This window comes from Suillus bovinus, assembly GCF_016758785.1.
Source record: "Suillus bovinus strain UH-Sbo-P2 chromosome Unknown EDB93scaffold_8, whole genome shotgun sequence".
Classification (NCBI taxonomy): domain Eukaryota; kingdom Fungi; phylum Basidiomycota; class Agaricomycetes; order Boletales; family Suillaceae; genus Suillus; species Suillus bovinus.
The window spans coordinates 1-128,074 of record NW_024542064.1 but is presented as its reverse complement, the minus strand read 5'-3'; the positions used below and the strand labels follow the sequence as shown (position 1 = coordinate 128,074).

The 128,074-nt window shown below is 47.3% G+C and overlaps 38 protein-coding genes across 38 annotated transcripts; 21 read left to right on the top strand and 17 right to left on the bottom strand.

Moving 5' to 3' along the window:
• Window positions 1–2,232: 2,232 nt before the first annotated feature.
• On the top strand, window positions 2,233–2,937 carry EDB93DRAFT_1246938 (uncharacterized protein; the record flags this gene model as incomplete). Its single annotated transcript, XM_041452516.1, has 1 exon — window positions 2,233–2,937. One exon carries the CDS (start codon window positions 2,233–2,235, stop codon window positions 2,935–2,937), a length of 705 nt encoding a protein of 234 aa, XP_041311084.1.
• Window positions 2,938–4,644: 1,707 nt separating this feature from the next.
• Window positions 4,645–5,102, bottom strand: EDB93DRAFT_1101183 (uncharacterized protein; the record flags this gene model as incomplete). The annotated part of the gene is made up of 3 exons (XM_041447075.1): window positions 4,645–4,790; window positions 4,822–4,920; window positions 4,985–5,102. The coding sequence occupies 3 exons, from the start codon at window positions 5,100–5,102 to the stop codon at window positions 4,645–4,647; spliced, it is 363 nt and encodes a 120-aa protein (XP_041311083.1).
• Window positions 5,103–11,631: 6,529 nt separating this feature from the next.
• EDB93DRAFT_1125383 (putative oxalate decarboxylase/oxidase) lies at window positions 11,632–14,191 on the top strand. The gene is made up of 14 exons (XM_041448713.1): window positions 11,632–12,196; window positions 12,246–12,319; window positions 12,376–12,470; window positions 12,522–12,596; window positions 12,645–12,688; window positions 12,737–12,830; window positions 12,880–12,982; window positions 13,032–13,227; window positions 13,285–13,294; window positions 13,350–13,384; window positions 13,433–13,496; window positions 13,559–13,592; window positions 13,642–13,701; window positions 13,754–14,191. Exons 1-14 carry the CDS (start codon window positions 11,919–11,921, stop codon window positions 13,891–13,893), a joined length of 1,302 nt encoding a protein of 433 aa, XP_041311082.1. The 5' UTR covers window positions 11,632–11,918; the 3' UTR covers window positions 13,894–14,191.
• Window positions 14,192–16,973: 2,782 nt separating this feature from the next.
• EDB93DRAFT_865539 (uncharacterized protein) lies at window positions 16,974–18,770 on the top strand. Its single transcript, XM_041457749.1, has 3 exons — window positions 16,974–17,535; window positions 17,595–18,288; window positions 18,341–18,770. The coding sequence occupies exons 1-3, from the start codon at window positions 17,018–17,020 to the stop codon at window positions 18,491–18,493; spliced, it is 1,365 nt and encodes a 454-aa protein (XP_041311081.1). The 5' UTR covers window positions 16,974–17,017; the 3' UTR covers window positions 18,494–18,770.
• Window positions 18,771–18,854: 84 nt separating this feature from the next.
• Window positions 18,855–21,503, top strand: EDB93DRAFT_1078874 (WD40-repeat-containing domain protein; the record flags this gene model as incomplete). Its single annotated transcript, XM_041445414.1, has 16 exons — window positions 18,855–18,971; window positions 19,029–19,043; window positions 19,100–19,205; window positions 19,266–19,335; window positions 19,397–19,459; window positions 19,511–19,574; window positions 19,618–19,702; window positions 19,755–19,777; window positions 19,828–19,986; window positions 20,042–20,111; window positions 20,167–20,339; window positions 20,392–20,633; window positions 20,685–20,871; window positions 20,924–21,052; window positions 21,112–21,153; window positions 21,210–21,503. The coding sequence occupies 16 exons, from the start codon at window positions 18,855–18,857 to the stop codon at window positions 21,501–21,503; spliced, it is 1,839 nt and encodes a 612-aa protein (XP_041311080.1).
• A 30-nt stretch (window positions 21,504–21,533) lies between these two features.
• On the top strand, window positions 21,534–22,509 carry EDB93DRAFT_1319382 (heme oxygenase-like protein; the record flags this gene model as incomplete). The annotated part of the gene is made up of 2 exons (XM_041454878.1): window positions 21,534–22,031; window positions 22,083–22,509. The coding sequence occupies 2 exons, from the start codon at window positions 21,534–21,536 to the stop codon at window positions 22,377–22,379; spliced, it is 795 nt and encodes a 264-aa protein (XP_041311079.1). The 3' UTR covers window positions 22,380–22,509.
• Window positions 22,510–24,473: 1,964 nt separating this feature from the next.
• On the top strand, window positions 24,474–26,073 carry EDB93DRAFT_865412 (uncharacterized protein). Its single transcript, XM_041457748.1, has 12 exons — window positions 24,474–24,486; window positions 24,539–24,715; window positions 24,841–24,882; window positions 24,934–24,966; window positions 25,022–25,098; window positions 25,152–25,206; window positions 25,259–25,357; window positions 25,411–25,527; window positions 25,584–25,624; window positions 25,686–25,711; window positions 25,766–25,959; window positions 26,021–26,073. The coding sequence occupies exons 2-11, from the start codon at window positions 24,616–24,618 to the stop codon at window positions 25,947–25,949; spliced, it is 774 nt and encodes a 257-aa protein (XP_041311078.1). The 5' UTR covers window positions 24,474–24,486; window positions 24,539–24,615; the 3' UTR covers window positions 25,950–25,959; window positions 26,021–26,073.
• Window positions 26,074–26,111: 38 nt separating this feature from the next.
• Window positions 26,112–28,339, top strand: EDB93DRAFT_1125339 (uncharacterized protein). Its single transcript, XM_041448712.1, has 5 exons — window positions 26,112–26,291; window positions 26,344–26,445; window positions 26,503–26,730; window positions 26,819–27,162; window positions 27,212–28,339. The coding sequence occupies exons 1-5, from the start codon at window positions 26,171–26,173 to the stop codon at window positions 28,187–28,189; spliced, it is 1,773 nt and encodes a 590-aa protein (XP_041311077.1). The 5' UTR covers window positions 26,112–26,170; the 3' UTR covers window positions 28,190–28,339.
• Window positions 28,340–28,485: 146 nt separating this feature from the next.
• On the top strand, window positions 28,486–30,349 carry EDB93DRAFT_865247 (uncharacterized protein). The gene is made up of 9 exons (XM_041457747.1): window positions 28,486–28,710; window positions 28,762–28,794; window positions 28,854–29,026; window positions 29,073–29,155; window positions 29,213–29,422; window positions 29,481–29,616; window positions 29,665–29,816; window positions 29,873–29,898; window positions 30,274–30,349. The coding sequence occupies exons 1-8, from the start codon at window positions 28,558–28,560 to the stop codon at window positions 29,884–29,886; spliced, it is 954 nt and encodes a 317-aa protein (XP_041311076.1). The 5' UTR covers window positions 28,486–28,557; the 3' UTR covers window positions 29,887–29,898; window positions 30,274–30,349.
• Window positions 30,350–32,749: 2,400 nt separating this feature from the next.
• On the top strand, window positions 32,750–33,316 carry EDB93DRAFT_1246930 (uncharacterized protein; the record flags this gene model as incomplete). The annotated part of the gene is made up of 4 exons (XM_041452515.1): window positions 32,750–32,771; window positions 32,837–32,980; window positions 33,030–33,233; window positions 33,291–33,316. The coding sequence occupies 4 exons, from the start codon at window positions 32,750–32,752 to the stop codon at window positions 33,314–33,316; spliced, it is 396 nt and encodes a 131-aa protein (XP_041311075.1).
• A 2,786-nt stretch (window positions 33,317–36,102) lies between these two features.
• On the bottom strand, window positions 36,103–38,339 carry EDB93DRAFT_1200595 (uncharacterized protein). Its single transcript, XM_041450935.1, has 6 exons — window positions 38,162–38,339; window positions 37,685–38,105; window positions 37,448–37,630; window positions 36,792–37,388; window positions 36,272–36,735; window positions 36,103–36,221 (listed from the first exon to the last, which is right to left on the bottom strand). Exons 2-6 carry the CDS (start codon window positions 37,848–37,850, stop codon window positions 36,213–36,215), a joined length of 1,419 nt encoding a protein of 472 aa, XP_041311074.1. The 5' UTR covers window positions 37,851–38,105; window positions 38,162–38,339; the 3' UTR covers window positions 36,103–36,212.
• Window positions 38,340–45,189: 6,850 nt separating this feature from the next.
• On the top strand, window positions 45,190–48,702 carry EDB93DRAFT_1125272 (uncharacterized protein). The gene is made up of 11 exons (XM_041448711.1): window positions 45,190–45,250; window positions 45,309–45,572; window positions 45,632–46,062; window positions 46,116–46,265; window positions 46,317–46,367; window positions 46,427–46,443; window positions 46,493–46,566; window positions 46,622–46,911; window positions 46,965–47,956; window positions 48,019–48,055; window positions 48,110–48,702. Exons 2-11 carry the CDS (start codon window positions 45,347–45,349, stop codon window positions 48,227–48,229), a joined length of 2,388 nt encoding a protein of 795 aa, XP_041311073.1. The 5' UTR covers window positions 45,190–45,250; window positions 45,309–45,346; the 3' UTR covers window positions 48,230–48,702.
• Window positions 48,703–49,109: 407 nt separating this feature from the next.
• EDB93DRAFT_1238656 (major facilitator superfamily domain-containing protein) lies at window positions 49,110–51,362 on the bottom strand (the record flags this gene model as incomplete). Its single annotated transcript, XM_041451550.1, has 14 exons — window positions 49,110–49,136; window positions 49,188–49,280; window positions 49,331–49,421; window positions 49,496–49,619; window positions 49,674–49,774; window positions 49,833–49,977; window positions 50,031–50,124; window positions 50,176–50,207; window positions 50,257–50,410; window positions 50,463–50,614; window positions 50,672–50,765; window positions 50,821–50,922; window positions 50,988–51,106; window positions 51,182–51,362. The coding sequence occupies 14 exons, from the start codon at window positions 51,360–51,362 to the stop codon at window positions 49,110–49,112; spliced, it is 1,509 nt and encodes a 502-aa protein (XP_041311072.1).
• Window positions 51,363–51,780: 418 nt separating this feature from the next.
• On the bottom strand, window positions 51,781–52,496 carry EDB93DRAFT_1101175 (uncharacterized protein; the record flags this gene model as incomplete). Its single annotated transcript, XM_041447074.1, has 2 exons — window positions 51,781–51,852; window positions 51,903–52,496. 2 exons carry the CDS (start codon window positions 52,494–52,496, stop codon window positions 51,781–51,783), a joined length of 666 nt encoding a protein of 221 aa, XP_041311071.1.
• A 461-nt stretch (window positions 52,497–52,957) lies between these two features.
• On the top strand, window positions 52,958–54,993 carry EDB93DRAFT_1246923 (Rad52/22 family double-strand break repair protein-domain-containing protein; the record flags this gene model as incomplete). The annotated part of the gene is made up of 5 exons (XM_041452514.1): window positions 52,958–53,491; window positions 53,541–53,663; window positions 53,722–54,669; window positions 54,719–54,829; window positions 54,886–54,993. The coding sequence occupies 5 exons, from the start codon at window positions 52,958–52,960 to the stop codon at window positions 54,991–54,993; spliced, it is 1,824 nt and encodes a 607-aa protein (XP_041311070.1).
• A 1,725-nt stretch (window positions 54,994–56,718) lies between these two features.
• Window positions 56,719–58,669, bottom strand: EDB93DRAFT_864648 (S-adenosyl-L-methionine-dependent methyltransferase). Its single transcript, XM_041457746.1, has 6 exons — window positions 58,560–58,669; window positions 58,331–58,474; window positions 57,916–58,278; window positions 57,774–57,859; window positions 57,315–57,722; window positions 56,719–57,260 (listed from the first exon to the last, which is right to left on the bottom strand). The coding sequence occupies exons 2-6, from the start codon at window positions 58,467–58,469 to the stop codon at window positions 57,204–57,206; spliced, it is 1,053 nt and encodes a 350-aa protein (XP_041311069.1). The 5' UTR covers window positions 58,470–58,474; window positions 58,560–58,669; the 3' UTR covers window positions 56,719–57,203.
• Window positions 58,670–59,843: 1,174 nt separating this feature from the next.
• On the top strand, window positions 59,844–63,208 carry EDB93DRAFT_864586 (uncharacterized protein). The gene is made up of 6 exons (XM_041457744.1): window positions 59,844–59,913; window positions 59,982–60,117; window positions 60,177–62,471; window positions 62,526–62,786; window positions 62,836–62,909; window positions 62,962–63,208. Exons 2-6 carry the CDS (start codon window positions 60,091–60,093, stop codon window positions 63,044–63,046), a joined length of 2,742 nt encoding a protein of 913 aa, XP_041311068.1. The 5' UTR covers window positions 59,844–59,913; window positions 59,982–60,090; the 3' UTR covers window positions 63,047–63,208.
• Window position 63,209: 1 nt separating this feature from the next.
• On the top strand, window positions 63,210–65,334 carry EDB93DRAFT_864469 (serine/threonine-protein phosphatase PP1). The gene is made up of 7 exons (XM_041457743.1): window positions 63,210–63,569; window positions 63,873–64,004; window positions 64,068–64,298; window positions 64,348–64,524; window positions 64,575–64,726; window positions 64,800–64,934; window positions 64,990–65,334. Exons 1-7 carry the CDS (start codon window positions 63,512–63,514, stop codon window positions 65,098–65,100), a joined length of 996 nt encoding a protein of 331 aa, XP_041311067.1. The 5' UTR covers window positions 63,210–63,511; the 3' UTR covers window positions 65,101–65,334.
• A 419-nt stretch (window positions 65,335–65,753) lies between these two features.
• EDB93DRAFT_1125238 (hexose transporter) lies at window positions 65,754–68,187 on the bottom strand. Its single transcript, XM_041448710.1, has 9 exons — window positions 67,862–68,187; window positions 67,775–67,807; window positions 67,596–67,722; window positions 67,356–67,539; window positions 67,201–67,300; window positions 66,939–67,139; window positions 66,823–66,887; window positions 66,211–66,770; window positions 65,754–66,163 (listed from the first exon to the last, which is right to left on the bottom strand). The coding sequence occupies exons 1-9, from the start codon at window positions 67,948–67,950 to the stop codon at window positions 65,945–65,947; spliced, it is 1,578 nt and encodes a 525-aa protein (XP_041311066.1). The 5' UTR covers window positions 67,951–68,187; the 3' UTR covers window positions 65,754–65,944.
• A 265-nt stretch (window positions 68,188–68,452) lies between these two features.
• EDB93DRAFT_1125232 (putative peripheral membrane protein) lies at window positions 68,453–73,569 on the bottom strand. The gene is made up of 16 exons (XM_041448709.1): window positions 73,474–73,569; window positions 73,387–73,415; window positions 73,205–73,334; window positions 73,059–73,155; window positions 72,600–73,007; window positions 72,454–72,547; window positions 72,289–72,404; window positions 72,185–72,243; window positions 71,937–72,138; window positions 71,832–71,886; window positions 71,628–71,785; window positions 71,415–71,573; window positions 71,328–71,366; window positions 69,941–71,272; window positions 69,766–69,881; window positions 68,453–69,714 (listed from the first exon to the last, which is right to left on the bottom strand). Exons 1-16 carry the CDS (start codon window positions 73,513–73,515, stop codon window positions 68,749–68,751), a joined length of 4,002 nt encoding a protein of 1,333 aa, XP_041311065.1. The 5' UTR covers window positions 73,516–73,569; the 3' UTR covers window positions 68,453–68,748.
• Window positions 73,570–73,640: 71 nt separating this feature from the next.
• Window positions 73,641–75,176, bottom strand: EDB93DRAFT_1125228 (uncharacterized protein). Its single transcript, XM_041448708.1, has 5 exons — window positions 74,760–75,176; window positions 74,590–74,695; window positions 74,200–74,524; window positions 74,041–74,142; window positions 73,641–73,992 (listed from the first exon to the last, which is right to left on the bottom strand). The coding sequence occupies exons 1-5, from the start codon at window positions 74,986–74,988 to the stop codon at window positions 73,738–73,740; spliced, it is 1,017 nt and encodes a 338-aa protein (XP_041311064.1). The 5' UTR covers window positions 74,989–75,176; the 3' UTR covers window positions 73,641–73,737.
• A 483-nt stretch (window positions 75,177–75,659) lies between these two features.
• EDB93DRAFT_864229 (uncharacterized protein) lies at window positions 75,660–77,464 on the bottom strand. Its single transcript, XM_041457740.1, has 4 exons — window positions 77,304–77,464; window positions 76,545–77,247; window positions 76,306–76,474; window positions 75,660–76,246 (listed from the first exon to the last, which is right to left on the bottom strand). Exons 2-4 carry the CDS (start codon window positions 77,133–77,135, stop codon window positions 75,828–75,830), a joined length of 1,179 nt encoding a protein of 392 aa, XP_041311063.1. The 5' UTR covers window positions 77,136–77,247; window positions 77,304–77,464; the 3' UTR covers window positions 75,660–75,827.
• A 635-nt stretch (window positions 77,465–78,099) lies between these two features.
• On the bottom strand, window positions 78,100–79,517 carry EDB93DRAFT_864233 (uncharacterized protein). The gene is made up of 4 exons (XM_041457741.1): window positions 79,182–79,517; window positions 78,772–79,129; window positions 78,364–78,722; window positions 78,100–78,311 (listed from the first exon to the last, which is right to left on the bottom strand). The coding sequence occupies exons 1-4, from the start codon at window positions 79,348–79,350 to the stop codon at window positions 78,292–78,294; spliced, it is 906 nt and encodes a 301-aa protein (XP_041311062.1). The 5' UTR covers window positions 79,351–79,517; the 3' UTR covers window positions 78,100–78,291.
• A 1,784-nt stretch (window positions 79,518–81,301) lies between these two features.
• Window positions 81,302–82,959, top strand: EDB93DRAFT_1079055 (eukaryotic translation initiation factor 4A-like protein; the record flags this gene model as incomplete). Its single annotated transcript, XM_041445425.1, has 4 exons — window positions 81,302–81,342; window positions 81,402–82,077; window positions 82,137–82,265; window positions 82,315–82,959. The coding sequence occupies 4 exons, from the start codon at window positions 81,302–81,304 to the stop codon at window positions 82,957–82,959; spliced, it is 1,491 nt and encodes a 496-aa protein (XP_041311061.1).
• Window positions 82,960–83,919: 960 nt separating this feature from the next.
• Window positions 83,920–87,100, top strand: EDB93DRAFT_863891 (permease for cytosine/purines, uracil, thiamine, allantoin-domain-containing protein). The gene is made up of 17 exons (XM_041457738.1): window positions 83,920–84,119; window positions 84,191–84,301; window positions 84,357–84,421; window positions 84,476–84,491; window positions 84,546–84,559; window positions 84,613–84,825; window positions 84,872–84,957; window positions 85,013–85,118; window positions 85,169–85,360; window positions 85,414–85,627; window positions 85,680–85,715; window positions 85,765–85,769; window positions 85,831–85,897; window positions 85,951–86,088; window positions 86,139–86,242; window positions 86,296–86,354; window positions 86,404–87,100. The coding sequence occupies exons 2-17, from the start codon at window positions 84,215–84,217 to the stop codon at window positions 86,631–86,633; spliced, it is 1,632 nt and encodes a 543-aa protein (XP_041311060.1). The 5' UTR covers window positions 83,920–84,119; window positions 84,191–84,214; the 3' UTR covers window positions 86,634–87,100.
• A 15-nt stretch (window positions 87,101–87,115) lies between these two features.
• On the top strand, window positions 87,116–87,761 carry EDB93DRAFT_1101167 (uncharacterized protein; the record flags this gene model as incomplete). The annotated part of the gene is made up of 5 exons (XM_041447073.1): window positions 87,116–87,241; window positions 87,300–87,383; window positions 87,443–87,513; window positions 87,568–87,640; window positions 87,696–87,761. 5 exons carry the CDS (start codon window positions 87,116–87,118, stop codon window positions 87,759–87,761), a joined length of 420 nt encoding a protein of 139 aa, XP_041311059.1.
• A 1,299-nt stretch (window positions 87,762–89,060) lies between these two features.
• Window positions 89,061–92,040, bottom strand: EDB93DRAFT_863999 (uncharacterized protein). Its single transcript, XM_041457739.1, has 6 exons — window positions 91,707–92,040; window positions 91,434–91,658; window positions 90,804–91,375; window positions 90,532–90,750; window positions 89,846–90,478; window positions 89,061–89,796 (listed from the first exon to the last, which is right to left on the bottom strand). Exons 1-6 carry the CDS (start codon window positions 91,847–91,849, stop codon window positions 89,183–89,185), a joined length of 2,406 nt encoding a protein of 801 aa, XP_041311058.1. The 5' UTR covers window positions 91,850–92,040; the 3' UTR covers window positions 89,061–89,182.
• Window positions 92,041–93,412: 1,372 nt separating this feature from the next.
• On the bottom strand, window positions 93,413–96,368 carry EDB93DRAFT_1238643 (quinon protein alcohol dehydrogenase-like superfamily; the record flags this gene model as incomplete). Its single annotated transcript, XM_041451549.1, has 8 exons — window positions 93,413–93,500; window positions 93,550–95,456; window positions 95,505–95,640; window positions 95,690–95,836; window positions 95,891–95,990; window positions 96,040–96,134; window positions 96,189–96,301; window positions 96,351–96,368. 8 exons carry the CDS (start codon window positions 96,366–96,368, stop codon window positions 93,413–93,415), a joined length of 2,604 nt encoding a protein of 867 aa, XP_041311057.1.
• A 175-nt stretch (window positions 96,369–96,543) lies between these two features.
• Window positions 96,544–96,711, top strand: EDB93DRAFT_1070740 (uncharacterized protein; the record flags this gene model as incomplete). Its single annotated transcript, XM_041444966.1, has 1 exon — window positions 96,544–96,711. A coding segment is annotated over one exon (168 nt), but the record flags the coding sequence as incomplete, so codon positions are not given.
• A 560-nt stretch (window positions 96,712–97,271) lies between these two features.
• Window positions 97,272–98,433, bottom strand: EDB93DRAFT_1101164 (uncharacterized protein; the record flags this gene model as incomplete). The annotated part of the gene is made up of 7 exons (XM_041447072.1): window positions 97,272–97,403; window positions 97,437–97,580; window positions 97,633–97,659; window positions 97,878–97,921; window positions 98,126–98,138; window positions 98,306–98,356; window positions 98,416–98,433. The coding sequence occupies 7 exons, from the start codon at window positions 98,431–98,433 to the stop codon at window positions 97,272–97,274; spliced, it is 429 nt and encodes a 142-aa protein (XP_041311055.1).
• Window positions 98,434–100,811: 2,378 nt separating this feature from the next.
• EDB93DRAFT_1079148 (uncharacterized protein) lies at window positions 100,812–101,124 on the top strand (the record flags this gene model as incomplete). Its single annotated transcript, XM_041445433.1, has 3 exons — window positions 100,812–100,947; window positions 100,999–101,021; window positions 101,083–101,124. The coding sequence occupies 3 exons, from the start codon at window positions 100,812–100,814 to the stop codon at window positions 101,122–101,124; spliced, it is 201 nt and encodes a 66-aa protein (XP_041311054.1).
• A 2,828-nt stretch (window positions 101,125–103,952) lies between these two features.
• On the bottom strand, window positions 103,953–105,307 carry EDB93DRAFT_1246910 (uncharacterized protein; the record flags this gene model as incomplete). Its single annotated transcript, XM_041452513.1, has 3 exons — window positions 103,953–105,143; window positions 105,199–105,216; window positions 105,272–105,307. 3 exons carry the CDS (start codon window positions 105,305–105,307, stop codon window positions 103,953–103,955), a joined length of 1,245 nt encoding a protein of 414 aa, XP_041311053.1.
• A 3,348-nt stretch (window positions 105,308–108,655) lies between these two features.
• On the top strand, window positions 108,656–111,952 carry EDB93DRAFT_1125126 (vacuolar assembling sorting protein VPS16). Its single transcript, XM_041448707.1, has 13 exons — window positions 108,656–108,933; window positions 108,985–109,097; window positions 109,154–109,409; window positions 109,463–109,853; window positions 109,904–109,998; window positions 110,053–110,255; window positions 110,309–110,436; window positions 110,488–110,776; window positions 110,829–110,937; window positions 110,988–111,202; window positions 111,254–111,334; window positions 111,394–111,569; window positions 111,623–111,952. Exons 1-13 carry the CDS (start codon window positions 108,783–108,785, stop codon window positions 111,882–111,884), a joined length of 2,469 nt encoding a protein of 822 aa, XP_041311052.1. The 5' UTR covers window positions 108,656–108,782; the 3' UTR covers window positions 111,885–111,952.
• Window positions 111,953–112,817: 865 nt separating this feature from the next.
• EDB93DRAFT_863086 (uncharacterized protein) lies at window positions 112,818–116,308 on the top strand. The gene is made up of 8 exons (XM_041457737.1): window positions 112,818–112,900; window positions 112,954–113,118; window positions 113,174–113,478; window positions 113,534–113,738; window positions 113,905–114,805; window positions 114,855–114,982; window positions 115,050–115,222; window positions 115,273–116,308. Coding segments are annotated over exons 1-8 (2,634 nt in total). The 5' UTR covers window positions 112,818–112,898; the 3' UTR covers window positions 116,028–116,308.
• Window positions 116,309–116,958: 650 nt separating this feature from the next.
• Window positions 116,959–119,353, bottom strand: EDB93DRAFT_1079215 (glycoside hydrolase family 47 protein; the record flags this gene model as incomplete). The annotated part of the gene is made up of 16 exons (XM_041445443.1): window positions 116,959–117,119; window positions 117,173–117,216; window positions 117,267–117,611; window positions 117,660–117,744; window positions 117,793–117,901; window positions 117,954–118,085; window positions 118,135–118,206; window positions 118,261–118,327; window positions 118,379–118,404; window positions 118,459–118,482; window positions 118,535–118,594; window positions 118,646–118,778; window positions 118,831–118,904; window positions 118,962–118,979; window positions 119,045–119,147; window positions 119,199–119,353. 16 exons carry the CDS (start codon window positions 119,351–119,353, stop codon window positions 116,959–116,961), a joined length of 1,608 nt encoding a protein of 535 aa, XP_041311050.1.
• Window positions 119,354–120,364: 1,011 nt separating this feature from the next.
• Window positions 120,365–122,336, bottom strand: EDB93DRAFT_863045 (uncharacterized protein). Its single transcript, XM_041457736.1, has 6 exons — window positions 122,181–122,336; window positions 121,490–122,121; window positions 121,342–121,437; window positions 121,276–121,283; window positions 121,063–121,219; window positions 120,365–121,003 (listed from the first exon to the last, which is right to left on the bottom strand). The coding sequence occupies exons 2-6, from the start codon at window positions 122,014–122,016 to the stop codon at window positions 120,841–120,843; spliced, it is 951 nt and encodes a 316-aa protein (XP_041311049.1). The 5' UTR covers window positions 122,017–122,121; window positions 122,181–122,336; the 3' UTR covers window positions 120,365–120,840.
• On the bottom strand, window positions 122,337–125,265 carry EDB93DRAFT_863038 (uncharacterized protein). Its single transcript, XM_041457735.1, has 5 exons — window positions 124,765–125,265; window positions 124,624–124,692; window positions 124,541–124,564; window positions 123,134–124,397; window positions 122,337–123,081 (listed from the first exon to the last, which is right to left on the bottom strand). Exons 1-5 carry the CDS (start codon window positions 125,207–125,209, stop codon window positions 122,598–122,600), a joined length of 2,286 nt encoding a protein of 761 aa, XP_041311048.1. The 5' UTR covers window positions 125,210–125,265; the 3' UTR covers window positions 122,337–122,597.
• A 357-nt stretch (window positions 125,266–125,622) lies between these two features.
• On the top strand, window positions 125,623–127,513 carry EDB93DRAFT_1125089 (uncharacterized protein). Its single transcript, XM_041448706.1, has 5 exons — window positions 125,623–125,853; window positions 125,915–126,028; window positions 126,080–126,213; window positions 126,264–127,171; window positions 127,230–127,513. The coding sequence occupies exons 1-5, from the start codon at window positions 125,715–125,717 to the stop codon at window positions 127,345–127,347; spliced, it is 1,413 nt and encodes a 470-aa protein (XP_041311047.1). The 5' UTR covers window positions 125,623–125,714; the 3' UTR covers window positions 127,348–127,513.
• Window positions 127,514–128,074: the final 561 nt, after the last annotated feature.

Below are 128,074 nucleotides of genomic sequence, written 5' to 3'. Positions count from 1 at the left end.
TGAACCACAAATCCCCTCCAACAATGAGGCACAGCAGCATGATAACAAGCTCTACCTGATCCAGTCCTTCCTCGACAAACTTACATTTCCGCCCACAGTGTTGAGCACAGATTGCATCCGGCTCGCCAAATGTGCATGACAATTTGTTTTTCAAGACAGATTGCTATGGCACAAGAACTCTGGAGGATGCCAGCAATTAGTAATATTCAAGCAGGATCATTTGCACATCTTACACAAAGCTCACGATGAACTGGGACACAAAGGGATATATGCTACTAGATGCACCATAATTGATTGTTTCTGGTGGCCCACACTTGATCAAGACCTAGCATGGTACATTGAAACATGACATCAGTGCCAAATCCACTTGGTCAAAAAAGTCATCATTCCATCCACCATATCCATTCCTTCAACTCTCTTTTGTAAGATCTCCACAGACACGATGCATATGCCCACCTCCCACAGGTGCTCATACATTATACAAGTGTAGTGTTCCTTATCCAATTGGCTGGAGTTTAGGATGTTAAGGAAGGAGACAGGAAGAATGCTTGGGGCATTCTTATTCAAGGAGATACTCTGTAGATGGAGAGCAGTAGATGAAATAGTAACAGATAACAGCACACCTTTCGTCACAGCACTTGATTGGCTAGCGCAGAAGTACTACATTTGCCACATCTGCATTTCAGCTTACAATTCCAAAGCCAACAGACTTGTGGAACACTCCCATTGTACTATCTGTGACTCTCTCATCAAAGCATGTAATGGTGATATTACACAATGGCCTGTTTTCACCCATCATGTCTTTTGGGCTGATCACATCACAACTCACAGATCTACTGGCCACTCAACTTTCTACCTAGCCCATGGAACTAAATCCTTGCTTCCTTTCGACATCATCAATGCAACCTTTATGCTTCTGAACGTCACCTCCCTCCTCCCTACATCTGACTTAATCACTATTTGAGCACGCCAACTCGCCAAACAAGATAAAGATTTCGCACTTACACATGAACAACTCCTCAAAGGTCGCATGGCCTCCATCAAGGACTTTGAACAATGCTTCGCCAATACCATCCATGACTACAACTTTCCCTCCAGTGCCCTCGTACTTGTCCTTAATAAGAAAATTGAAGCCTCATCAAATGCCAAATGCAAACCACATTATTTTGTAGATCACATATTGATAGATAATTTAAATTTGGCTATCCATCTACTTGAAGCTTGTATGTGCAATTAGACAAGAATTTGAGCCACCAGATTGAAGCCATTTTTTTACTCTGAGACAGATGGCCTAGTTGGAAGTTAGAATAGGTCATCTAGTCAGATGGTTGGTAGTTCATGTCCTTAAAACTACTCAGGCTTACTCATGTACTCAGTAGATGTTCTAATTTTGTTGTATTTATATTGTCAAATATTAGCTAACTAGGTATAAAGTATATGGGGTCTCCACGTAGTGATTAGCATACCTGGTGAAAGGTTGAAATGTACCTTTGTACTAATACTGCACAAGGTGCTGCATTGCATCATGCATCTCAAGTAAGGCTGATTATTATCAAGATATGACCCTTACATGTATTTAGCCTTTTTATTTTACACACACGAACACTCCTCATACCATGTGTCATACATGTTCCCTATTGGTTCTCCATCCCAATCAAACATATTAATTCCTCTCCTCGTCAAATAATCTCACTCAGTCTTTTGAACCAAGACTGAGGTAAGCTATCTTACTGACATCCCTACTCTACTCCTACTAACTACTACTCTACTAGTTTTGTTCTCACCCTTAGGTATGATTTATAGTTACCTTTAGTCTTTTGAACCAAGACTGAGTTTTGTTCTCGCCCTTAGTTTCTCTAGTCCGAGTCTCGTCACCTCTAACAGGTTATGAGCCCTGACTCAGACTAGGCACTACATTCGGTTCTCGCTTCCACTCACCTTATCTGAGTCTCTCTGACTTTTCCCAAACTGGAACAAGGTCGTCCTCTATTCCCACTTGACCCATAGATCTTATCCATTCCCTTGCCTCCATCACCACCATTGACTCCTGTCATTCCACCTCGCTCATTACCAAACCCACTCACTCTTCCCATTCTATTGTCACCATCGCCGACATGTTGTTCCACATCTGCAATGTCTACCATATCGTCATCAAACATTTGAATTCCAACATCCTTTCCCCATCCTCCTCTGGATGCCAATGGCTCCAACTATACTTCGTGGGTAACATCCATGGACCTTTGGCTCTCACTTTTCAACCTTTGGTGTCTCCTCTCTGGTGATGAGAAGGGTCCTCCGTGCCCCATCAAAAGCTCCACTGAGACTGACGTTGATTTTAACAAGCGCCTCGCAACACATGATGTGAGCTCAGATGTCATCTCTTTCCGAGAATGCCAAAGCATAACCAAGGGACTCCTGGGTATGGCGGTACACTCAAGTGACCTTATCCATTTCACAGGAGTTGTTGACCTGGCTGCCATCTGGAAGGCACTGGAAGACAAGTACCAGGCATCTGTCGGCATTCATTTCACGAGCCTTATGGGCCATATTTTTGACCTTCCCAAAGCTTCTGATAGCGACTCCCTTACCAAAACCATCAGGGAAATCACAGACATCAAAGCCCAATTTAAGGTCATCGAGTCTTTGGAATGGAAATGCAATGAATATACTCTTGTTCAAGCGCTACTACGTGCCCTTCCCGATTTCTATGCGCTGCTCTCCCAGCTCATACTCCACGGTGCTGATGCCAATGCCAGAAAGCTTATGCTAGAAGGTGTAATCAGCCAGGTCAGAAGTTCAGAGCAGTACTATGCAAGTTTTGGCTCCACAAACCCACATGCACACCACACAGCCATGGCCGCTAGGATAATGAAAGCAGGTAAACCTACCAAATGTGCCAAACCAAAGGATTTTGATGCTTCCAAGGGAGATAAATGAGAGTTGTCATGGCATTCAACATGCAGATCTTGCAAGTGCACAGGCCACATCTGGTACAACTGCTGTGCTCGTCTAGCAAAATCAGACTCACCAAATATGTCAGCATGCATTCCCCCCTCACCTTCACGAGGCACTAACATGTCAGTTCTCCCATCAGGACAACCTGATGGCACTCTGTCATTTCTTCGTCTTCCTACGCACTCTGCCAGTTTCTCTAATACAAGCATTATTTCTTTTCAATTCTACATAGACTCTGCTGCCACCGCACATATGGAATCCAAGCACTCCCTCTTCACTCGCTACAGAACTTATAATCCCCCCTTAATTGTGAAACTTGCAAATGACGATACTGTTCTTGCCCCAGGTTGGGGATTCATCACGCTAGCGCTTTACAATAATGGAAGGCATGAGTCCATTGAACTCCCCTTTCTTCACATACCAGACCTACGGTGCACACTGATATCCGTGTCTGCTCTAGCATCGGAAGGAATTTTCTTTGAAACGGATGCTGAAGGAGGACAAATGCATTATGCTGATAAGACTGTGATCGCACGTGTGGAATGCTCTGCTGGTCTATACTACCTTTGAGCCGCGCACACCCATACAGCCTTTGCCACCAGGTCTGCTTTGGCTACACCTTTACCACTAACTGTATGGCGTGCGCGCATGGGCCACGCTGCCAACTCCACTTTGCGCAAAGCTGAGAAGATTGTAGTAGGACTGTCCCTTGACGTGTTAGACAAGTCTGCAGGACCTGGCGACCACATTGACTGTCCATTGTGCCTAATGGGCAAACAGAAATGATTGTTGTTCCCATCCCATGCTCGGCACAGCGCAATGCACATCGCTGAACTCATTCACACTGATGTTTTGGGACCCGTAAACACTGCGACCCCATCTGGCGAAACATACTTCATTGCCTTCACGGATGATTTTTCGCATTTTTCAACTATCTACCTCATTAAGCACAAAAGTGAGGTATACTCGCACCTTCTGCGATATATCGCCTGGATTGAAAACCAGTCAGGACAATGGGTCAAATGCCTCCGCAGTGATAATGGCAGCGAATATGTCTCTCACACTACTATTGAATTTCTGCATAGTAAAGGAATTGAGGACGAACTTACGATGTCTTATACAGCCGAACAGAACAGGGTTGCAGAACGTGGACACCAGACCATTGCCACCCGAGCATTAAGTGCCCACCACCAGAGTGGTTTCCCTCATTCATTCTGGGGTCACGCTATCCTCAACTCAGTATACATCAAGAACTTCCTCCCATCATCGGCCACTGACAACAGAACACCGTTTGAACTTTTCTATGGTGAACTACCAAATGTTTTGCACTTACATCCATTTGGCTGCCTCGCATATGCTCACATCCCAGATGACAATCACCACAAGTATGATTTTGTTTCAAGACAGTGTTTCTTATTGGGGCACATCAAAGATGCAGGATATCTTCTATGGGATCTGGCAACATGACAGACAGTGCACTCTTGAAATGTCCTTTTTGATGAAAAGTTATTCTATGGCACCCCCAACTCGGTTCTCTCACCCCTCATTGAATTACACAACCAGCGCATATTAATGCAGCAGCCCACTCCCACATTGCCACATGATTTGCCGATATCAGAAGATGGTTCCAAAATCACACTACCAGGACCCAGTACCGTTTTAGTGGGAGTACTTCCGGTCTCTGCTCCTCTATCCCCGAACCTCCACACCCATTCCCGCAGTCGAATGACAATGTTCTTCCCGTTCCTGCTGAAGTTCTGGTAGAAACAGTACCATCTCCTGAGCCACAATGTTCGACACACGACCAGCAGTTCCAAAAACTGTGGCCATCCTAACTAAACATGTCCCAGTACAGCAGCATTGGACCTATGTACAGGTCACTGTTGAGGAGGAGGAGGTTGATGAAAATCTTAGTATTAGTGCTACCCCCAACGTAACCATCAAGCACTCCGTGAAGCATGTATCCTTGGCAGACAGCAACAAGATTGATGGATGGAAACTTCCTCCAAAAACAATAGCTGCCACTCACTCATCGATGGATTCGGGTCATTGGGAAAGTGCAATGAACGAAGAGTTAGCTTTGTTGGGAGAAAAAGGAGTGGGTGTCTTAACACCACTCCCATCAGGGAGAAAAGCAGTCGGCTCATGGTGGGTATACTCGCACAAGTATGACAAAAATGGCCAGATTGCCCGCCACAAGGCCCGCCTTGTTGCGGAGGGTTTCACGCAGATCGAAGGACTAGATTATACCAACACCATATGTGCACTACTCTCCATGGTCACTAAGTTTGAACTCAATCAAATGGACGTAAAGACCAGCTTTCTCAACGATGAGCTTGACGAAGAAATCTACATGTGTCAACCTCCAGGCTTCGAAGACGCTGAGCATCCAGATTGGGTCTGGAAACTCCTCAAGGCCATCTATGGACTCAAGCAAGCCGGTCATCAGTGGAACAAGACACTTGATGATTTCTTACAAAAAGAAGGTTTTAACTTTGTTCACAGTGAAGCAGACTATAGTCTGTATGTTTTACGCAAAGATGACAAGACCATCTGGCTCCTCGTTTATGTCGACAACATGTTGCTTGCATCGAACTGTCGGGATTTCCTTAACGGTTTCAAACTGGAGATGAGCAAACATTTCGAAATGAAAGATCTTGGTGAAGCATGTCATTTCTTAGGAATGCACATTACGCAAGATCACTCCAAGAAACTCCTTACCGTCAACCAATCCTCCTTTCTCAAACAGATTCTCAGTGAAACTCGGATGTCAGATTGTCGACCAGTATCCACCCATGGTTCCAGGGATCTCCTTGACGAAGTCATCTGCACCCCTTACTCAAACCAAAGTGCAACAATTTGCCCACATGCCATATGCGCGTGTCATTGGGGAACTCAACTTTGCCATGCATGTTAGTTGTCCTGACATCACATATGCAGTATCGGCGCTGTCAAAATTTTTGAGTAACCCTGGCATAGAGCACTACCGCCAGCTTCACCATCTCCTTCATTACCTCCATGGATCCACGCATCATTCCCTGACTTTTGGTTTGTCCAACCAAGGACTCATTGGTTATTTGAATTCCGACTTTGCATCTGATAAAGATGACAGTCACTTGATTGGGGGCTATGTCTACTTTCTTTTCAGCTCCCCCATTAGTTGGTGTTCCCAAAAGCAGTCCGTTGTTGCAACCTCATCCACTGAAGCTGAATACATCTCACTCTCTAACGCGGCCTGCAAGAAGATCCATCTCAGCCAGCTGCTATGCGATTTTTGTCTTGACCTCTCGCTGATCACCCCCACCATGCTATATGGTGATAATAATGGAAGTCATGCGCTAACAAAAAACCCTCAATTCCACAACCAAGCCAAGCACATTCGCGTCCGCTATCATTTTGTTCGAGATCTAGTCAGCAACGGGACCATCATTATTCCCTATGTACCCACACACGATATGATTGCCAACATCTTCACAAAATCCCTACCATGAAAACTTTTCCACAACCATCGACACTTGCTCGCTATGAATTCACAGTCAAATGAAGACCCAGCTGGATGAGTATGCCCACGTCTCTAGCATTTTGCGTCCGAGTGGGAGTATCAAGATATGACCCTTACACGTATTTAGCCTTTTCATTTTACACACACAAACATTCCTCATACCATGTGTCATACATGTTCCCTATTGGTTCTCCGTCCCAATCAAACATATTAATTCCTCTCCTTGTTGAATAATCTCACTCAGTCTTTTGAACCAAGACTGGGGTGAGCTATCTTACTGACATCCCTACTCTACTCCTACTAACTACTACTCTACTAGTTTTGTTCTCGCCCTTAGTTTCTCTAGTCCAAGTCTCGTCACCTCTAACAATTATGTCAGCAGATATTGCTGGTTTTATTGGCCTAAAATTGTTACGACTTGGATGGTATCTGTTGGCGACGCTCAAACAGAGTGTATGTCGTCAACGGTCAAGGACGTCCTTGGGCTAGCCCAAGGTTAGGGGTCTTACTTGGCGAGGCTTCAGCAAGTAAGATTTGACGCCTATGTCCAAATCGGGTAGCTTATGTCAAGCGGGTGCGAGATGATAAGCTATATCGGCCAAGGCTTACGACACCCGAAGGTTAATTGTAAGATCGTCGTTAATTAGAAGGACAGAAGTCCGACTAGTTAACAGGGGCTTTGCTCGTCGACGAAGTTGATGAGTAAAGATCGAGACTATAGGCTTATCCACGAAGAGCAGATAAGAAGATAGAATATAGACTGCTGGCGAGGCAGAAAGGATCACTCTGGTGAGAGTAGGAGGTCAAGAACCAAGTAGATTCAAGTTAGAGAATATAGTACATGGTAGCGAGTTTATATAGAGGACAGGAAGCGTATTAGTGGGTGATAACTCGTACTACCAAGAGAGGTAACTGGTAAAGGGGATAACCATAAAAGGAAGGCACATTCGAGGTGAGACACGAGTGAATCCTGAACGTGCAGATAAGAAAGTAAGTCAACAGTCAGAATAAGAAGTGAAACACGCAGGGGCACGATCGTGCAGCTGCGGAGCTAAGTATAAGTCGCATGTGCGACTGCGCACCGAGTCAGAGGTCAAGAAAGGGAAAAGGGCAAAGGGGATGCGTCATGCATCATATCATAGGTTACCGTCCGGACGGTAAGGGCAAAGGGACTGTCCACAGGATCAGTCGGGTGGTGGAATGGAGCATGGGTATGCTTTGTCAGTGAAAGGGTCCAGCCAGATGTACTGGCTTTGCTGAAGTGACAGATAGAGAGCGAAAGGGAATGCGAGGTTGACAAGGATGACCAGGGTAAGGTCGGGGTGAGGGTATGATGCAAGGGCTGATACGAGGAGGATTAGGAGAAAAATGGTAGGGGCCCAAGCATCTAGATGTTCTTGTAACAAAAATGAAAGGAAATTGTCTGCAAAGTCTATTCTACTGCCCCCCCACCAATAGATTAAGGTTTATTGGAGGGGGCAAAATGGAACATGTTTGCAAATTGGCTGGAAATGAACAGCAGCATTGCAGCACATATGCCCAATATGGTGATATTTATGATATGATATTCTAATCAGAATTTTTCAGCCTATGGAAAGTTATTCAATATGACAGGATGGCCTGCACCCAAAGGGCCTTTGCAAATTTGAGCCAACAGACACAACCGGTAAGGTACTACGGCCTCATGTGAATCCATGCAAAGTTAAGTCTCTGCCAAAACTTAACCAAAACAGCAATAACAAACAAATGACAGCAACAGAATACTACAACAACTTGACCAGTATGGAGCATCAAAGGTGGATTATGGGTGAAGCAGGGATGAAGTACATACACAATAATTTGAGATTAAAGATGTGCATTATCAATTGTCATGCTGCCAATCAATGGCTCATAGAGGTGCTGCTGAATGCCGACCACTGTTTGTATTCTCTTGCTATCAGGATGCCAGTCCCATAAATTCAAAAACTAACTCAATTTTGATCAGATGGTCAAATGGGAAAAGCAAAAACTTTGCAATAACTCTTTGGAATTTTGGGTGTAGCCATTTGTAAATTCACTCAGTTGTAGGTTTGTAATTGAATAAAAGCCCAAATGTCACGAAAAATCACACTTGGTCATGTGACATTGTATGGATTCGCATGGGACCTACCTTACATGACCGGACCGGACCGGACCCGAGCCGAGCCGTGGTAACACCGGCGGCGGCGTGACGGTGACAACGGGTTGTGTGCTAGTATTATCTTCCAGCCCCCGGTGAGGTCTGAGGGGAAGGTTATGCTTGGTTTGAATTATTCTTGTAGTATCATGTGACTTATCAAACAGTGCAATGCCTTCAGAAGGCTCAATATCGCTCCACACTCGAATCGGGGGCTGGGAAGGAGCCTGACAGCGGTCTACTCTGAGATTTCCCAATAGTTTGCTGATGTGTATGCCTGGGGCTTCATAGGAGGCTAGTACTGTCGTTTCTGAAATAGATCAGGTGCGCAATCTTTTTTCAATGGCGATTCGCCCACATTAACTTAACTACAGGACAGTAATGCTAATATACCTTTGACCAACTCCCCGCACTTGCCAAGCCCATGAGGTCATGTCTGACGCTAGTGAGTCAGATGCATACCTCAAGGCCCCAGTTGAGATTGTCGACGATGCAATTATGTGGTGGCGCCGTGAACGTAAAACATACCCTTGGCGCTCGCTTGTCACGCATGGCCCTGGACTATTTGACTATAACTGGTACATCTTTATTTTTTTTCCATCAGTACAGCATGAAATTTGACACTTTCTAGTTACTTCCGTTGATGTCTAACGCATATTTTTCGCGTGGTTGATTGCTTCTCTGACACGTGCGATCTTGACTCTCTGCGCAAGCTGCTGGTGCTGTCCTTTGTTTGGGATGTAGGAGCTCACTTGGTTTGGTAAAAGACTTGGATGGTATGCCAGTTGCAAGACTCCCAGACTTTGAGGGACTCGGAGAGAGACGAGGTAGGTTTTGAGGATGGTGGGACAGTATCGTTTTTCATGGGCCCATGTTGCATGCAACTACTGACGAGGTATATACATTCAAGTCGTTTCTTTGCATCGCACCCGGCGTGTTCTACCCGCGACGGGTCCACTACCCGCAAGACCCACGCATACCCTGCACAGTACCCTTGGGTATACGAGTACGGGTGCGGGTAGAGTCCTCGACACCCGCGGGTTTACCCGTGCTAATGCCTAATTTTGAGGCGTGCAGGTGAGTCATATGGTTTAATCCTTGTTGCACAGTGACCTTCTCATACTCACTTTGTCAGGATCATCCCTACTCGAGCCGTTAGTGGCTTTGGCTCGGCCTGTATTTTTTTTGCAGGCCAGGCCGGACCGGTACATCGCTAGGCCGGTCAGCTCTGTCATAGATGCATCTCAGTGAGGCCTCACGTTCCGGCAAACGATATGCATCCGCTCTGTAAAAAGTAGTTTGAAGGCACAATCATGTGTTACACAAGTACTAGATGTGAATCCATGAGAGTCCGTGCATTTTGGGGGAAAAAACATCTATAACTCCGCAATACATCCCAATAATATGTTGATGGATGGATAACCTGATATCAGAATACAGTTGGCGCAGTATACTATATCAAACCGTACTGATGAATCGGAAAACATTTGGTTTAATTCCACTTTGGGTTGTGACAGGCCGTTCATTAAGCAGCAGATAGTGCCTGGAGAAGTTTATTCTAGCACTCTCCATCATGTGTAACCACCGTATCGCAATTCAAAATTTGCTGCGGTGCGTGAAGGGAGTCACATCTATGTACAAATATAGCACGATATCCAATTCGATTCAATTGCACATGGTCGTGTGCACTACGTCGAGGATCGACGATGCTCGAGAATTATTAGATGGATTTATAATTGACAAGCCAGTACGGGATTTATTTATGGATGCCAACGAGTCCTACGCCAGCACATCATTAGGGGAACATGTGGTACTCGCCTTCTTCAGCGCCTTTCGTTAAGACTAACCGTGACGAGTCTTCAGGTGATGGTTGTATGATATCAAAGAAGTCAGTTCTTCATTTAATTGAGGAGAACTAGAGTGGATCAAAGTAGGCGCACCAAGTATAGTATGACAGAATGAATAATGACATAAATAAATACGGCGGGATACCAGTCAGCATGATGCCTGTAAAATGGTGCCGAGTGTAATGCAGAGAGATGTGCGCCGACTTTGCCAAAGCAGGGAGGTACGGGGCTCCGTAAGACTTGCGGCCTGAGGTCACAAGAATGACATTTGATTTTCCATATTTGGTCGGGATGGCGCAGGTGACGGATCGTGAGGTGTTCGTTTTGAAACCCACGAGTGAATATATATGCCGGGGTGAAGTGCGCAGTAAACCAAGCTTGATGGCTAGGAGCCAATCGATATGGTGATTCGGTTCGCTCTTATTGGGTTACAGAGGGGTCCGAACCCGCGCGGCTCGTCATCGAACATTGAAATTAAATTGCGTGTTCTTGAGAACTTGTCGACTCCCGATTTTCCGCTCATGATAAGTTCGCCCACATGGAATTGATTGCGGCGATCAGAAAGCGCGAGCAGTAATAGAATCAATGGCCTATGTATATCTTGAGAGGGGCGCAGGTTGAACCAGATTTAACCAGTCTATTTTCGCATCTGGTGTTCGATCTATCAGGAACGCAGTGAGAACATTCATCTATGCTCACTCCAAACCCAGAACGGCAAAAAGTTCCTAGGAAAGATCAATACACTGCTAAACGCGGTTGAGCGCTTGAACCCGTAAGTTACCTCATCCACGAGTCTCGCTCTAATTGAATTCTGGTCGGACTATCCCGTGAATTGGATATCGCGTCTTCTTCGACAACGCCGCCGACCCAAAATGCCTAGACTTCAGAGGGTCGACAAGCTTCAGCCTTCGTGACCCTGGGCAGGCAGAATATTGAAGGACTTGATGGCTTTTCGCGCGGTATGAGGCTTAAAATAAGTCATAGCCTTTCTCCATACATAGGGATAGTCGAATAGGAGAAAGATCAGCAGGAAAGTATCAATAGGGTACCGCCAAGTTGGGCGCGTGGCTTGCTTGGTAACTTCTTTCAAGCAGGGTCGGCAACGTGCCCAAATTTCCATTCTTGGACATTGTAAAAAAACATTCCTAAACGACACCAATGCATTGCCATGAGTTTGTCCTCATGTGAAAACTTTCATTGTGTAGTACGCAGCCCGTAATGTCCTCGAAATCATAGGTTCGCTCTCCACTTCAACGGTCCCATTTCGTCCAGACGGTGATGTTGTTAATACTCCCGTGTGCGTAATCAATGTCGTCTGGTACCGCGACCCTTTCCTGGTATGTTAATAATGACGGAACCGAGGTTCACCAATGCGTATAAAAAGGATTGGCCTGCAAAGTGCTGTTCCTTAGTGTAATTTTTTTAATTTTCTTGGTTCATCTTTTGCATACTCGAAAAAATGCACTCGTGGCGCCGAATTCTCTCGATCTTGGCCCTCCTGTCATCTGCAGTCGCTGTGCCAACTTCTTCATCAGTGGTATCAGCTCCGGCAGCTAGTCCAACTGTTCCTTATGCCAGTGATGACCCCAACTATCCACTGTGGAATGAAGACGAAGATATCATCCCTGAGCCTATCCGTGGCACACTTGGGGCTTCCATCCTTGGACCTCAAAATATTCCGCTGGAGTTGCAAAACACCGACAACTTAGCTCCTCCTACCACCGACAGTGGCTCTGTGTAAGCCATATAATTTACGGTGTTTCCTAGTTCTTAAACTCCATTCTAGGCCAAACTTCAAGTGGCCCTTTACCTTAAGTCACAACCGCCTTCAGACTGGTGGTTGGGCAAGGCAGCAGAACAGTATGTGCTTCATGCCATGGCTTTGTCTATCGTCGATTAAAACTGCAACTTGCTAGTAAATGATATGAGTATCGCCACTGATTTGGCAGGAGTCGATATGCGCCTGGAAGCAGGTGCCATCCGTGAGATGCACTGGCACAATGATGGCGAGGTATACAACTTTTTTGAAATGTGAAGTGCGATACTAACAGTCCTTTTACAGTGGGCATATATCATTTCCGGCGATCTTCGTGTCAGCACTGTGACTCCAGAAGGTCAAGTTTACGTCGGTGATGTTGTAAGTCCGTCGTACTCTCCCATTTGGTTTGCCTAAACTGCGATTCAGTCACAAGGAGATCTATGGTACTTCCCTGCAGGTTATCCCCACAGGTACGTGTTTTCTTTTGCACTGAGGCAGTGAGCTGAACTGCGATCTAGTATTCAGGCCAAAAACACCACAGCTGCTGGTGCAGAGTTTTTGTTGGTCTTCGACTCCGGCTCGTTCAGTGAAGATTCCACTTTCCTTCTTACGGTCGGTCGTTTGTCTGGTGCATGAGCTCTTGCCTGAACATGATCAATAGGACTGGCTGGCCCATGTACCCAAAGAAGTTATCGCAAAGAACTTCCAGGTAAATATTTCAGCATTCGACGAGATCCCAGCTACCGAATTATACATCTTCCCGTGTAAGTTTTTCTCGTTCCTGTTCATCACACGCATTGACATCTTTATTAGCTACACCTCCTCCGGAAAACATTGAGTCGGACATGGTAATTCCGAACGACACCCCGATGCCCTACACATTCGCCATGTCGCAGGTGAACGCAACGCCGGCACCTGGAGGTTCATACAAGGTCGTAGACACGCGTTCCTTCCCTGCGGCTACCACGATTTGTAGTGCTGAAGTAACTGTCGAGGTGGGCGGTATGAGGTTTGTGATTCCTATTTGTCCTTCTCAGGACCCGAGCTAACGACTGTTGTCTGATAGGGAGCTTCACGTGAGGAAATCATTCTGTCTCGAGAATACAGTATCTCTAAACTTTATTTGTGAAGTGGCACCCCACGGAACCTGAGTGGACTTTCTTCATGTGCGTATCAGGTTTACCTGAGATTTAGTCCAACTAAACCCTTTCCAGTTCGGGCCAGGCTCGCATGACCGTTTACGCATCCTCTTCTCAAGCAAACACAATCGACTTCCAAGTAAGTTTACCCGAATCTCTGTGATTCGGCGGTTATAACAGCGAGTGCTTCTCTGCTTTTAGGCTGGCGATATCGCATATGTCCCGCCATCGTATGGTATGACTAAACGTGATTGTGTTCGACGTTTCTTCTAAATATCTTTTAGGCCATTACGTTGAGAATACTGGCAATTCCACTCTAGTGTTTCTAGAAATCTTCAAATCAGGTTCTGTATATCAAAATATATGCCGCGTGTCAATCTCATCATCATTCTACAGGATTGTTCCAGGATATTTCTCTCACTCAGTGGCTCGCACTGACGCCACACGAGCTTGTCAAAGCACATCTCGGTCTTTCTGACGCTGTCATTGACAGCTTTTCAAGGGTCAAACAGGAGGTCGTCGGTCCCACATATTAATCAACTTCGGCGCTCTGGACTTATTTATCGGAACGATAACACAAATAATTTGTCACGTACTTGTACGAGTTTTTGAGCGTTAGCACGACCTGTGAATTTTGTGATCGTACTGAAGATTTTTTATTCCTTATCATTTAGAATTTGTGATCCTTATTATGATCATGTTATTTTGACTTTCAAGTCATACTTGTAGCCAATATCAAGTTGACTGATTCCCAGATTCCTTGAAACCTTGGTGTGATCAGTCTAGGTCGGAATTGAGCTCCGAGGTTTGTTTGTTCAGTTATGTAACTTGATAATATAAGCGCTTTGAGAGTTTCAGGTTGACTAGTGCTAGTGCTAGTATGCAACTTACCTTGTCCCGGGAGCTTGTCGCCACGCTTACTATGCCATACGAGTTGCAAGCTTGTTGTGCATGTGAATACATCCAATGATTGAATGGACTTACAAGCTGTAGTTGTTACCAGAAACGTCCAAAGTAGGACCCCGTAAGCATGTGAGTGTCACCTTCCGAATCCCGTGGGAGACTCTGCCTCTGTTAATTTCACTCGACAGAAAGCAATGGTAAAATAAAAGTCAATCAAGTGAAGTCTACCGTAGGATGGCCTCAAAGTCATTTTTCATGTCTCCGAACCCAATGATTATACTTGCGAAGCACTCCATAATTAAGGTCAGTGAGAAGAAATTGTACACTCCAACTCGTGCTAAGCTGTAAATGAAGTAAACCTTGTTCTATTTTTCAAATTTTCCGAATCGATGGATCACTTGTCGTTCCATCTTTCACAGCTTCATCACCGAAGATGAGCGTCTCCGAGTCCGAGCCTGATGATCTCGGCATGACGGTTCATGAAGATGGCGACACATCGTTCGTCGTCTCGCTCGAGAACAGGAGCAGATATACTCTTGTGGCTTGTTTGCATTTCGAGAGGCAATCCAAGGGAACCGAATATAGTTTTGTAAACGGCAGACACGACGTCGGTGCAAGACAGGCAGTATCATACGCGGGCTTTCAAATCTAGTGAGACTGCATGGCGGCATGTTGAGCCTCGTGCTCGAACGAGCATGATTCTAAGCTTGATGCTTACGGGGTCCTACTTCGCATGTTTCCGAGACGCATGTTTCGAATATTTGACTTGCGTTATTTCCACACAACATTAATATTGCAATCAGCTGTGATTTTTACTATGGCGAGCTTGGCGTGATTTCGAAGAGCAGTCTCAGGAGAAATCTGCTTTTAGGCAGTAGTTTCTACAAGATATGTATATCCAGAAACGTAAAAGTTTACACCCTTGACGGCAACAATTCTTCTAAGTTCGGGGAATGCATTCAACATAATTGAACTAAATGCCAAGTGATGTTTTTTTTTGGCCTAGTACCATTTCATGTGCTAGAGGGGCAGTACCAATCCCCTCATGTCTTTGTTTTGTCGAAAGTCTCTTCGGAAGAGGGCTGAGCAGTACGTAATTCGTACTAGCGTCTCCTGAGTGCGGCGCCCTCAAGCCCTGCACCACCGGGTAGCTATTGAGACTAAACCTCTTACACACAAAACGATAGAAATCAGAGCGTACATCGGATCAGAGTATATGCATAACATATATTCCAGAGTCTCTTGGCTCTCAATATTTGATGTGATGAGGGCGAAGGCAATGCGGCTGGAAACATTAACAATTTCGGCCATAGTCCATATATACTTTCTAACAAATACCAAGACAATAAGTAAATGATTCATTTCGTCGATAATCCGGGCGCGTGCTTAACGGACGGTTCAAGATAACCACACTACTGTTGGCATTATGAGACACCATCACACCACCATGCCGCTTTGCAAAAGAATCCCACCGGATCTCATGGTGGTGCGTGTGCCAATCTGCATTTGCCATGACAATGGACAATGGACGCCCACTATCAAGGAGTCATGTTATTGGTGTGGCATCTCTGGATAGGCCCCATCAGTGAGATTTGTCTGATGACGGGCCAGGCAATGGTGTGCTGACAATCTAACTTGAAGAAGTAACCAATCGGCAACTGGACAGATGATATGGCACTGAGTTCATTGAGAGGCTATAACGATCTCCTGACATTACTAGAGTCTAGGGAGGTATCTGAGCGGGGCAATCAGAATTTCTGTCATTTCATTCATGCGGTTCTGTAGGCCCGTGGTGCACGGTGTCTGCGTTTAGGCGAAAGATTACTGGCAAATAGATGAGTCGGTGGACGTATTTCTGGCAGGGTCATTGCTATGGTGTGCCATCTGTTGAAGTTATGACAGTAAGTTAACCCACCTCAGACTTCCGGTTGCGACTGCGACGTATGTGTATAGTAAGGCTAAAACTTACTACAAGTGGGATGGCTTGGATAATATCACCTCGGACTTCAGAAGATCCACATAGTCTCCCATGGTAGCCAGATCATTTTAGACGAAGGAAAATAGTCGTTCCGCATTCACGAGTACGGATGTTCAACGTTCAGAACGTTCAACAAGTGCGACTCTTACATCATGCCTAACGGAGTTTGAAAAGCAAACCTGCAGCGCCGGGCCGCCGGCTACTGTCGGTCCGCTTTACTTTCCTCCTTACTCAAATCAATACGGAAGCGTTCAGCGGGTACATGCACTAATTCTAGCATGTTCTTGTAGATTTCTATTACCTATCAACAGAAAGACACGCACAATGACTTGTAGTTTTGCACTGGCAATACGAGTTTAACTTCGACGACGCGCATCAGCGCGCTGGAAACAGGCCCTGAAGTACTGTCGTGTACGGTCTTTTTATTCTCGTGCTTACGCTGATCCTATTTTTTTTCAGCCTCCACATCCCGCAGTTTTTGATGCTCCTGATATCGTCGAATGAAAAGGCCACGCAAATTTTGGTGCAATAGCCTTGTGACAATCAAAATGACCGAGGCTTTTAAAATTTTCGACTTCAGCAAGAGTCACCGTAGTCACTGTAATACTAGCTCTTTAAATTCGCCTCGCAAATTTGTCAGTTATTGTCGCAAGACATGGTGTGCACTGTGCAGTCTTGGGACGGTCACGTGGAACACACGTGACCTCGTAGCTTGTTTTGTTGCCACTTATGAACGTCATACACAACCATCACTGTACTGACCCAAATTCATCTGACACATGGAGAATATAGAAGACGATGTCTTTAAGCCAGATCCTGTGATCGTGGACTGTGACGTCCTAGAGGCTGCTAAAGAAAATATTCAGCCACTTGCATCTGGTCGTCGAGTTACCACTCTTTCAGCTATCCTGCAAACTCCTCACGCACAGCGGGATGCGCAACTACTCGCAGCGCGTAAGCGCTTTCGTACGAATGTCCAAATTGCACTCGAAGATGAAGATGATGATCCACTGGAAGCATACTCGCGTTTTATTCAATGGACTCTCGAAAATTACCCTCAAGGACAAAGCGCAGAGTCAGGACTTTTGGAGCTTCTGGAAGAGGCGACAAGGGTATTAAAGGACAACCGAAATGGTCGATGGAAAGGGACGTCGACATACCTCAAACTTTGGGTACTTTACGCGAGCTATGTGGAGAAACCGACCATCATCTACAAATTTTTACTCGCAAATGATATTGGAACCGATCACGCCCTACTGTATGAGGAATACGCCGCCGCACTTGAGAGAGCCGGACGGTAAGCTTTAGCCTGATTTCACGCGCAAGGCTCGTTTTGAAGCAGGATTTTCGTCGTAGGCGCAGTGAGGCGGATGCTGCATATCTACTTGGAATTGCACGTCAGGCTTCTCCCCTTGACAGACTTGTAGCCAAGCACAGTGAATTTCAGAGACGAATGATGACTGCAGCCACAATACCTCCGCAGCTCGCCTCAAATGCTCCCCCGCGTAGAACAGCGTTGGGTGTGACTTCCTCATCTTCCGTTGCAGTACCTTTATTCCCGTCTATTTCTCAAGTTCCTTCGTTGTCATCGCGAGCCGACACCAATGGGCCCCGACGTGGGCCACGGCTAGGCACAAACGCTCCTCTCCAGATTTTCGTGGACCCTTCCGGAGCAGAATCAACCGACGCCACCGATTCGGTCACACCTTATCCTGACATCGGAACACGTAAATCCCGGGTTAAAGAAAATACACCCGAGGTCAGCAAAGCGGCAGGCAGCACCCTAAAGCAAGCTGGTCGCACTCGACGAATTGCGTCTGGGTCGAATTCGGAGGCAATTGTACCAAAAATTGTGCCTTTCAAAGACCCTGAACCGGACACGGACGTGAAAGGGAAGTCTGCGATGGCCCCACTTCGCGTTCCCATATCCAGGCAGAAGGATGCCATACCGGAGACTCCCGCAAAGACTAGTTCCATCATACCATTTCATGATACCCCCGAAGTTGGCGGCATCCCGTCCACTCCTCGATTCACACCCTTTCGAGATGAGGTGGGTAAACTTTACTGTATGGACTCACAAAGGTGCTAACTAATCGATTTAGCCTGAAATAGACACGTCGGCTGCAACGCTTGCACCTGAGACGGTGATGAAGCTAAAAACCGTTGGGGGGCCTGTGAATGGATCTGAAGCAGAAGCATTGAGGAAAGATCCTCTGAAGAACTATTCTATTGAAGAATGTCCACACGATGACTGAGTGATCTTCCCCCTGCTCGATCTCTCTTTTCCTCTAAGCTATTGTCGGCTATGCTACATTATTATCTACATTCACGTTCCCCTCCTGCTTTAACGTCTTGTGGTGGTCTTGGGTTTCGTCCTCGGTTTTGTAAAAATACTCTTAGCAGATCATGACCATCTGTAGAACAAAGATTGTTAACCTCTACCCCTGACCTAGGCTACACCAGGGTGGCTGGAGCCCGTCAACTGACCCGTTGCTGGTTTCCTAATATATCTTTCCCCTGACACGATTGTGTCCGCAGCCCAGACTTTTGTTTCATTGACCAGTCTACACATCTGACCTTGCTAGAGACACTTACTAAGATTCAGTGATCCCCGCGATGTCATCCAAGCGAATCGCTTTATATCCTTGCTCTCCTAATACCGTACGTGGAACATCGACAAAGATCTCAGCTAGCAAAGATAAGGTTGTTTACACCAATGGAAAAACTGTGATCGTGCGTAGTCACCCTTCAGACACTCATGCTGTTCGCTCATGGACGATCCATCCCTAGATCCGTGACCTCAACGTGAGGATTGATCTTGATTATTGTTTTTCAAACTTCTTCAATCCTGGTCTGCTTAGAATATTGCACTATCAACGACTTTCTCTGGTCACGCATACAACACGACTGTTGCACGTTTCTCACCATCTGGCTTCTACTGTGCATCTGCAGACATTACTGGAACGGGTGCGCCTATTCTACGGTGTCATATGTGATAATAGTCGCTGATCAAATCTAATCCTGCAGTCAAGATATGGGATACCGTAGGCGAGGATCAATCCGTGAAAGGAGAATACAAAGTTCTCTCCGGGAAAGTGTGAGTAGTATACTCTGATCGTTGGGGAGTCTATCTGAATGGCACTGTTTACGATCGGTAGCAACGACCTGGCTTGGGATGGCGAAAGTAAGCGGATAGTTGCAGTTGGCGATGGCAGAGAGAAGTACGCAAAATGTTTATGCAGAGCGGACAAAGACTGACATTGGATTTGAAGATTTGGTCATGCCTTTCTTGCCGATTCTGGCGCTTCGACGGGTCAAATCAGTGGACACTCAAAGGTTTGCTATCACCATTTCTGTGAACCAAGCTTATCTCGGGTAGGTAATCAATGCTGTTTCCATTAGGCATCAGCGCCCCTTCAGGGCGGCTACTGCCTCTGATGATAATTCCATTGTCTTTCATCAAGGTAAACAGCATTTAAGTTCATTGAATGAACACTGAATTCTTCCATCCTACAGGTGTCCCTTTCAAATACGATAAGGTCTGAAACTTCTTTACGGTATGCGAGTATTGACTATAACATGTTTAAAGACCATCAAAACGCACACCAAATTCGTGCAAGATGTTCAATTTGGACCTTCAGGTGACCACTTCGCCAGCGTGGGCTCAGACTCGAAAATCTTCCTCTATGATGGCAAGACTGGTGAAACGGTTGCAGAGTTTACTGACAGCCCACACAAAGGAACCATTGTAAGTTGTGATGGAAGCATGATTCGAGATGAGAGGCTCACATTATCCCTACTAGATGTCCTGCTCTTGGGGCCCAGATAGCAAGTCATTCTTTACGGCATCTCTAGATTGCACTGTTAGACTATGTGCGCACTCAAAGACACTGCGCTTTACTAACTTGACTGAACTCGTCGTATCTAGGGGATATCGAGTCCCGTAAGTCGTTGCAGGCTTGGACGGTCGGCAGTGGGGTGCCCAATCAGCAAGTCGGCGGTGTCTGGAGTGGCATCGGTGATCTTGTGTCACTCTCCATGTCTGGCGATTTGAATGTCTTTGACATGCGCACGGGAGATAAGCCAATTCGTATCCTTCAAGTATGCAATCCTTCCTGAGTTCATGGTACTTCGCATGACACTTTTCGTACAGGCTCCACAAAAAGCGATTACCGCAGCTTCGTCAACGTCTCCGACTACGTTCTTTGCTGGGTCGGCTGACGGGCGAGTGTTGTCATATGATGTGGACTCGAAATCACCTTCAGATGGCATTCAGCTGGTGGGGGGCACGCTACACGCTAGTCTTGTGTCTGGCATGGCGACCGCAAGTTCTGGAAAAGTATTCACCACAGGTTATGATGACCACATCCGAGAGATCGAGGGATTCACATACACGTCTGTTGTTTGCCATCCTGCATCGTTGTTTTATTGAAATGGGTATGATAGGCCTGCTTCCATCCCTTCATTGTCGCAGCCAAAGTCAGTTGCAGTGACATCAGACGACACCGTATTTGTCGCTGGCATCACGTCGGTTGAAGCAATCCGTAACAATCAACGGGTTTGCGAGCTGAAACCATCATATGTACCAAGTGTAGTGGGTGCTGGTGGAACTGTGGTTGCAGTCGGTGGAGAGGTGAGCATCTCCGTTTAATGAACTATTATTTTTTCGGTTTATCGTGCTCAAGGATAAGCGCGTGCACGTCCATACTTGGAACGGCAATACGTTGACGGAGAAACTGGTACTTCCAGAAAGCGAGGGCACGATAACTGCGCTGGCGGTATCAAATGATGGGGCACTGATAGTGCAAGGAAATGTGAGTATCCAAGGATCAAGTTCTGATTCAGGTTCACGTTGCCGACATCGCATCTACAGTCTGCCGGAAAGATCGCGTTATATCACTCACAGAGTGGCGAGGTAAGCTTTACTAAAAACTGCACCTGATACCCTGAAACGATGTGATGGACCAACAGCGTATTCCGACTCGCTGGGACTGGCACACTGCGCGCATATCCTCCTTGGCATTCTTTCCGGCCCTGTCTCCGACCCATGTCGTTTCGGGATCTCTTGACACCAACCTCTACGTCTGGAGCTTGGAAAACGTTTCGAAACGCGTTCTCGTTAAGGGGGCAGGTCCAGGGGGCGTTAACTGTGTCATTTGGCTCGGTGACGCCAGTGTCACTGATGGCAAAAAGATGACACGTATTTTGAGCGCTGGCGCGGATGGATGTGTGAGCATTTGGGAAGTTGAGTTGCCAGGGAATTAGATAATATTCACTAGATAAGATAAGAGAGTGATGACCTATATGCATTACCACGCGCCTCCACCACTCACTTCCACATTGTCAGACATGCATAGTAATATCACACAACATCTGAAAGACCAAGCTAATCTAAGGTCAAACTACAATGCAGCCACTCAGCACGAATTTCTCACAGCTGCTGGTACGTTGACCCTATCTCCAGCCCGTCTTGCGCTTTGGCTCTGTCAGGATCGCATTTATGCGGCACACGCATATCCACGTTTTATTGGTCTGCTCATATCAAAAATCCCCTTCGATGGACCTGCTATCGAGGAGGAATTGAATAGAGAGACTCTCGCCCTGCTGACGATGTGCTTGGAGGGAATTATTCGCGAGGTTTCTTTCTTTGAAGGAGTCGCAAAAGAGTGGAGCTTGGATATAAACGGTTGGAAAGAACGGAAAGCCACGCGAGATTACACAGCGGAGATGGCAAGGGTAGCTTCTGTTGGTTCATTGGAAGAGGGACTCGTGTTTCTATGGGCAATGGAACAGGTTTGTACGCCTCGCAATCGACATTATGCTGCTTGACACAGGCCTCCTTAGGTATACCTCGACGCATGGAAGTATGTCAAATCCCTGTTCCCTCCTCAAAGTGACTCAGAAGACTATACTGCGAATGCGATCCGCCAATTCACAAACAACTGGACGACACCGGAGTTCGAAGAATTTGTCCAGAAGTTGGAGGCTCTGACAAACAGGCACTTCGCAAGACGCCACCATGGGCATTCGCGCTCAGCTGTACGTGCGATGGAGAGTATTTGGGAGAGAGTTGTGGAACTTGAGGAGAAGTTTTGGCCTGAGGAGGGAGAGGACACCTGTTTAAGCTCTAAAACCTTTTGAGGTCGAACACATTGAAATAATGCCGCTTGATTAGTATAAGAGTATATTGTAGGAGAGGAAACTCATGTATCATAGTAGTGTCTGTCGAAGTAGAAAACATTTCTCGATTCGCCTGCATGACAAAACTACAATACACATGCAATGCTCCAAGCTCCCACTGTCATACTGTGAAGGTCACTGACTCACCCAAGACTCTCCGGTTCCCAAACTCCGGAGTCACTGCTACAATACTATGATATCTCGTCAGCTGTACCGATTGGTGGACGGACATGATACTGCCGTGGCATCCAGGAGTTCCCAGGTATGAAAAATCAAACCAATCGATTCTATTTTGGTGACGACAACAAACGGCAACTGTGAGAGTTCGTAGAAGTCAAAGATTAAACCCCAGAAAAGTATGAGACAAAAAAAATATCCAGGTGCGGGTCACCCGTAGGGAAACGCACGGGTACGGGTAACACCGCGGTTCTAGGCTAACGGGTATGGCGGGTACGGGTACGGTGTAGGATATTCATACCCTTGAGCACACCCCGACCCTTTACCGCGGGTTGGCGGTGTTTGGACGGGTATAACAACGATCTGAATCTGTGTAGTTTTTGATGTTAACATCAGTTTCAGTGCTCGACTGGTGAAATGGATCACTGAAAGCAATCGCTCAGTCAATATAATCAACGACCGTGAACACTGCGAGCTTCTTTGTGCAGGTCATCCGAACGTTAAACTTCCATCATTTGATGTATTGTCTCCAGGGAATTTCAATTGATTGCATCCGTTTTTCATTTTGTATACTCACGACTCGCGAGAGGTGAGCTAGGTACGTCTGCCGCGGTCTGCAAATTCAAAGCATTTGCATGTGATTTTTTCCCGGCTAACGTTCTTTCTTGGACGCGTCGATGAACGATGAACGATTTTCACTTGCTGAATATATATTGGCCATTTAAAAGTTAGATAGGTTGACGGACATCTGATACGGTGAATGTTGGGCTTACGGCGACCGATAGCAATTATTATTCCTGCGTGCGTTGTTCTGGTTACGACAGCACTACTGAGTGCTGGGTAAGAAGTACTGATCTCCGAGTGGGAAACAAAAAGGAACGGATGACAGTCTTCTTCTTTCTACATAATCTGGCAAGGAAATCCCGGGCCAAGGCGGCGCAAGTCGGTTTATCATCTTCATTTTTTGTTTTTTTTTTTTTTTTTTGGGGGGGGGGGTTTGGGTTGATCCGAGTACGCGTAACCTTGGATGTGAATTCATCAGCAACCGCCAGTATTATGATCGTCCAGCACGCACACTGCGTGGATCAAACGTGATTGAGATCGAGTCGCTGCGGGTATGAGTGAAAAATCGGCAGTGAGAAATGGATTCATGAAGCTTGCAAAGATGGTTGACACTAATAGAAGGATTCAAGAATGTCTGTATAGTATAAATGGTCGTCTAACTTATCTAAGACGTGAATTACCTCCCATAGTTCCCACGGTCACAATGTGGACTGACGAATCGTGAACGTCTGAACGTTCAAACGTTCATGAACAATTCATCAATCCTTGAAGTGGCGAGTTGATATTTCCCATCAGCCCAGTGACGGCACAGCAAGACACCGCCGCGCGCCTACGGCGTACGCGTACTACTTACTAAGGCTCCTCCTTAGAAGCTCCTGTCCAATGTCTTTCCATCCCATGATTTGCGTTTAATATGCGTATGGACGATGAGCGAGCCACAGCATATCTGTGTCCTTGCAGCGTAAGACGGCCGCACTGTGCCAGTGCAATTAGCGCTGATCATGGTTCGTCACTTGCACACCCTCGGAGCTCCTTCAACAGCCGCTCCAGCACTGCCATTGGATATCTGTGCCTGATTTCACCAGCTTCTTATAGATTGCAAGAGGACTGGTACGCCGTTTGATATTCTTCCTCTAACCCATGACTCTCTATACACCAGCCGACTTCGCAGTAGGACGCTCTCTTTTGGATCTCAACGTGAGTCATGCAGATGCTGACCTCACAGATGCTGACTCCGTATTTTCTTAGTATGCTTATGGTGAGAGAAACACTTGTTGACTGGCACCAGCCTATCTGAATCAACTTAGTGTCTACAACTGTGATTTGGGTTCGTGTGGTTACCGGAACTTTTCTATACCTCTCGATTGACATTTACAAAGGTCTATGACTATATCATTACATTCAAAGATGAGGTGCACTATCTCAGATTATTGCTATCTTTGCGATTCTGAGCCAGATGATTTTGAAGCTGGCCTATCTGCACAAGTCGAGGTGGGGGAAGGTCAAGATACTGTATCTGGTGTGTCGCTATCTGCCATTTTGGCTGTTGGCGGTAGATACCTACCGTGAGTCCCAGTTCGTATTACTGTTTGCATGATTGAAAATGCTGTAGAGGTATTACAACCTACCTTACCATTGAGTGTGAAGTACTTACTTTAGGGTGTGATGTACGACGTCTGACCTACCAAACAGCAATGCCAGACATACTTCCAGATAAACTCATGTCAGTGTCTTGCAAGCATATAAGATTAAGAGATATCTCATTTATGTACAGGGCTTGAGGGAATCACGCTGATAGCTGCGGAATGTAGGTTTTGACCCTCATTCTGCACTATTTGCATGATAAAAGATCATACCTGTAGGGATGTTCATATTGAGAACGTACGCCATCTGGGGAAGAAGCAAGAGGATATTGATCATTCTCTTGTCTTCCTTCGTCGTATGCTTCGATCTCTCCCAAGCATTCCTCTAAAGATAACAACTATTTCACAGGCAATTTTGATCCCAGTCATTTATATCTTGACTAGCTTTGGCAACTCAGTGATAAGTATGTGTTCCCGTCGTTACCAAAGATTGACCCCAATTGATACATGTACAAGTATCTAAACCTCCAATACCCAACATCACCAGCTGTTATAATGTCGGCGAAAGTTGCATCATTGTTGCAGCCTATGTTTTACTAGTAGTCGGCGAATTTGGTGAGTAAGCGTTGAATGAAAACATCTATCAGGTTTGACGAATTTCTTCACAGAAATTCTGTTTTTCACGTTGTACTGTTCAATCAAGCATTACAAAAATCATGCAAACCAACATCGCTTGCTCAATATTCTCATTCAGCACAACATATTCTATTTCATCTGCGGACTTTGTGCGTGATAAAACGGTCTTGAAAATTCGTGCTTGTTGCTGAGGCCATTTCGCCAGTCTTTTCGCTTCTTGTCATCCTGACAATAGGGCTTCTTCCTGTACGTGCACCTCTCACAGCTAGTCTTTATGTTTCCTCTGCTTACCTAGTCGGCATGACAGGATGTGTACGGTGATATGACTTCAAAGTACGTCCTGTGTCTGTGTCACAGAATCAGATGCTCATTAGGATGGTATTAAAGCCTCCAGGTCACTGTACACGCCCTGCTCGTTACAAGAATGCATCTGCTGCTCTGGAAGTCGGATCATGCACAGAGGGCCGTCCTTGGTGACGATATAGCCCTGGATGTATTAGATCAAGCTTCTAGAAGTTGCAATGAGGATCGGTACAGAAATGTTTTGGACATTCGACCTGGTCCCCATTAGGTTCCAACAAGTTGCGTGACTGCTGTAGTCTGTAGAGACACGTAGTTGCATACTAATCGTTAAGTATTAAGTTATAAGTAATTAGTTACATTCAACATCACGTGCACGTGTCAGTCACGCGTCCGTCACGACCCTATCAATGTCATTAGATTCGATTCGACTCATGACTCTCAGCGACTGCGAATATTGTCGAGATTGCTGACAACTTCCAGTCTCACGAGATGAGTTCTTCCAGCACATCTCCAACTGCACAAGATATCTGGAAGTGGACATTCACTAAAGAAGCCATCGCTCCATGCTTCATTAGAGACGTCCTCTCGATGAAGGAATCCAACGCCAGAGGTCTGCCTCGTCTCTTTGACCGCACAATCTACCTAAAACACTGTGTATCTAGATGCCGACTTTTACTGGCTGGGACACATCCCGTGTCGAACAGTGTTCATTGTCGGTATAGTGGTTGGAATCCAGGACTACGAAAAACGGACGTTGTACACTAGTAAGTGAACATTTTTGTGGCTAAGCTTTTTAAGTATTAACTGAGCTTGATTAACAGTTGACGACTCTACGGCTGTCATAGACTGCGTGCTTCGTCATGTCCCACCTAAAGCTCCAACGAATGCTGATGCAAGTCGCTCGGTTCAGAAATCAAAATGGGAGGCGACTTCGCCTATTCTTCCTCCGCCACCACCCACGCCTGTTACTGCTATCGGCTACCCAGTACAAATAATTGGCAAAGTTTCTCGGTTTCACGATACGAGGCAAATAATAGCTGAATCTATTGGTAAGTGCTACGCCAGTATCTTATACTGCAAGCTGAGCGTGTTCTCATGACTACTTTTCACGAACGCAATATGGGAATGAACTTGAAGAACCCTGCCAGTCGACTAATGACCAATGGAAACACTGGAAAACCGTTGCGGAGCTTCACAAGTCGAGATACTCCGTGCTCAAACCATTTGAGATACCAGCGCCTCTTGCTGTTTCTTCATATGAGACTGGTTCGAAAGAGCCTGGAAATTGGCATGAAAGGAGACTACCAGCTGCGGCATCTAACGTTATATCTTCTTCCAACACTTGTGCGTTGGTATCTGGGACGGGTATACCCGTGCCCCGCACGCCATTGAAGCGTCCAGCACACCACCATGCCCCATCCTCACCGCTTACGGATAGCACAACCTCCGTCCCATCCAGTCCAATCAAACATGGATCTACAGTAAGTGTGCTGCACTGTATATAACCATCATCCAACTCTTCATTTTTAGGACCCACCGAAACTTCGTCACCCTTCCCGGTTACATGCGCGGGACCTGACTGAGAACACATTTCGATTATACCTTAAGCATTACATGGATAACGCTATTGTGGCCCCCGATTGGGACACAGATGATGATTCATTCTCGACGCCGACTAAGCGCCCGCGCGTTCCATTGGACCAGACTCCCAAGGCACGAACGGTGTGCGCGATGCATGACATGACGCCACGCGCATCTGCTCTTCATGATAGTGCTCCCCATCGCCCTGCATTCACACTCTCGCACCTACGCCGCGTCCCGGAACTCGCACTCCTGGCTTGCCGGGTGGTTCATAACGAGATGAAGCGTCGTGCCCGAGCAGAAAGGGATGTAGAGAAAGACAAAGCTATACAGACACAGAAGACCTCGAAACCTACGCATGGACCCTTCTCGAAAAATCTTGCACATTCACAAATGAGGACCAAGCCTACGGATGTGCCGCGTGTGAAGATGAAGCGCCTGTTTTCATGGGCGGTGTTAAAGCTATATGAAGAGGGTAGCATCGTGCTCTGGGACAAACCACTGATGCCCGTCCCTGTCTCCGGTTCTCGTGTTCCTGGGTCTGGCGACACAAACGGGTTGTGGAAGACTGTGAACAACACCGCTACTTGCTCAAGTGCGAATGACTCTGTGTTTTCAACCGCCAATAGCACGATGTTTTCCTCTACCGGTGCTTCTTCGTCCAAGTTCGTCATGTCTGAAGAAGATGCCTATCTTTCAGATCCACCGATGTATGAGGAAGATGAAGCTTATGTTTCTGTGACGCCGGCATTGCTTGCTGCACCTGTGCGAGAGATCATGCGTGCGAAGGGGATGCGAAGCAAGAGTGCCAAGGTCGGAGCGGAGGAGATCACCAGGTGTCTGAGAAGAGAGGATGCACGCTGGGCGCGAATTGGGGCATGGGCTGTGGAAGAGACCATGGAGATGATTCTTGGAGAGTGGAAGTAAGTTAGTCGCGTTTTGTTTGGGGTCGATTGTGTCTGGGTTCGCAGTGTAGTAGCATATGATGTCTCTAACAGTATAATATAGCATACAAGGTAGTGAATGTATGGATTGCTCTTTTTGTACAGGTGGGCATATCTATGTTGGATGAAAGTTGCACTGTAAAACGCAAGTAGACCGGGACTGGGTACCGGCGAAGTATTACATAAGTCGAGACGCGACGCGTTTGTCTACATTTGTTTGGACAAATGCTATACCAGCCATACACCCGAATAGGTTTACATTTGATTTATCAAAACAAAAGGCAAACCCGGTATAACTTTCACTATAAACGGAATCACCTCTACTTCAGGACGCACATCAAAATCCCCAAAATGGCAACCTTGGATGCCCAGGAAATAAGAGAAATAATTGAGCGCTTTCGAGTTCTGATCGTAGGGAGAGCAAACGCAGGCAAAACGACCATTCTTCAGAAGGTCTGCAACACTACAGATGAACCAGAAATCTACGATGCCAAAGGAAGAAAGGTGCGCGTGATGATCTATGCTATGCGTCTACTGCTGATCAATCGTGAGTAGATCGATGCTGACGTCGTAAAATCCTCGATCAAGGTGTGTGCACCAATTGTCCTGTGCATATAGGCTATGCGCTGACGGACTTGGATCCTCAGCGCGGAAATCACAACATCTCAAACGAAATGGTGTTCAAAAGCAATCCTGGTTTTGTCTTTCATGACTCTTGCGGTTTTGAAGCGGGCTCTGAAGGAGAGTTTGAGGACATGAAGAAATTCGTCTCAGAACGCGTACACGCGAAGAAACTGGAGGAGCGAATCCATGCCATCTGGCAAGTAACTACCTTCTGATATTTTGCGCTTGTTGATTGCCATCAGGTATTGTATTCCGATGGACGAACCAAGTCGAACATTCCAGCGGTCGGAGGAGAAGTTCTTCTTGGAGTGCGACACTGGGCATGGTAAGCTTTTAATTTTATTGTCACTTGCCATGCTTCGACTAAATCATGATGCTTCAGTTCCTGTGGTTGTAGTGTTCACCAAGTTCGAGGCTCTGCGTCCATTCGCGTATGGTGAACTCAAGAAGCAACTAAAAGACATATCCGCAGAAGAACGCTCAAAGAGGATTGCAAAACGCGTCGAAGAGCTGTTCACTCAGACAGGTGTCTGTGATAGGTTATGTGACTCTGAAAACCGCACCCGTCCTAAGTTCTACGTACGCTTGGAGAGTAAGTGATTCAGCTTTGACTCGTCTCATGTCAAAGTTGACGTTAGTAACCGTCCTAGATATGAACAAGCCAAATACAAATTGTAACACTCTACTGGAACGCACCACCTTCGCACTGGATAACGAAGAATTACGGTTGTGCTTGGTATCGACACAACAATCAAACCTGGAACTTTGTATAAAATGCGCCGTTGCGTGAGTCACAGATTTTATAGATCACATTTTTGTTCCAACATCATCTAGAACACTTGTTGATCATGCACATAAACTATTTGGGCTACTTCGAATCAATGATGGTGTCTATCAGTATGACATTGCTAAGTGGTTTCCTCATCTCAAAGTAAGACGAATATCTATTCAATCTGACGATGCCCTGGTGATGGTGCTCATGGATGGTAAATATTGAAGTGTTGAAACTTTAGACTTTCTGATATATTTTGCTTCACTGTAGTTGCACATCAATAAACAGCTGGTGAGATTGTGGTTTATGAAGCTCCAACAGCATGGTCAACGCTGATGCTTTGTTCCTGCTCGCCTGTTGACAGTATGTAAGTGCCTTGATTGGTCATAGTCCTCAACCCGTGCTCATGATCCTCATCCCTCGCTGCTGCTCGCGTGTCGACAGTACGTAGGTGCCTTTACTGTTTGTAGTCCTCAGCCCCTGCTCATGATCTCCATCCCCTCGCCTGTCGACAGCGGGTAAGTGCCTTGATTGTTTGTAGTTTTCGACGTGCTCATGATCCCCATCCCTCACTGCTGCTCGCCTGTTGAAAGTGGGTGAGTGCCTTGATTGTTTGTAGTCCTTGACCCGTGCTCATGATCTCCATACCTCGCTGCTGCTCACTTGATGACAGTCGGTAAATGTCTTGATTGTTTGTAGTCCTCGACCCCTGCTTATGATCTCCATCCCCTCGCCTGTCGACAGTGGGTAAGTGCCTTGATTGTTTGTAGTTCTCGACATGTGCTCATGATCCCCATCCCTCGCTGCTGCTCGTCTGTCGACAGTCGGTAAGCGCCTTGATTGTTTCTAGTCCTCGGCCCCTGCTCATGATCTCCATCTCTCGCTGCTGCTCGCCTGTTGACAGTATGTAAGTGCCTTGATTGTTTGTAGTCCTTGACCCGTGCTCATGATCTCCATCCCTCGCTGCTGCCTGCTCGCTTATTGACAGTCGGTAAATGCCTTGATTGTTCGTAGTTCTCGATACGTACTCATGATCCCCATTGCTGCTCGCCTGTGACAGTGGGTGAGTGCCTTTACTGTTTGTAGTCCTCGACCCCTGCTCATGATCTCCATACCCTCGCCTGTCGATAGCGGGTAAGTGCCTTGATTGTTTGTAATCCTCGACATGTGCTCATGATCCCCATCCCTCGCTGGTGCTCGCCTGTTGACAGTCGGCAAGTGCCTTGATTGTTTGTAGTTCTCGATGTGCTCATTATTCCCATCCCTCGCTGGTGCTCGCCTGTTGACAGTCGGCAAGTGCCTTGATTGTTTGTAGTCCTTGACCCGTGCTCATGATCTCCATCCCTCGTGCTGCTCCTCTGTCGACAGTCGGTAAGTGCCTTGATCGTTTGTAGTTCTCGATGTGCTCATGATCTCCATACCTTGCTGCTGCTCGTCTGTCGATAGGGGGTAAGTGCCTCGATTGTTTATAGTCCTCGACATGTGCTCATGATCCCCATCCCTCGCTGCCGCTTGCCTGTTGACAGCGGGTGAGTGCCTTGATTGTTTGTAATACTCGACATGTGCTCATGGTTCCCATCCCTCGCTGCTGCTCGTCTGTTGACAGTCGGTAAGTGCCTTGATTGTCTGTAGTTCTCGACGTGCTCATGATCTCCATGCCTTGCTGCTGCTCGCGTGTCGACAGTATGTAAGTGCCTTGACTGTTTGTAGTCCTTGACACGTGCTCATGATCTCCATCCCTCACTACTACTCGCCTGTTGATAGGTGGTAAGTGCCTTGATTGTTTCTAGTCCTCGACCCATGCTCATGATCTCCATCCCTCGCTGCTGCTCGCTTGTTGACAGTCGGTAAATGCCTTGATTGTTTGTAGTTCTCGACACGTACTCATGATCCCCATTCCTCGCTACTGCTCGCCTGTCGACAGTATGTAAGTGCCTTGACTTTTTGTAGTCCTCGACACGTGCTCATGATCACCATCCCCTGCTGCTGCTCTCCTGTTGACAGGAAGTAAGTGCCCTGATTGATTCCAGTCCTCGACCCGTGCTCATGATCACCATCCCTCGCTGCTGCTCACTCTCCTATCGATAGCAAGTAAGCGCCTTGATTGTTTGTAGTTCTCGACACGTGCTTATAATGTTCATTCTTCGCTGCTGCTCGCGTGTCGACAGGAGGTAAGTGCCTTGATTGTTTGTCCTCGACCCCTGCTCATGATCCCCATCCCTCGCTGCTGCTCGCCTGTTGACAGGAAGTAAGTGCTTTGATTGATTCTAGTCCTCGACCGATGCTCATGATATTTATCCCTTGCTGCTGCTCGCCTGTCGACAGTCGGTAATTGCCTTAATTGTTTCTAGTTCTCCACCCGTGCTCATGATCTCCATGTCTCGCTGCTGCTTGCCTGTTGGCAGAACGTATGTACCTTCCATTTTTTTCATACTCAACTCATGCTGACGATCGTTACTGCTCATCTGTTGATAGGAGGTAAGTGCCTTCATGACTTTCTGTCCGCAACCCATGTGGACAGTGCTCAAATCTTGCTTTTTTTGGCAGATGGTAGGTGTCTTGATCATATCTTGTATTCAAATGATACTGAATAGTATAATGATGGTAACTCATTTTCATAGCTTGATGTAAGTATTTTCTGTTCTATCACATGAGTCAGACCACCATCGCTCATATAATGCGTAGTTCGTTGAGTATCCCTCCGTGATTACTCATTTTCCATGTTCACTCATTGCATATTTTCTTGCCCTGTGCAGAATGTGAGTCATTTGACCCTAATAATGTGAAGGATTAAATGTCTCAATCTCTTTGCTGGATCTTTCACTCTATAGGATGTGCGTGTATTTTAATCGCTTAGGATTTTAGCCACTTCATCGCTTGTATTCATCATGTGTTCGTAGAATGTGTGTTAATCATATCCTGTCTGATATGGTGGAACTCCGCTGACATACAATCTTATTTAGCTCGTACGTCCATGGATAGCAAACCTTCTGGTGATACTCATCTGGTTCCGACCCCTGACAGTTTGTAAGTTACCTGAGCACCGCAGTCATTGTCGTACACAACCTGGTTAATTATTTGCAACTGTCACGTCAACCAAATAGAAGGTGCGTCTCTGTTATTAATCAAATCTCAATTTGCCACCTCATGATTCCTATATTCCTTTCCTGTAGGAGGCAAGTACTTTGCTCTGCGGAGTGGATTCTGACACCCACACTTTCCACCTATGGCTAGACCAAAATCGAGAAAAATGGCATTATTCGCGTCCTTCAGCCTTTGGTAGGTTGGTTTTCCTGCGCATTGATCCTCAGCACTGTAAGAGTGTACAGCAGGCTGTGAAAACTTCTGTTGCAAACAAAATTGTTCAGATTGGCATCGGTTAGTTTGTCCCTGCCTGACCAGTTGGAGTCTTAATAACAGTATTCAGCTACTATCATCGTCCTCGAGTACTCCGCCTTCCTCGCGAACAGCTCGAAGGGATGGGAGTACATCAAGTCGGCCGTGGACTACTATCTGAAATCTCCGACAGCTGTCGCAGTGGAGAAAGGAGCGGAAGAGATTTCTCGTCAAAACTACAACAAAGAAGAACTGGAGAAGAAGGTTTTCGAGTTCATCCTTGAAAATCGCTTGTGTACGTTCCCTCCCCTTGTTGTGAATCTGAAAGTCGAAACTTACTGACAGCCTGCAGCAAAGGACTTGACAGAAAAGAAGTAGATGATGTTCGAGCCAAGTTTCCTGTTTTTGATTCGTTCTTCCGTGCTATGCCCTCGTGTTGTACATACCGAGCACGCCTCGATTCCTGAGCGGTGCAGACTAATGTTTCCTTAATATTTTCGGTGCTTTTTCATATGCTATACACTATGCTCGGCACGACAGCTTCAACTGCTGAGCACTGCAGATTGTATCGGGTTTCAACACCCACTTCTCAGACCTTATTATATCGTGTGCTATTTTGTGTTATGCAGGCGCACTCGTCAAATGATCGCTGTTTATTCTCATTTTCAATCATGAGAATTTGGGAACTGGCTCGGTAAGCTTGATGTTGAAACGGACGGACATGACGACTGACAACATTGTCGATGCTAGTCAGCAGCCTGGGGGAGTAAGACATGTACATGGGAGACTGCAGTAGATTTAGAACAGACAAATCAGAAGGCAATCGAAGCATTGTATCATTGTCTGGTAGTTGAACATAACTTCACTGTCTCGACAAAGGGTAAGATTTCGGACAGCAAACCAAGGCGACAGAAAAAGATGCGGCCGTATCGAGGTACTGACAGCATCGTGAAGCGTAAGTATACTGTGGAAACGACAAGGTAGCGCCTCAATAAGTTGCAGTCGGATAGAAAAGAGGCTAGATACGAGCCATTGTGAATATGAGAAACATTCTCATGACAAGGGACGCACCATCAAATGTCCTACGACTGATCTGCGCGGTTCTTAACGAGTCCCATCATTCTTCCGTACGTCATACTAGAGGGTGACTGAAGGCGTTCCATATTTTTGTATATTTTTGTCTGCGACCCCAAAGACATGTTCAGGTATGGGCCATCGGGTCAGGACAAACGGCGGTGTCGCTGAAAAACAATATACGGATAGATTTTCCATTTTTGATAGGCGATGTTGACAAGAGTGGTAGGCGTCTCAGCACTTGGGGTTGCATGGCAGGTGTGGTCACTGATCCGCCTTTGGTAGAGCGAAAACGGGTACTGGCGCAGTCACTGCTTGTAGGTGACCACTTGAAGGACCAGATGACTTTATGAACATGTCACTGAGCAAACTTTGTGGACTTATGTATCCAATCAGCACGGTGGGGATGAGAGAGCGATGGATGACGAGGCTTACGCAGACTGGACTCGCTGAATGTTACTGTACTTATGAGCATGTCTCACTAGAGTCGGCCTCGGTGAACAGATGAAAAAGTTATGTAAAGCAATCGCAACAATCTTCGTGTCATTTGTTGCAATGCTCTACAATGCATTTGGGGATACCCATGGAATGGTTCGAAAATCTACGCTCGGCCAGGTTTTGCTCGAAGCAGGCTGGGTCGGCGTGAATGAGGCTGTCGTGCAAAGTGATTCGTATAGCTAGCGTTTCTACTGTGGAAGCGCCTAGATCTTGGCAACAAAGAGCAGTGTATGCCTTCCCTGATCACGATCAGGTCAACGTCATCTAATATCAAGAGATCACCTTGAGGCCAGCACTTTCCCTGGTCGTATAATGGACGACTATGTGCGGGCTCAAATACTGCGGCATAGAATTAAAAAAACAACTTGTTGGCTGAGTTGAATTTGTAATTAAATAATGGTTTGTATCCAATTTGGGCCACTAACGCCAGAGGTACCCGCTGACTAATCTACAACTCAGGTCCCCGTTCAGCATGGTGATAGTCGCTGCCGTGGTCCAAACCTCTCTCAATATACAGGAATGACCACCGTCCAATCCCTGAGCTTCCTGGTGAAAATTTCTGCTGACATTTTCAAATTCACATCAGCAGACCATGACTGCGCAGTTACAGTCACGTATAACTGCGACCGGCCCCCAGGGTACGATGCAGTGCCGACCCCAAATGATGAGCCTGAGCACGAGGCCGAGTGCTGGCGACAGGCTGCCGGCAAAAGGATGCACCCGAGTGTTCGAATATCAATGCATCAATGTCCATGGTTATAGTTCTAACACTTACTACCACGGGGCGACTCGGATGACTGTCACAACATGGATCAGGAAAGCTGGATACAGTCGTCCGTGATAGTCCGGGTCTCCATACGATCAAGTTTTGTTTTCTGTACGCATCATCTTTTGCAAATATTTTTCAAAGCTCATAACAATCTATTCTGCATTATTTTGCCTAACCAGCCATCCGCTTGTTAGGTACTTGAGAAAAACTCGATGGTCCAAAATAAACGCATATACGGCATATCTAACCTCCGTCACCTCGTGTCTCCCAATTTTGTTCTCTACATACTTTAATTTCCCTCGACATTGGGTCCAGGGACACCTTTTTGATTCCTCACATGCTGTAGAAGATGCTATTACACGAATGGTAGTGCCAAGGAGCTGAACACCATTTTTGTCATGTTGGGCTGTGGCCTTCTAGCTCCCTCGCCAAAGCGGCAAGCGCTGGTGGAGCCCAGAAAGACGTCAAGAAAGTCGTGTCTTCAGCGCTGATAAGCAATACGTCTACTGGCGCAAAAGGTAAGGGAGGACTATATCGGCCAAAATTCCAGGGGTAATCGATCAGTTGACTGACCTCGCCATGATATCGATAGAGTTTGAGGCGAAGGCAAATTCATCTCGCTGGTAAAGAGCAGTAATTTGGATTGAGGCCACACAAAGTTCATCCGCCGAAAGCGAAATGAAATCTAATCACGCTACTAAGAAATTTGAAAATCGTCCTGTCAGAATGCTTCATCGTATCTTTATTTCTTTTCCGCCATATTGGTTGAATGGGCTTAGGAGATATCATGCATCCACAAAACATCCCCCAACGGACAATAAACAAGGAGACAGAAAAAACTTGGAACATTCCTCATAATGGAGGGATCACTCCGATATAATTACAAGCATACACTACATGCCAATCTAATACAATCATCTGTGCAATACTGTTCTACATAATCTGATGGAGATGTAAGCAGGAGGTCACCCTCGTTGAGCAGATTTACTCACATAATTGCGGATGTCGCTCGGGAAGCTTGATGATGACTGTGCCATCATCTCATTGTGTGTCGTCTCATGCGAGTTGTGGTCATTGGGCATGAAGTCATCTAGACAGAGGTTATCCATGCTGCCATCCAATATGAATGGTTCGTCCAGCCTGTTTTGCGTGCCGTATTCGTACAACTCTTGGTCCGAGAAGTTTGGGGACACGGGGTAATTTTGGGAAGAAAGTGGATGAATGGGGTTAAGTAACTCGGAAGAAGCATGAGCAGTGTCTGTGAGGAGTTGTGAATTAGTTTGATATGCGCCATGTGGTAACGTGGAAGCTGTGGATGCGTGTACAGAGACAGGATACCGGAAGTGGTATGTAGCAGAGAAGACAGGAACTGGACGTGGGCGACTTGAGGATCTTGCGGGAGCTTCTGGATCCATAATACGGTACACATCCTGGATGATGGTGTATACGGTAGGATCTTAAACGACAAATCGATCAAACACCTGTTACACGTGAAGGTCAGAAAGGACGGACCTGGAGATTTGCACAGGGTCTCCCAGTACTTGGGCACTAGAGGTGTGCTGTATAGTAACGGAACGTCGCCGGAAGAACCGGTAAAATATGGTCCGACACATTTGAGTTTTGTGTCCTCGCTGTGTATGGGTGCGCCATCCAATAAGACTATGTAGGATGACTTGCCAATGAAGGCTGAGGGTGAGACGAAGGTCACGGTGGTATCAACGTCCCTTATGGGACGTGGTGTGTCTGAGGAAGTGCGTGAAGCGACACCTTGAGGGAGTAAATCATGCGGAGAAGAAAATGGTGCATCCAAACGTGATGACTCGGAAGATGAGCTCAAGAATGAGCTAGACTGTGGCAAAATGTCAATGTATACTGGAGTACGCATGTCAGGAAGGTGGTTTCGTTTAGACGATGGCATGTATTGTCCAGCAGATACAGATGAGCCAGTAGATTCAGAGGAGCAGGTGGATGAGTTGTCAACGCTGGTTACCGTCGAATATAAAGAGGAAGGACAAGGGTAAGGTTCATCCCGGCTATGAGGAGACAACATCCGCGACGAGTCGACTTCACTCCGCGCGCCATGACGTTGCAGGGCAAGCGAATCGACGACTTCCAAAATGGTAAAGTCTAGTTACCGTGATGTCATGCACAGGACTACGGATACTTACGTTCCCGACCCTCGAATGTGTCCTTGAACTGTTGTAGACGACTGCCTATTTGTTTTGATGATCTGTACTTTCCAGTCTTGCGGTAGATGTAGTCTGAGATGAACTGATTGCGCTGAGGGAACCGACTTAATATATGTGCTTCCCGGGCGTAGCTTGGGTGAACGGATCCATATTCCTGAAGGCCTGAGGAGCGCCGACTCAGAGTCACGTGGACTATCAATCAAATATGATCCATACCTTTTAACATCATGGCTTCGAGACAAGGTGGCCATACAGGCTCGGTATTATTACCCTTGAGATTTTTCCAGCTTTTTCTGACCTTCATGATCGTCCGAAAAATATCATCTGTACTTTGGCTCGGTGATATTGAACGCAAAGGATTGGGACCGCGTGGTCTTGCCATGCTGTAAGTTCAAGATTGGAGGGTAACGTTCAGAACGTGCTTGGTGAGCGTGAAACGTGACGGAATGTGGGCGATCAAACAATGGGCGCAGGGGAATACAAAACGAGAGTGATCTGATTATAGATCAATATAGGTGAAGTATAGCAATGGGAACCTGGCTGATATAACTTGGGGGTAACGGCAGACATGTTTTCCGGATGCGGCAGATTTGAATAAAAAAACAGCTTAGGTGTAATACGCGGAGGGGACGATAATCTAGAACCCCGTTGGTCAAGCTATCTGCATCCGAAGCTTTGAGTTCGCTAACTCACTCTTGAGAAGTACGAGACGGTATGGGTCGCGCCGCCCGAGGTTCTGGCGGTACCGTAAAAATGAGTACCCCCAGTTGGCAACTCAGTAAGGGACATGTCGAAAAACATGCGCCATGATTACATTTCAATGGTGAGAAGCCGTTAATGTGATGGCCGTAGTGTTGCAAGATGTGGTGATATTTGTCACTCAGATTCGTGACAGCGTTTCCGGCGATGTGATCGTCCCGGTTCGGATAATTCCGATCGGAGTTCAATCCATTTAATACACCAGATTATCTTCCAATGAATATTTCTACAATGTAAGCCTCGAGATTAACTACTACCATTTCTCAGGCCTGCCTGAGCACTCGACGTCAGCCTCATTGGCATGCTTCCCCGTTTACCTTTGTTTGAACAATAGGCCAAGCCCATAATAATTTGCGGCTTTCCTCCTGAAACCATACTTGCGCCGATCAAGGATCTGACTTGCGCCAGTTTTTGGGATTTTTATCATCTTTCTGCCTACTACCCGGGCCGGGGGAGCCTATATTTCTTGCCACAGCTCAGTATCGCTGATGAAATTCGGCCCTGAAGAGAACCTTCATACCTACTATTCCTATTTATTCCGGCAACTGCACTTGGCGATCGACATGCGTATGGAACCCGAACACGAGTTCTTAACACTGGGCCTGTAGGCTGATGGCGTGCGCCTCAAACCCTCGGCTACGGTGAGCGTCAGATTCATAGAAGAGTTACTCAGATGATGCTTCGACAGCAGACTCAAGCTTTAATTCACTTGATGCCAGTTCGAGCAAAAGGACGTATGGCAGCTCAATGATCCACGAACCCTCCCAGGGTAACAGCTTTGTAGGATCTAACCTGAGATAATTGTAAGTTGCCAATGGCGATGGTTTATTCCTACACGAACCTGCCACAGGAACTGTAACTCTGAATCAGCAGAGAATCAGTTTGCAATAAGGAATGATTAAAAAATCTCTAGAATAGACCCCGCACTCAAGTACAACGTCGTCTAACTTCGAACTCGCTCATGGAACTTCAGGTCGTATTGTTGGCACAAGCTAGCCTACAGACCGGATTGTTCCAGGTGTTACACTGTTAATAGGTGGGGATGTCAGATGCATACTGGCTGTAAGATAATGCGACAGTAGTTGGCCGAATGGGAACTCGGCGGGGCTAACCTATCACGGGAACATTTCATTGCAAAGTGTAAGAGAACACGACTCTCCCTCCATCGTCCAACTTGAGCAATGCGTCTGTAAGGTGCAGCTCACGATCGTTACAATTATGATCATTAAATCCGCATGATCACTGACTGCTATGGTGAGGACACCATCACTCAGTGGGTAGCATGCACACCTGGTGTTCGTGCTAGAATTATATGCATTACATGCCCGCTGGGCCACACGTCAGCGCTTGATCTAGTATGGCAATCGAATGGCAAGTAAGGATGACTGTTGAGTACAATTCGGTCAAGATTTTCGCCCAGGTTGCTGTCCGTAGGAATTTATCATGAATTGTCATGGGGGCCGCACGCGCTTCCTCGTAACCGGTGATATTACGGATCGTGTCATGCTCAAGGAGATAACCTAGGTGACAATATGGCTATCAGGACACAATAGTGCATGCAAGCAGATCAGGACGTACATGCACCAGACACAGCCAAATAAGACTCGCGTGATGTAATACTTCTCAAATTGGGACCGTATTCAAAATCAGTGTATTCATAAATATATCTGTCCGTAGCACCGTTCCGACCGTATCTCAGGTAACAGTGTTCGCAAACGTAGAAGACCAGGGCCTTGTTGACAAATGCAGAACACAAGGATGACCCTCAGCTGGGATATGAAATCGGTAATAAATAAAACGCACGTTCAGACTCCAAACGAGTCGGCAGCATCGCCGAGTCGCATGACTACAATGAAAAATTAACCGAGTCAACTTTGCTAAGGACACGAATAATATATCGCATACCCTGTCACGTAGTATTGTTCTGAGATCCAGGGGAGATCTGGAGATCGAGTTCATTCTAATGCTGGACATCTCCATCGAACAACACATGTGTTATAGCTATCCTCATTGATCAGCAACTGTTAGATATGATCATGCAATGACTCCAAGGCATTTCGCAGTGCTTGCGGCTGACAGACATCCTCGAGGAAACTTTCCAGAAAGAAACAGGTCAACGACTTCCATTCAGTCGAGCTCGAAGCTCCCCCAATTTCCGTAATAACCTACAAGCGTAATCCAGGGTCCACTCCCACAACTGCACCGGATACTTGTGACCCGGGTCGTTAAAGACGGGTGTAATGAAGGGGAAAGTTCTAGGACAAGAAGTCCGCCGATAATGACGCCGTAAGCACATGTATGACACTGACTCGTAAGTCCTGTCTACTGCCCGGGTGGCGTTAAGTGAGGGAGTCCATGGATGAAGGTAAGCAGCATGTTTGGATTGGCAATCCTACAAAGAACCAAGATTAAAACATTTAGCCGGAAAGTAGTAAACCGGTCCCGAGCTATAGGCTGAAATGTATACTTCACAGAAGAAAACAACCCTGCAACCGATCAAGTAAACGAATACAGTTGTTAACTTGTCAGAGTCAACAACAGACGGATGATCAAACTTACATTTGGGTCTTCCAAAGGGGTTCAAGCCGTTGTCCTACCGGCATCAGTCATGGACCGTGGATCTTAACCTTGAAGATGCCATCACTCAATGCCAGACGGTACCGGTAGAAGAGGTAAGATAAGACGTTAACGGTCGATGGCTATAGCCAGTGTCGACTCCCACGGCCCGGCCCGGGAACAATTCGGAGTTCAATATAATTTCTCGCAGACCCAGGCCTTGACCTGGAGTCTTTGACTCTGAATCAGTTGGTGGGTGCCGTGTTGCATTTGTTGTAAGTAATAGGATCTACATAACTTAGGAATGTAACAGGTTGATCCACACACTTCGTATTTGATAGGTACACTCCAGTCGCCATACAACATGTGTTTGTCTCCATAGACCTGATCTTAAATATACCTTTAAAACATCATATGGTAAATAAATGCCAAGACGGATTTTCGACTACAATTCTCCTTTCTGCAAACCACTCGGCAAGCATTTCCCTACACAGTGCTGCTAGTTGATACAAGTACACGCCCCTGGAAGGCAATCGAAGTCATGCTGGTTTCTGCATCAGAGTTTTTCACGATCTTAGCGTGATATTCTCGAACGCTAAGGATGAGGCGTGGTCCCAGCACAAATAGCTGTATAGCAGATAGAATTTGAACAGCACCGACGAGTATCTGAGCTCCAACAGAATTTGAATTCTACAGAAATTATGAGCAGTGCTTGCAAGCAGATATTAGCAAAAAGTTAGCGCACCGAGAAGTCTGGAGAGAGATAAGCAAGCTGGAGGCAAGAGACAACAACAACGCTAGCACATGCGGAACTTTAGCAGAAGATAATGACTACATTCATATTACAAACTCACCTTGCAAAATAAAGCACATGTGATTGTATCAACACTTTGAAACAGTCCCTGATGGTCGATCCCTTCGATGGGCTGAGTCGTCGCAGGTCACGGAAGTGTTTCACAGTAATCCAGACTGAAAAACACAGTGCGAGGACCTCCCAAACAGTGTTAAGAATCCAAGTCATTGAAATCAGAAGTTGGGCATCCCCCTCCACTGTAAAATTGCACATATATGTGCCAGAAATTATCCACTCCTCTGGTGTTCGTCAAATGAGCTGTGTTCTTCGACTCGATGATTAGAGCTTACCCGCTACAAAATGCTTGAGTGCTATTATTACGATGACTGCGCAGGCGATGTTAACAGCCAGGAAGATAATAACAAGGAGGATGAGCATCCTTCTAGATCCCTGATACATGGCATACAACCGAGCAATCATGATCACTTGCATCGTGTTTCAGTCGAGTCAATAATGCAGAGGTATTGCAGTTGAATAACTCACCGCACAACATGCCAGTTATGACCACATTTATCCCATTCACTGCGTAAAATATATTGTTGCCTAAAACACTCAATTAGTATTCACCCTCATACTAGTATCAAACACTCCGACTTACACCTATTAACTCATTGCGTTGAGCCCAGTTCAATGTTCAGAATCTCACTCACCCCTGCAAACGAGTGTATTCATTTGGATGGGAATGAATGAGATGGTTGCGTAATACTCACTGCATCTGTCAGCGGGACCGTTGTCATATTTGCTGTGTACCGCCGGTCAGAAGAATCAAACACAGTGCATATGAGACATACCAAGAACTTCGATACTAATCATCAGAGATGAGCTATTAGCACAATGTCAATTTGTTGGCATCGACACGTACACACAGAATGGCATTCCGATATAACGTATCTAGAACATTTTGGAGTCAGTATAACTTGCCAACCACGCTATAGCAAAACATGAGGTACGAACAACCAAATATAGCACAGTCATCAGCGACCAGCGTTGCCTCTGTCACGAATTCATTGTATTCTCCTGTTGTGCTTCTGATATGGGACTCTTATCACTCACCCAAATGAGTTCAATCTATGATGATACCTTTCTCAGCCAGTTTGCTACTGTAGCGATATCATCAACCTACCTCTTGTCCGAGTGTCAGTACTGGAGATATTATGAGAATATCAGCGGTTCTCGAAGACTGTCCCTCTCACCCAGATCGTATACAACCACGACGGCGGCGGCAACTGTGAAACTGCAAGTCAATGTTAGATCCAAAAATCACGATGCGACAAACCTGTCCAATAGCTGAAATACACGTTAAAACTGATTAGCGGCCACCAACTAGGATCATTTGAGACTACGGTCATATTCGGGGATGAGTGTGAGCAAATGGTGAATGATGGTGGTGTATAAGGATAACATTTGACGTGCTATTATACCACCGCTCCACGCTTGTACAAATTCAGCATGATGGAGATAGATAATTTATCCCACCTGAAGACCCTGCATCAGGTCATGAAGAAAGTATTGCAGTACGAAACCAAACAAAAAGAAAGCACTCGGCAATCACAGTGAATCTAGATTTCCAAATTAGCATTACGCACACGACTGTTTGAACCCCAGGAAAGTTTCAGTCGGTGATGTCGGCAACTTATCTTGAACACAATTCTGGGTGTTTTTGCTGCAAGCTTGTAAAAAAAACAAGGAGCTCGTTATGAAATCATGATCTAACACAGGTTTAGGCGTGTGATTTTGTACACTCAATCACTTCTTGGACCTACGCCAAGTGACACCCCGACTAGGACCCCTCCGAGTCCGCGCTCAACAGCTCCAGTATCGCTCAACGGCGTTCTCCGCCCCAAGCGGACTCTAATTCCTTGTTCACTCCATCGCTTAGCATTTCCTCATTATATCTGTTTCACATCGCTCGGTTTTCCATGTAAAATCAGAAACATACTAGACGATACAACAAAAACATAAAGAAGACAATGCCGCCACCCAAACCAAACATCGTTCAGAAGACAGCTGCCCCCAGCTACGAGATCCACGTCTAGAGCAGAGGTGGATGGTATAAGAACTACAGACAGTCCATCAGGCTTTTGAATCGAATATGGCAAAGATTTCTCTATACATGTGTCTCATATTGTATAGGGAAAAGGCAGTTTCCGTCGCTGTACATTGTGAGATAGCTTTTTGATTTGTCGAATTTGCTTGTTCGTAACTGTGAATGGGTCAGAATATAAGTATTAAAAAATCAATGTGCCTGCGGCACCCCAAAGGAATGCGAAGCGTGCCACTTGCTTCCTCTGCCGAACGCACAACGGGTGTGGGCTAGTTACAGTACTATGGGCTGACATCCGTCCCGATACGCGCGAGAGCACGACAACCACGACAACCAAATAGCAAACGGCAGCAAACATACCAGGACCCAAACTTCGATCGAGCCTAAAGTGGGTGGCAAATGAAAGTGTAAACATGTCTAGGAAGACCAAAAATAAAAGATCGAGATGCAGGAATCAGGATGAAGGAATGGAAACGATGTGAGAACATTAGTTATAACTGATAATAACAATCGGATGTACCAGAATGGGAGGAGGTTGCAGAACCACTTATCGAATGTATCATGACGTATCACTTGAAGTACAGGAAGACCGAATTTCGTTCCTCACAGGACGGGTAACCTTGATTGAGAAACAATTTGCATGACAGAATTTTGGATATCAGAGTGACCTGTAGACCCTAGTGCCAGTGGGAGGCATCTGTGAAAACCACTATGAAATGTTCATAAAGGAACAGCACAGAACTGACCGGGTATTCCAGGCTGTCAGTCAGGGGTGCCCGCTGCACCATCACAAAATAGAAAAATTCTTGTGAACAATGAAGGTGCAAAAAGTGGGCGTAACACTTTGACAGATGATGAAGATCCCGCACTTGTGTGATCACGAAACAACTCAACAGATGACGAGGATCCCGGCACGGATGTGATCGGAGTGGAAACGAATAGTGCTATCTTGTGCGCACCACGGTGGAGGTACATCCGTAGAAAAGCGGAACCACATGCGTGCCATGACGTGCTCGAGGTCAGCGGTCGAACTCGGATTGAATAAAGGGTTCTGAAGCTGCGCTAATCGGACTGGAAAAATGTTGTCTTTTGTGTGAACTGGTAAAACCGTGACTCGCCGACACGAATTGGACACGCGTCATGGTAAGTTCATAACAATGTTGAACGTGAGCTTATCAAGCAGAAAATATCCGAGTCGACCGCCTCAGAGTATCGAGATGCGAGGGTCCACAACAAGTTGTCCTTGTGACGTGAGAGAGGGTGAAATGCACCATTGAGATGTTAAGTACTTACTTGTGTAAGCCACGACTCACGAGAAGCACCCATGGCATGTCGAATGCACCCACGAGCGGTCATCATGCTGCTTAGAGCAACTAGATCTGGGTCAATTAGGTTGCCTTCATGATTTCATAAGTAGTAGTCCGTCGAGTCAAGGACTAAATCATCGATGGCATCGACCACGCGTCGCTGATATAAGCTTTCCACGCCCCGATTTTTCACTTGGTGCTTAGGCATTGCGGTGACCACTTCGAGTTGTTGACCCAAGGTCGTTGATTCGCCCATTAACTGCGTAAGTTTTTACCATCAGATCAAAATAGACTGATAGAAGAATCATATATTGAACATAGAATCGACTCGGAGTAGTCATCTTATACCGATAATCAAGATGGCTACTGGATATTCTTCTCCGACTTTGCAGGATACCGAGGTTCCCCAACCTCATCCATATCTTCACGAACCTTTGCTCTATATCTCCAATCTTCCTCCTTATGTCACTGATGAAAATCTTGCAATGACTTTCCAGCCATGTGCTCCATTCAGACCCAACATTGTACGTGATGGCAGCAATCGCCCTCTTTCAGGAACCATAGAATTCAAGTACCTTGAGAAAGGTTGTGCCTGATTTGCACGTTCATTTTAATCTTTCTAACTTAACTGTTAATTCTCATAGCGGAGAAGGCTCTCGCCACCCTGCAGTCGCGTCCAATTCAGGGTTTGCAACCTTCCGTGTTTTTGGTCCTATCTCCATATCCACCAACCACCCCGCCGACACCACTCCCCCCTCCATCCGCTCTACCACGTCTTGTCAAGCATCTTCCGGTTGGCTTCACTGATTTTCAGCTTTATGATTTATTCCGACCATTTGGCGCTCTTGCATCTACTCGGACACAGACTGGATTTGGAAGCGATACCGGAGTTGTCGAGTTCTGGCGTGAAGAGGATGCACAAATTGCAGAAGAAGCTATGCACTGTGCTGACGTTGAAGGACAAAACATTGCTGTAACAGTATACCAGGCGCGACGTACCAGTGGTACTGTCTCTGAGTTCAGCGCTCATGCCCCAACATTTGTCCCATCAGGATCTGTATTCCCCTATCCTCAAGTTTGTTTCTTAATATTATCATTATTTGATCGGGCTCACTAACCAAACATCAGTACTCGCCTCCCCGAGTGAGTCCATACCCTGCTGCAAGAGCTCCCATATTTGTTCATGGCCCGGGCCAGCAAGTGCAACTTGCCCCATTATCGGGACCCGGCTCCAGTAGTCACAGTGGTCTAATAGACCCTTGCAATCTATTCTGCAAGGTCGGCATTTCATGACGTTACTGTTATGAAGGTGCTTATCATCGGGTGCAGAATTTAGATCCTGAAATAAACTCCAACGGTCTTTTCGCCCATTTCCGTCAGGTATTGATATTTTACTTTCTTGCACTAAATTATTCGTCTTACGCTACATGAAATTATAGTTTGGTCAGATTGTCAGGTATGGGCCATCTCTTTTCTGATGAAAAACGCCCTAATGATCGGAACAGTGCTCGCGTGATGCGGAACGAGAATGGCGAGAGTCGTGGCTTTGGATTCGTTTCCTTCCAGACTCCCGACGCAGGTATAATATTACTATTTGCTCGACATTGGTAATTATTAATTGCATGTCAATCTAGCTTCCGCTGCTATGCACGGTATGAACGGTGTCGTTCTAGGCACAAAACAGCTCGTTGTCAGACTCCATGAACCAAAACAGTTACGACAGGAGAAACTCGCCCAGCGGTTTGGCCATAACGGACATCCTAGAAGTGCAAGCGGAGCAACAAGTCCCACTGCTAGTGAAGCTGGCGAAAGCTACATTGGCTTCTCTAGTCCACGCCGTGCTCCTTCTGTTCTCGGCTCGCCCGTTATGGGTCATATTGACCGTCCGGACAGAGGCAGGCGAGGCTCAGGCAGCTATTATAATGTAATATCTCTGTCCTTCCTCAGCACCCAAAATGCATACTGATATGTATACAGGCTGCTCTTTCCGGTACTCTTAACTTGCCTATGCGCTACGATGATCTTGCCGCGCTGTCACCTGTGGTAAGGAAAGAAGTTCTCACAGGTGAACTTAGTCGGCGAGTGAAGGCGAGTGACACTGTACCCGCCAATGAGGTTGAAGCGGTTGTCGAATCCTTGGTATCATTGTCTCTGAGCGAAGCCGTCACCGGTATGCAAGATCCTGCCAAATTCGCCGAACAACTTGCTACTGCCCGTAATTTGCTCAAGCCTGCCAGCACACCCTCACCTATGAAGTCGCCCTCGCCTTCGAACTCTCAAGATTCGCGTGTACTCGACCCCAGCGCTCTGAATGCTACTGCCTCGGCGCCGGAGCATCCATCTACCCCTATTTCAATCTCAGCGTCCCTGTCCACACCTCCACGCACTTCCTCTCCCTCTGGCTCGGTGCCACCTATTTCTGAGAAAGACCGCATGGCAGTGGCTGTAAGCAAACTTGAATCATCCAGGCAGGCCGACCTCGTCGAACTTCTTATGAGTCTTCCCAAGCGCGAGCGTGCCCTGTGTCTGTTCAACACTGATGTTCTGCGAGCAAAAATAGCAGACGCGAAAATGGTCCTGGATAGTGATGATGGAGATGAAGAACAGCAGAAGCCGGATACCCAGTCTATCCAATCTGCTCCTGCACAGCCCGTCCCGGTAACGCCTCAGATGAAGAAGATAGTTGCAACCACTGAGAGCTCTCCCAAGACTCCTGCATTGTCGTCTAAGGGTCCCTCTGCCGCGTCGTCCCCCGTACCAGTCACACCCGAATCATCTTCGTCACATACGATCGCATCTCTGGCACGTTTACCTGCTGCCGAGATTATTAAGCTCGCAAATTCATCGTCAGCAACCGGCCTACCTCTGCCGAAAGTAGATCCGTTAGTCGTCAAAACCACAGATGAATTTATCGACAGCCTTATGGATAAGCCAATACAAGCACAGAAGCAACAGCTCGGCGATAAGTTGTACGTCGGTAGTGGCATCCTCAGCTCTACGGAAATCTAACATTGCGATCAATTCAATTCAGGTATCGAGCTATCAAGGCGTTTGGTATCAAAGGCGCAGTAAGTTTTGGCTTCATCGGTGCTGCTCGTGCGACTGAACACTTCTTCTTTCAGCCTAAACTTACCATTGGCCTACTCGATCAAGATGATCTCCGAGCTCTAGCTCATCTTATGAATAGCTACCCTTCTGTTCTCAAGGAAAAGGCTCTCCTCCTTCAGGCTGGCGGCAAATAACGGATCGTCTGCTTAACCTCTAGCACATTAGCTTCTATTCTCATCTTCATTCCAAATTTTCATATCCGCATCTGCGCCATATCGTGCACTACACACTTCTAGGGATACATTCAGACCAATCACTCTCCTTCCACCATTACCGTGTGCTTCACTTTTACTGTCCAAATCTTTTTGTCTACGATTATTCTAGCCATCCGATACGCTTTTGTTACCTGCCACCACATTCTTCTCTCGTTTGTGACCTGGATTTACGACTTTACGAACCTTACTCGCCCCTATACGCTTGATGTTTGCTTCGCATTACCGTCGGCCTCAAAATTCTCCACACACTCTTCAATGTTATGTGTTGCGCCTCACTACTGAATATTCAGTTTGTTGCAGACCATGATATGGTATTGGAATCAGTATTGAACTTTCGACTCCATAGAAATGTAGACTAGTGACAAAGCGAAATGAAGGGTGCTCAATTTTTACTGCAGAATTTTGGGCAGGGCGTAGTATGGAAGATCCATGCCTTTTTGGATGCCTCGATTGTTGCTTATTGTCCCAACGGTGGAATTGGCACCCAATCAATGATCATGGGGATTGCAGGGGATTGTGCATATAATCCAACTTACGATCAATATCAAAGCACACAAGGAGCAGTGGCCTGGAAGTTGAAGACTAACGACCGCATCTCAATAGAAAGGAATTATGGTATACTAATCGGTTCATTCTCAGCTGAAAGAATAAGAATTTTGAGAACTACATGACTCCGGTAGCTCTTTTGATTCAAGTCCAAGATTGTGAGTAACTGATTTTGATGTCTGTCGTATTTTAATGCAGGACTTAACGGTATAATAGTATTTGGACTGATTATTCGTACACGATTACTTAGCCGCTATGGAATGTATCGGAATCCAGGAGCCTGTTGATTGATGGGAACAAATAAAATTTGTCTTTCAATTAAACGACTTACCTTGTCTGCAAGCTCCGACGTATCTACTATATCATCTGGATCTGGCTTGCCGTACTGCTGATCTCGTCGCATGTTGTCCAAACAGAAGGAAACCTTATGACAGTGATGAGTCCAGGTGATCACAAAAGGACATCTGGGCTTACACTCAACAAGAGTGAACATAGTGCAGCCAAAAAGAGCAGGGACGCAGAAACTGAGATCAGTTCGTCAATGTGACAGGAAGTTACGGTATGACTATCACATTACCAGTGAATCCATTCCTAAAATGCCGTGAGTTAGGTAAGATGTGGAAAGATGGAAGGACTAACGTGTAGGCGGGGCCCTCGGTCAAGGGGTAGATATGGGATCCCAGAATGCCTCCGATTTGCCCAATAGCACCATAGAGAGGGATGCCAGCGGCTCTCTTTGTTTCAGAGCCGAGATTATGGTTATCTGTTGAGTGGAAAAAGATAATTGAACAGTAGACATATAGAAAATTAGACGAACACCAAGCGTTCATCAAGCCGATGCTTGAATAGGTTCCGCTAGTGATAAGGAATGTTGCGCCATAGCGCACATCTTGCCGATGAGTAGCGCCAAGTAATATCCTAGAGCAGAATCCAGATCAGCGTTTGCATCCTGTGCGCAAATAACAACCTGGTTCACATATAACCCAGACCACCAATTGTACTGGTACAGACAAGTAAGGGTCCCCTAATCTGTAGCCTGTCGGATGAATAGGACGTAACCATGAGCACAAAACCAGCTAAAGCATATGGCGGCACTGTCATCAATTGAGCCATGGCATTTTCTAATGTGAATTTGAGCCAAATAGTTTGATGACGACAGAAATGATAGTCTTACCATGCCCCATGGTACCAATGATAGTTGGCAAGAAGGCCGACAACGATGCCAAAGCACAGTTGTGGCCAAAGTAAATTACTCCAGCTACGTAGATCTACAGCTTATATCAGATATCGGGCCGTAGAAACGCAGATGCAAGGCTTGCCCTCCAGTCCTGGAAAGCCGCGATGACGTGACCTATTCATCGGTCAGAACCTTGTGCTTGCATGAATTTTGTGGACATTACTTCGACGGACAACTGCACCAAAGTCACCACTTGTCCCTCTGTTCATACGACTAATTGCGATTTTACGCTCCGCTGCAGTAAGAAACTGCGTGGACTCCGGACGGTCTGGAAGTATGAATAGACAGAGTACACCTAGAAGTATTGTCGGCGTGCCCTGGAGGGCATAACATCAATGGCATGACCTACATTTCATCTGATGAGCATACCTCGAACAGAAAAAGCAACCTCCAGTTGGCAATCGACACCTTGACATGTTGTATCCCGTAAGCGACGAGCCCCCCAAATGCCCCTGCGACGGCTGCAAACCCGAACCAGTATGCGATGCGAGTACCGCACTCGGCCTTGGTATAGTAGAAAGCTATTAAAAACATCAAATCCAGCGATCATACACCAAATTTCTACAACCACAACTCACAAAAGTATAATACAACAACACCTCCGAATGCTGCTTCGAACGTTCCTAGTCCAAGTCGAGCAATCATCAGGCCAGTGAAACTATGTGCTGCTGCCTGAGTAGGTAACGTGTCATCAAACAAAGGAATATGGATTATAGAGTTCTCAGACCATCGATGTGGAACATATCCCCCAGAGGACAGCAGAGCAGCCAATCCATATGCGTGGACTGTAATACTTCGAAAGGACCGTGAATGGAATTTGCAAAAGTATCTATGAGCCATGTTGTCGGTAGTAGTTGGCATGCGACCAAAAAATCCAAAAGATTGGAAACTCACATAAGTGAAAAAGAAGGCAGAATTGACCCAATCAAATAGTACCCCAGTGGGATCTCCACTGAGAACATCTCCGGGCAAACCCTGTAATCGAGCATTGCCCAGGTTTGACCGATCAAGGTCTGCGAAATTCAAAGGTCAGACCACTTGATTGGTTTGCAGCCCAAATCAGCGAGGGCATAGAAGATCGAGCTCACAAGCAAATAAGTAAAGGAGGCATAGTATTGGCAGAATCCTCTTATCTAATTTTCTCAAGAGCCTTCTCTCTTGAGCTTCGGAGTCTTCGTCCAGCGGAATGAGCAGATCTCTCTCACTGACGCATTCAATGACAAGACCATCTTGTCTTCTGTCGCAGTGTTCATAATGGTCAACGTGCATTCTGTTGGCGCTTGGAAGAAAGAAGTATGGACCTCAGACTTGTAGGGTCGTCAGGAATCCAGAAGCCCGTATTAATAGTCCGCTACTTCCACTGAATCAACCGACTTGAGTCAGTGCCGACTCCCGAGTACATCAAGAGCATGTCTTCTTGATCCGGCCGGTCCATATTGACCGGACCTCTCGCATTAAACCACCTGTCAACTAGCGGCCCGTTTTCCTGGTGGGGGTAAGTATTTATGTAGCGCGCGCTCGATTAGTTTCATGATCGTGTGTGCTCCCTCCGCTGGCATGTTACTATAGTTGTCACCGCCGCAGGATGTGATCAGCACTAGCATAAATTCGATCGCTTGAGCTGCAGCAGCACGTGTGTACTATAGGCCAGAAGACAACTCTAATGGCCAGTAAATAAATAAAAATTCTAGAACGGAAGCTTCGCATTCTTAGCGGTGCGGGGAGGTTTGAGAGGGTGTGGACGTCGCCTCTTGTAATACTAGAGCAACATGTCAAACATCGCAGTGAAAGTGACCGTAGAAACCATACCTGCTTATACTCTCTGATACGCTTGGGCATACTGCGCATGAGTAACGCCCTCTGTTTCTCCCTCTTCTCTGCAATACGCTGCCACTTGTGCCCCTTGAACATTCGCTTCTTCCCTGCATACAATCTGTTCCCAACTTCCGCACCAAGAACTTTCTTCTCCTTCACTTCACCTGTCCATTCTATTTGGCGCATCCACGGTGCAACAGCATTTAGAACTCGAGGTTTTACTGAAGCCGAGGAACCTGGAACAATAGCCTGCCCAGAAACAGCAGCAGCAGCAGCAGCAATTTCTACTACCGAAATTTTAGGGCCAGGAGGCAGAAACCCAAGCGTGCCAGATTCGCGAGCTTTCTTGATAAGAGAAGCCTGTTGGCGCAGGGAGTACTTTGGTGGTGCCCATCTGCCTGTCTTTGGGTTGAGCTTTGGGATAAATGGATTCTCTATGCTAGCAACTGGAACCTTGTTGCGCGATGAGGATGCCGAGCTAGGATATAATTTGGTTTTGGGAGCTGGTTTCACGAGAGCGGGACTTTGTAGAGCAGTAGGTCCCAGCTCCCGTATTCGAAACCGTTTGACGGCTTGCAGAGCAGACATTGGAAGTTGGATTGGTGACCGCCAGTCTAAGTGAAAAGTTGAAGGAAAAACTTAATTTAGTTTCTCTTTCCAAAAATGGGTTATCCTGAGACGCGAAACTGAAGAAATATTATTGTACCATGCTTTTACAACACTTTGTAAAAATTCCGTTGCATTTTTCGTATCAATTGATATGTGTTCAAATTGCATATTTGAAGTTTCAGAGAAAAATATACAACTGTTCAGGCGCAACATTCAACACAGTGGCTGTATATTAAGGTTCAAAATATTATGTAAGCCATAAATGGCACGTGAGCGTCATTGAGCCTATCACGTGCACTAACAATGCGTCAATCTGTTTGTGTCAGTTTGGTCCTGGCAGCGCGTTTAATTGCGTTTAACTGATCTTCTTTTCGTCACCGTGACGTTACCAGTGAGGCTTAGCCCGTCTACCATCCGCCCATAATATCGTTCTTTTCTTGATGGCTGGAGCCTTTAGCGGCTACCTCTTGGATTCATATAATACGTCAATGCAACGGCTAGCACCAGGATTCGGTCGGCCGCAGTCAAGGGTTATCACCAGCGGTGCGATGTCGTTCGATGCGTCGATGCATGGCAGCTTTACATCAACCAACTCTTTCGCCGATCACTCAATTTCTATGGATATGTCCGATGATACGGCCATCAAGATCGCTACGCTTCAGGCCAAGCTAAACAAGAAGCTTGGGCCGGAGTACATCTCACAGAGACCTGGTCCTGGAGGTGGACCTAAGCTCACGTATGCGGAAGGGTGGAAAATCATTAACATCGCAAACGAGGTGTTTGGGTTTAATGGATGGAGTTCCCAAATTGTCAATATGACTACCGACTACATGGACTACAATGAGGAATCCAAGAGATGTAACGTTGGTATTTCTTGCATTGTCCGTGTCACACTTAGATGTGGTGTGTTTCACGAAGATGTGGGATATGGAACGGCAGAGAATGCGAAGGGAAAAGCCCAAGCGATCGATAAAGTAAGATCTATTCATTTGACAATTCCATTCATTCATTGTATTTTGTTAGAGTAAGAAGGAAGCTGTGACCGATGCAGTGAAGCGAGCACTTCGCAACTTCGGATCACTCCTTGGAAATTGTTTATACGATAAGTCATATACCCAAGAGATCACGAAGATGAAAGTGCCACCTGTTAGTACCTCTCGCAGTGCCGGGAACCAACTAGAGCTGATATAAGAATTTTGGCAAGGCAAAATTTGACAAGTCCGAGCTATATCGCCGTCCAGAGTTTGACGACACAAAACCTAATATAGCAAGCAGTATTCCAATGGCTGCACCTGCTTCAGTGCAAACAGCACCACAAACCCCTGCGATTACTCCAGATGTAAAAGCGAACAGGGTTGCGGTCAAGTCTGAGCCACTTCAGGGCGCAGAGACTCCGATCGCATATATCCCCCGACACTTACGACAGGAGATGGCTTCGGGTGCAAGTGGCTCCACGTCCACGAGCGCGACCCCAATCTGTAACGACCAAGCATCTTGGAATTGTCAAGGTACTACCAACGGCCTGAACACTCCTATCCATACACCAGTTCAACGAGCGGGGAATACGAATCGCGGACAGTATAGGCAAACTGCCCCATCACCACTTGTTCAGCCTGAGCAACGACGTGTGTCTTTCACTGAACCTGCTGCAGAACCGCCGTCAGCGGACGAGATTGGACTACCAGTGGCTGACGAGACGTCATACAGTATTGACTCAGAAGACGACGAATTCTACGCCAACGTTGACCTTGGAGATGGTGATTTAGGGAGACCGATCGACTTCGAAGAGGGCATGGGCGGAGTGAGTGTCTCAGACGTAACATCTGACCAGGGGGACGCCGTTGCATCTGGGAATCCTCGAGAATCCTCAAAGCCTCCCCAGGGAAACTCGGTGCATGGCCAAGAGATCTCTAGCTCTGGAAGAGGCGAAGTGACTGCTCCAGGAATTTCTCGTTTTTCTCACTCGAACGCGCCACGTTTCCAACCCGGTCCATCGGCTGCAAATTCTGTACGTCATAGACTCGATGATGCAGTAGGTGTACCTGCAGCACCTCCGAAAACACGCGAATCAAGCTCCACTGCATCTGCTTCCACTTCAGAAACTAGGCGTGGTACGCCATCCATGGGAGGGTTCCATTTTCCTCCGGGCATGGTAGGTACACTCTCCCTCTGAGACTGGTTATTGCTCACATGAAAGACAGAATCAACCCAGACCGGTGGGGCCACCTCAACCTCCAAACTGGACAACGGGTTCTACTTCCAGCTCGTCTAATATTTCGAGCCTGAAACGTAAAGCCGACACCACCCAGTATGTAATTCTTGATACTATTGGCATATGACCAACCCTAGACTCATCCCTGAATTATAGAACGTGTTCATTGTCATCCAAACCTTTACAAGGCCTTGGCCTGACCCAGCAACAACAATCAGTCGCTGGAAACCCCAACGGAACTCGAAGACCTCTGGCAAATCTTGATGTTAGCGCCGGCGGTGATGTGAAACGACCAAAACACTAGTATTCGCCCTCGAGTCCTGGAAGGAGCTTTTTCACCACGTCTCACCCGTGTCCTCTTTATTTTCAAGCATATGTTTACGGTTTGTTTATTCCATGTCATCCATCATTGTACAGCTACTTTGCACTTCATTTTTGCTACTTTGCACTATTCCCATCGCAATCACATACACACCAGCATCCTAATACATTTTTCTTATACGGCACAAAGGATCCCCTGACTCCCAATTACGAATTTCGATTCTGAGTTTGTTGTCTCTGCGAGTGTCGGGGAGACGGTTATAACTCAACACCGATCAGTTCCTATGTATTACTTACTCATCACTGCTGAATTGCAACCTGCACTTGAGTCTTAAACACAGCAATCACTGTATTCAGTCAGTCATGCAAGTCCGTATACGCTGGGGAGTAGGGTAGATTGTTCAATTGTAGGGGACAACAAGGAATCATGTCTGTGGAGTCACAACAGTACTCATTGCGTGCCAAGTACTAATCCTCACTGACAATAAGTTATCAATTCTAAGGACGGGTTTGTTGGACGAATCCCTCGTTTGGTATGTGAGCCAGATCCTCTCCGGCACTCAGCAGAAATTTCTAGACAACATTCTGAACAGTAAGCGTTAATATCTGAAATCTTGCTAGTCCAACACGACGTACGGTCGCAAGCGCCTGTCGTGCCACGTCCTTGATCTCCACGTGCCCTCACCTCATAAGTCGGCAGCAGTTGCTCATGCTCACGTTTTCGAATCAACAACCCGGCCTTGATGACAAGACCACAATTCACCCGCCATCAGATTTAACATCAAATCGTTGGTGTATGTAATTATTGCGGAAATTTATACATCCAAGTTCTAGCCCTGCGCCGTAAATCTGCGCCTATTGGATGCGGCCTTGACCCCTTTGTCAGTCTGCGGCAATCCAATCCATTTCGTCGTTCGCCGAGGCACATACTGGGCACCATATTGATGACATACAGACGTCCATATGCAGTGTCCGAGGACTAGCAAGTGGCCCGGGGACGCCCCCCTGCATACACAATTGTTGGTGGGAAACACCCACATGCTTCTGTGAAGCGACGGATAACCAGATGGTAGTATGGATCGAAGCGCTCCGTGAGACAGGTAGGATATTTGGAAATCAAGTGACAGCGGCAAAGAGAGGATTAATTACGGAGTTCAATACAATCAGCGAGGGATGTGAAAAGACATAGTCCAGACGAGCCATTGCAGTATCGTAGCACCTATTCCTCGTGTAAGGAACGTGTTCCTCAAAGCATTGGGCTTCTGGTGAAAATTTAGAGCCTGTGTGCAGAAAGTACCGTTACGGTACTTTGAAAATGGGACTGCATATGGCGGATAGGCTAAAGTGGTGATACATGTGTTGTAACCGCTGCGATCGCATGAGCTGGCAGTCTGTGTAACATATGACACATTCCGAGATTTGGGTTCCTGTATTAAGAAACTCAGGCTGTGACCCGTCTGAAAGCAATTCAAACCTTTTTCAATAGCAGCCTTCTTGGGTCTAGTTCTTCCCTCAAGCCTTGGTTTCGTTCGGCCTGTGGTATTCTTGTACCATTGTATATTTGCTAGTGTTAAAAAACTTCGCCATCAATACATTTCATTAGTATCGGGGACGACAACCCTCACCTCCCGAAACCTAGGCTCTACCTCGTCGATGTCCTGGGGGTCCTCTAGCAACCCGAAATGGACAAGGACCTCATCGACACGGTCTAGCGCGAACGTCGCCTATGACGCGCGCACAAGCCTTGTGAGCCTCAAAGCCGCTAATGTGACTTTGCAGCTAATCGTCAGTGTATGCCTTAGATAACCCGTGTTTGCTCGCCCTGGGATGGCTTGTCCTCTTATCATGGGTCATGAAATCGTCAGGGCTCTTATCAAAATGATAAGGTTCGCTTGTTGATGCGTGACGTGTTACTCACCAGTCTAGGTTTGCTCTGACGTTCTGCTCATCTTTTTCCGCCAAAATCTGAACGATTGTTCCCAATATCGTTAGTGCGGTTCCAGAATAGACTGAATCATTTAATGCTCAAGATCACTCGGTCACCCAAGGTTGCAGCTCAAAATCATGCTCAGCGCATGCCATAGTGTTATGCAAGATTTCTAGAATATTAGTGGCAGGGTATATACGTATATGTGGTGTCATGAGTATCCAGTCTAGCTTTCAGAAGATGCGGGCTTGCGGCAAATTGCGAGGTACATGGGCGTGAACAGCTTCAAACAATTCATGAGCCCTCGCTAGAAATTTACAGACATAATTCAACTCACTTTGGTCTGACCACCCTTCACAAGTGCATCGGCAGCGACCTTGAGGGATTCGCCAACATCATATGTGCCCTTGGGCAGAAAACCAAGCATCTCCATGAACTTGATTGCAGTGTGTGAAACGAGCTTTCCACTCCAGCTCATCCGCCAAACAGTGAAGCAATCCCAAGCAGTCTGGGCCTTCCATATGTCGCCTTCCAGCGGGTAATACCATGGAACTTCATCAGGGCGTTCGGCAAGATCCTCTTCGTGCTCAATAGAGAAGCCAACATTGATCATAGCTTCGCGAGCTTGCTTCAAGGGACGCATTTCTGGGATACCGTTGCCAAACTCAATAGCATGCGCAAGTTCCTTGTGTGCAGGGATGGATGCATCCCACGTGTCAGTCATGCACCATTCATAGACACCGAACTATAAACTGATGTCAATATATTGAAGCTCGGAGTTGAGAGTTAATCATACCACTCCTCCGGGCTTCAAGACCTTCATGATTTCACCATACACACCCTCCCATGTAGGTGCATGAACAGTGGCTTCAATGGCGTACACTGATATTAATGCCGTTAGGATTCATTAGCTTCTGAAAGCCTAGAAAAACGCCCACCAGCATCAAACGAATTCTCGCCAAACTGTTCTGACAACTTCATGAAATCACCCTTGGCGAAGCTTACTTGGTTTTCAAGGCCAGCCTTCTTGGTGTACTTCCGAGCACGCTGAATCTGGAAATCGTTGTTGTTCAAGCCGACGATATTGACGTCGGCGAAGCGAGCAATCTCGCGAGCAGGACCACCGACACCGCACCCGACGTCCAGTACTCGCATGCCAGGGCGAAGTCCCATTTGTGCTGAGAGGTAGTGCTCATGGCGGGCTAAAGAGGCTGTGAAAGCCTCGCCTTTATAGAACCGCGAGAAGTGGAAGGATTGTGCCCAGCCATATTCGTACAGCTCTGTCGCACCATCGTAGTAGCCTGTGGGTTCTGTCGTTAAAAGACATTCACAAAAAAAATTGTGAATTAATACCGTTTACGACGTCGGTGTAGCTCTCAACACGGTTTTGATTGTCCGCTTTACCCTCCTTACCAAGGTCCTTTTGCCAGAACTTGGTATAGTTCTCAACACGCGTCTCTTGACGTCCGTCAGAATACTGAGTTGAAGTCATGTTGTCTGCAAGAAAAAAAATTGCATGAGTATCGATCACTTCCTCCACGAACGAGTTTTCATGAAAAGAACAAATGGTGTTAAAACTTACTTGGATGTGTGTTAGAATAAAAGTTATGAAGGGAACGGACAATAAACACTGAGCAGCTAACTTGAACGAACTTGAATGAAGAAGAGGTTCAACTTGCTGCACTAGCGCCTTATTTTCTGTTCACGTGACTGTCACGGTTACTAGCTGAGGGCGCTGACCCGAAATCATGATTACTTACTACTAGTATCATCAACATTACTACTTGCTATAGCGCGTATGACAGTAAGTGGTTGCATATATAGCCCATAATATTTTGACCTTGATTATATTTCTTGTCCAAGAACTTGCGCAGCTGCATACCGACGTGACCGCCCCTTCCGACGGCGAGTTCAATGTCAGACTTCAGGCTTATATTTCTGAACTTCACACCAGCATCTCTTGCCGCAGGCATACCCCTTTCCGCGGCCTGGTCTTTCTCCCAAGAGGCGGTCCGTCAAATTATCAATCGACCTTTTATAGCCTTTAATTAAGCTTTGATTCTCGCGAGTGCTGCATCTTGATCCGAGGCTATCGTGATTGGTCTGAATCAAAATCCCTTTCGCTGGACTCAGCGATGTTTATTGCGCGGTTGCCATCTGCTTTGATCGAGTCCAGGCTGGGCCAGGGATTCAGATCTCGTGGGCCAAATACATGAAAACCCAGCTCCATGGACCATGATAACGAACTTGGTATGGTACACGACCGTCATTCGGTCATATGATAATCCCCCGTTACAGCCTAATGACTTGGTAGTCAGCTTCCCAGGACCAGGCATCGAAAGGCATCTCAAAATATCCGTGTGCAATTGCCGATCATACAGAGATCATGACGAGCCCGTCCTGAGAACTCGAGAATTTATGGGTTTTCTGACGCCATATTCTTCGCGCCCCGGGAGTTAGCACGCTCCAAACCCATGCGCTGAGGTACACAGGTTTGGCTGTTGACTGTCTCTCACAGGGTTGTCTTTACGTAATGTGTGAGCGTCGATGAGGCAACATGTTACGCTGTGCACTTGCGGGGCGCACCAAGGATTTCGGGCTCACATCGGGGTGGGACCATCAAAGGAAAATGTTTTGGTGTTAACTGAGAACATACCCTGATTTCGTTTCATGATTGTAATTTAGGTAGTACGATGAGCTTGGCGATGAGGACGAGACAACATGAGGCGCCCGATCGCTCGCTAGAAGGCTTGTTACACCCGAAAGTATGGCATTGATAGACCATCTATGTCATGTCACTCTTAAGTTTAGAAACGCAAGCCGGATTTGCCGTGTCACACACTAACTAGACTGGTACTATGCTTGTACCCAATCATCATTACCCATGCTTTATAATTCTTTCCACTACTCCTCTGAGTCTGCACCAAGTAGTTCGTGTAAGTATCCATGTTTTGCTTCCTGATTGACTGCCATAGCATCACTCACCTGAAGTGCAATCTGACAGTCGGCCCGTTGCTTAATATTCGTTGCTTAATTCTACGCAACCCTGCCACTGGCAGGCCCCACACGAGATAAGTAGCGCCCACTGGCCTTTCAAGTAGTACATCCTCGTGATGGACAAGTCTGCATCACCGTTCCAGGTATGATCTCACCTTTGTCTCATGTCGGTTGAGATATGAATCAGGTCATCATGTTCCAGGCTCGTGCAGCACAGCTTCTCAAGAAACTGAACTGGCACCCGCGCTTGGGAGGCAGCCGCTCAAAAGATAACATGTCCATACGAGTCGTCTCAGCCGTCCCAGACAACGATTGCTCACAAATACCCTCTCCTGATGTTCCTCGCAAGCCAGACATATCCACTCCTAGGCTTGTAGGCTTGCGACTAGATGATGCTTTCACTCCAACGGACACGGATGATTCATCGTCTAGCAACAGCCCCACCCGCCAGTCAAGGCGCTACTCAGCTTGGGACGGTCTCACGCAATCCTCTGCGAGCCCAGTGTTTGCGGGACATGGTCCCGCCCCATTATTTTTACGAGAGATAAAGGTCTCAAAGAACTTCTCTGATCAGTCTAGTAATGATGGGGAAAATGTCCTCGCTCCAGCGCCATTCTTCTTGTGGGCAGGCGCGTCAAGCGACTGCCTTACACGTGCATCACATGATGGCTTATCACACTCAGCGACCCCGAGCAACGTGCCAGATATCGTGGTCTTGCAAGACACATCTCCTGTACCAGATGAGATGCCGCCGTTGGAAAGCTCACAGACTCCACAACAAACGGAGGAACCCGTTCCTTACAACGAACCAATCACCACCATAGACATGGCCAACTCATTTGCAGAACCAGAACCCGCTCAAACTCCTTTCTCATCCGCTATTTTGGTTTCACCGGTTATACAGTCTTTACCTTCGTCCAGTGTTCAGACTGAGATACAGCCGATGACGGCCCTTCCACCTCCATTCCGCGTTGCCACCGAGCGTGGCCTCCGTCTCTCTCCTTCCATCATTTCAAGGCACCGTATGCCAATTATGAATCTTCCGACTTTACCTGTGCCTACTCCTACTCCGGTGACCACTGTGCGGCCAGTTGTGCGCCTCCAGCATGTGCCATTATTGAGTGTTCACGGACGGCCCGATGCCGATGCCGATGCCGAGCCAGACTCTGCTATCGAATATGAGGACGACGAGGACGTGGAGGATGAGGACGAGGGTGATGGAGACGAGGGTTTGAGACATGAAAGCTCGGAGCACCAGAGTGACGAGGATGGTGATGGGGAGGAAATGCCGAGTTTGGGTACAGGCCGTTCTTTGTCTCATTCCCCGCTGCGAGAGTTCCAAACCCAAATTGCCGACTTGGCTCTCCCGATCCCTGGTCGTTCTTCTCAACCCTTTGCCTCGCCATCTTCAGCAGGGGGGTCTATCCCCGGTCCTCACAATGCCGTTGATTATTTCTCGTCCAAGGTATATGGGAAACTCCCGGACTTGACTCCGAGGCAGGACGCCGCCCCTATACTTAAACCTTTCTCTCCGATAACACCTCTGGGAGAGTCCGTCAATGTTCGGCAGCGAATAACACCTAATCCTTCGCTTCATCGTGTGCAGCTTTCCCTGGATGTCAGCCGCCCACCCAGTCTGTATCGCGCGCCATCTCGCAGCATGATTGACCTGAGTGTGTCCCGAAGAGACTTGCGACTAAAACGCAAAAAGTCATGCGACACAGTGCATTCGAATGTACCTTCCGTCTCTGAGCATATTGTCGAATCCGTCGAGAGCAGCGACACAGACAAAGTAATGGGAAGGCTTATGCGACGCACATCCATGCCTACTTTCACCTCCGCGTCGCAACCACCTCCATATCCTTCCTTTGACCCGCGCCCGCCGAAGAGTGCACCTCCGTTTCAATTCCATGAGGACGAAGGTCGCGAGCGGTTACCGCCATATAGCAATTCATTGTATCTTAGTGCTATTATGCCGCTCAAGATGGAGTTCAGCTCGCCCGGTATCCAGGCAAAGGACAGGAAATGGAGACGTATGTTCTGCGAGCTTGAAGGGACGGTACTTCGCATTTATAAGTGTCCTCCCGGCGCGAGCGGGGCGGGCATCATTGGCGAGTGGTGGGAGAGACGTGTCGGCGTGGGTGACCTAAGTAGTGGATATCATGCGCCAGTGCGGAAGATGAACGAGAGCCCGGGGCCCTCTTCGAAAAGAGAGGACGAGAGCTCGGCACCCCCTTCGAAGATAGCGGTCGATCAGCCGGTTGCATCCTCGTCAAGTTCACCCCCTCCTACACCGCACAGGACGAGGAGCGAATCGCAATCATCAAGAGCTACGAATCAATCTGTGACGCCTTCGATATCGCGCGCTAATAGGAGGCTGTCCGGCGCCAGCTTCCTCACTTCGTGGCGGTACAATGGCTCATCGAGCGGGCCACAATCGCGAGGAAGGGGTATGACATCTCCTGGGCCATTGAACGGGGGAATGGAACTGCTCCCGGTGAGCGAGCCGAACAGTCGTCGTAATTCTGTGTCTAGTTCGACCTCACAAGAGGCAAATTCACAAAGGACATCGCCTCTGACACCACGAGCTCCGTCTCGCCTCAGCTTCCTCTCATCGAGGATGCAATTGCGGAGCGGCGAGATACAAAAGCCTGGGAAAGGCGATTTGATCCGTGCATATACCCTCCAGCACGCGGAGAGCGGCCTCGGGAATGATTATTTTAAGCGGAAGAACGTCATAAGGGTACGGCTGGAGGGGGAACAGTTTCTCTTGCAGGCAGCAGATGTGGCTTCCGTTGTAGAGTGGATAGAGGTGGGTTCTACATATGAGTGATGCGGTTTAATGTTGATTGTGTATGCAGGCTTTCCATGCGGGCACGAACATCGCACTTGACCTTGATCATCGTGTCATGCCCAAAGGGCCGATGTTCCCAAGGTGTGTTTTATCTTTCTGCTTGATATTGTGTCTTTCTCAAATGTATCTACAGGCGTCGACGGAGAAGAAATAGACGACCAGCAGACGAGAACACTCAGGCTGGTGGTAATGGAGTAGTAATTCCTGCAGTGCTGTAACTTGCCTCGTTCGCATGTTTCTTATGGTCGTTTCTGTTGTACTTGTGTGTTACACAATGGTATGGGTTGTATTGATAGTAGCCCTTGTTGTATGATATTGTCGCTCTTTTTTTTTTTCTTGTTGATAGAGAAAGTTCACACGAATTGTTTCCGTTTTGAGCCGAGGTTCGGTATTTGCCTTGACACCGATCTGCTCATCCAGGTTGCTTGTTATCTGGATCCTTGGTGTTTTCCCTCATCGATATTCTCATTTTACCTTTTCTTTACCTGGTTCTGGCAGCCATCGTCAGCTCAACGACTATCCTCCTCCAAATCTCACAAGCCGTTCAAAAAACGCACCAAAAACTAACTCTACAACGCCGAAAACGATATTCCTTCTCGCGGTTATTTCCCCCGTTTTTTCTCCTCATACCATCATCCTTCACCTCAAGCCCGACGTATTGAGCATATTCAGTTAGACCAGTCATGGCAGATTCGCAGACGGAGATCGATCTGGACTCGGTTATTGACCGCTTATTGGAGGGTGAGTGGCTCGTGCTCTGACTCTTAGGCTCTTTGGAGAGCAGATTTCGGACCTTGAGGGGCAGGGTTGTGGAAGGAAGGAGCATAACGGGTCAGCGTTTGAGGCGGGCTGGTGCAATGCGGTGCACAATTACAGGCATGGGTGACATGTGGGGCCGCGTGCGCACCACAGCAAGCAACCTTGGAAAAAAAGATGGAGTGCACATGCACACACACACAGAAGCGCTCATAACATCCGTACATTTCTAGATGGACCGCCCGTAATATGTTTCAAAGCAGGCGTTAACCTAATTTTTGCATCCAGTGCGAGGCAACCGCCCAGGCAAACCCGTCCAACTACAAGAATACGAGATTAAATATCTTTGCACAAAAGCACGCGAGATATTCATAAATCAACCAATATTGCTTGAATTAGAGGCCCCCATAAAGATTTGTGGTGAGTATCGCTCGGTCATTGTGAGTTCATCGGGATGACTCATTCGGGTCCACCTTCGGCTAGGTGACATCCACGGTCAATATTACGACCTACTTCGACTTTTCGAGTATGGCGGGTTTCCACCAGAAGCAAACTATCTTTTCCTCGGCGACTATGTCGATCGGGGGAAGCAGTCCCTCGAGACTATCTGTCTCCTCCTCGCCTACAAGATCAAGTACCCTGAAAACTTTTTCATCCTCCGGGGCAACCATGAGTGTGCAAGTATAAACCGAATCTATGGCTTCTATGATGAATGTAAGTTGTACTCCAACTCTTGACGATGAAGCTCTGATAGCAGTGACAGGCAAACGGCGTTACAATATCAAATTGTGGAAGACGTTTACGGATTGCTTTAATTGTCTCCCTATAGCTGCTATCATCGACGAAAAGATCTTCACAATGCACGGTGGTCTCAGCCCTGATCTTCAGTCCATGGAGCAAATACGGAGAGTGATGAGACCTACAGATGTTCCTGACACAGGTAAGTTTGCTGTGCATCTTGCTTGAATTTGAGTGTCTTACCCGACCAAGGTTTGCTATGTGACCTATTATGGTCAGATCCCGACAAGGATATCACTGGGTGGTCGGAGAATGACCGAGGAGTATCCTTCACATTCGGACCCGACGTGGTGTCCCGATTTTTGCAGAAACATGACATGGATCTCATCTGTAGAGCTCATCAGGTACGCTGCGCTTTACGGGCAACGTCCATACGGGCGCCGGGTGTTGTGTCGCTGACTGACGCCATGGAATCAGGTCGTTGAGGACGGTTATGAATTTTTTGCAAAGCGGCATTTGGTCACGTTGTTCTCAGCGCCTAATTACTGCGGAGAATTCGACAACGCAGGCGCGATGATGAGTGTGGATGAAACCCTATTGTGTTCCTTCCAGGTACGATATCAGCTACCTTGTATGTTCTTTGGTTGACTTTGACTTTGATATTCAGATCCTGAAGCCTGCTGAGAAGAAGGCTAAGTATCCATACGGAGGAATGAACATGGGTCGACCAGTAACACCACCGCGTAAGCAGAAGAAGAAGGACAGCAAGATGGGCTGAGTCGAGCAGGGCCAGCCGTGCCTTCACTCATTCTCCGGTCGTCGACATTCCCTCTTATCATTCTGTATTGTTCATTGCTGGTTGTAATTGTGCGGTTTACATTGGCGACAAGGCATACTGTAAAGGTGATCATTGGGCTGATTCACCGATGGTAACAAGATGGCTGAGAATGCGCGAGCTGCATTGATGTACGGACGTTTCTGGGTTGCGTGTGGAGGGAAAATTCATTGCAAGTACACCCCGCCATGTTACAATTCTTACATATCTATTCACTCATTGGACTAACCCCCCCACGGTGCCCTTTTGTCCATATTCTGTCCATCATGTTCCGTATTGGCCTTCATGTGCTATAGGTTTTTTTATGCACATGGATTATCCCGTCTTGTGCTCCTAATGCTTCGCCGCAACTGCCAGATATTCTGTGTTTGTTTTTTCTTTTCTTTTTGTCACAGTAAACGTTGTCGAATATTATGAAATTCTGTACATATTCATTCTGACTTGACGTGCGGCGTTGAGCGGCTTTGCAAGGCCTTCCTGTGAACACGATTCTATCGACCCCGAGATTGATGCGTGTCCATATGCCAGCGACTGCGGGGAACACGCGGGGAAGAGTATATTTAACTTGAACTTTGAACAGCCTAGGCAAGGATGGGAGCTACTGGTATTGGCGGGACATATGGCATCACGTCACATGAATTCATTGGCACAACTTAAAACAGACCGCAACTGAAAGTGAGCTAATAATGCCCTTCGTTATACACACGTACTTAGGAGGTAGCATGGTGTCACGTTCTGCATTAAGTTATACGTAATGGATTAATACGCAGCGGGACTCTGAGAAAAATTAAGCTCTAGACACTTCGTTATCCGCGCCTAAAGATTTCTTCTCCAATGAACCGTCTTCGTACACCTCGTGTGCACCCTCTGCCTTGTTAGCAATCTGATCCAGCACATCGTCACCATCAAAGAGGGCTGCAGTTTCTTCCAGGGTCCTGTTCTTAGTTTCAATGAGGAAGAACCATAGGAAGACGAATTCAGCAGCGAGCCAGCAGACGTATACGATCTAGGTATCACCGTTAGAAAAGAACAAGATAGCGTCTGCTAACATACGTAATATTTCCACGACAAGGCGTCCAGTGCGATTGGGTTCACATATTGGTTGAAAATGAGCGCAAGAGAGACGACGAAGTTGAACACGTTGAAGCCCTTTGCGCGAATGCTGTAAGGTAGAATTTCCACGGTGTAGGAGACAATGAGAGGTGTAAACGCCACGTCGTATGCTGCGTAGAAGAGGAATATGAAGGCGATGACAGCGTGTCCGGCAGCGGGGTTACCATGCTCGGCGTACTCGGCGAAACAGATAGCTTGTGCCATGTAGAAGAGTGTCATCAGAGATGCTGAAAGCAAGAACAAGAAGCGACGACCGAGTTTATTGACCATGAAAGAAGCAAAGACGGCCCATCCTAAGTTCCATATTTGCAAGATACCATTGATAAGCAACTGAGTGCTTGAGCCCGTGATGCCGATCTCATTGAAGACCTTTGTGAGGTAGTACGAAACAAGACCGTTCCCAGACCACTGAGAGAAGAAGGCAAGAGCGACGATGATGCGCATGCGTTTCCTATTGCCAGGAGTGGCAATGAGTGACTTCCAGCCGACATTGGTGGCAACTAGAAACATCCGTATGAAAAAGCACAGTGCAGCAAGTAAAACAAGACCAACCAGTACGGTCATACTCGATAGCGGCCTTGATCTCTTCGAACTCGTATAATACCAAAGGATCCTGCCTGATAAAAACGATCCAGGGGGCGAAATGCGATCAAAATAAAGCGGCTCACTCATTGCCATCAGCATGATAGTAGGCGAGGGTCTTGAGAGCCTCCGCCTCATGACCATTTCTAATCAACCAACGGGGTGACTCGGGTGCAAACAGCACAAGAACGAACTGCAGAATGGATGGGATACCCTGAAGGAGGGAAGGCAAACGCCATGCCCATGTGCTGTTGATCTTGAAAGTGCCATACGTCGTCCAGGCAGCACTGATATAAATGATGATCACCGTCAAAGATCCGACGGGCGGGTTCACATGATCAAACTTACATGATAGAACCAGAGTACCAAAGGGAGTTGTAGAGGGATGTCAGGGGAGCGCGGTACGTGGGATACGAAACCTCGGTGACCAACATTGGTGCGGCATTAGCTATACATAGCGTGTCATTTAATCAATTACTTATACACAAGGGGATGGTACTGACCGGCAAAAGTAAGACCAAAACCGATAAGGAATCGAGCACCAATAAACATGCCCACGGACTGAGAGGCAGTCTGTATGGCAGTGGCGATGCACATAATTGTTGCACCAAGGAACACTGTCCTACGACGTCCGATGCCGTCAGATACGTAAGGGGCAAATGGATAACCTGCTAAGCCACCAATATTCTGCCGTGGAATTATTATCAGTGAAGATCATCAATACAAGTACAAAATAAACTTGCCTGAATGGCATTCAAAAGACCTAGTTTACCGCCAGATGGATAGTTAAAGGCAGACTCCCACTGAGGAAGAGACTGCAGTCCATTCATCATACTGCCGTCGTACCCATTTGTTGAGGAAGTGATGAGACTAAGAAAGAATGTTTAAACAGAGGAGTGACAGAAGAGATAAAGGAACGTACAGGAGCATAATCCAGGCGTTGAGAGCGATGAGTCTATGATTCAATTACGTCGATTAGAACCAGAAGCATTCAACAATGTTTGCTTACCGCCTGTTGTTGTACCACTTTCTCCTCTCATCGATGAGATGCGCGAATGAAGCGTCTTGACCGCCAACAGCGGCAGTAACACCACCCATGATTGATCTCTAGAATGAGATGGTGAAGGAGACGGATGAAAGTTATGGACAATCAAATCATTCAGGGAGGCTAGATTTTAACACTTCGAACCAGCCGCGGAGCGGATAAAGTTCGGCAGGAGAGAATTCTCCTGAGGTACCCCGTTGCCCATGGTCCGGGAATCCTCATTTTGTACTTTCAACGAGCCATCAAGACGGGAAAACCATGAGGGTGAGTCTGATCGTTGAACAAGTTAACAATACTACACATTTTGGGAATATGCCGTTATTGGTAAGTTTGGGATGCGCTACTTCCGCATGCACTAAATCAGTTTCCCCGCAATGCACCTTTTCCCTGAAAATAGATAGTTAGTACCTTGATCATCAGACTGAGAGGGCCTGTCACAAGCGGAAGGATCTCCCTATTCAACGTCAATCGAGTCCACGTAGCATAACTTGAGTTCAAGGCCATGGTTTCGGACACGGCTTGCCGATTTTTTCCCGAGCTTCATCTCCTTCAGTCTTTAGCGAGTCAAAACAACTAGTTTGAAATTTTAAACAGGTAGCCGACTCATTCCCAAAGCTAATATCATCATGGAGGGTCAAATGATGCGGCCATATGGGCAGTATTGCTAAGGTCCGTAGTACACTTGACTACTTAAAAAGGCTACAAGGTAGGAATCTCTGGGTTTAGCAGAGAGATTCTCCGATGGCATAAATGAGTTCAAAGGCAGTAACTATCACATGATGCCCTGTGAGGGCTATTCCAACTAAATTACGAATTAAGGGTGAGCAGCGATCGTGCTCAGAAGGTGTGACCTAAAACCGTCTCAGGATATCACTGGCTGATACATCACTTCCCCCAGCTTGATCCCGTACGTGCCCCTCAACGATGGGGGCAGGCATATCCACCTTCTTTCTTCTCCCAAAAGGTACGAAATTGCTGGCTAAACTGGCAAGCGCGCTAGTAGCTGATGGTGCACCCGAGAAATTGCTAGACGCCAATGGAGAGGACCGAGGGACATGGTGAGACGTAGTCCGGCGTCTGTGGAGAAAGATGCTGGTCATCCCTTCGGACAACGAACCTTGTGGAGACGGCGGTCTTCCACTGGTTAAATATTCATGTGGGGGAGATATTGAAGATGAATCATATCCCGTCAGAGCTGTAGTAGCCACTGCTTTCACAGCAGTGGGAGAAGCAGACACGGATGCAAGTGGCGGAAGCCGCACCGCGGAGAACCTAGAAGACGAGGAGCCACGAGATGCACGCGAACCTGGACGCAATGGAGATGGTATATGTGGAGCATGAGTTAATGAAGCAGGCTGTTGTGCATTCGACAAATCAACTTGTGCTGGTGGCGAAGGAGGTGGCGGAGGTAGCGGAGGTAGCGGAGGGGTAGTAGGGGGAGAGACGTCCCGCGATGATGGAATTATTTCCATCGAGTTCTCAGGAGGGGCTTGGGCAAGCAGACGAGACAATGAAGACGGACCAGCAACGGGCGTGGAGTTCGCTCTTGCCCTGATAGGGAAGGACGATGATGTGGGAGGCTGGGTAGCACTGAAAACGCTCTCAAATTCAGATTGGTGAGGCGCTGGTGGTGGGCTAGGAGAAGGCTCGGGAGGATCTGAGCTTGTCTTTCGGTCTGTTTCAGGATCCGATAACGCTGAAACCTTTCTGGCAGCAGGTCTTCGCTTATTCATCTGACCTGCCTGAGTCCAGTCTTCCACCTCCAACATATAATACTTTACCCCGTCGCCTAAACCATATGGATTGCTGGAGGGGTCCTGGTCGGCCGTTGAGGACAAATACGACGGTATGGACCATGCCATACGCACCTTGTTATCAACAATACGTTCGGTAATGGATGTTATCCTGGCCACTATCCATTCTCTCGTTTTCAGCTGGTCCGCGAGGTGGCCAGTAGCCAAAAGAAAGTAATGTGGGAATGACACTATATGTCAAGAACATCGTCAGGAGAAGTTTCATCATCGTAGTAACATAGATACGTACCATTAAACGCCGCCCATGGCTTTGAAATAGAATTCCGGGTTGGAAGGAACAGTGCTAGATCACCTTTGGCGAAATTCCGGAAAGAGATCTTGCCCTTCGCGCGCTCTCGATATTCCTTGCATTGTTTCTGCCACTTCCGAATAATGAAACCTGTTCTGGCCACTGCTTCTAAGAAATGATCATGATCGAAGGCACGTAATGATTCCAGGGCACCCAAAAGATCTGATGGATCGATTGGAGAGGGCTCATCGACTTGCGCACTTGCACTCTGCGCGTGGCGTTGGGTGGATGTGAATGCAGATTCGGCAAGGGACTGTGTGTGCTTCGATGAACTGGGGTGACTAGTGAGATTATGCACGAGAGAAAGTGCTTTGCAATGAGAATTTCGGAAGGCAATCGCGACATCGAGCATCTGAGCAACCAGACGACCACTGTTTTCCAATCGATGCTCATAGTCGGACTGGGAGGATCGTCCAGCTGTCAAGTCATCTCGGAGGATTCTCTCTACGTGCCTTGCCTCCCGAAGCTCATGCTCGACCCGCTGAAGCTCCTCACGCAAACCCATAGCATCTGCATTGGTTAAGTCGGTTTGTGAGCGTGCCTCCTTCAGTTGCCGTTCAGTATCTTCAAGCTGTGCTCTAAGCTCCGAGAATTGGTGTTCAAGAACAGCCCGGTCGCCGTCAGCTTCGGCGATGTGATCCCGCATAATGCGATCGTGCTCGTTAGCTTGTAACCGAAGTAACCTATCTTTCTCCACGTTTGTATTCTTCAGCGCTCGGTTCAACTCGTCGCATTCAGAGCGAGCGGTTTGGATCTGGGTCTCCAGATTTTCCCCTCTGGCACGTGATGCTTCCAGATTCCGTAGAGTCGTTGCTTGCTCCTCGACTAGCTGAGCAATTTTTGACGCATTCCTAGCTTCCAAAGCTTTGACTTCCTCCGATTGCAAGCGGACCTGCGATAGCTCCTGCCTCATTACTTCAACTGCACGTGTCTGTTCCGTTGCATCAACGAGTGCTAGGACACGATTCTGTCGCTCTTTTTCGAGGTCTTGGGCCAACTCCAAATTACGGCGCTCCAATATGCGTCGGGCTGCAACCTCGCTTTCAATCTGCGCTTTGGCTTGGTGCAGCTCACGCTCTAGTATGTCTGCACGTTCGCGCTCGGAGTGAGATATGAGTTCAGTGGCTTGAAGATCGCTATGGAGTCGATGTATTTCAGCCTGAAAGGACGTCCGCTCTTGCTGCATCAGCTTTTCCTGGTTTTCCTGGGCTTCTTGCATTTCGCGTAGTTGCTCAGCCAGTTCCTGAAATGCGTGTTCGTCCGCTTCTGTTACTGTGACTTATGTAAGTGCCAATATTAGAACAAAGATAGAAAGATATCGACTTACGCCTTCTGCGTGACGAGGACAGTCGTGATGCCGAAAGTACTTGCACAAAGTTAGCTATATATGAGTCTGGTGATTTATTTTACTCACGAGAACGCTCAGCAATACGGTCGAACCCAGCTTCTAGATTATCCATCTTGGCTATAAGCTTATCCACTGCACTTCTCGCTTCCTGTATTGAGCCCATCGCCACAGGGTCTGAACTTGACCGCGCCCATAACTCCAGATCGCTCAGGACTTGAAGCAGCACTAGTATTTTACTATGAGTTGAGTTTGGCCAATGCGCCAGTGGAAAAACAATACCATCGATGTCTTCGCGTTTCAGTGAATACGACGGCTCTTTGCTACCAGAAGGAGAGAAGTCGATGCTCGGTACAATATCGTCCATGCCTTTCGTATCGAAAGGCAGTTGACCATGTACTTCCCCTCTATACACCTGTCGGCGCTTCCGCTCGCTTGCACTGCAGACTCATCAGGAGTTGTAACGTACAACTTTCATGGACTTACGACAGCTTGGCCATCACTTCCAAGATGCTTTGCGCGCGCTGATAGAAAAAGTGAGCTGCATTTGAGAGATCAGACATGGAGTCACGCAATACTGCGTTGACTGACCAAATTCCTTGCGTCGCACGATCTCAACGACAGTGGCGCCATATGCATACAGCATATTATGAAGCCTCTGTATGTGCGAGAAGCTGTTTTTAGCCCTGAATTTACTTTGGAGGTTGGAGAGGCTCGTTGGCAGCTGCACGATGTCAATATTCAAGGCGCTGATTTGCCGAAGGACACCGATGCATTGCTCAGTATATGCGTTCTGTAAAACATCAGCAGGAGTATTTCCATCGACTTTGAAGACATACCTTGGCTTCGGTAACAGCTCGTACTTCGTTTCGCAGTGCACCATCGAGATGTTTTAGCTCTGAAACATGATTACCTTGTTAATTCGTCTGTGAATTGGACATACCACGAAGAAGGCTATTTGAATCCGTGGCAGGACTCTCAAGAGCTGCTGTAATGTCTGATGCCTTTTCGAGAATCTCCTGCGCCCGACGCCCTGAAGCGTCTGCACCCTCCAGAATTCTATGAACGAGTGAGATGAACATACTATCATAGAATAAGGAACACCGACTGCGTATTCATTACTGTTGCGCGTACAGAATTAGTTCCGTTCGTTAACCTGGCTGCCGACTTCTCAGCGTCTTGGAATTGAGCCCGGAGGTCCTCTAAACCAACAACATAAGAAAGTCATCACAACTTTTTTTGTCAATTACGTACCATGCGTCCTCGCACACGCGTCAGCGACCTGTTTCATCTTCACATTCGATACATAATCACCCAGCGTCCTCGGTCGCTCTCCGTTCTCAATCGCGGTTCTCACAGCAGGCGACAAAAACTCAGCATGTATTTTCACGCGGCTTATGATCTCCAAATCCGCATCCAGACCGGCAAGGAGCGCAGCCTGTCGCTCGAGGTCCTTGCGAGCCGTCGTAGTAATGCCATCGAAAACATCAGCTATAGCGAGAACATTCAGTTCGAGGCTGCTGGATGCAATTTGAGCTGCTTGATGTTGACGGTGAAGGGTGGCTACGGTATGGACGATGTGTTCGAGGTGCGTATGTGCTGTGCGAAGGTAAGACGCGGCGAGTTGCGAAGGTCGATACGGAGGAGTCGTGGAAATTGAATCTGTAGTACTTTGCTGACGTCAAAACATCGAATATAGCTCAAGCCACGCACCTTCAATCGGAGGTTGCAGTGGTGGGTTAACTCTTAGCTCGTGAAGCACGTCGTTTAAGTCAAAATCCAAATAATACTTGTTGAAAACATAGATAGTCTGCTCTTGAAGTTAATATCTTTGCGTTTACAGTAAGAATATGACTCGCCTGGTCATGTGCACCCACTAGCTCACGAACATTGTCAGTACGCAAGCGCGTACCATCCGAAAGGTAAGCCAAGATGGCATCCTGATCAACGCCCGTCTCCTGATTCAAGAATGCCTCTAGGCTTCCTCGCCTTCAAAACAACTGTTAGTGGGGTGTAAAACTGGGTTTGGTCATAGACTTACCTCTCAATGTCTCGTAAGTTAGCATTGACCTGTTGTTTGACGTAAGTTTTGCGAGTCTATGAGATCGAAGACTCTGGTGCAAGATACCTGATATGATTCGCCGTCTTCCGCACGACATATCTGAATCATTATCCTGGTGTACTGACAATATTATGGTTCGACGTTATGCTGCCAGCTGCCGACTCGGGAGGCAAAGTGGCACGGCCACATGATGTAAATGCTCCCGCTAAGGGAAAACTACCCCTAACCATATGATATCAGAAAATATGTTCATTGTGTCTATATATTGTCCAATAATACAAGGTGAATATGAATTAGAAAATACCCGTCTATATCATGTTATTGATCCTGTTATGTCGCTAGATCTTCCTGATGTATATCACTATCATCTGCAGTCTCTATTGAAACAATCCAATATAAGTCACCCGTGGGCTGCCCGTCGCTGCGTTCTCCGTCTTCTGGCTTTCTCCGTCTGCAACAAACAAACCTGACAGGATGTCTATCCCAATATTTCATGAGGTCGAATGTCATACCACCTGAAAGCCTTAAGGCAAGAGTCGGGTTGAATTGCAGATAACCATAGCAAAAATCTGTCGTGATCAGATCCTAAAGGAACTATCAGTAGACAGTAGTTAAAATGATGAACGACAATACCTCAGGTCCAAATACAATCTCTCGCCGACGTTGAGGACTGCTAAAGTATGATCTACGTTCGCCTGTAGTCCGTAGATCCAGCGCACGACTAAATATCTTCTGCTTCTTATTTTTCTTCAAGTGCACTTTTTCAAGAGGCAACCTAAGGGAATTATTTACCGATACGTCCAATGAACCAGGCATTTTGGGCAAATTCGAGAGGTTAGACGAAGATGAGGCAATTGATAATGACGAGGATGGGGTCAAATATGTAGAGCTAGAAGAAGTTGAGGACGCAATGGCAAATTGCAACTGCGAGGTATTCTCTCCTATCGATTGTGAGGGTGGAAACGAGGACTCCGACCGTCTGTGCTCTAACAGGGGCGAAGCTCGGATATCATCTATTCTTTCATGCACAAAATGGGGCATCGTTGCGATCAGTGGTGAAAGGGCCCATGGCTTTGTCTGCGACATCAAGTCATGTTCCAAGGTAGGATCAACGTATCTAAAGTTATTATTAGCTCCTATCGCTGCACCGTAGCATCTGATTCTAACACGACAAATACTCACTTCATGAACTTGAGCGCCACACCAGCACCCCAAGGCAACTTTAAACGTTTGTCGAACGTATTTCCAAACATAATGTCATCCGCTGAAGTCGGTTGTAGGAACCGGCCTAAAACAATTACCACACGGACCGTCAGGATAAAACGAACAATATCCGAAGCGCTTAGTCTCACCCTGAACCTGAATACTCCACGTGATCCCTTTCCTATCTTCTCGGTCAAAGTACTCCGCGGGAAGCTCTTCGCCAGAGGGATTGGTGAAACCTTTGATGTTGATGGCGACTTTCCCTTCGAACAATTCCGAGAATATATCGTGCGCCTTTCCGCTGTTCACTTTGTCTGTGATGCAAACAAGCTTGTCCATCGATGGTCCAACACGCACCCGCAGACGAGAGTGAGACATGGCTATTTAGTCACAAGGAATGAGCGGAAGCAGAAAAGGGGGCAGTGCACATGTGACAATAGAGTGCGACACAAGATCTTAGTCGTATAGGATCTAAAGAGAAGGAAGGACGTATAAGACCAGCTTGCCGTTGTCGTTGTTCGGAATGAAAGTTATTATCATATGCCAAGTCGACACTGGAACAGCAGTTTCAAAAATTTCACGTGAACTTAGCCAAAAGAGGGAATTGATGAAGGTCGTCGCGTCCACACCGGATTCCCTGCAACCGCTATAGCTACTATGTACAAAGTGCCTGACACTTTTCAAATATTTATTTCGTATCTTTGCACTGATTGTATTTATGCGCATGCAAAAAGAAATAAAACAAGTTTAAGAAACTTCAGTTTAACAAGACTCAGAACTTTAGCAAACTCACTGTGACGTTATAACGTGATTTCTACTGAGCTTCGCAGACCTACTAGACCTGTACAGACTTGTAAGGGGGAGAATAGCCAGCAGCTGCATCAACGATTCAATAGGAGAGCGGATCTAGATCCACTACAAAAAATGGAACATCTGATGGCTGATAGCTCACAGCATACACACGATCATCGCAAAAATGATACGGACTAGGTTCAAATTCTCATCACAGTACACACGAGAAGGCATTGAATGCACAACGGTTGACCGTCATAAAAACAGGATACTGATTGATGCTGTGAATGTAGTAAGAATGAACACAAGTCCAGAGTGGTAGCCCGCACACCTATGTGAGCAGATCCGCATATAAAACAAAAACTAAATAGCCCCAAAAAATGATGAAACGCGATCAACCAACAAATTGTCCCAACAAATCGACCCTATGACGAAATTGAAGTTGATAGCAAACCCACAGCCAACAGCACAGCCCAGGTCCCTCCCACGCTGGTCAACTCGACACCCGGCGGCGCTGACGAGGATGCCACGGTTGAACTTTGAGCGTAAGGCGACCCACACACATTGTTCAGTTTGGTTGCTGCGTCACCGTACGTAGCCTGCAATCCTGCCAAGCTGGTGGCGTTTGTACTGCTCAGAGCAGTCGAATACATTGTCATGAGACTCCTGGTGCAGGAGTTACATGCCCCACTGGTGATTTGTGGCACTGCAAGTCCGAGGGGTAGCTGATAGAAATAATAGCTGGAAGGATCAGAGCTTGCCACAGCTTCGATATAACAATATGCATTTGCCACGGGATCCACAGAACACGCTGCTTGCCGCATCAAGTCAAACGCTTGAAGACCTGGGTAAAGTATTCCGTTGTCAGAACCCCAACCAGCATCGCTATTATTCATATCATACCTGTTAATGCACTGACTGCCATGGCGTTTTGCTCACTCAAATCGGTATCACATGAAGAACGCAGTGATGATGCAAACCATGCCATGTTCAGGTCACACTGATTTGAGGAGATGTTAGTGTTGCAGGTTCCCCAAATGTCCGTATTCGTTGCATTTATATCATCTTGTTCCTGCTTGTGAAACAATCCCAAAGCAGTGATGTTGAACAGTGTGCGGGACGCCATCTAGGAAAAAACATACCTGTATAAATGCTTGGGAATGAGTGAGCAAGAGTGAGAAGGGTCGGCAGGATCGTAAAGCGTCTGTTTGTGTCATATTAAGGAAGAAATTGTAGCAGGATGTGGTCGAGAAATGTGACGACAAAGTCGTGTCATAGGGCTGGGGAAACGGAGTTGGCAAAGTTGGATTTACTGGAACAGTGGGTGTGGGTGTGGGGGTGGCCGGAAGTGTGCTCCTCTTGATGAAGGGCGAGGTGCTTGTGTCAGATACTACTGCGAGTTGTAGGAGGTTCTCGATAGGTTTGTGCTTCTCATGCAGTGACCAATCGGTCAAGCTTTTGGTCCACGATTTCCACCCGTAGGTTGGGGTTGGCGAAAAGGCATCGAACGCCATTGGATGAATAAATAATCGTGTGGACACGCCAATTGCGATGAGAGTTATTGGTACCAATATGATCGTCCAGCGAAGAGTAAGGGTATATTTTTGCTTGGAGTGGTATGAGCATGTGGGGAACGCAGACGGGTTAGCGTGTGTGGGGGTATCGTTAGTCATTTCCAGCTTGAGCAATTCAGAACTTTTGAATGGGAGAGGTGACGGGGGAGGCGTAAACATATCCAATATTTAACTGACGAAATATAAGTGTAATGAGCGTTGATTCGAAAAGAGTGTGGACGTTGGCTCGACAAGGTCACTGTCAGAGGGGATCTGGCAATGTGCAATGTCACTGAGAGAATGTTTTTAGCATAGACAAATAAATGTTTTCAACGAGCTGGCACTTACGTTTAGGTGAATATGTGGTAGTTAAGAGGGAAGGACACGGAAAGTTTATATCGCGAAGTTCAGCGCGCGTTGGCGCTCGCGCTTAATCCCGACGGGGCAAGCTGCGGAAATTCAAAGCACATGCCTGATGATGCCACGTCTGATTAAACGTTCACATGAATGTCGCCCTCATTCCTCGTCGTCTGATTTGCAGTGATTTTCAACCCATTTAGGTCGCCGCGTCGTTTCCCATCTCCTTCTGTTCCTTCATTTTGAGACTTTCCTCCTTATCTCTTTTAAAATGGCGTACCTTGTACTCTTTTCGTAACAGTCTGGACTCGGTCTGGACCGAAGTTCTGGCTTGAGTTTCGAGAACCTGAGCAGATCATCCTCCACAACCCAGAGAAATAATACAGCTATGTAGAAGGCACCGCGTTCCTTGTTTCAAGGACTGACTACGGAAACTCAATACAGTGGATCCGCGCTGCTTGTAGGCCGTTGTCAGGTTTTTTTTTGGTGTGTTTACCTTCTCTCAGATTTTTCATATGGTGGAGCTTCGGTTGATAAGTAATCCTCGAGACTGTTAAATTGGCCCAGCTCCATGGTGTCGGCGTCAGCGAATCCATTCAATTTCATAGTGCCACCTTGCTGGCGCATATGACTTCTAGCTTCTAATTTCAATCTGCTATCCTTCGGATGATGACCATGATACCGTAGAGCGACACTCAGACACTAAGCATTCCATGACCCAAGTATGCTAGCAGTCTTGGATCGCTGCACTATGAAAGTAAGTGATTGCTTGAGCCCTCTGGCCATGGTTCTTGGCAGAAAAAAACTTTTAAACCTATCGCTTATTCAATAGGGCCTCAAAAACATATCTGTATTTCACACTCTTTAATACAATTGTCATGCAACCCGATCTTTCCCCCCTTACACTGGTTGTCGGTACGTCCACGATCTATGACATCTGTTCCATAATTTGATTTTGAACATTGTCACATACTGGGAATCAAAAAATAGATCCACCGCCTGAACAACATTTGTTAAACATTTCCATGCGAGCCTAGACTCCGGGTCATACCATCTACAAGGATATCAGCCCCATTGATGTACCTCCCCGCACGACTGCAGAGGAGCACCACAACACCTGTCAGCTCGCTCGGGTCCCCCATGCGTCCCATCGGGTTTCTCGAGTACCATAGTTCCCTAACTTCTTCAAGTCCTTGTCCTTCATTCAATATTGTATCCATATACCCTGGGCTGATGCTGTTGACACGGATGCCATACCGAGCCCACTCGGCAGCCAGAGAGCTCTTTAGCTGCAGGAGCGCGCCCTTGGAAACATTGTATGAAACTTGTGGCTGAGGAAAATTGACACTGTGGCCAGATATAGATGCTGTAAAGACGATGCTACCACCTGTCCCTTGTTCGACCATCTGTCTTTCGGACTGTCAGGCGGCGAGTTTCGAGTTTAAACAGGGTTGATTACTTTGCCACTGCTTGGGCACACAACCAGCTTCCTGTCGTATTGATGTCAAGCGTACGCTTCCACTCTTCAAGAGCAACATCAAGGGCGTGGTTGCAAGCGACCACACCTGCGAAGCATAGGAGAATATCCAAGCTTCCAAGCTCATCAGCAGTCTCAGCGACGGCCGCTTGAACAACCTGCTGATCGCGGACATCCACTTTTTTCGTAATGATCTTTGCCGATGGGAAATCAGAACGCAGCCTCTCAACAACATTTTGGGCTTGCGCCAGATTGACGTCAAATAGCGACACGCCCGATGCGCCATGTTCCAAGAGGGCACGTGCTGCCTCGATCCCAAGGTTGCCACACCCTCCGGTGACTGAGGAATTGCTTGATGTGAAGATCGGTACACTTGGCACTATTATACCCACCGATCGCATTGCCTTTGACAGAAAACCTCGCCACCGCCTTTTCTGCTACCGTAAGGTCCCTTGACAAGGGGGTGTGCGGTCTGGTTAATGGATTGGAATTGTGAGAAAGAGTCATCTGTGGGAGGACGCGACTGGTAAGTTCATCTCTGGATGTTGGCGCAGGGCCCATGACTGGTGCACAGTGATTTGCAGGAGGGGAAGCGACGGCTTTAGAGTCGCGCGGTTTCTGAGTTTGATGCGACTTCGCCAATTCACACGATTACGGAAGAAACGACTGCCTTCGATTAATCTTATTACATAGGGGAGACTACGGTTACGGCGCCCTAGCGATGCTTTTCCACAGTGGATTCGAGTAATTCATCACTTACGTTTGCATCACGGCGCTACACGCTTGATTAAAACACAATGTAAATTGTGCACACTTGGTGGACTGATGCTACAGTTAGGCAAGTAAAACCTCGAAACGACATAGGGTCTACGACCCCAAAACACAATAAATTTGAATTACTGTTCTGTGAAGTAATATCTACCAAGCTCTTCCGGAGACTCCTGAGGGATCGAAACTGCTATTATATTCAAATACCAAAATGCTTCAAGATGGGATACAGACGAGATATTCAGATGAATTGATGGTAATGTCAGATGCATGATTTTCTGGCCTGCGTTGAACACACTTTTCCCCAAGGTCTTTACAACTGATCCGTCAGTTCAGCAAATCTCATCGAGCTTTTCTTCCAAGTTTGAGAGCTAGCTCTCGGTAGGGCGCCTCATGTCTTCAATCCAACACAGAGCTGAAGCATGTCAGGCATCCTCCCAGCAATCATAGTCAATACTCGGACGCGAGAGTCATGATCGCGTCGTGACAGCCAATATTCGCACCTTCCGAGCAAGCAGTAGTGACAGTCGTGTTGCACCAACTCCTACTATGACTATATCTATCACAGGAGCTGAAATATAACATAGGGTGGGCTCCCATATCTAATACATAATAGATAGTCAGATTACCACGAATACCGGCACGATACTCACTTCCTGCGGTAAGCCCGTTGCGTGCACAAGAAATAAGCCGATCCCCTTCGTTTTAACATCGGCCTACTACTTGCCCTTTTCGCGGACACAATTCCGTAACATCATTTCGCTTGTGACCACGAAATGGCCGTCCTCCACTTGCTGGACCTGCTGTTTCATCGATTCAAGTCCCAGCTTCTTGATATCTCTTTGAGGTATGAAGAGACGGCTTGGGGACTGAAAATTCATTGAGGTGACTATGGAATTGGCTGTAGGTACTTGTAAACGCCAAGTACGTTATCGGTCCGGAGCTTGAGAGGCAAGCGGACCTGACTCGGATGTACCCTTCATGAGGCTTAAATAGCACCCTTTGCACCGTCATGATTGGATCTCAACCGATGCGAGATGGGTGCTTATTTGTGCCGCAATATTATTCAGAGCATACCAAATTCACATTGAGAAAACGATGCTTATTCGACGTAGCCCGCAGCCACCGAGTTTTTTCTTCTTCCGAGCAGCTAGAATGAAGTGACTGCTTGCCAACACGTGTAACTGTGACGTCTGACGTACCCTCACACGAGGGAGTGCAAGCTAATCGCAATCATAGAATAGTCAGCGTGGCCATCACAAAATATTTGTTATGTGTACCTTCTGTAACTGCCAACAGAGTCTTGAGACCTAGGGATGAGAAATCGTGTCACCAAGAGGCCCGGCTCCTACGTTACGAGGGCCGACGTGTCACGCGAGTTTAACGTTGTTCAGGACCGGGCAGAGGTGCAGCAGTCGTAAGAGGTAAGCGGGTCCAATAGTGGGTCGTGAGAAAACGGGAAACCTTGAATTCGATGGCTTTGTAGGAATGAAACCAACTGCTTTGCACTTGACCAACTAGTACTCTCAACTCAAACATCCTTCAAGCCTTTAAGCCTTCAACAACTTCATCGTCAGCCTGTCGAATCATTTTTGGCGTGATCAAGAAACAAAGGAGTTACCGATCCACAAATACTAAACCTCAGTACAGACGCGTGGCTGATAAAACTAGCCCTGCCTTTTACATCGTCCAATAACGACTACCAATATCTACTCTCCGTGACCGTTAACAACAATTCGTGAACATGTCTCAATCGGCAAGACCATCTACATCTACATCCACCGCGTATGCCCTTCTTTCCTGTTTTTAACTTATCTTTTTCTAATGTAAATTTGATTTCTTAGCTCATCCGCAACTCCTACTGACGCTTCATGGAGGGCGGGTCTTCGTCCACCACCAAAAGATTTGCGCCCACAAACAGAAGATGTCACAAACACCAAAGGAACTGAATTCGAGGATATGTTCCTCCGTCGTGAGCTCCTCATGGGCATTTTCGAGGCAGGTTTCGAAAGGCCATCACCTATACAGGAAGAAGCCATCCCTGTTGCCCTTACCAAACGTGACATCCTTGCTCGTGCTAAAAACGGGACAGGAAAGACCGCTGCTTTCGTTATACCCTCATTACAGCAGATTGATGTTGGCAAGAATAAGATTCAAGCCCTACTCCTCGTCCCTACTCGCGAACTTGCCCTCCAGACATCCCAGGTCTGCAAAATATTGGGAAAACATATGGGTATCCAGGTCATGGTGACCACAGGCGGCACGACCCTCAAAGATGATATCATGCGCTTATCAGAGACGGTTCATGTTCTCGTTGGAACACCGGGACGCATCCTGGATTTAGCAGGCAAAAACGTTGCTGATCTCAGCGAGTGTCCTGTCTTCGTCATGGACGAGGCAGACAAACTTTTGTCGCCTGAGTTTACTCCTGTCATGGAGCAATTACTCTCTTTCCTTCCTACGGATCGTCAGGTCATGCTTTTCAGCGCAACCTTCCCTATGATGGTGAAGGATTTCAAGGTAGGCTCCCTACGAGTACTGCCTTTGTTACCAGTGTTTAACATGTTTCCTTTGTGTAGGACAAACGCATGAGAACTCCTTACGAGATCAATCTCATGGAGGAGCTGACCTTACGTGGTGTTACGCAGTATTACGCTTATGTCGAGGAGCGACAGAAGGTCCACTGTCTGAACACCCTTTTCTCTAAAGTAAGTTTCTGCGCATCACCCCCTTTCCATGCTGACAATCCACTTCAAGTTGCAAATCAACCAATCCATTATATTCTGTAACTCTACCAACCGTGTCGAGCTCCTCGCAAAGAAAGTAACAGACCTCGGGTATTCCTGTTTCTACTCGCACGCAAAGATGCTTCAGTCACATCGTAATCGCGTATTCCACGACTTCCGCAATGGAGTCTGCCGCAACCTCGTCTGCTCAGACCTATTGACCCGAGGAATTGATATCCAGGCAGTTAATGTCGTGATCAACTTTGACTTCCCCAAGAACTCGGAGACGTACCTTCACCGCATTGGTCGTTCCGGTCGGTTCGGACATTTGGGTCTTGCTATTAACCTGGTCACTTATGAAGACCGTTTCAATCTATATCGCATTGAGCAGGAGCTTGGCACCGAGATCCAGCCAATTCCCCAGTCTATTGACAAGGGCCTTTATGTCGCACCCAGCGCTGCTGAGGAGCCTGCCCCGCAGAAGTCCCAACCTCAACCCCAGTCCCAGCCTCAGCCACAGCCGTCCCAGCAGCAGCGACAGCAGGCACCTTCTCAGCAAACTTCAAGTAACGGTCGCCAGAACGGCGCAGCACCTGCACCGTCGCAAGGGCAGCCAGCTCAGCGAGCTGGTTATGCCAACCAGGCAGCGTACCGCAACGGTACTCCTACACGATGAGCTCATTCTTTTATGTTACATGTAGGAGGAGGGGGAGGAGACCATCACCACTCGAACATCATTTTCATCCTTTATCGTCAGCCGTCATCTCGACACCTCGTATTCCAGGGGGTCGTGTCTATCTTTGTTCGACATCACTTGTCCATCCATCTCACTGCTCTGGCACCCGTCACATCTTGCGCTCTGTCCTTTTTTTTCGCGTCTGTTTTTGCGTGTCCGATTATATATATCATATTAGGTTATACTACGCTCCTAGTCTGGTCCCTACGTACTCCGATCGGGAGTCGAGTTTTTTGCTGGTGGTGAATGATGTGGGTGGTGGTCTTGGTGTGGTTGATGGGTGTGGTGTAGGGGGTTGGGGTCGAATATGTTTGTGTAGTTTTAACTTTGTCTGGCGCCATGTTCTGTGTCAAACATTGTTAGGACTGCCGGTACCGTGACAATACAACTCCTTCCTCACATTTTCCGAGTTGACGCATTCTATCCAACTCTCGAGGGAGACACTTTCACCGCGCGGTGGGTAATCGACGTTGGTACTATTACTTGGTCGTGACCGGTCATGAGGACGGCACTCGAGTCCCAAACGGCTGTCTCTCTTCTGACGACGTTATCGACATATTAATATTGCTTGCGTGGATACAAAGATAAGCTCGATTTAAAGCTACCGATCAGCATCCGAGTAGGATAAGAAGTTGGTATGAACGGGCACGATTTGTTTTGCATTTGGCCGTATTGTTTGGGATCAGTACATCTATCTCAGTTCGCCCCAGTGTCTAAGCCTTATTACATTCATTCGAAGGTCAGAGGGCTCTCCATGGCAAGAGCCGCAAAATAGCCCATCCCCACTTTAATGCCCCGGAGAGCCCAGAAGCAAGCGACCCTATCGACTTCCTTGACTTATTGAGGATCAGCTTCGCGTTGCTAATGTTAGGTTTTGTTTTCCAGCATGAATTGCTACAAGTTTGTTCTCTGTGGGAGGTGCCATGAAATTCTCCACCTTTGTGCAAGTGACAAAGTAATGATTCATTATTTTACTTCCTCTGACACTGCGAGATGCCGATTTTCTGGTATCAGCCGCGGTATGAAAAGAATCAAAGGCCATATTCTCAAGCTTTCATTAGGAGGCATATGTCAAGTTTACCCTGCAAAAGATCTATTCAGTAAGTTTGATACAGGGAAGATAAGCGAATTGTGTTAAATAGTACGTGTAATTTGTACTTCTCGTGCCCAGAATCCATACGACCAATCGCGACTGATGAACTTTGCAAGAAAATTGGTCAAAGCACTCGAGGTTCCTCATATTCATGGGGAGCGTGCTCCCTCCGGCCTGCAATTCGTTTCGGTGAGTTTTTAGGTTCTGACTAAGGATGATTTAGGCTTATTGCATGGTCCCTTAGAGCGATGATCTACTGCCAGTTCCATTAGAAGAAAGAACATGGACTGCATTTAGTTATGTCGCTTTGTGAGGACTGCAGTTTGTTCGATTGACTGCATGACTAACAATCTTGTCCACCAGCTGGGGGACCACGTCAGTGAGTAGTGAATTGTCACAATAACACACAAAATTTATGAAACTCTACTTGTAGATCAATGTTTCAACGTTAGTTGCAATTTTTCAGCTTACAGTATAGCCTCATATGGGTTCTTCGATAGTTGGATGATAACCTCTAGCATGATTGTCCTCGGCATGTCGTGGTGGCAAGCTTGGCTGGCAATCTGGATTGGTTATGGTGTGATCACGCCGTTTGTCGTCCTGCTGGGTCGACCGGGTGCTGTATTCCATGTAACCTTCCCTGTCGTCAACCGTGCCAGCTTCGGAATATTTGGAAGTTTGTGGTGTGTATTCAACAGAGCGACAATGGCATGGTAGGTACGATGTCTTTCGCGTCGTGCTGTATTCACTTCGTTGCAGTGTCTGGTATGGGGTGCAAACAAGTATTGGCGGTTCATGCGTCTTAGTGATGCTTCGTGCAATGTGGCCAAGTGTTAACAATATCCGTGAGTTTAATGATGAGTTGCTTTTTCGTGATCTGATGTATCTTATACGATGAAGCAAATTCGATGCCGTTGTCCTCTGGCACTAACACCAGGGATTTTATGTGCTTCATCATTTTTTGGGTTATATCTTTGCCCTTCATATGGCCTCCCGTGCACAAAATGTACGTTTAGAAAAGTTCACTTGGAAGGATTACTGCTGAGCTTGCCACAGTCGTCACTTCTTCACGTTCAAGATGATAATTGCTCCCGTTGCCTGTATCGCCTTTATGATTTGGTGCATCGTCAAGGCAAAGGGCGTTGGACCAATTGTCAAGCAGCCAGCAACTATCCATGGCTCAGAACTAGCATGGGCCATTATCAGTAGTGCTTGCATTTGCATCAGTAATCTCACAACACTGTTGACGTATGGCTACTGTGCTTTCATTCATGATATCCATAATCTTACCATATCTGCAGGAACGCACCAGATTTTGGATCACGGGCGAAGACTCCATCTGCGCCGATCATTTCCCAGCTCTGGTCCATCCCCTTTTCTTACGGTTTAATCTGCCTCTTCGGTGTGATCGTCAGCTCCTCGTCGCAAACAATTTATGGGGAAGTGATCTGGTCACCCGTGGATTTGCTAGGAAAGTTCTTGGACAATAACCCATCCCCTGGCACTCGATTTGGCGTGAGTATGAACAACGCAAGGTTGTTTTGCACTGACGAGATGGCGATCATAGGTATGGTTCATCGCTTTCTCTTTTGTTATAGCTCAGGTAGGCACCATACTGAGTCCCTTAAAGACCAAATGTTGATCAATCTCAGATAGGGTATGTAATGGACGCACGAGTCGCTGGTATAGCTCATGCCTTATACCCTGCCCATTTCCAGAACGAACATCTGTGCTAACTCGGTCAGTGCGGGTTGTGATCTGACAGCGCTGTTTCCACGTTTCATCGTAAATCCTCCACTTCATGCACTTATGTCAGGAAGTACTTATATTCATCACAGAATATCAGACGTGGCGGGTATATATCAGCCATTATCGGACTTGTCATGTGTCCCTGGAACCTAGTAAAAAACAGCAGCCGTTTTTCTTCCTATATCTCTGCGTACTCTGTTTTCATGAGCGCGATCGCGGGAGTCATGGTGAGTGGACCTCCTATCTATTTTATTTTTGACTTAATATGCAGCCCTAGGCCACCGAATACTATTTTGTGCGCAAGGGACATTATAACGTCGCTGACCTCTACGTCACCCGCAAAGGAAGTTGGTATTGGTACAATTATGGTTTCAATCCCAGGTCTGTGGGGAGACTAATACTGTTGACTCTACATCGCTCACTTGAGTTTAAAGAGCGTACGCAGCATACGTAGCAGGCATCGCCATCAATGTAGTGGGATTCGCTGGGGAAAGTACGTCTTTTGAGTTTGTATTTTGCTTGCGATACTCATGGTTCCACAGCTGGAACGCCCGTACCGGCTGCGGCGACTCACATATTCGATTTGTCCTTCTTCACAGGATTTGGTACTTCAAGTATCGTGTACTATTTATTGAACAGGATGTTTCCGGTTCCTGGAGCTGCTGACGTGTTTGAGGAAATAGATGTGTCTGGGTACGAGGAAAGGATGACAGACTGCGACGAAGATAAGGACTATTCCACAGAGAAGGAATCATCTACCGTACAGATTTGATGGACTTCGGAGGTAGACTTGAACAGTGTTGATGAATCCATGGAGGATGATCGGTTCGAGTTGAATGGCCTGTCGTAACGCTGTCGAAGGACATTCCTGGCAAGCGAGCATAGAAGTGCCAGGGCGGCGTGGTATGTAGTCACTGCCAATAAATCATGCTCGATTGAGGAATGGTGCTCAACTTCTGTGACGATGGAAGTAAGAAGTGCTGGCAGGATGAGGTAACTTAAATTCATCGACAAACATTCTCGGCAGGATGATTGCTAACTCTTTGAAAGTTCCAGAGTGGTGATCACGACTCGCGAGGAAGCAAGTTGCAATTAAGGTATGGTTCGGCACCAGCGTCGATCGAGTTGCTTACACGATTCAAGAGGGGGTGGATGCCGTGTCCGTCCCCTGAGGATTGCGCATATAAATGATGTTACGATTGATGTTTAAAGACCAACTTCTCCTTGCCTCCCCAACGTGAAATCTCAATCATGATGCCCGACAGCCTGAGCGGTGCCTTTGTAAATGTGCAAAACAGTGACTACGTGTTGGCGACGTACAGAGACGGCGATCACGAGAGGATCAAAGGCAAGGCCTTCGACCAGACCAACAAACACAGGGTTAGTAAGTAGCTAAAGACGAGGTTCTGACCCTGGCGCTGGTGAGTGATATCAATAGTGGACCGCTGAGAACTCGAAAGACAAGGACGAGTGTCTGTGGACGGTCAAGAACCAAGATACTGAAGATTATATGACATGGAACGTAAGCGTCTACGAGAAATGGTTCCGATGCGAATCTCATCTCTCTGCACAAATTTGCAGTCGAGCAAACAAGTCCTCATGAGCAACAGTAAGCACTTTTGGAAATTGAACTTCAAAGGCGACAAATTTGCGTGCGTATTAGGCCGTGATTCAGACCAGGCCTATCTACTGACGATGAGGTGCAGATTCCAAATCCCCAACGACCCCAGCGAGGACGATCAAGCCTTCTACTCTTTAGAACTTGAGGATGATGGATCGGTAACGTGGCCTACAATTGACTGTGGCACCATACTGTTGCTGACGTTTGTTGCAGGTCACCCTCAACGACCAGCAAGAGCCACCCACCGATAAGCAGCTGTGGACAGCCGAGAATGAATGAACTTGCACCTGAAGGATTTCCTTTAGCTGTCTCGCGGATACGTTAGTGTTTGTTGCAACTGTTACGGAGATTGGGCTGCAGGCCGCTGGTTTTTCTGTCTTTCAGATGCGTATACATTGCTATCTGCCGCAGCACATAGCACGCGTATGGCTGGGCATGGTTTTAAGCATGGTCCGCCTCCGTGAACGTGAGGCAGGAAACATAATTCTCAACTGGCAACATCGAAAAGCACGCATCTCTTCGATATCCGTACATGCTAGCACTGCCTCTGATGCCTCATCTGAGTGCGGCGTAGCGAGTATTCGCTGGCGCAGAACGAAGCGAGCACTAGCTCAGGGATTAATGCTTTAACCAGCAACAGTTATAAAGCGCAGAGCACATAACTGACGAACAAAGAACAAACAAACCCGCACTAGTCGTGAACATCTAGCACTGTTTCATGGTAAGGTTCACCTCACTAATAAGATACGGCTTAGGACACTGATAACGGTCCAGATGAGTCCTCTTTGTGCACCAGCCGTGTCTATCCCTGAGACCGTTTATACCCGATGCGTTTGGCGAATGTGCGGGGACACGTGCATGGGAACATATAAAGTGGTCGTCAGAGGTTGCGAGATCGACGGTGTTGAGGCGGTTCAGATTCGTTGTACATTCTAGTATAAGGAAAGCTTAGCGGCATTGTAACGTAAACGGAAGTCTTTATCAGAACACAGCAGTTCTGCTCACACACACTGCTGCGATGTCTCGCACTTCTTAACCATCGCCGAGAAATCAAACTTGTTCTTTATAAATACTGTATGGATCTAACGATCGCTTTAGGAAGGGACTACCAGCACTGCTCATCAAAAGTCCAATATCAGAACAGGACGACACCCGACCAGTATTCGTTGTTCGGGGGAAAAGAAAATCCTAACTTGATTGTGACCTTTGTTCCGCTCGAGTATTTTAGATAAACGAAATAAACATTACCTGTGGAAAGATAACAAAATCTCAGAAGCACGCAGTGCGGTGTAGGCCACGCGGTCATTGAAGTTCGTGGAATCAACAAACACAAAATTGTGCAGTGTACTGTGGGACTGGGCGGTGCAAGATATGATTTCCCTTGCGCGCAGAGTCATATTGGGCAGCGAAGAAACACAGGAATGCAAGATAAAGTCAAGAACAGATATAAAGGGCATATTGTTGAAAAAAATATGGGCGCTCGAACGGTTCTAGACAGCCATTGCTCAAGCTGTGAAGCAAGCACGATGTCATGATGGCGGCGCCGCCATGAAGCAAGAGAGAGGCTCTTGTGGATTCTGCACAAACGACGAGTTACCATCATCCATCTAGTATTCGATTGGTATACTTAGTCAGCTGGAAAGTGTATACAGGTATTAGAATACAGAAAACCGCAGGTAGTGCAGCAAGTGAATAAAGCGCTATGAAAGTTTGCTGAGCTCAGCCCAGCTCTCGGTATCTTTGAATGACTGGAGAAAATCATCCATATCTGATTCTGATTCCTTGGAGTGGGTCGGCTTGTCTCCCCTTCTTGTCGATCGTAGTAATTCTTTACGTCGATTAAAGGCATGCGTGTCCAGCACATCGAAACAATCCACAACGAACTCCCACATAAGTTTATCTTTGTGCAAGTGCGCGGGAACGTTTCTATTAGCCTGGAAAACAAACTTCTTCTCGCCACATGCTATGGCATTTAAAGTGGCCCATTCATCAAGGGGTCGCGATTCCTCAGATCGAAGAACTCCGTCCTCATACTGCAAGGAGATCCAAGCAAAGCACCACATAAACGACTCCAGGTCATGGCGATATAGGTGTTTGACTTCGCCTCGTTGACCCTCTAAGGTGAGAAGATCAAGTGCCATGAACGGCACTGTTCCTGTGCGTTCGTTGCCCCGAGGACCTGGGTCACCCGCCAATGAAGATAGATCGTAGTCGTTTAAAACACCTATGCGCTTCCCGTCTTTCCAGTACCACATCAGGTTTCCAGGGCTGACATCTCGATGATAGACCCCTTCCTTCCACAAAGTAAGGTGACCTGCACGCTATGTCAAGGATAAGCCTCATAAATGCAATGAAACACTTACATAGTATGCATTGATACCATACGTCGAAAAGCACTTTGCCATCAAGCTCCGTGATTGGCTTGAGCTTGCGGAATACGAGAATGTAGAGGACGCGACTGCCCGTGGTGGGGTCTGGAACGCCGAGCGCTTCTCGGATGGCGGACGTGGGATTCGTGAACTTGTGGTGCCACAGCAACTCAGGAATGTGGCCTTGGACAGAACTGTGCGACTTGGCGATCTTCTTCACCTCGTCCAAAATTTCCGGCTCGCTCGTACGACTCTCCTCTCCCCAAAAGATCTTGGCCACCATCCCGTCATGAAGGTTGTCGTATTTCTTCGCGAGCGCTTCGCTGGTGACAGGGACCACATTGGTGGCCCGTCCTTGCAGTCCGTAGTGTGTCACCCTTTCGTCGTGACTGGTGTGAAGCAGCAGATCCACCTCTCCAAGTGTTTCATCCTTGATTGTGAATTCGTGGCATTGTTTCCCCTCAACTTGAACTGGGAGGAAGTCCTTGTTTCGGCCCCAATCGTGAAGCTTGAAGCGTTGTAAAGCATACAACAGCACCATGAATCGCGGGAGATCCTGAATGAAGTTGATACCTGAGCATTGAATGACCCCTTGCCGATCATAATACCAGATCCACATTACATCGTCTGAAAAAACTTTGTTAAGAGTGCGATCGATGTCGGCAGACGAACAAACCCACCGACAACGATAATATTCAGCAGATAGTTGACTCCAAGATTGGCCGCAAACATTTCGGCGGCGTACAGACCCGTCTGAACAGTCACATCTAGATCGGCGTCCGTGTCGTCGGGGTTCGCCTTGGATTTTTTTGGGGCGGATTCTAAAGTGTCCGTGGCTTTGCGCTTGGAGCTGGACCCGCCCAGGGAAGGCTGGGCAGCAGTAGGATTGGAAGATAGAACTGCAGCTTGCCCTATTAAGTTTGATCTCGGAATCCTGAATACCATTACTTACATGCAGTGTCAGATGCGGGTTGTGTAGCTGGGGTCTGCGAAGGGTCGGGTGCAGTGTTTTCATCTTTAAGATGACTCACTGGCAGATATTCTGGCTTGGTAGAGATATAGTCTTTTACGGTGTACGAACAGGGCGGCGGGTCAATCCCTTTTGTCCTCCCTGGCGTCTTTCTCTTGAACTCGATGCAAGCTAGAACATCTTTCCAGGGTAGATTTTTCGGTTTTGCTGTTGCATTTTTGTCCATGTGAGCCTTGCGCTTCTTCTTACGCTTATCGTCAATCTTCTCGTTGTCCTTCTGTTTCTCCTTTTCTTTCCGTTTCTTTCCGGCCTTCTCACCCTTGAAGGGAGCGCATGCGGTATTCAAAGGAAGAATGACGAGGTCAGGCTTCCGAGTTGATTTCGCAGTCTGGTGGGATTGGTGCATGGGCATATCGTTCTGCTGACAGATCATGTCCACGGCGGGGACAGGAGCACACATCCCGTCAACCTTGATCTCTTCAAGACACGTGAGAGCGATGTTAGTGGCTCTTATAAAAGGGCCGTAAAAGTTGTGTTCTACTCCTGGGCGTACGCTTCCAATCGTGATAACCATGAGGATGTCCGATCAGCGAACTTAGAACAGGCACTCACTATTCCTTGAGGGCCGTCTCGATGTCAGAAGACTTTACGAGAGCAGTGGAGGCCTGTCCATTGCAAACCGGCAGAACTGCCTTGAGGCACATTTGCAGGAGCTCGGGCTGTTTAGTCTCGGGAGAGGAAGAAGCACGCTGTAGGAGAACTTGCAGCATGGCGTCCGCCTTGCACTCCTTAACCTGCTCGATATCGCGTTGAATCCATGGGCGAACTTTCTTAACCCTTATGGAATGTCAGGTGCTACTCAATAAAAACAGGAAATGTGCGCACTGGACACCGAGCACGCCGATGTTCTGGCTGATGACTGAAGCCCCACGGCTGTTTGGAGTGGATTCAATTGTGCTAGAAACATGGGCTTGTGCATTGGCACGTGGGGGAGTAGACGATACGCCAGTCTCGCCGGCAGGGGACATGACTCTGACGTCAGGCGTTCAATGATTGTGCCGACTGGGTGTTGTGAACCGAACTGGTAAGGTGGAGAAAACTAAGAGGACAAGAAAAGACAGACACTGCTGGCTTGCCTTATATCTGGTCGACCAATATTTGTGGCGCAAATATGATGGACCATTGATCAACCCGATGTAGATTGATCAGTGGCGTGGCGGTTGTGGACTTGTAGAATTTCAACTCCGGCGACGCGTCCATAACACGTGCACGTGACCCTACGAAGCCCCTGACCAGTTTGTAGTGAACAGTAGTTCGAAATCAAGTTTATTTGACCTAGATGAACACAATGCGCCTTATTCACAAACGACGAGTGCAGTTGAAGCTCGCTACCTGTCATACGATCCATTTCCTAAATCTGAATTTCTCAAATCTCGTTAATGGGTAGTATGGCATTAGCTGTGACGAGCTTTGGAGCCTTATGGGTGTGGATGCAAAAGAAGGTGCTCGCCCTACATGCAGGTCCTTCCCTAAAACTATCAATCTCACGAAATGTTTCAGGCGAGACAACCCTGCTACGCTTTGCCAGGCCTCTTCCAAACCTGTATTCCAGTCTGATTCTTCCCAGCGTGAATCAAACTGTTCCACATGGCACCTAACGCAAGTCAGGGGTATCGATTGATCCCAGCGTAGGACCAGTTACAGTAGAGGAACCCACTCCACAGCACACTGACGGAAGCAGTGGGGTTTATACGAAAGTTCCTGCATACGTCGACAGCTCTGACACGTACAAAGAAATAATGGTAAACCATTAACACCTTGTTTTCCGCATCACATGATGTCACTTTTTGAATGGAGTTAGTGAATTCTCAGGTATGGGCGATACAGAACGAAATTCTGACCGAATCGACAGCAGCAACTATCTTGATGTTGATTCCTACAGAGCAAGCTAGTAAGTATCGTTGACTGCTCGTGCGGAGTAGATTTCTCGCGCACACAAAGATCCAGAAACTACGGTAAATATCACCAACTAGGTGACATCATACTCAAGTCACATCTGCTCCTATAATCGTTTTCCACCAACACCACCACCTCAGCGAAGAAACAATTCCAAGATGCATCCGACCCCTAATTTCCGCCAGCAGGGAGATATGTCCCAGAAATACTGGCATAATCAGCCGCCAAGGAACAGATTTGTGCGCTTAATGGATCAGTACTGACTGCGACCGCTCATCATCCGGATCACGCAGTTCATCATGACCGCAGCTCTCCTTGCTGGGACAGGGCTTGCGTATTACTGGGGCTATCGGGGTGTGGATCAGAGGCACCCTGCTGACAGTGAGTGTTACATTACCTTTGGAAAATTGCGTTCTCAGCATTGTTACCGTCGCTTAGAAATACCTGTCAAGAAATAGTCAGGATGTCATGGGAATGAAGAATGTTTTACTGGTTCCCCTTGCACCATGAAAGTCCATTAATTTGTAGTCTAATATACTTTTTTTTGATATACAATGTGTTTCTATACGACACCTATTGCTGGGTACTACCGTCAGTAAGATAACAAACCCAAAGACATGACTCAAGATAGTTAATCATTCAAAGTGTTGCATCTCATCTAGTCCATGTTTGACCACCGACTGGTCAATAAGGTACTGCAATGTTGACGTATTTTCGTCGCATCTGGAAAACAATCAATGAGATGCAAACGCCTACAGATGTAGAGACGCACAGTCTTGATATCGACCCCGCCACGTCACCTAATGCCTTCTGGGCTGTCCGCAACACAGGTGCATGTTCACCGCTGCGATCCTTCAGGAAGCGACCATGTGCCGTAATCACAGCTTGCACCCAAATGAGGTCGAACTCGAGGTGAGGACTTTTCTCCAGATGCTCCGACGTGAATCGAAGGAGAGCGGGGACATAAACGTTAGGCATCTGTCGTGCAACAAGGCGTATGTCACTGCGTGGAATGCGCTCGTAAACTTGTTGTATAATGGGCTTTTCATTCAAGCGGAATGCAAGAACAAGGGCCTTTAGGTACTCGCCCTCCGCAAGAATATCGAGTACAGCTTGCGGGGTGAGATCTATTGTCAGGTCGAAAGGGTCAAACATGACAGTCTCGTCTAGAGAATAGATCAAGAGGCCTTCGGTGCTTGCGGCTGCCCAAGCACGTCCCGTTGGTGAGAAGCGCACGCATTTAGTGCGTGCTTCTTGCCGGTACTTTCGTACGGACATGTCGCCCGCTCCTCTTGATGCGCCCGGTAAAGTCGTATCCATCCTATCTTCCAGGTCGCTGGCATTACCGCGGTCATCAATAAGATCGGTGTTGATACCTGCATCGTTAACCTTGCGACTATCTAGAAACTCCTGGGTGCCATCTAGTGAGAGGTTTTCTGAAATCTGAAACTTCTTCACGAGCACGCCCTCTCCTTCACGTATGTCATATAGACAAACGTACTTGCTATTTCCACCGGCAAGCACGTACGACCCATCTGCAGTATATGCAAGGCTCGTGAACGCCTTTGTGGAGGAACTATTGGCAGCCGCGACTCGATCGTCTGCTTTTCGTCCTCCAGAAATGTCTTTGCGACCATCGATGACATTTGACTGCTTTCCGGATCTCACATCAAAGAATGTGATCTGACCATCAAGCGTAGACGCTCCTAGCTCCATGCCATCCGGTCGGAATGCAATCGAGAGAATATCGGAGGAGAGCGCAAGAGGTTCCACGGCGCGTGACCTGCCAAAAACACTCCAAATGCGAATAGTGCGATCCCAGGAACCACTTGCCAGTTGATTGGCACCCGTGGGTGAGAAGGCAAGCGAAGACACGGGTGCTTCATGACCAGCGAGAATGTCGAGCAGCTTCCCAGTCTGGACCGACCACATAAAGACTTCGAATGTGTCTGTTGAGCCTGCAGCAACGACTTCTCCTGATGGGTCGACTGCTATGGAAGAGAACTGAACAGGAGACGGGGAGGTGAAAGTTCGGAAATTGCGGTACCGAACTAGGTCGAATGCACGAACGGTGCCATCAAGAGAAGCGGAGAACAGAACAGAACCGTGCTTCGCGAAAGTGATGCCCATGATGGGTGCAGTGTGCTCTGAGAAAGTTACGAAGCAGAAGCCATTTTGTACGGACCAGATTTTGAGTTTGCCATCATCACCCCCTGTGGCGACGGTTTGCCCATCTGGGGCATAAGCCAGCGTGTTCATATCGAAATAGTGTCCCTGTTGTTTGAGGATGTAGGACTCTGATTGCCATTCCCAGACAAGGAGCTGACCAAGCCTACGTGCGCCGAAGGCAAGCCACTCTCCGGTTGGAGATATTGCAACAGATGAGATCTTCTCCTGCGAGATGCTCAGAGTGTGAATATTTGTGAATGACGGAAGCTCCCAAAGTCCAAACACTCCACTGGAGAATCCGACAACCAGGAGGTTGGAAGATGGGTGGAAGGTCGTACAGACAACTTTCGTGTGTGGGAGATTAAAATAGTGGCGGTCGTGTATTCCCCACCTTATCCGAGGAATTGAATGTGCGAAAGCCGACGAAGCGAGTTGGGGCTCCTCAGCGTCGTCTGGCTCGTCTTTGGATGTCCATGTGAAAACAGCACCATCACGACTGACAGTGTATATCTGGGCAGATGTAAGTCAAAGGAAAGATGAAAGATTAGTTTCACTTACGAATTTGCCATCGGCGGAGAAGTATGCTCCAACTACAGCGTCCTTATGACCAGCAAACGTTTTTGGTCGAAACCCTTCCAAGGGATCGAGGGTGAATAATCGGGCAGTCATGTCGCGCGATGTCGTTATGAAGCAGCTGATCTTACTGAGCTTAGTTGTCGACAACAGTTATGAAATGCACTCACGTTGAATCTGGTGACCATCGAATACTGGATACCTCGTCATGATGCCCCGTGTATGTGCGGTGAAGTACAAATGGTGCAAACTCTCGGACTAGATGATTTGGCGTCCGCCAAACTTGCACATGGGAATCGTGGGTCACTGCGATGAACCTAAGGGGTAATCATAATGAGGGTCATCGACCGCAGATAAGATACATAACTCACTTTCCATCATATGAAAATTGTATGTCCTGGACCGGTTTTTGGAAGTTGAAATGATGCAAAACCACGCCTCTTTTGAAATTTACTAGTAACGCTCTGCCATCTGTACGAATTGTTCAGTATTCACATGATCTGCAAGTACCCCAACGAACCTTCATCGACAGACACCAAAACGTTACCATCTGGACTGAGGGCGATTGCAGCAATATTTTTGCGATTCTCGACAGGCAGAGTTCGGGATTTATTGCTGAGGAAGAGAGTCGTCGTTCAGAATCTCTCATATGATATAGAATGCACTTACTTCACCAAATCAAATACTGACACTCGATTCCCGACAGGACTTAGCAGCGTGTTGCCATCGGGAGTAAAAAGAATGTTTCCTTGCTGGTAAACTGTCCCACAAATGTTGGAGAACTGAACAAGTGATGAACTCCTGTTTCTGCTAGTCGATAGAAAGTCTCACCTTGTAATTTGCCTTCATGAGTGCCCAGAACGACGAGCAAGCTTAAAGCAAAAACTAACTTACACTGGCCAAAATTTGTGGGTCTGACCAAAAAGGAAATCGTGCTCAGCAACGCAAACTACTCGAGTGTCGAACGAACTTTCAAGTGCCATTTCACAACTATGGTCAATTGGCGGATCAGCAAAGACCTGAAAGACAGATATTCAAAGAACATGGTGCTGTCAAGAAGCCCAGTCCTTCACCACTCATTGGACGCACTCGTACCATTACACGGGCACTCTTGAAAGTCATTCAAGACCTTTTTGCGGAGGAGTCGAACCTGTATCTCGATGAAGTATGCATATGGCTTGCATTTGTGCACTATCATTATGAGTCCTTCTCCTGCTCGCAGTCTCAAAGAACCTGGTCTCACAAGAAATTCTACAACAGCTTGTTATCAAAAATGATGAAGCTTGTCAGCCGCCAGGCTTGTCGACGAGAGTTCAAGGACAGACACCATGCGCGACTTTTTTTTTACTGACGGGCAGCAAGTGGAGAATGAGCCACGCCGACTGGTGTCCTGAAAGATACCCCATCTTCTTGTTATTGTCGTCAGTAGACGAAGGCTTGTCGAAGCCGTTCAATCCACACTGTTCTGATTCCGAGGAATTTTACTTGTATGTTTCTTGGATCTGTCTTGTTTCCTTGCCATACAGATATATTCCAGTACAAAGGCACAAAACAGATGCTGTTGCATGGTTGAAGTGTTGAGCACGCCCTAGAAATGATAAGGAATCGTGTTCGCTGTTTGATTGTGACCAGTTTGACCTCAAGAACACAAATAATCGAGGGGACATGAAGTATTGTTCGATTGAAAACGAACATTAATACCTAGAATACAAGTAGAGAGAAACTGAAGAACGAATCGGAACCGTAGCCGCATTATATCGTGGCAAGGTCTTTCTCGCTACCTTTGCATTCAGGGCTGGGTGTCTTCTCGTCGCTCATGCCCACCAGTGACTTTGCAAGCTTGTCCACTGCCGTCCCCCTCGGACGCGTTGTTGAATTGGAGTCCTTCGACGAATGTCAGGTCGGGAAGACACTTACGAGAATATAGTGTGGCATTTGTTCTGCCTTGCTGTTGACACCTACTAGTATACCTCCACTTGTCGATGAGAAATATGATGTCCGGAAGCAGGTCAACATTCGAAGGAAGAGAAATTCAAGATACGCTGGTACGGAATCTTCATTCTATGACATCATTAATACTGTGGATTGGCAAAAACAGTGCAATGTCACTCACGACAAACGTATCTCGAAAGATCGAGACCTAGAAAGTATTTTTAGCAACATAGATATTCGTCGAGACAATATTTGGTTCCTTCAAGGTTCAAAGGGCGAGTTTTGGCTCGTGGCATCGGTCATGGCTTGAAAGACCGCCAATAGTGGACTCTAACTTTGAACTGGGCTATGGAATTTGTGATATGATCTGGCGACACTCCCGGGCCCCGCTATGCTCAAACTCAGACGTGCAACAAGTATACGTACTTCAGGCAAGAACAGAATCTTGGAAGGCACCCCATATCGTAGATCTGGACGAATTAAATTTTAGTGGACACATAAAGTTCATTGTGAGCATGAACAGTGTAATCGTCTATCACATGATACCACTGCAGCATGGCGGTGATTAAGCAGCGAATGGTGGAGCATTAAAGTTCGGGAGCGCACTCGATTTGCCAAAATTACGCTATTGCATCATAGGTTCTTTGTGCTCCAAGATGACGAAAGGAGCATACCACACTTCAAATGCTGCATGAAGTTGTCTGCGTCATGACTCAAATGAAAAAGAATCAAAACATGGCATGGGAGCGGGAAACAAACTCACGAGGAGCGGCAGTCCGCATTATTCCGGGTCAAGGACTACGTTCCGCTAAAAGAGATTGTCGCCTCCTGCGATCTCTGAGGGATGTCTTTACATAAAGAAAACTGCCTCCAGCAGCCAGAATGAGGCTGCCCAAGCCAAAAACCTTCGCGAAAAACAAAGTTCAGGGTTGTTAATCACAAGCGGCTTCTGCTCGCAACTTACCATCCGTCGACTGAGCATCCCAAAATTAAACGGATATGATAGAGTTTTGCAGTGAATGACGTTATTTTAGTTAGACAGTTGGGTGTAGATCGAGCGCCGGGTTGTCAGAACCCACAAACGAAGTGTTCAAATTAAAATAACATCTATGCATGTGATGAGTTGCCAGACTGTGACACTGTGTGACACCTATTGTGACACCTGAATCTAGACTAGTGGTCACGGTGGTGTAGAAGTATATTCCGACTCGGAACACCATTAAAATCGACATTAGCCTCGGCTACTTGTCCATGACCATCGCGACTAGTCATAACACGCAGTTTTTGACAGATGGGCCGATTTGAACTACTCGTTTGACAGGATTAATGCAACATTCCAGGGCTATTTAAACTTGAAGCAGTTTCAGGATCTAACTTGAAAGCATTGCAATCGCCGTCTATTTTATGGTACTACTATCATGGGATTCTATGCAAGGTCATCAGCGCAAGTTCGTACTGTTATTCATGTGGGGTATGTCAACGACTTCACAACTTTTTCTCATCTAATGCTACTGAAGCTTAATCGAAAAGTTTGGGGTGCACAGCAAGTCCCAACTGATTCTCCATGATGAATTCTGGTCTACGATTTCCGAATGGTGGAAATAGATGACACCGTTTCCCTCACAGTGTTAGGTTGCCGCATGCGCAATCAATCGTAAGCAAGCGCTTCTTGGCGATTTCCAGCCACCGGTCACCCGGCCATGCATCATGAGCCTTTCCCAAAGGACTCTGGACGCAATACTCCTAGAGCGGAATCGCGTCACTCAGGAACTGGGGTGTTGATATTGGCGCTCTTGTAGGCATCAGATCTTCTTGCCCCACGCCTCCTGGTGGGTGATAGCTCAAGCCTATCACAAGAGGACTTAGCCCGGGCGTCTTGCCCTCCTACCCTCATCTAGAATCAGTTATCAGACCATGGATTCACATCCGGAAGGCTCACCTGCTGAGATACTCAGATATCAGATAACAAAGCAGGCGATAGCATTGTTCCTGGTTGCTACGGTACATATGCACACCACTGGCAGCCTGATACGGTGCCCTTACCCCACTTACCGCAAAGATACAATCAGTCCACAACCTTCGGGGCAAGGCTCAAAGGTTACTGGGGTCAGGGACGACTGCGCCTTCTTAATGTGCTTCGCGTCTACTCAGCGATAGCGTATATGACTGCCATACGAGCGAAGAAGGATCGTGGGCACCCAGTGATCTGCTTTCGTGCGCCCACAACCCGATTCGCTGAGTTGTCACCCAATCTATTCTCACCAACCTGATGTTGAATTTAACTTGCTCGGTTGTGAAACAAGCTTCTGCTCAAACCAGTCAAGATCCGACTTAAGAACAGATAGTTGGAATGTTCGCCGGATCAGTGGCATCATCGGGATTTGTCACAGCAGGGCATGTGCCATTTTCCTTCATAACTTTCGTCACTTTTCTCACAAAGGGTTCTCGAATTCGGCATCGTTAGCCTCTGCGGCTCACATGGCTTAACGTCTTGTCCGATGACGGTGCCGGTTGATTGGTATTAACCGAATTCTGCTTTGCGCTTTCTTCAGGATTTGTCCAATAACGGTGCCGGCTGTTTCATATCTGCTTTGCGCTTTCTTCGCGATTGTTTACGCTTTGATTCCGTAGATGTGAAACCGCCGGCAATTCAGGGAATATCGCCGACCGATGGCCCCATCAATTGCGCTGAAGTTCATTTACCTTATCTCCGCAATGGATTTTTACTATGAACAAAGGGCAGACCTTACGATATGTTCTGCTAATGGAATGGATGCGTCATGGACCGAAGTAGGTGAGATTGATATTGTAACCGGGAGAAAAAGATGGAACGAGCCATGTCGTGATTCCGAACTTTGAAATCCGAGCGTCATTTGAAGTTGTTCTAGAAATCGAATACACTACTTACACTCCAGTGGCCACTTTGTTGGTGCCAGTTCTATTGAATTTTAAAAACAAACTATACGATTGTTTCTTCAATAGTGGAACGCCTGAGTGACGTCGGATACCAGTATCGTGGGCCAGATATGCCATGTCGGGAAGCGATCGGTGCACATACTAAGATGATTTTGTGCAAATATAGAAAGTTGAGAATTTCGTACATAATGTCTTTATTAACCGATGCTGTCACAGTAACGTAATTTTCTTGATATGTGCGTTGATGTCACTACTTTGGTCGTCACAATAATATATTGCCTTTCTTTCCGTCAGCTATATAAATGCTGTCTTTACTGTCCCTAATGGTCCACGATCAGACCCAACCGTTCAAAGAATCCCTACTCCTCTTCTCCCGTCCGTTCTATCCCATTCTCTTCAACTCCCCCTCTAGCCATCATTCAGTCGTCTCATCCTAATCATAATATGCCTGGCGCAACGCCATATATAGGAAATGCGACAAGGATATGGGAGATCAATGTTCACTGGAGCCTGTATTCTCAGTGTGGAATATGGGATCCTAAGGGTCGCGGCGTAGATGTTTGGGAATGCATTAGAGCTCGTAAGTTGCCACTTTTCTTTGTATCTAGCCATCCTCATATGTCCCTCCTAGATGACTCGACCCAATTTACCCAGGTTCGCTACTGGTCTTGCACTTTCATCTCTTCTGGTAATCTCATTAAGTTACCCTTTCCAGCCACCGAACGGTCTTTACTGGCGCTACATCGCTCGCCGGTAACCAATCTATGGTTTCATGAACACTGCCATAGCACAAATCTTGACGCCATGATCATCACGTTACTACCCGTGATCATCTGGTACCCACAGACGCCCAATCCGGTCTAGGACTGCGTCATGCCACCCTCAACGTCGCAAGTGAAGGTTAGATATCTCCCAGGTATTGGAGAGACAAGCATTGTCACATTGCCTTCGATGAGGGATGTGGAGGGTCATTCATGAATGACATGCATTTTTACGATACTACTATTCTTTGCATTTTCTTTGGCTGGTTCCGAACTTCCGCTTCGTTATGGTCACGTTCCACCCCTTTTGTGGTATATTTACTTGTTCCATTTAGTCATCTGGCACAAAACATTTACTATACCTGTCTATTCTAATATCCACCGCGATTTTTTTTTGGGAAGCACGACTACAGGTAGACTCAATAGATGGAGGACGATGTCGTTTCCTCCACTACATTCCCAATTTGTGTGTTCCTGGTTGCAGCAAGTGCATGGTCTCCGTCACCAGGGGCAAAGTATGTGCTAGGTGAGTCGCATCATATTTCTGAGAGTATTGAGACAGTCTATCTCAGCTGTGACATTGTAGTAATCTTTGATCAGACTCGACGTTTTCGTTGTGACTCGATATGGCGCTTATCGCTAGTGCCGCGTAACAAAGCCCTTCCTGTCCCTGGTGACTGCCATACTATACCGCGGAGGATGGACCCATCCCGAAACACATTATGTTACTCATGCTGTAAATCTGATGACACGTGCATGTCTGGCAAGATCTCGTGATTGTAACGTGTTGCAGAAGAGATAGGGGTGCACAAAAGTGCAAGTACCCTCAGGCTCAATGATTCGCAAAGAAGAAACCATCATCGCTACAAAGTTTCGACTGCAGACGGCGAGGCAGTTGAACTCTATCAAAATTAGTGTTACTGCGCGAATTAACATCTAGCAAGGGACCCACGCGGTCAGGCTATATTTCCATTTATTAACCAGGACATAGCGACATGCATTGATGAATACAAAACACGTACCTGCTATAACAGCATCATCCCCATCCTGCCCAGCGCCTCGATGTGATCGGGTGCGCATGACTTGGTCAACCTCTCGAAAAGGGTAGCCGAATAGTCTTGCCAGTGCCAAATTCAGCCGCAGGGTCCGAACACGCACATCCTCAAATCGTTATCCCCGACCAAAGATCTCTGGCCTATGGGGTCCTAAAGCCCAGGAGACGCTAGTAATTGTCTTGGCCTCTCCCAGATGTGACTAGGAGGAAAAAAAAACGTTATCGGAAGCCTCATTGCCTTGGGCCCGGGAAATGAAATAATGATAAGTCCTGATTGGGCATGATGCGCCAGGATTACTGGTACGGTCTTGTCCTGGCGTGAGGATATTGTACGGCCTGCTTGCCATCAAAAAAACATGATTAGTATCGGAGACTATCGGAGAACGAGGATGGTCACAAGGGGCTTCATTTCTTGATATTGTGAAACAAAGCTCATCTGCTGGTACCATGGTGTTGTTTACCATGGCACCTAGTACATGTCTCTATGTAAACACTCTGGGAGGGAGAACAGTGGATTTTCACTCGGGCACCATATATAGCAAGTTCCTCGTCAGCTCATCGACATTGGATGGAGACTAGTAGAAAATATCTAGGCAAATCAAACGAATGGACTTTTCTGATCGTGGGGACGACACGTTTGTAAGTTTCCTAGATTTTCCCTGTCAAACGAATGCTCGAAAAATGTCAGGCGTGCACAATTTTCGTTGCCACTACTGCCGAAATTTGCGACTCCGTACAGTCTCAAAGATGATATCGAGATGCGCACATTGGCCAAATATAAGCATCAGCGGGAAACAGGCGCACGGTGGGTGCGGAGCGCAGATACAACTCCGTTGCCGTAATGGAGAGCACTTACACCCGAAATGACACCACAGAGGGGCAGTTCCCAGACGGGTGAAACACACTCGTGGTGTCTAATTGTTGTGATCTTGCATAGAGTTGTACCGATGCTGAATATACATAGGGCATGCGCGCTCTGGCGGAGCATGAGAGCCAAGTGAGGCATACTTACGTGTTTCATGCAGTGTGTCGGTGAATGCACGTGTAGTTCAAATGCATCTGCATGGATGATTCTCGAGTGCTCAATTAACTAGATAATTCTTTTGGAAACCTAAAGGAATGAAATGACAGGAATGCGGCTCGCGGTGAAAGCTCGGACAATCACACTTACGAGAAACCTGCCACATTCCTCTGACTTCGATAATGAGCTATACACGGGCATCCCGTTTTTCATATCTGGACAATGTGAGGCAGATAAACAAATGTTTGGTTTGAAAGTAGGCTTGCATGGCTGGCTAGTGGGATATGATACTGGCGTAATGCGATTCCCATCTCCCATCCTGGACAAGATGACAGCCGACATCACGAACATGTCATCGAATAACAATGGGACAGGCATGAATTTGCAATTGGCACGTAAGACTTCTAGCTAGTGGGACTTATCTATTCTTGCTTCACTTGGTTCTTGATGTGATTGCGTCGAAGGCGACGGGGATCGCCAGAACTACATGGGCGCCAAGATGTCGGCTTTCTGTGGTAAGACTGCGTGATGCATAAGCCACGCCCTGCTGTGCAACAAACGACAGGCTCCGAGATGATGAGTTGATAAGATCAAAACAAGTCCGATACAGTACAGAGTCAAATGGAACAGGCGATGCTGAAATAATAATTTTGTATTTCCTGGAGAGGAATGCAGAGCAGTGAGTATAACTCGATATCACAGGAGGTGGACACATACAGGACTGGTGAGGTCCATTACTTGTCAACTGATCACGTTACCATCTTCAAACCTGGCAACATCTTAAGGTATTCTGTGAGGTGCGATTCGACGCCCTTGTTGCGGTGTATAGTGACCCACTTGAGTGGGCATTTGGACCGAGTAACGAATGCTGAGAATTGTTTGTGTGGCCAAGGATACATATCCGGCGAACAGAAGCGGATGACCAACTCCTCTAACGCTGGTAGGGTCAGGGCTTCGAAAAGATTGCCTAAGCCAGCGCGGATAACATTGACCTCAAGTTGATGAATACTGTGATTCACCGTGCCTATCAGAGGGAACGGCTGCAGGTCCGTCTGTGGCAATGGATCCACACATATGGATGAAACGCTGACCCGTTGGACTTGCGTACAGAGGCTGATGACCTGCAGAAAAGTAGCACTGCTAACCAGTGCAAACTGTATCTTCAGTTCCAAAAGCTGGTGCCAAGGCAAGTCAATGGAACGCAAAGAGTGTAGATCGCAAGTCATGGATTGCAAGACCGCAGAACGAAGTCGTGGCATTGGGCTGGGTATGGAGACCAGGATACTTGCTTTGTGAAAAGTTACCTGAAAGCGCGACAGGGACTGGACAGAGCCGTCTAATAAACCTTGGACAGGAGGCCCATGCCACCAAAGGTCAGAACATTGACCCAGGAAAGGTCGGAGCCATTGTATGGAAAGAGGTTCTTTCCTATCTGAGAGGTCCATGTCATGCACCACACGAAGGGATAGTGGGACACTCCGGGCTTTTTCTAGCCAACGCTTGTACTCGTCACCACTAGTTGTGTTTGCCCGAAGCAAGGATATGCTTAAGGACGCCCATAATCGGGGAGTGGACAGGGCAACTACTCGCCAGTGACGGCAGACCTTTGTGAGGACCATTGGACATTCATTCGATGAAGGCGTAACATAATTTGTCTGGGGAAGACACCGAAGAAATATCTCTCCTAGAAGCTCCGATGGTAGCAAACAGCGTGCTGGAGATGCCAGGGCTTCGTGGTATTTCAACGACTCTTGCACAATGGCCCTTTTCTCCTTCAATCTAGCTTGGATAACTTGTAATTCTTCCATCGCATGGTTCAGAAGCTCGATACGGTCGTCGAGAGCTGCAAGTTGTGACTTTCGTTGCGTTACAACAGCGTGAATGGTCTGGACCTTGTCGGATGGAACATGACTGGTGGGAGGATAATAAGAGAGCGATAACTGCACCAAAATATCAGCTTTGACCCAAACGGTATGGTTAGAAAATTTTCCATACCGGCTCTAAGATGGGAGACTGCATCATGATGAGCAATGATCACGCCATCGCAACTAACAAGCATCAAACTCACATGTAGCAAATCATTCAACAAATCAGGGCCGATCATTTTAAAAGATGTGCGGTCACTGCGGTGGTATACGAGGGTATACGATGATATTGTGCGATTTAAACTTTAAATTTTGCTCGAGACTCTGGTGCAAAGGCTCAAGTTATGTTATGTAACCAGGCGGCGTGGGGGCCACGACTCTACACTGGTAGGCGTTGAATCAGGTGTAAGTGGTATAACATGTACAGTACAATTTCCGTCGTTGATTATTTCTCCAGTGCATTTTGTCGTTGCATGGCGGGCGGATGACTTTCGGAGCGGTGTAATATCACACAAAGATAGCCTAGTAGCCTGTAGGCTAGCCTGAGCCTGACTCGGAGGGGGATCCCAAGTGCATGGCCCCCAGTGGGCGCCGGGCCCTGGCCTGTCCAGGCTACACTGGTATGTATTATTCTGCTTAGGTCTTTGAATGCCTTTTGTGGTCTGACTCCGTTAGCTAGTGTGTAGCTGCGACTCACAACACCCTGACATATGAGACATGCCGGTGCATCTCACCGACTCAGAGAGTGTTATATTGTGGCAACATACTATACATATGAATCAACTACTTTTCCTATGTGAGCATCATATCATTATCCATCACAGTGTCGCTGGGGTTAATTACACTGCTTTGTTGTCGAAGTACATATTGTCATGATTTTTGGTCTCGAGCTTCTGACACGGCCTCGTCTCCTTCTCTGCCAGCCCTTGGTACTTGGGAAATTCCATACAATGGAGCTCTCTCTCAGTAACATTTGGTCAAGGCTCAGAGGGTACCATGTACGGTATCTCCGGATCCGCATGCCGACGGAGCGCCCGGATCTGCAGTCTGATATGTGGCTAGTGCATCTTTATAAAACATACTCTTGACCATTTTTGACTTCCTGCAGGGTAGTGCAACCTGTGCAGGGCTCGTTGTCTGTTGCCCGACATCTTGGCTCGGGAAAATCCAGTCGCCCGATCATTGGAACAAACACAAATGTTTCTTTTTTCTTTTTCGAGAGACAAGTTCAGCTTGATAGTATTTGTTAAAAGCGACTTGTCCCGGAGACGACATGTCGAACGCTGTTAGAACTCCAATCGTGCGGAAATTAGATGAGCGTATACTATGCTTTCCTACCCTCAGATCACCTTCTTGGCTTCCTCTAAAAGCCTCCAATTAGTGGGTTATCAAGGACTCGCCAAAATTAGAGAATTGAGGCAATAATTCCTGGCTTTAAAAATTATTTTCAGCTTTCACCTCGTGGCCACTTTAACTGCTGATCCCTTATGCTGTAGTGCGGGATGTCATCGCGATTCTCGAAAGAGAAGGCTCTGCTTTTCAGGGTTCGGTGGGAGTCACTACGCTCAATTGGAGCAGAGAACCTTCACGTGTATCTGATCGTAACCCATTCTTCTCATATGGAAACTGTCAGCAGAGCCTCCGAATGTGCCTGCTAATTCTGATTGGTCAGTCACTGTTCCTTTCAGCGCAGAAATTGGCTGAACTTTGATGCATAGCATCATCTTATGGTTTCATCAAAAATTTGCAGCAATATCGTAATGCAAATTTACTGCTTGCGTCTCGTGCGCACTCGGTGTGTGGAGTTTCGACGTTCCGCCCAGGGTTGCATTCAGATTTTCCCCCGGTCATGCTACGTAGGGGTCGAAACTCCGTCATAATGATGAAGATATTATGAGCGCATGAGGCGCGTGCCATTGATGATGACGTGAAGGGACTGGTCCTAAGTTGGAATCACGGAGGCACATGATGATCAACTGTTCGTCCAATCAGTTTTGTCTGAAAATAACGAATCCAATTGAATCGATCTAGCTCGTTCAGTAGTTCCTAATCTTCTTCAGAGCCCAGCATCACCCTAGGAACGATTATTGTCAGAAGTGGGCGCAATAACTAAAGTAAAATCCTTTTTTTTTGTGAAGTTGATCCAAGCCAGAAGGGGAGAGGTGGGCTGGCAAGGCACGAGGGAGATATTCGAGATTAGATGGTAGAATGGTGCCATTCCTCAGGTAAATCATGAACCCGGGCAGTCCGCACTAGAGATGAAATGTCAGTTTTCAGGATGCTAGCAATTCTATGCACGTCGAAGCTGACACGACCCTTTGAAGGTCACTAATCGTTGATCCGGTCATTCAACCAATCGAACCCACCTTGCCCTTAAGCAGAATGGACTTCGCGTTCGCCAGAAGTTGCGAAATCCCTCTTTGAGCATTGTACAATACCCCGCTATTGTTCTGCAGGAAATTTTCCTCATGACCATATACTTCTCATCAATTTCAATTTCATCGCTCGATTGAATATTACTACTGGCCTGTAATTTTCGCCCTATTGGTCTCCGAATCGCGGTCAACAGGTTTGAGGATATCAATGTTTGGTTATGATGCCTTGTGCACGTGTGATAAACAGGCGGTGAACCTGATTTGGGCGCCGGCCAAACGCCAGACAGCCCAATATCGTATTTAAGAACGAGTGGTATGTACACCTGTCGGTCTGAATACAATATTGAACCATTCCAAATTGATGCATGCCAGTCCTCAACGAGAAATCAAACTGTAAAATTGTATTGAGTGGATCAGAAGGACAAAGTCCAACACATTCTACCTAGACGAATTGGAACGATACCTGGGTGTATCTACAGCCAGAGCCCCCGTTTTGGGGCGCATACTGGAGTAGGTGCCTGGGTAAGGCAAAAAATGAAGCAACGTAGTTGGGTGTCACTTACATGCAATACTGGAACTCTCAAAACAACTGTCCTGGCCAGTGGCCAGTGGCGGGTGCCAAGCATGCGGCATAGTCACTATCCACTGATGTTGCGTGTGGTAGTTGACGGAGATGATAAGGGTGTCTACCTGTCAGAAAGAGACAAGAACATGAGACGAAACGGATGTGGTTTGTGATGATTGAATGTCAGAGTCTCCGAGTCAGAGAGCAGTAGCACAAGCAATCTGAGATATGATTGATGTGGATAGGGTCCCAATCGAGTGATGCGAAAGAAGAGACAAACGATAGACTACGGAAAAGTCAGTGACGGTCGAGTATAATAACGAGTGCACCTCGGCCTGAGTGGAAAAGACTGAGGTGGAACGACGCAGGTGCAAAAATAAATAAGTGAGTACATAATAGCAAGACTGGGCCAGTACTTAAACATTGAGGTTCCTCACCACTACGATCTTCGGTTGGAAAAGTGTCAATTCTCCAGTTGGCAAGCGTGCCATGTTCTGCCTTGGTGTTGTATAGCTAGTAGTCTCTGCCAGGCTAGATCAAGTCTTAACCGAATGAAGATAGACGTGACATTCCCGAGCTGTAGTATGTAGGTCCATAGTGGAATTACATAAGTTGAGTACTGTTCAGCTCACTGCTCTTCCTTTAAGTAGTCGCACAACATTTGAAGTACATCTGAACAGCCCACCTCCATTGAGTTCGTCATTGTTGCGAGTTCCTGGTTCGACTGCTACCTTGAAGAACAACTTTCGTAATTCGGATTTCCTCAATTCAAGGATGGACACCGTACAGCACCCTTCGGCAACATGGGAAGCAGTCTCGAATGGCATTGTGTTTTACAGACGCCAGCAGCTGTACACACTGCCTGGAAAGCTCCCAAATATCGCTGACTACCTGATCGCTGGGTGCAAGAATGGTGGGCCGATAGGTATGTGCTCCATTCAATTATCCAGAATTTGCAGGATGAGAGGTGCCCTAGCACTTATGAGAGACGCCTCAAAGCTGGTTGCACTGGGTCGCGGAGGACCTGCACTTACGAAATCTCAAATCCAGGTGTACTCACCGGCCGGAGAGGGCTTGCTACTATTCAGTGTGGATATTCTGCATCAAGTCAAGTGTTCAATGGGTAGCTGACTTGTGTTTGACAGTGGGATCAAGGCCGAATAGTCCGGTTCGGATGGACCTTCGATGAGCGACTTGTGGTTTTGAATGAAGAGGGTGTGTATCGTTTGTACGACTTGCAAGGCGACTACCAGCAGTTTTCGTTGGGCAACGAGGCAGCGGAGTTGGGTATAATCGATGCTAGAATACATGAGAATGGACTAGTCGCCCTGACAGGCTCTTTGACTCTCCTGGAGGTGAAAGACTGGGAAGGCGGGAGGCCATTAGCCCTTGCAAGCCCTGGTATGTTCATCATCATCCATCTTGTCTGTCTGGCATGTATCAATTTCTGGTAGGGATATCCGAACCACCTCATTCGTGGGCTGTTATACCCCCGGATCAATCGATATCGAGACATGTTGAGGTGCTGCTCTCTGTGGATGCCACGATTCTTACCGTGGATAACCTGGAAAGTACGGACCAACGCGTAGCCCGTGGACCATTTTTGCATGTCTCTCCTTCGCCTAATGGTAAATTCCTTGCATTATTAACTTTCTCTGGGCTTCTTTGGGTCGTTTCATCGGACTTCCAACGTGAACTAGTCGTTCTTGACACAACAACTGTGTGTGCTGAAGGACCGGTCAATCAAGTGGAATGGTGCGGCAACGACGCAGTTTTGGTTACTTGGAATGATCTCGCATCACTTATTCTGCCATCACGACATAACATCGCGGGAGAAACTCTGCGGTTTGAGCTTTCTCTCTCTTCCACATCAATGGCTGATATGATATCAATAGTTATCAGTATTATGGTGCTACCTTTGTCGTCACGGAAGCCGATGGTGCCCGTGTCATGGGGCAGGACGCTTGCGACTTCATTCAGAAAGTTCCTGGTAAATTTGCTTGATAGTACGTTTTGCAAGCGAACCTTGACATGTTTTGTACAGTGTCTTCGGTATCAATATTTCGTCCAGGCTCAACATCATCATCTGCCATCCTGTTTGCAGCTTGGGAAAGTTTCGTACAACGATCACCAAAAGCAGACGAGAACATACGAAGCATTCGATCAGACCTTGCTGCGGCTGTGAACGAATGTATAGATGCTGCTGGTCACGAATGGGATCCTCATTGGCAAAGAAAGCTGCTTAGTGCAAGTATAGTTCTTTAATCCGGCCCTCAGTTACTGATTGAAGACTATGATAGGCCGCAAAATTTGGATGGGGATTTCTAGACCTTTACAATCCCACCGACTTCATAGCCATGGGTCAAGCATTGAAAGTTCTGAATGCTGTCCGCTTCTACGAAATCGGAATTCCTCTGACATATTCGGAGTGAGTTCAATATCTGGAAGGCTCGATGTAGTCGAAATCTGATTCTCGCAGGTATCAATATGTATCCCCGGCGCACCTCATAAATCGTTTAACATCCCGAAACCTGCACCTTCTCGCTATCCGTGTTTCTTCCTTCCTGTCTCTTAAACCTGACGTTGTTCTCAAACATTGGGCTAGTGTGAAGATTACACGGTCCAAGTCTTCTGCTGCTGACGGTGAAGACGATGAAGTGTGCAGACTCATAGTAGACAAATTTGAGAAGCTCGGGGGCGGTGAGGTGAGCTATGCAGATATTTCCCGGCGAGCATGGGAGGTTGGGAGGACGGGATTGGCCACCAAGGTAAAGGTGTTTCTCGTTCTCGCTTCCTTATACTGAGAGATTCTTTCTTCAGCTACTAGATCACGAAACTAGGGCCTCCGATCAGGTTCCATTACTATTAACCATGCAAGAGGATAAACTAGCTTTGGGAAAAGCTGTTGATAGCGGTGATACCGATCTCGGTGAGTAGTGCTCTGCAACTGGAACTTTGAAATCTGAGACAATTATCAAGTTTACCATGTATTACTACATCTTCACAAGCGCCTTCCTTTGGGCTCTTTTTTCAAGTTGATCGAGGATGGCGGAGACCAGCTTGCACCCGCAAGCAAGCTCCTTCAAGTTTACGCTCGGGAGCAGAACCGAGAAATGTTAAGAGATTTTTACTACAGTGATGATAGGAGAGTTGAGAGTGCAATTCTGGCGCTGGACGAGGCAGCCCAAATGACTGTACGCACGAAGTTTCCTCCTTCAGTTATCTGCGATTTAAAAGTTACTTAGGATCCTCATGCGGTGATGACAGCTGTAAATGTGGCCGAGAAATTCTTTTCAGAGGACAAAGACCGTCCATTTGAAGCCAAGGTAAGTCTGCTTATATGCCCTGAAACTGTTTTCACTCAATCTCAACCTTCATTCTGTAGATGATGAATGAAAGTGTTCGCCTGCTTGCGCTTCAGCAACAATATGAGAAGGATTCAGATGGCAAAGTCAAGTTTTTCGGACAAAGCGTCTCTGAGACGATACGCACGTGTATCTTGAACGGTATGAGCAAGAAAGCCGACCGCGTCAAAAGCGAGTTCAAAGTTCCAGACAAACGGTCTGTCGACTGTGCGATGTCCAGGGTCTTTGAATTTATGCCGCCTTTTCTAGATTTTGGTATCTTAAGTTACATGCGCTCACAGCTATGCGAGATTTTAACGCACTAGACGCGTTTGCGCGTTCAAGACGGAGTCCCATTGGCTACGAGGCATTCGTAAAACATCTTGTCGAAGCTGGTCACCCCAAGGAGGCAGCTTCATACGTAATACGATGCGATGGCCCAAAACGCGTGGGACTTTATGTGCTGTGCGAAGACTGGCGTGCGGCGGGCAGGGAGTGCAAAGAACGTGGAGATAAGAAAGGGATGGAGTAAGTATTTTGGCTATTGTTCACTGTTCATGGCTTATTGTGGTTGAAGACAACTCAGGAAGTCGTGTCCTAATTCCCTTATTGCCAGAGAGTTAGACCAGCTCATGGCATCGATGAAGTGAACCTTCTACCGAGTTCAGGGCGGAACGTCGGACTTTCTAGGTATCACTTCTATGCCGTACCCGGCCCAACCAGATTTTTTTTTTATCGTGGCGCGTGCTTCGAGATACCGTTATAAAGCAGTTTTTCTTTCCCTTTGGAGAACTGACTAGAACTTGATCAGAGTCATTTGCCTGCATTTCATTCACCTCAAAGAGCCAGAACCGCGCAAAAAAAGTTATTCGATGTGTTTGTTCGGTAACACGGCAGAACTTGCAGGTCGGCCACGGACTTAAGAGTGTACACTGCAGACATGATTTCGGATTTTCCTTAACCCGCATTTATTTTGGAGGAGGGCCTGACTTGACCTGCGATGCTCGGACCCCGGTTGCCAATTTCTGTAGAGGATGGTGGTAGGGCACAGCATCCACCACTTTTCTCATGGGCAATGTCACCCGTGCAAGATCCGGGTTGATGATCGTGCCGTGCCATCCTGCACCAACGAATCGGCGAGTCGTAAACCGGGGCCAATCCAATTTAAAAGGTCGGAGTGGAACGGGAAAGTCTAAACTTACGGGGCCATGACATGACCCTGTGCCTAGACTAGAACCATCTGTCAGGGAAGATAGCAATCACTGCCAATGTAGTTTTCTTTCGAAACAGATGTCAGTGAGTGTTAAATGACCACACAAGATGTCTGGATATCATTTGTATCAGTGAGAGTACCGTTGGCCTCTGAGTGGCTGGCAGTTGTTCCTAGTACGTTGACGTAATACCAGTGATTACATAATTAGTGTGATATTGTCAGAAGCTGTCAGGAGTCGGCAAACGAGGTTTCCCGGATAGGTAAACTATACCTTCTTAAGTACTGTAAAGTTCATTCGCTCCTTTTCTCTGCTCTCCTCTTTCGCTTATCGCCATGTATGTGTTCTCATTTGCATGTCTATGGCTTTTGGTTGACTTTTTTCTTCTAGGTCGGGCGTGGATCAGCAGACCGCAACGTCTGCAACGACAGCCACTTTCGTCACAGCGCTTGTCTTCAATGCTGCAGTCTTTGGGATTGAAATCGGCTTGTTCACAATTCTACGTCCTTACTTCAAACAAATCTATGAGCGGCGCACACTAGTTCCAGTTGAGAAGTATGCGTTGAAATATAGCACCTCATCCCAGACAGCTCACATTCTGTTCATTCAGGGACCGTGTCAAACCTTTCAATGCTGGATTTTTAACTTGGCCTATTGCCCTATTCAAAACAGACTATCGTGATGTTCAACAAGTCAACGGACCAGACGCCTACTTTTTTGTTCGGTTCTTGCGGATGATGATTCGCGTCCTTCTACCTATCTGGCTTATTTCTTGGGCCGTGTTGATGCCAGTCACCTCCGTCAATAATTCTTCCCCCAATAGCACCGGACTGGATCGCTTCATCTTCGGAAATGTTACCAAGGAACACCAAGATAGATATGCCGCCCACATCATTCTTGCATACCTATTCACTTGTGAGCCCGCCTAACAGCTTTTAGGAAACCTCGATTTGACCATCTTCATTGCTAGTTTGGATTTACTGGAACATCCGGCGTGAAATGAAACACTTCACCACAGTTCGTCAGCTGCACCTCATCAATCCTGCCCATTCTAGCTCTGTGCAAGCAAATACGATTCTTGTGACCGGTATTCCTGCTAGTTATCTTTCTGAGTCCGCACTTCGCCAGTTGTATTCTCACCTTCCTGGTGGCGTGAAAAAGGTGTGGCTCAATCGGTGTGTACCTTTACTTTTTCCGTCACCTTCTGTTCTTTATTGTTTCTCGTACCTGTTTATTTTTCTTCTTACGAGTATTGCGCTTGCCCGATGACCCCGGTCATTTTTGACTTCTATTCGTCCCGCCTTGTATACCATAGCCGTTTTTGACCTTTGAACTTCTTAGGGATCTGAAGGAGCTTCCCTCTATCTACGATCGTCGCCTGGCTGCTTGCGGAAAACTGGAGTCTGCAGAGACATCACTGCTTTCAACGGCCGCTAAACTTCGACGAAAGGCACTAAAGAAGGCCAACGGCGCTGGTGATCCATCTCCTTCGACTGATCCCGAGCGTAATGTGGCTTTGGCGGAGCGTTTGGTTCCTCGGGATAAGCGGCCTTCGCACCGTCTTCCAGCCGGTTTCATGCCTTTCTCACTCCCTTTCATCGGCGAAAAGGTTGACACGATTGATTGGTGCAGGCAAGAGATTGCTGCTGCTACGGGATTGTTGACTAAAGGCCGCCAAACTCTCGCTGACCAAGGCCTTTCGGTGCCAGAAGATGTTAATGGAGATGGAAAGGTGGACAAAAATGACCGCGCCAAGCAGCCTTACCCAGCTCTCAATTCCGCATTTATCACTTTCAACCAACAGATCGCTGCTCACCTTGCAGTTAACGCCTTGACTCACCATGAACCATACTGCATGGCCGACCGGTACCTCGAAGTGTCTCCATCTGATGTGATCTGGGGTAACCTTGGGCTTAACCCGTATGAAAAGCGCATTCGGCTGGTGATTAGCTATAGCGCCACCGCAGCTCTAATCATCTTCTGGGCTATTCCCGTTGCCTTTGTCGGTATCATCTCCAACATTGAAGGTCTTTGTCATCGCGAATCGTGGCTCGCTTGGTTATGCACGCTGCCAAACGTCGTCATTGGAATCATACAGGGTATTTTACCCCCCGTGTTACTGGCTGTCCTCATGATGCTCCTGCCAATTGTCCTTCGTCTCCTTGGGCGCTTCGAGGGGATTCCGACGCACACAGGTCTTGAATTGAGCTTGATGACTCGGTACTTTATTTTCCAAGTAATTGTGAGTATCTCGTTGTTTATGAACGAGCGATTTTGCTCACAATATCCAGCATTCGTTCCTAATCGTCACTTTGACTTCGGGCATCTTTGCGGCTCTCCCATCATTACTCTCAAACCCCAGTTCGATAGCTGGTCTCCTGGCTCAATATTTGCCCCAAGCATCGACTTTCTTCCTGACGTAAGTTACTCTTGTGAGCTTACCGAGACTGTTGCTCATTAAGATATTCAGATACATTCTTCTCCAGGGTTTATCTGGCGCAGGCTGGAGGATTTTTGAGTGCTGTTTCGCTCGTCCTTTACTACGTCAAGCTGTATATTCTTGGCAGCACGCCACGCTCTGTTTATAATATCAAGTACGCACCGACAACTGTTGCTTGGGGAACGTTATTCCCGTCTATCACTCTGCTTGTTGTCATCAGTATGTCTATTCGCAGCAGTTCACACCAAACGTATTAACCGTTTATCCAGCATTTGCTTACTCTCTTATCTCGCCTGTGATCAATGGCCTTGCATGCTTCACATTTTTCCTTTTCTATCTCCTGTACAAGTATCTCTTCCTTTACCAGTACACACAGCCGCCATCGGCTGATACAGGAGGCTTGTTCTTCCCAAAAGCGATTCAACATATGTTTGTTGGGATGTATGTCCAACAAATCTGTCTTTGTGCCTTGTTCTTCCTCGCGACGGCTCCGGACGGGAAGCGAGGCGCGCTTCCAGAGGGCGTGCTAATGATTGTGTTGATCCTCCTCACCGTCGGCTACCACGCCATCATCAATAGCTCCTTCGGTCCGCTCACCAGGGCTCTTCCAATTAGTCACGCGCACAAGACATTCAGGCATCCAGCGCCTTCTCTAGATGTACGGGATGTCGATGGTGGTTCAGGCTCAAACAACAAGGAGACGACTGAGGAGGGACCTTCGCCGGCTGACAAACCTCGCGTCTCGTCCTCTGAGTCAGGCGCCGAACATGCACCCCGTGGTGACTATGACGACGTGTTCTTTGCTCGCGGGCCAGACGGTGCGGAAGATTATGGGTTTGCGCAACCGGCTGCGAGCCTCCCACAGCGCATCGTATGGATCCCCGATGACTCGCTCAGTTTGGGTCTTGAGGAGGTCCAGACGAATAGGGAGTCGGGCGTCAAGGCGACCACCCAAAACGCGAAAATGGACGAGCACGGGAAGGTAGAGGTGACAGGTCCCCCTGTCGACCTTGCAAAGTTCTGAGAGATGTGGAGTAATCGAGGTTGTTTTCTGTTCTCTTTTTTTTACTCGCCTCCTTATCTGTGTCTTGTGAAACGCGGTATCAATCTCCAATTCAGCTTCTTGTTATGCTGTACATTCCACTTCATACTCGCCATACGATAAATATTCACGTCACTCTGATGCTTCATTCATGTCAACTATCGTCAGTTTCATCTATTCTGTATACCCACATTGTCCCAGTACATAATCTTGTTATACGCTTACGATTGTCATTTTACAATTCAGTACTTGAGTTACTGTGAATCTGTAGGTTGGACCGTTGAAAATATCGCAGTTCAATATGCATATTTCCAGGGTTGCTATGCTGTCGAGTAATCTGTGGTTCCTACAGTCGAGGACTACTACAGGATAAAAAAACCAATATTATAATGGGCTGGGAAATACGAGGCCGGAAAATAGAATGTAGGCAAGCCACTAGAGTCTGCTTTTCGAGTATAGTAATAAACCGCTTGGAAGTAACAAGGATGAAATTACAGTAGATGCATATTTACATTGCAATCTTAATGTTAACATTCCCCCCTCCATGTTCATTGACTTCCAGAACCGGAATCGAGCAACAGATTCGATGCAAACGTGCCTTTCATTCTATCGCGCCATGAGTAAACGCTGGTATATACGAGAGACAACTAATGCAAATCAAAATGACAGTGATATATCTCGAGTAGGAGCGGAACTTTGAAAAGAAAGGATGATAACATCATCAATAAACGAAAGACGACTTAGCAAATCAAAAAAATGACAGTGTTATAGCTTGACGTTAGCTGAACTCCAAAAGACAATACAATATCGATAAGGTAAAATGTCTAGCGAAATGTAATGTTAGAGCCAAATAGTGGAAGAGTTCAACTCTAAACAACAGCTGAAATTATTGTAGAGCTCACAAATTAAATGTTCATATCGAGGATGTGAGCGCGGGATTTGGGGAAACAGCTGGTAGGGGTGCGCTCTCTGGGGAGAATGGCTTCCCCGTTACAGGCTTCGGCTCAGAACCTGAACCATAATTGGATTTTGCAGGCGGTGCCTTGAAAGGGTGGCACTCTGTGTTGAAGACATCTAGAAAAAGGCATTAGTCGTTTAGGCTAATGAATTACGTAGGAAAAGCTTACATTCATCAAGCGAGATGTGTTTGGGGTCGTCGAAGGTTAAATACCTATACATGTCCATGAAGAGTGCAAGATTTTCGCATGCAGCAATACTCACAGGTACTTAAGGGCCTCGGCGAACCAGAAACTTTCCATGTCATCGATTTTTTGGGAAAGCACGTCGTTGACGTCGTAGATACCAGTGTACGCAACAGTTGTAGACAGGTACTTCTTGAAACTGACAGTGGCACTAACTGCATTGTTGAAGTACTTGAGATCACCAGTCACACGCCAAGCATAGAAGTTCGACTCAAGGACTTCAGGACGAAGAACGTAGTCGGGAGCGGTGATATAGAAGCCGTTCGCATAATAGAAATCGAGTTGCTCCTGACTAGGAGCAGTGTTGCCAGTGTAGTTGCCGTCGCTAGAGATGTATGAGAAAGCTTCGGGGCCAATCCCAGTACTAAAAACAAAGAATCAGTACAGTGATAGATGGCGGAGGGGGACGTACGCAGTCTTCGCGTATGTGTTCCAGCAGGCATCAGTGAGTTTAAGACCAATATCAACCAGTGTTGCATTGTTGGTGAGCTTGCCGCCTTGGGTTTACATCAAGCTCAAGCCACAGGGAGAAGAGGAGAACATACCTAGAATCCAGTTTCCTCCATAGAAGCAGGCCAGGTGGGACCCCACGTGACGAATCTTTTTGTCGTCGTCGTAATCAGCAAGGTACAACCAGTCATCGACAATTGACGACTGTCGCGGAACATCAAAACGTGAGGTCATTGGGATGAAAAGGTCTGCATACTCTTAGGAGCATCTTCATGGAAGTATCAGCGGCGGTCAACCACGTATCGGCGTACGAGTTATCGTCGGTATTTGTAAGGCGGGCATATTTGATGAGATATTCAAAGTAAGAGTCAGAACCTCCGCCCCAAGTCTACGAATGTGAGTCAGGAGGTACATGTATCACAAACATGAACACTTACCACATACCCACCAACAGGACTACCAGTCCCTGGGTTGATACCTTGAGCGGGCATACCAGGGAGAGGAGTTGCCTGAAAAGCAGCAAGTCAGGTAAGAGCCAACATCAAAGTTGATATCGTGCTTACCATGTGAATCATATACTGCACAGATTTCTCAGCCAGTGTTTGGTACGTGGAATTGCCAGTATATAAACTTGACGTCCAGTTCATTTAAGCAGCCAGACAAGCACAATGACCCACCCACCTAAGGCGGTTCCACTCCAGGGTAAGCTACACAGGATAAATGTCACATCCTATTCTACGGTATACAGGATGTAGACTCACAGTTCCAGCCTCGGCAATGTTTGACTACAATTGAAGATGTGTATCATCAAAACTTGGACGTCGGTAAATTGCTCACAGTAGCGATGGTGGGTTGGTGACTGTTAAAGTCCATATAACCATACGGAATAGACTGATTCTATAAGATAATCAGATACCATTACGCACATGCAGATACTGTGACGATTACCTGACTGACCCAGGCATAGGTCATTTGATCAGCAAGGTCCTGGGCTTTTTCAACTAGAACTGGATACTGTTCCCCGCTAAGCTCATACGCGCTTATGAAACCTCCAACATAACGAATAGTGGTTTCAAACAGACTACCCTTAATTAGCAAGATAGCTTAAATGCGAAGATAGAGCAGCAAGCTACCTGACAGTGTCGTAAGTGTGCGAAATGCTAAAGTCGGTATTAGCAGTGTGATTGACGGCTTGTGCAAACCAGTCCTGGGTGCGTTTCGAAATGAGCTGATGTGAGTTCACGTCTCGCATGTGGAAACGTACCGTGAACCCCATAATCCACTGCATCACGTGCACACGCGACAACAACTCAGTCTCTTCACCTCTGGACGAGGCTCGTTACTCACCATGGTGCCCATAGCGTCGGCAATGGAAGCGCCCCATCCGTTCCGTCCGTCAAAGTACGATTCTGAAACGGGCAACAGGTCATCATGCCCCCAGGCGTACTTCCTGCATGCGGCATGGTGAGTGCAAATAGAAACAAAGACTACTGTATCGTACTGGTAAGCCTCGTAGCTTGAAGCAAAAAGATCCTTGACTTCTGCCTTGTGGATTGAAGCACTAGGCGGAAGTTTCAAGTCTGATTTCTGGACTGACTCGGCCTTGACAGCAGATGCCGCAAGAGCTGCCAGGAGCCAGCATCTGAAGGACGTCATCGCTGGACAGGCAGTCGGGATAGGGAAGGATGAAAAAGTAGTGATAGAATATTAGTTGAACAATGAGATTTATAGCCTTGATGCCATACGCCGCTTTCATCACCGTTATTCGCGAGTCGCACGGTGAAGTTAACGGATCTGCCAGTGCATATAAGGCAATACAGTAGGAGCGCTGATTCGAGAATTCGCGCCGACATCCCTGGACTTCCCAGTCATCACCGTGACCAGTCGTCAACCAAATTTTTTGGAGACCAATGATGATCGATTATCCATCGCCGGCATGTGGTTGACGAATTCTGACAGTATGTTGCAAAAAATTCCTGCAGATGTTAGTTTCTTGGCTAGCCTTGATCTCGAAGTACACTGCATCGCTGAGTTGAAACACTGAAGAAAATGGTATGAAATCTTCCTGGGCAACACGGTTATTAAGATACGTGACAGTTCACTGGTGGGCCAACAAGCTCATACCCACCTTGTCGAATTGGATTTTTATGCATAAGTATCATGATGGACCGGCCGCATGTATATCCACGCACAATGTAACCTCCATCATCCCCATGCTCTATGGGGACACGTCACAACCATCCGAAATACAAACCGAACCTTTGTTGGAAAAAATATTATGACGTTATGTTGTTCGGCCGCTTATGTATACCGCACTACGAGCTTGTACGGAAGCGTAACGACTGGAGAGCCCAGAGTCGGTAATTCAACGGGTAATTCTTGTACAGTAGCGTTGGCGACGCGGATGATGATCAACCAGCAAGAATGACAGCGAAGTTGATAATCTGGTTAGCAGAACTCAGTGGCACGAGTAGTAAGGATCACCCAACGAGGGCAAAGCTAGCTAAAGACCCACCAAGTGCATCCTCTCGACCTCTGAAAGGCTCCTTGACTTGAGGGTGCAAATCTTTTCGAATTGATTTTCCAGCTTGAGTGATGTGAAAGCAGAATTCAAGGAGCTTGCAATGTATAGCGCCACTGCGACGAAGTATACATACAAATACGGACGTGACGCATATTGTACATGGACCCTTTAATTCTCAAGCCAAGACTCCTATGCCACCCATAATATCAAAGGAACTACAACCATCAAGTGCAATCAACTTGCCGCGAATACTTACGTCTGGACCGACGAGCTGCTGGGCATGAGCATAGTCGAAAAAACTCCAGCGTGCCCTTCAGCCCTTCGCCATGTGGATGCCGAACAATTTAGTTTATTTGCATTTTTTTCTTTTGCCAGAGGGTTCATCCTTCAAGTGACGGTTGCTCCGTGGCATGCGGATTTTTTCTAGGCAACTTGTTCGCGAGGCGAGTAAACGCCATATTATATAGACTGATTTGATGTAGCGAGTAAACCAAATCGAGTGTCCCTTATCCGAGGGTGTACGTTACAACATTCAAAAGGCTAGGCATGCTAAGTAGTCTCAGATGCTTAATAATCACGCGATCACCACGGTTACAGAGAAAGATCCACAATTCAAAGCCTAAATATTCCACCCGCCATTCCTCGCCTCCTCCAGGAGAACAACGCCTTTTATGTTGAGATCGACACCCTCAGTCGTCGCATCTGCTACAAACCGATCAAAGACTCGCGAGACACCGCTTATGTTTCCGTCAGGGACCCAGCTAGCTTGCACAATCGGATATCTAGGAGACGCAAGTATCAAGCCGCGAATCCAACAAGTTGTTATAAGAAGAGAACGCACCCTTCCCATTTTACCAAAAACAGGTACCCAGCTTCCCCTATGGTTTTCCGCCCGACTAGACGCTCGATGACAAACTCCTCTGTATCGAGTTGGGCGAGTGGACAATCTGGACGGGCACATGTTTCTGCGCGCTTGCGCAGACTGTGACGTCTCGCGTCTGAACCATCAATCGCGGTTGAGCATATTAGGCAGCTAGACGGTATGAACGCCTACTCGAGATGCTGAATAGTTTGATTTGATTCATTTAATGCAGGAGGTATGAATCTGTTGAACACGTACCAGCATGGTGGACAGATGAAGACAGAATCCGGCTCCTCCAAGCGAGTATCTCCTTCGGAAAAACCAACGCAACCAAAGTGATACCACAACTCGCAGCTGCATGGACTAAGGGTTGACCATAGGATGAAACGACTAAAAAAATACTGACTTATCACACTGTACGAACTGCTGCTGAAATGACCCATTCTGTTTGTTATTTGCAGGCTTTTCAGGCCACTGACACATCTGAGCTTCTTCCTGAACAGCCAGTGACTTGGACTTTCTTTTTTGTGGTTGCCACGACTTGGGCTTTCCGGTTCTCTCGCGCCGCTGGACATTCTTCTGGGTGGTGACTTGGCTCGCCTTGTAGCTTAGAGGCCGCACCCGTTTCCTGCGCGAAATTGAATCCTCCCAGGACTTATTGGCATTTACAGCTAGCTCTGGCTCTGTCATCTCTAAGGTGGTCATGGAGGTCTGCGCTGGCTCGCTGATTGTCATGGCACCGATGACACTGGCATTGTTTACTTCCATCGGTACTGAGATGCTTTCAACTTCAAGTGGCATTACATCCTTCGCTGATTCGGAAGGATCGGGTGATCGGGGCATCGGATCTCCTGCACCTTGGTGTTGGAGCTGATCGGCTAGATGGGCGAAGGAAGAAGTCACATCATCTGTGCTGAATGATATGGCATCCATATCTGAATGGAACCTAGTTTTCTTTTTTGGGGGCCGTGACTGGATCCCTGACTCCGATGGCTCGAGCTTACGCTTGAGCTCAGAGAGAATGATTTTGCGCGGATTCTTCTTTGCGAGAATAGATAGCTCTTCGATGGATGCGTCTGGTCCACCCCTTAACTCACCAGACTGCAACGATCTCAACAGCATCCTCCTCCGCAGTATCGACATCGAGCACGCAGAGCGTGCTCTGCGCTGGTGCACACCAGAGTCTTCGTCTGAATTGAGGCTCTCTGTTCTAGGCAACTCCACCTCGATTTCCTCATGCCCCTCCTCATCCCCCGCATTGATCTCCTCTTGCAGTGTCCGCGGAGAGTCACTCAGCGAGGACAGTGGGGAGAGTGACCTCAATAGGTGCGAGAGAGATGATGGCGACGCGCAAGGGAGTGTGGTAGTGAAGGTGGGGGGAGAGCAGATGGAAGCCGTATGTTCAAGTGGGGCTGAGAGCTCGGTCGATGCAGTAGTTTCGGATTCAGTGTGTATTCGATGATTTATAGTCACTGTAGGTTCTTGCTCCACAAGGTCCTCAGCACATGTACTTCTCAGAGCAGACGTGGCTCCATCGGTGTAGGCGTTCGTGAAATCGATGAACGTAGTGAAAATGTCGTCCACATCATCAAGAATCTCCGTTGGTTCCTGTGACGAAGGGTTGTCTCCTTTCTCTTGGGCTCCCAAACATGATGCCTCCGACTCTGGCTGTAAAGGTGAACAAGCAGACAAACCCTCTGGGGAGGACGGCAAAGGCGGTGATCCACTCTCTGCTGAAGGAGATGGGGCTGTAAGCACTGCGATGACAGCCTGTTCATCTCGAAAGAGAGAATCTGTAGGTGTTTGTTCGCGGGAGTCTTCAGCACGGAGATCTTCATACTGGTCCAGGTAATCAGCATCGAGGCACATTGGATTCGAGGGAGCTGGTTGACGTAGCTCAGGAAGAGCAGGTTCAGTCTGCACGCTGTCTTCTGAGTCTGCAAGCTCAAGTTGTTCTGGACAGTACTCTTGTGGGCAAGCGTCTGGCGCATCTGCTGGCTTGGGTGTGTCGTTTGGCGTGAGCGATACATCAGAGCGCTCTTCTACTGACTTGAAGGATTCTTCGAGTGCCCCATCAAGCCCTCCAGCTTTGTGCTCTGTCTGCAAGCTCTGCTCTCTCTCGCACTCTCCAGAATCGTCATGCCCAGGCTCATTCAGGCTATCAAGTCCCGCCTTGCCTGATCCACCAGTATCAGGCATGTGGCCCAGCCGCGAACTCTCCTCTAAACTTGGACCACTGAAGTCTCCATTTACCTCGCCATATTCATTCGTCCACATACGTCCTGAGCCATGAGATTCACCATCCTCATCCGTTCTATTTGCACCCAAGCCGTGCCATGAATCCGCAACTATACCGTGTGTCTCGATCGTAGCCAGAGGGACTCCTGGAACTTCAGGTTGTGCCTCAAGTGCAGGGAGAGATGCCTCTCCAAATGACAAGGACGGACCAACTGAAGACGTATTCAAGCAAATACGCGATGAACCAGCAACCGTACTTTGATCTCGGGTTTCCTCATTAGTGTTCTGCTCCAGAAAATTCATACTCTGGCTGAAACGTTCTTGATGTTCATAGCGTCGCATTTTACACTCCATACACGGCCCTTCACAATCCACATCTCCCCCGATATCCTGGTAAACCTGTGGGAGGATGTGGTATGATGCTGTCGTGTGCGCTCGTGCGAGCATAGAAGTGGGAGTTTGGGGTGGGCTCGCGAGATGCATGTCAGCAGTGCGGGTAGAAGATGAAGGTGATGATGAGAATGGAGTAGGAGCAATAGGGGCGATTCCAGAGACAGGGGGCGAAGTAGACGAGCCTGAAGTTGATGATGTGAAAGGTAATGTCAATGTAGGTGTGAAATTTGCTGGAGCAGAGTCGAGCCCGGAGTCGAGTGAACGAGATGCAGATTGAATAGAGGTGCGTGTAGGTTTGTGGATTGGATTAGTAGATGAAGGAGGAATGGGGTTTAATAATGAGTTTGGGAAGGTGCGGAGTGATGTCGAGTATGTGTTTTTATTAGGGGGCGTCCAAGACCTGAAGTTTGAGTTGTTCGCCGTGCTGAAACTTTCCTCAACCGGAGTTTCAGGAGATGGGGTTGGCAGCGGTGAGGAAAGATCAGGCCCATTTGCAGGGACTCTGGCGTGTAAGGTAGCAGAAGCCGCTGAGCGAGAGGAAACGTTGACTATTGTAGGAGATGAGACATGGTTGAAAACACTAGGGGACATTGTAGAGTCCGGAGAAGGTCGAGAGTCTGTACTCCCGGATGAGCTGGAATCGCACTGAACATTGTGAATATATTTTTCTGAGTGAGCGGATGCTGTTGGGTGGGTGAGTTAGTTAGTTCGCTAGATATAGCAAATAGTTAAAAGGATGGAAGACGGAAGATGCAAGATTCTAGGTCTTGTCAGGGCGGGTAAAGAAGAGAAAGGTTTTTTGAAGGAAATTGGAAGGAAAACTTGCCTGTGGCACGATAAAAGTTGTTGGCTGCGGGTATGAAGTTTGGTGCATCAGCCATCATCACCGACCAATGTTAAAAGACGCACCTTTCTCCTGAAGTGAAGAAGATGGCGTACATGTGGTAGCGCTTGCGTCGCAAGATACTTCAGGGTGACCTATTCAACAAAGGAGAGATGAAATTAAATCAAGATGGAGAGTAAAACAAGGCTATGCGGCATAAAACGCACGGGAAGCTGTGTCCAATCTCGCTACGTGTGCAAGTAAATGGTTGATCGTGGCATCCATTGTCGCCAACCGACGGACTATACTCCCCTCTGATTGTAGCGTATCTAGATTCATATTGTCCCCCTTCTTCTTTTTCCTCTTGCCGCGACCGGGACTTACATTACCACAAAGTACACCTTCCAAAACATTGACGGTTGTGCTCAGGTCATTCAAGTCCTTTGAAATCTTTTTCTGCTCCTCAAGAGAGGCCTCCACGGACTGGAGGATTGACTTGACATCTGCATAGAGATGTTGCAGTGAGATGTCGGATGCGATCGTTGTCTGCTGAAAGATCGGTGCTGCAGAGGCGGACGAAACAGGCGTAGATGAAATCGGTGCTCGGCTTGGTGGAGGAGAAGGTGCCAGTCGAAAGTTGTTGGGATAATAATACATCCACTGGTTTGACATGATAGACACTGGTCACTTGAGATACGATATCAGATGGATGAAATAATGGCTACATACGTACAACCGACTCCTACAAATGTAATAGAAGCCATCTTATCGAAAGGATGCAAGCTCACGTGACCTCCAACCATCTGGAGGTACTTCGATGTCAAAGATCATCGCGGTCCCTGTCCTGGATGCTAGTCTTTAAGGGTCTGGTCGATCCTAGTCATGCATAAAAGTTGTCGTGTTCTCTCTTCAAAGAGGCACAGAAGTTGGACTCAGCATGAACGAACCGACAATATCACTTTTGTTGCTGCGAACTAGCAGCCTGAGTATGACGAGTTTGAGGCTTTGAGCTCGGCGTCGTGAATAGTATATAAGAGGCGAGACTGTGTGATACAGCAATCGAGGCTGTTCTCGAGAATATACCAGAAGAAGCAATCAAACTTAAGCAGTCTCACGAGTCACGACCTAGTTCAAGGACTTAGTCAGTAACTATCATCATCTCCAAAGCTCTCTGTGCATGTCCAACGTTAACGGGCTCCCTCTGCTCAGTGGTCCTCCACCAGCGCCTTCCACAGGTCGTGCGCAGAACGCCTGTAGGAAATGTAACAAGGAATTCATCTTCATAATTACACGCTCAACCCGCTGTAATCATTGTGGTTAGTTGCATCTGCGAACTACATCAGTGACTAGATTAATTCGATTGACGGTTTCGGGCAGGCTACTTATATTGTTCGAGCTGCGCAGACTACCAAGCGCTCATGCCCCGCCATGGCGCAGCATCTGGCTATGATCAAGTTCACGTTTGTGCATTCTGTATCGAGTTTCTGAATAGTGCGCCCCATACATTCTGGTATTAACGTCATAATCTGATGTCGCATTCAGTAACAGCTTCTAGTAGAAACCAGCTCAAACTCCTACCTCTCTCCACCCTTCGCCGCTATGTCACCGCGTATGATATCCCCGTCAAAGGCCCTATCGATAAGAATGACCTCGTGGATGCCATCATCGCTGTAAAGGTGCGTTCTGTTCCACCTTGGTCCATCATTCTATCACACACTTCTCCTAGACACCAATAGGCACGCTCCCTCCCTCAAATGAAGCTCATTACCGTACTCATGGTGTCCCCAAACACCGTTCCTCGCGCCCTCGCGGACTTTTCAGCACCCGTCCTCCACCCCCGACTCACCAACAAACGTTCACACCACCACCACCCGTCTTCTCCCGTCCTGATCTTGACCCTGAACCAGCATCGTATAGAACCTATACCTCCAACTCCACAAGACAGCGCCAGACACCCCCTACGCCGCCCCAGCCCCAACCCCCTCCACAGCCACGATTTAGGACGACCTCGCAGCCACAAACGCCGTCTCGATCAGCGCCCCGCTCCACTCCACGCCCATCTCCAGCGTCTACTGCCAGTCCACCTCCGCGCCCATCAACTGCGCCTCGCTCACCACCTCAGCCATCCACGCCGCAGCCCCCGCCCCCACTCTCTGCTCTCCTGGCAATGTCCTCGTCGTCACTCTCGCGATTGCCCATTCACACGCTGAAACAGATACTGTTTGAGGCACGTGTGCGTTTGCCCGCTGATGTCCTTGAGAAGGAAGAACTCGTGGCGCGTGTCATTGCCTGGTTGGAAGAGGAGAGAACAGCAGCGGAGGAAAGGGACATCATGGAAAGAGATGAAAGGGAACAAGAAGAGAGAGAGAGGCAAGAAGAAGCAGAGAGAGTGAGGGTTGAGGCGGAAAGGTCATTCATGGAGACACAGTCAACCGGGCCAGAAGACGCCCATATGCATGCCTCTGCTGAAAATGTCGAGATACATGACGAGTCGCAACAACATCCTCCGCCACCGCATCCTCTGCCACCTTCCACCTCTCCACCACCACCACCTAGGACGACGCTTGCGGAACGTTCGGGTTTATGCGTGATATGCCAGGACCAGGAGGCCAATATCGCAATCGTGGATTGCGGGTGAGTGCTACAAGTTTTGTGCTTGCGTGCGCGGCCTTTCACTAACTCATCTCAATAGACATCTAGCGATGTGTCGTGCCTGCTCTGATTTAGTACTCGCATCATCTCGCGAGTGTCCGCTCTGTCGCACCCGCATTGTCACAGAAGCTCGACTTTTACGGATATTCAAGACATAGGCCTACTTTCAAATTCGCAGATCAGGAATTTAACTCTGGTATCACTGTACATTTAGGGAGGTTGCAATTGTGCACCGTGCCCAATCATGATGTGCTAGATATGCGGATCATGTTATACTGTTTTTTTGTGCGTGCGTAAGATATAGCGACGGGTATCAAGTAGAACTTGGGCTTGTTTTGGATGTAATAACTAATAATCTAACATTATTGACCCATCTCGTAGGGAGTCATGCCTGTATTCGGGGATGAGCGCTTGGGCGTCTCTAATACTATTTGGAAGACGAATGCACCGTACATCGTTAGCAAGCTCAGATTTGGTTCAGATAAGCCTGGGATAGTTCGCCTTGAGTTCTCTTTTTCTACTACTTTTCTGTTGTGCTACACTCATTTCCTTCGCGACCATGTAGCCTAAATAACCTGGCGAACAATGTGAACGCGCGGGCTCTGAATCGACGTTGTTTCATGGTCCACCTCGACTCCCCATATTTTGTGCTTGTTAGGCTGGTTAACTTCGCTACCCTGATACACCGGCTTACACCGCACTGCCGCGTGCTTCTGAGATCTGGCCACCTTTTCACAGGTAGCGTGCATTCCCTTTGTCTGGAATATTGAGCGAAATCAAGGTCACAATATTGGATTTTCTTCGCCCCCGACGACGAAATATTGGGTGTCGTCCTATTCTGCCATTGGACTTATGATGAGCGGTGCCAGTCCTTTCCTGAAATGA

Bases quoted from the DNA above. Each gene is read 5' to 3' on its own strand.
- EDB93DRAFT_1125383 (XM_041448713.1), top strand. From the start codon at position 11,919: ATGCACTCGTGGCGCCGAATTCTCTCGATCTTGGCCCTCCTGTCATCT. The intron at 12,471-12,521 runs GTATACAACTTT...GTCCTTTTACAG, and splicing joins ACTGGCACAATGATGGCGAG to TGGGCATATATCATTTCCGG. The intron at 12,597-12,644 runs GTAAGTCCGTCG...ACTGCGATTCAG, and splicing joins AAGTTTACGTCGGTGATGTT to TCACAAGGAGATCTATGGTA.
- EDB93DRAFT_865539 (XM_041457749.1), top strand. From the start codon at position 17,018: ATGGAGAATATAGAAGACGATGTCTTTAAGCCAGATCCTGTGATCGTG. The intron at 17,536-17,594 runs GTAAGCTTTAGC...TTTTCGTCGTAG, and splicing joins GCACTTGAGAGAGCCGGACG to GCGCAGTGAGGCGGATGCTG. The intron at 18,289-18,340 runs GTGGGTAAACTT...TAATCGATTTAG, and splicing joins TCACACCCTTTCGAGATGAG to CCTGAAATAGACACGTCGGC.
- EDB93DRAFT_865412 (XM_041457748.1), top strand. From the start codon at position 24,616: ATGATTTTGAAGCTGGCCTATCTGCACAAGTCGAGGTGGGGGAAGGTC. The intron at 24,716-24,840 runs ATACCTACCGTG...ACGACGTCTGAC, and splicing joins ATTTTGGCTGTTGGCGGTAG to CTACCAAACAGCAATGCCAG. The intron at 25,207-25,258 runs GTATGTGTTCCC...TACATGTACAAG, and splicing joins CTTTGGCAACTCAGTGATAA to TATCTAAACCTCCAATACCC.
- EDB93DRAFT_1125339 (XM_041448712.1), top strand. From the start codon at position 26,171: ATGAGTTCTTCCAGCACATCTCCAACTGCACAAGATATCTGGAAGTGG. The intron at 26,446-26,502 runs GTAAGTGAACAT...CTTGATTAACAG, and splicing joins AAAACGGACGTTGTACACTA to TTGACGACTCTACGGCTGTC. The intron at 26,731-26,818 runs GTAAGTGCTACG...ATGAACTTGAAG, and splicing joins AATAATAGCTGAATCTATTG to AACCCTGCCAGTCGACTAAT.
- EDB93DRAFT_865247 (XM_041457747.1), top strand. From the start codon at position 28,558: ATGGCAACCTTGGATGCCCAGGAAATAAGAGAAATAATTGAGCGCTTT. The intron at 28,711-28,761 runs GTGCGCGTGATG...AATCGTGAGTAG, and splicing joins ACGATGCCAAAGGAAGAAAG to ATCGATGCTGACGTCGTAAA. The intron at 29,617-29,664 runs GTGAGTCACAGA...AACATCATCTAG, and splicing joins TGTATAAAATGCGCCGTTGC to AACACTTGTTGATCATGCAC.
- EDB93DRAFT_1200595 (XM_041450935.1), bottom strand. From the start codon at position 37,850: ATGGCAAGACCACGCGGTCCCAATCCTTTGCGTTCAATATCACCGAGC. The intron at 37,389-37,447 runs GTAAGTATCCGT...CCATTTTGGAAG, and splicing joins CACATTCGAGGGTCGGGAAC to TCGTCGATTCGCTTGCCCTG. The intron at 36,736-36,791 runs GTCCGTCCTTTC...TTGTCGTTTAAG, and splicing joins GACCCTGTGCAAATCTCCAG to ATCCTACCGTATACACCATC.
- EDB93DRAFT_1125272 (XM_041448711.1), top strand. From the start codon at position 45,347: ATGGCTACTGGATATTCTTCTCCGACTTTGCAGGATACCGAGGTTCCC. The intron at 47,957-48,018 runs GTACGTCGGTAG...AATTCAATTCAG, and splicing joins CAACAGCTCGGCGATAAGTT to GTATCGAGCTATCAAGGCGT. The intron at 48,056-48,109 runs GTAAGTTTTGGC...TTCTTCTTTCAG, and splicing joins CGTTTGGTATCAAAGGCGCA to CCTAAACTTACCATTGGCCT.
- EDB93DRAFT_864648 (XM_041457746.1), bottom strand. From the start codon at position 58,469: ATGACTTCAACTCAGTATTCTGACGGACGTCAAGAGACGCGTGTTGAG. The intron at 57,860-57,915 runs GTGGGCGTTTTT...CATTAATATCAG, and splicing joins CGAGAATTCGTTTGATGCTG to TGTACGCCATTGAAGCCACT. The intron at 57,723-57,773 runs GTATGATTAACT...ATCAGTTTATAG, and splicing joins TCTTGAAGCCCGGAGGAGTG to TTCGGTGTCTATGAATGGTG.
- EDB93DRAFT_864586 (XM_041457744.1), top strand. From the start codon at position 60,091: ATGGACAAGTCTGCATCACCGTTCCAG. The intron at 60,118-60,176 runs GTATGATCTCAC...ATCATGTTCCAG, and splicing joins AGTCTGCATCACCGTTCCAG to GCTCGTGCAGCACAGCTTCT. The intron at 62,787-62,835 runs GTGGGTTCTACA...TTGTGTATGCAG, and splicing joins CCGTTGTAGAGTGGATAGAG to GCTTTCCATGCGGGCACGAA.
- EDB93DRAFT_864469 (XM_041457743.1), top strand. From the start codon at position 63,512: ATGGCAGATTCGCAGACGGAGATCGATCTGGACTCGGTTATTGACCGC. The intron at 64,727-64,799 runs GTACGCTGCGCT...CCATGGAATCAG, and splicing joins TCATCTGTAGAGCTCATCAG to GTCGTTGAGGACGGTTATGA. The intron at 64,935-64,989 runs GTACGATATCAG...TTTGATATTCAG, and splicing joins CCCTATTGTGTTCCTTCCAG to ATCCTGAAGCCTGCTGAGAA.
- EDB93DRAFT_1125238 (XM_041448710.1), bottom strand. From the start codon at position 67,950: ATGGGTGGTGTTACTGCCGCTGTTGGCGGTCAAGACGCTTCATTCGCG. The intron at 67,808-67,861 runs GTAAGCAAACAT...ATTGAATCATAG, and splicing joins AAGTGGTACAACAACAGGCG to ACTCATCGCTCTCAACGCCT. The intron at 67,301-67,355 runs GTCAGTACCATC...CGCTATGTATAG, and splicing joins TTTTGGTCTTACTTTTGCCG to CTAATGCCGCACCAATGTTG.
- EDB93DRAFT_1125232 (XM_041448709.1), bottom strand. From the start codon at position 73,515: ATGATTCAGATATGTCGTGCGGAAGACGGCGAATCATATCAG. The intron at 72,548-72,599 runs GTACGTAATTGA...TTGTTGGTTTAG, and splicing joins CGCGTGTGCGAGGACGCATG to AGGACCTCCGGGCTCAATTC. The intron at 71,786-71,831 runs GTAAGTCCATGA...ATGAGTCTGCAG, and splicing joins GAAGTGATGGCCAAGCTGTC to TGCAAGCGAGCGGAAGCGCC.
- EDB93DRAFT_1125228 (XM_041448708.1), bottom strand. From the start codon at position 74,988: ATGTCTCACTCTCGTCTGCGGGTGCGTGTTGGACCATCGATGGACAAG. The intron at 74,525-74,589 runs GTGAGTATTTGT...TAATAACTTTAG, and splicing joins GTGGCGCTCAAGTTCATGAA to ATACGTTGATCCTACCTTGG. The intron at 73,993-74,040 runs GTATTGTCGTTC...TAGTTCCTTTAG, and splicing joins AGATTGTATTTGGACCTGAG to GATCTGATCACGACAGATTT.
- EDB93DRAFT_864229 (XM_041457740.1), bottom strand. From the start codon at position 77,135: ATGTTTACGCCTCCCCCGTCACCTCTCCCATTCAAAAGTTCTGAATTG. The intron at 76,475-76,544 runs GTATGTTTTTTC...TTTCACAAGCAG, and splicing joins ATTCCCAAGCATTTATACAG to GAACAAGATGATATAAATGC. The intron at 76,247-76,305 runs GTATGATATGAA...TACTTTACCCAG, and splicing joins GGCAGTCAGTGCATTAACAG to GTCTTCAAGCGTTTGACTTG.
- EDB93DRAFT_864233 (XM_041457741.1), bottom strand. From the start codon at position 79,350: ATGGGCCCTGCGCCAACATCCAGAGATGAACTTACCAGTCGCGTCCTC. The intron at 79,130-79,181 runs GTGGGTATAATA...GCAATTCCTCAG, and splicing joins TGTCAAAGGCAATGCGATCG to TCACCGGAGGGTGTGGCAAC. The intron at 78,723-78,771 runs GTAATCAACCCT...ACAGTCCGAAAG, and splicing joins TGTGCCCAAGCAGTGGCAAA to ACAGATGGTCGAACAAGGGA.
- EDB93DRAFT_863891 (XM_041457738.1), top strand. From the start codon at position 84,215: ATGAACTTTGCAAGAAAATTGGTCAAAGCACTCGAGGTTCCTCATATT. The intron at 84,302-84,356 runs GTGAGTTTTTAG...ATGGTCCCTTAG, and splicing joins CCGGCCTGCAATTCGTTTCG to AGCGATGATCTACTGCCAGT. The intron at 85,361-85,413 runs GTATGGCTACTG...CCATATCTGCAG, and splicing joins AATCTCACAACACTGTTGAC to GAACGCACCAGATTTTGGAT.
- EDB93DRAFT_863999 (XM_041457739.1), bottom strand. From the start codon at position 91,849: ATGTCCCCTGCCGGCGAGACTGGCGTATCGTCTACTCCCCCACGTGCC. The intron at 91,659-91,706 runs GTGCGCACATTT...ACATTCCATAAG, and splicing joins ATCGGCGTGCTCGGTGTCCA to GGTTAAGAAAGTTCGCCCAT. The intron at 90,479-90,531 runs GTGGGTTTGTTC...AAGTTTTTTCAG, and splicing joins GCTGAATATTATCGTTGTCG to ACGATGTAATGTGGATCTGG.
- EDB93DRAFT_1125126 (XM_041448707.1), top strand. From the start codon at position 108,783: ATGGACACCGTACAGCACCCTTCGGCAACATGGGAAGCAGTCTCGAAT. The intron at 111,203-111,253 runs GTACGCACGAAG...AAAGTTACTTAG, and splicing joins ACGAGGCAGCCCAAATGACT to GATCCTCATGCGGTGATGAC. The intron at 111,570-111,622 runs GTCTGTCGACTG...CGCCTTTTCTAG, and splicing joins TTCAAAGTTCCAGACAAACG to ATTTTGGTATCTTAAGTTAC.
- EDB93DRAFT_863086 (XM_041457737.1), top strand. The intron at 113,479-113,533 runs GTGAGCCCGCCT...CTTCATTGCTAG, and splicing joins TCTTGCATACCTATTCACTT to TTTGGATTTACTGGAACATC. The intron at 115,223-115,272 runs GTATGTCTATTC...CCGTTTATCCAG, and splicing joins CACTCTGCTTGTTGTCATCA to CATTTGCTTACTCTCTTATC.
- EDB93DRAFT_863045 (XM_041457736.1), bottom strand. From the start codon at position 122,016: ATGGATGCCATATCATTCAGCACAGATGATGTGACTTCTTCCTTCGCC. The intron at 121,438-121,489 runs GTCAGTATTTTT...TAGTCCATGCAG, and splicing joins CAGTTCGTACAGTGTGATAA to CTGCGAGTTGTGGTATCACT. The intron at 121,004-121,062 runs GTGCGTTCTCTT...TGCGTCTCCTAG, and splicing joins TTTTTGGTAAAATGGGAAGG to ATATCCGATTGTGCAAGCTA.
- EDB93DRAFT_863038 (XM_041457735.1), bottom strand. From the start codon at position 125,209: ATGTCAAACCAGTGGATGTATTATTATCCCAACAACTTTCGACTGGCA. The intron at 124,693-124,764 runs GTGCGTTTTATG...TTTGTTGAATAG, and splicing joins GAGATTGGACACAGCTTCCC to GTCACCCTGAAGTATCTTGC. The intron at 124,565-124,623 runs GTGCGTCTTTTA...TCATACCCGCAG, and splicing joins TTCTTCACTTCAGGAGAAAG to CCAACAACTTTTATCGTGCC.
- EDB93DRAFT_1125089 (XM_041448706.1), top strand. From the start codon at position 125,715: ATGTCCAACGTTAACGGGCTCCCTCTGCTCAGTGGTCCTCCACCAGCG. The intron at 125,854-125,914 runs GTTAGTTGCATC...GGTTTCGGGCAG, and splicing joins AACCCGCTGTAATCATTGTG to GCTACTTATATTGTTCGAGC. The intron at 126,214-126,263 runs GTGCGTTCTGTT...CACTTCTCCTAG, and splicing joins ATGCCATCATCGCTGTAAAG to ACACCAATAGGCACGCTCCC.